The sequence below is a fragment of the Chamaea fasciata genome, unplaced genomic scaffold (genome assembly GCF_029207755.1).
Source record: "Chamaea fasciata isolate MVZ Bird 193981 ecotype frontalis unplaced genomic scaffold, bChaFas1.0.hap1 SCAF_9, whole genome shotgun sequence".
NCBI classification, from domain to species: Eukaryota; Metazoa; Chordata; class Aves; order Passeriformes; family Sylviidae; genus Chamaea; species Chamaea fasciata.
The window spans coordinates 4,150,115-4,288,570 of record NW_027094094.1 but is presented as its reverse complement, the minus strand read 5'-3'; the positions used below and the strand labels follow the sequence as shown (position 1 = coordinate 4,288,570).

The 138,456-nt window shown below is 44.8% G+C and overlaps 8 protein-coding genes across 12 annotated transcripts in view; 6 read left to right on the top strand and 2 right to left on the bottom strand.

Moving 5' to 3' along the window:
• Positions 1–49,989, top strand: part of DMBT1 (deleted in malignant brain tumors 1) — a 57,124-nt gene extending 7,135 nt beyond the window's left edge. The window contains exons 8-47 of the mRNA XM_066191624.1: positions 37–357; positions 1,328–1,642; positions 3,068–3,379; positions 4,177–4,188; positions 4,366–4,687; positions 6,101–6,424; positions 7,837–8,207; positions 9,136–9,447; positions 10,832–11,182; positions 12,565–12,915; positions 13,387–13,711; positions 14,685–14,998; positions 16,422–16,743; positions 18,153–18,487; positions 18,902–19,309; positions 20,238–20,549; positions 21,022–21,336; positions 33,530–33,841; positions 35,118–35,582; positions 35,774–35,980; positions 36,438–36,512; positions 36,756–36,791; positions 36,926–37,237; positions 37,716–37,757; positions 38,827–39,138; positions 39,590–39,631; positions 40,083–40,394; positions 40,792–40,908; positions 41,479–41,514; positions 41,649–41,969; positions 42,262–42,303; positions 42,763–43,083; positions 43,446–43,487; positions 43,941–44,252; positions 44,619–44,735; positions 46,098–46,248; positions 46,559–46,770; positions 47,002–47,174; positions 47,781–48,169; positions 48,827–49,989. Coding sequence (XP_066047721.1) covers positions 37–357; positions 1,328–1,642; positions 3,068–3,379; positions 4,177–4,188; positions 4,366–4,687; positions 6,101–6,424; positions 7,837–8,207; positions 9,136–9,447; positions 10,832–11,182; positions 12,565–12,915; positions 13,387–13,711; positions 14,685–14,998; positions 16,422–16,743; positions 18,153–18,487; positions 18,902–19,309; positions 20,238–20,549; positions 21,022–21,336; positions 33,530–33,841; positions 35,118–35,582; positions 35,774–35,980; positions 36,438–36,512; positions 36,756–36,791; positions 36,926–37,237; positions 37,716–37,757; positions 38,827–39,138; positions 39,590–39,631; positions 40,083–40,394; positions 40,792–40,908; positions 41,479–41,514; positions 41,649–41,969; positions 42,262–42,303; positions 42,763–43,083; positions 43,446–43,487; positions 43,941–44,252; positions 44,619–44,735; positions 46,098–46,248; positions 46,559–46,770; positions 47,002–47,174; positions 47,781–48,169; positions 48,827–49,139 — 9,983 coding nt within the window. The 3' untranslated portion in view covers positions 49,140–49,989. The remainder of the gene's footprint in view (positions 1–36; positions 358–1,327; positions 1,643–3,067; positions 3,380–4,176; positions 4,189–4,365; positions 4,688–6,100; positions 6,425–7,836; positions 8,208–9,135; positions 9,448–10,831; positions 11,183–12,564; positions 12,916–13,386; positions 13,712–14,684; positions 14,999–16,421; positions 16,744–18,152; positions 18,488–18,901; positions 19,310–20,237; positions 20,550–21,021; positions 21,337–33,529; positions 33,842–35,117; positions 35,583–35,773; positions 35,981–36,437; positions 36,513–36,755; positions 36,792–36,925; positions 37,238–37,715; positions 37,758–38,826; positions 39,139–39,589; positions 39,632–40,082; positions 40,395–40,791; positions 40,909–41,478; positions 41,515–41,648; positions 41,970–42,261; positions 42,304–42,762; positions 43,084–43,445; positions 43,488–43,940; positions 44,253–44,618; positions 44,736–46,097; positions 46,249–46,558; positions 46,771–47,001; positions 47,175–47,780; positions 48,170–48,826) is intronic.
• On the top strand, positions 22,127–28,002 carry LOC136293710 (deleted in malignant brain tumors 1 protein-like). The gene is made up of 7 exons (XM_066190641.1): positions 22,127–22,151; positions 22,542–22,614; positions 22,887–23,095; positions 23,780–23,952; positions 24,846–25,234; positions 26,107–26,378; positions 27,086–28,002. Exons 1-7 carry the CDS (start codon positions 22,127–22,129, stop codon positions 27,256–27,258), a joined length of 1,314 nt encoding a protein of 437 aa, XP_066046738.1. The 3' UTR covers positions 27,259–28,002.
• Positions 49,990–59,578: 9,589 nt separating the features above from the next.
• LOC136294136 (uncharacterized) lies at positions 59,579–71,360 on the top strand. The gene is made up of 15 exons (XM_066191623.1): positions 59,579–59,642; positions 60,376–60,468; positions 63,378–63,470; positions 63,794–63,871; positions 66,463–66,504; positions 66,610–66,651; positions 66,758–66,799; positions 66,905–66,946; positions 67,040–67,081; positions 67,887–67,919; positions 68,070–68,102; positions 68,219–68,281; positions 69,154–69,189; positions 69,807–69,912; positions 70,654–71,360. Exons 1-15 carry the CDS (start codon positions 59,579–59,581, stop codon positions 71,009–71,011), a joined length of 1,167 nt encoding a protein of 388 aa, XP_066047720.1. The 3' UTR covers positions 71,012–71,360.
• Positions 71,361–73,300: 1,940 nt separating this feature from the next.
• CUNH10orf88 (chromosome unknown C10orf88 homolog) lies at positions 73,301–78,184 on the bottom strand. The gene is made up of 6 exons (XM_066190772.1): positions 78,012–78,184; positions 77,728–77,919; positions 76,686–76,758; positions 75,930–76,136; positions 74,806–75,278; positions 73,301–73,858 (listed from the first exon to the last, which is right to left on the bottom strand). Exons 1-6 carry the CDS (start codon positions 78,167–78,169, stop codon positions 73,630–73,632), a joined length of 1,332 nt encoding a protein of 443 aa, XP_066046869.1. The 5' UTR covers positions 78,170–78,184; the 3' UTR covers positions 73,301–73,629.
• LOC136294135 (disintegrin and metalloproteinase domain-containing protein 9-like) lies at positions 78,168–95,352 on the top strand. The gene is made up of 22 exons (XM_066191622.1): positions 78,168–78,368; positions 81,634–81,750; positions 82,624–82,700; positions 83,342–83,420; positions 84,165–84,241; positions 85,033–85,249; positions 85,669–85,734; positions 85,815–85,886; positions 86,236–86,408; positions 86,863–86,947; positions 87,820–87,941; positions 88,800–88,971; positions 89,726–89,815; positions 90,048–90,243; positions 90,388–90,493; positions 90,685–90,859; positions 91,242–91,322; positions 91,986–92,091; positions 92,720–92,852; positions 93,238–93,301; positions 93,632–93,684; positions 93,989–95,352. Exons 1-22 carry the CDS (start codon positions 78,168–78,170, stop codon positions 94,062–94,064), a joined length of 2,538 nt encoding a protein of 845 aa, XP_066047719.1. The 3' UTR covers positions 94,065–95,352.
• Positions 95,353–95,632: 280 nt separating this feature from the next.
• On the top strand, positions 95,633–99,077 carry PSTK (phosphoseryl-tRNA kinase). Its single transcript, XM_066190784.1, has 6 exons — positions 95,633–95,902; positions 96,098–96,356; positions 97,072–97,270; positions 97,670–97,745; positions 97,885–97,978; positions 98,634–99,077. The coding sequence occupies exons 1-6, from the start codon at positions 95,633–95,635 to the stop codon at positions 98,819–98,821; spliced, it is 1,086 nt and encodes a 361-aa protein (XP_066046881.1). The 3' UTR covers positions 98,822–99,077.
• Positions 99,078–99,132: 55 nt separating this feature from the next.
• Positions 99,133–116,318, bottom strand: IKZF5 (IKAROS family zinc finger 5). 4 transcript variants are annotated; one of them, XM_066190773.1, is made up of 6 exons: positions 116,259–116,318; positions 109,575–109,640; positions 108,665–108,751; positions 108,182–108,344; positions 107,719–107,901; positions 99,133–104,355 (listed from the first exon to the last, which is right to left on the bottom strand). In XM_066190773.1, exons 4-6 carry the CDS (start codon positions 108,312–108,314, stop codon positions 103,412–103,414), a joined length of 1,260 nt encoding a protein of 419 aa, XP_066046870.1. In that variant the 5' UTR covers positions 108,315–108,344; positions 108,665–108,751; positions 109,575–109,640; positions 116,259–116,318; the 3' UTR covers positions 99,133–103,411. The 4 variants fall into 4 exon arrangements, with proteins under 4 accessions (XP_066046870.1, XP_066046874.1, XP_066046873.1 ...); XM_066190777.1 differs by lacking the exon at positions 116,259–116,318 and adding an exon at positions 110,575–110,858; XM_066190776.1 differs by lacking the exon at positions 116,259–116,318 and adding an exon at positions 110,285–110,412.
• A 131-nt stretch (positions 116,319–116,449) lies between these two features.
• ACADSB (acyl-CoA dehydrogenase short/branched chain) lies at positions 116,450–132,096 on the top strand. Of its 2 annotated transcripts, XM_066190768.1 has the most exons (12): positions 116,450–116,521; positions 120,668–120,827; positions 121,121–121,221; positions 121,698–121,904; positions 122,349–122,519; positions 122,993–123,118; positions 123,486–123,578; positions 125,607–125,696; positions 127,154–127,291; positions 128,080–128,179; positions 128,867–128,941; positions 129,021–132,096. In XM_066190768.1, the coding sequence occupies exons 1-11, from the start codon at positions 116,480–116,482 to the stop codon at positions 128,935–128,937; spliced, it is 1,299 nt and encodes a 432-aa protein (XP_066046865.1). In that variant the 5' UTR covers positions 116,450–116,479; the 3' UTR covers positions 128,938–128,941; positions 129,021–132,096. The 2 variants fall into 2 exon arrangements, with proteins under 2 accessions (XP_066046865.1, XP_066046864.1); XM_066190767.1 differs by having other exon boundaries at positions 128,867–132,096.
• Positions 132,097–138,456: the final 6,360 nt, after the last annotated feature.

Below are 138,456 nucleotides of genomic sequence, written 5' to 3'. Positions count from 1 at the left end.
TTCTTGCCAAGTTTCCCTTATCTCCTTCTTTCCCAGATGCCACCATCAGCCTGGTGAACGGCAGGAACCGCTGCGAGGGTCGCGTTGAGATTTCACACTCTGGGGGCCGGGGCACCATCTGTGACGACGGCTGGGACCTGAATGATGCCCAGGTGGTGTGCAGGCAGCTGGGATGTGGCTCTGCTGTTTCTGCAATATCAAGTGCCTCCTTTGGACAAGGCACTGGCCACATCTACCTGGATGATGTCAGCTGTACAGGGTCGGAATCATCCCTCTTGCAGTGTGGCCACAATGGCTGGGGCAACCACAACTGTGGCCACAGTGAAGATGCTGGTGTTGTGTGCTCAGGTACCACTGATTTGACTGCCTGCACACTGGCACATGCTCAGAAAGTGTCCCCTCTTGGCCGGAATCCGGCGTGTGCTGGGATTGAATGCCAGGATCATGTTTTGGTTGGTCCCAGCATGAGAGCCCATTCTGCTGACAGCCTCAGCCTCTCCATTGCCCATGTGCCAAGGTGGCAGCAACATGCTCGGCACTGGGAGAAAGCCAGTCCTGGTCCTTCATCCAACATGCCTCACCTCCCTCTTTCCTCCCCAACAGCTGCTGCAGGCTCAGCTACACCCAGCACCCCCATCTTCACTCCATTGGGTGAGTTTGAATTTCTCCAGCATTTTCTGGACACTGCTTTTTGTAGAAACATTTAGTGCCTCAGAGTTTGGGGTTTAGTCTTCACCAAGGCACAGCAGAGCCTGGAAAAAGCACAGCAGAATGCAGATGAAACAGAGAGAGACATGGGACCCTGAAATTCAAAGGGCATTGCCAAGGCCCTGGCAATGGGAAGGCACCTGAATTTAGTCTTTGTTTTGGAATTTGGAGTGTGTTGGAGATGAATGTGGGGTTATGTTCTTGGTGGATCTCACAATACAATACCATCATGCTGAGAATCTCAGGCTTTCCATTGCCCACGGTTCAGGGTGTAACCTGATCATTCTCCTTCATCCACCTGGACCTCATATGCTTCTTTCTCTTCCCTACAGATGAAACAATCACTGATATGCACGCCTTAATGACGTCTGATCCTTCAGGTGGGTCTGAATTTCTCCTGGGTTTTCTGGACACTGCTTTGTGCAGAAACAAGTAGTACCTCAGAGTTTGGGGCTTGGTTTTCTCCCTGGGAGACGAGAAGCCATGAAAAGCAGTTTAACACAGCCAAGCGTGAGAGTGGTGGAGGCCTGAAATTTGTAGACTGATGCCAAAGTCCTGGCAAGAGAAGGTGACTTTGTGTTAGAAGTTCTTGTCAAGTTTCCCTTACCTCCTTCTTTCCAAGATGCCACCATCAGCCTGGTGAACGGCAGGAACCGCTGCGAGGGTCGCGTTGAGATTTCACACTCTGGGGGCCGGGGCACTGTCTGTGACGACGGCTGGGACCTGAATGATGCCCAGGTGGTGTGCAGGCAGCTGGGATGTGGCTCTGCTCTTTCTGCAACATCAAGTGCCTCCTTTGGACAAGGCAGTGGCCACATCTACCTGGATGATGTCAGCTGTGCAGGCTGGGAGTCATCCCTCTTCCAGTGCAGACACAATGGCTGGGGCAGCCACAACTGTGGCCACAGTGAAGATGCTGGTGTCGTGTGCTCAGGTACCACTGATTTGTCTGCCTGCACACTGGCACATGCTCAGAAATGATCTTAGTTCATTGGAATTCAGTGTGTGTTGGGGTGAGTGCAGGATCATGTTTTTGGTTGGTCCCTGCATGAGAGCCCATTCTGCTGACAGCCTCAGCCTCTCCATTGCCCATGTGCCAAGGTGGCAGCAACATGCTCGGCACTGGGAGAAAGCCAGTCCTGGTCCTTCATCCAACATGCCTTACCTCCCTCTTTCCTTTCCTCCCCAACAGCTGCTGCAGGCACAGCTACACCCAGCACCACCATCTTCACTCCTTTGGGTGAGTCTGAATTTCTCCTGCGTTTTCTGCCCACTGTTTTTTGCCGAAAAAATTAGTGCCTCAGAGTTTGGGGTTTAGTCTTCACCAAGGCACAGCAGAGCCTGGAAAAAGCACAGCAGAATGCAGATGAAACAGAGAGAGACATGGGACCCTGAAATTCAAAGGGCATTGCCAAGGCCCTGGCAATGGGAAGGCACATGAATTTAGTCTTTGTTTTGGAATTTGGAGTGTGTTGGAGATGAATGTGGGGTCATGTTCTTGGTGGATCTCACAATGCAATACCATCATGCTGAGAATCTCAGGCTTTCCATTGCCCACGGTTCAGGGTGTAACCTGATCATTCTCCTTCATCCACCTGGACCTCATATGCTTCTTTCTCTTCCCTACAGATGAAACAATCACTGATATGCATGCCTTAATGACGTCTGATCCTTCAGGTGGGTCTGAATTTCTCCTGGGTTTTCTGGACACTGCTTTTTGTAGAAACAATTAGTGCCTCAGAGTTTGGGATTTAGTCTTCTCCAAGACAGAGCAGAGCCAGGGAAAAGCACAGCGGAATGCAGATGAAACAGAGAGAGACATGGGACCCTGAAATTCAAAGGGCATTGCAAGGCCCTGGCAAGGGAAAACACTTGAATATAGTCTTTCTTTCTTCTGGGATTTGGGGTGTGTTGGAGGTGAGTGTAGAGTTATGTTCTTGGTGGATCTCACAATGCAATACCATAATGCTGAGAAGCACAGGCTTTCCACTGCCCCCGTTTCAGGGTCTGAATCTGATCATTCTCCTTCATCCACCAGAACCTCATATGCTTCTTTCTCTTCCCTACAGATGAAACAATCACTGATATGCACGCCTTAATGACCTCTGATCCTTCAGGTGGGTCTGAATTTCTCCTGGGTTTTCTGGACACTGCATTGTGCAGAAACAATGCGTGCCTCAGAGTTTGGGGTTTGGTTTTCTCCCGGGTAGACGAGAAGCCATGAAAAGCAGTTTAACACAGCCAAGCGTGGGAGTGGTGGAGGCCGGAAATTTGTAGACTGAGGCCAAAGTCCTGGCAAGAGAAGGTGACTTTGTGTTAGAAGTTCTTGTCAAGTTTCCCTTACCTCCTTCTTTCCCAGATGCCACCATCAGCCTGGTGAACGGCAGGAACCGCTGCGAGGGTCGCGTTGAGATTTCACACTCTGGGGGCCAGGGCACCGTCTGTGACGACGGCTGGGACCTGAATGATGCCCAGGTGGTGTGCAGGCAGCTGGGATGTGGCTCTGCTCTTTCTGCAACATCAAGTGCCTCCTTTGGACAAGGCACTGGCCACATCTACCTGGATGATGTCAGCTGTGCAGGCTGGGAGTCGTCCCTCTTGCAGTGCGGCAACAATGGCTGGGGCAGCCACAACTGTGGCCACAGTGAAGATGCTGGTGTTGTGTGCTCAGGTACCACTGATTTGACTGCCTGCACACTGGCACACGCTCAGAAAGTGTCCCCTCTTGGCCGGAATCCGGCATGTGCTGGGATTGAATGCCAGGTCATGTTTTGGTTGGTCCCAGCATGAGAGCCCATTCTGCTGACAGCCTCAGCCTCTCCATTGCCCATGTGCCAAGGTGGCAGCAACATGCTCGGCACTGGGAGAAAGCCAGTCCTGGTCCTTCATCCAACATGCCTCACCTCCCTCTTTCCTTTCCTCCCCAACAGCTGCTGCAGGCACAGCTACACCCAGCACCACCATCTTCACTCCTTTGGGTGAGTCTGAATTTCTCCTGCGTTTTCTGCCCACTGTTTTTTGCCGAAACAATTAGTGCCTCAGAGTTTGGGGTTTAGTCTTCACCAAGGCACAGCAGAGCCTGGAAAAAGCACAGCAGAATGCAGATGAAACAGAGAGAGACATGGGACCCTGAAATTCAAAGGGCATTGCCAAGGCCCTGGCAATGGGAAGGCACCTGAATTTAGTCTTTGTTTTGGAATTTGGAGTGTGTTGGAGATGAATGTGGGGTTATGTTCTTGGTGGATCTCACAATACAATACCATCATGCTGAGAATCTCAGGCTTTCCATTGCCCACGGTTCAGGGTGTAACCTGATCATTCTCCTTCATCCACCTGGACCTCATATGCTTCTTTCTCTTCCCTACAGATGAAACAATCACTGATATGCACGCCTTAATGACGTCTGATCCTTCAGGTGGGTCTGAATTTCTCCTGGGTTTTCTGGACACTGCTTTGTGCAGAAACAAGTAGTACCTCAGAGTTTGGGGCTTGGTTTTCTCCCTGGGAGACGAGAAGCCATGAAAAGCAGTTTAACACAGCCAAGCGTGAGAGTGGTGGAGGCCTGAAATTTGTAGACTGATGCCAAAGTCCTGGCAAGAGAAGGTGACTTTGTGTTAGAAGTTCTTGTCAAGTTTCCCTTACCTCCTTCTTTCCAAGATGCCACCATCAGCCTGGTGAACGGCAGGAACCGCTGCGAGGGTCGCGTTGAGATTTCACACTCTGGGGGCCGGGGCACTGTCTGTGACGACGGCTGGGACCTGAATGATGCCCAGGTGGTGTGCAGGCAGCTGGGATGTGGCTCTGCTCTTTCTGCAACATCAAGTGCCTCCTTTGGACAAGGCAGTGGCCACATCTACCTGGATGATGTCAGCTGTGCAGGCTGGGAGTCATCCCTCTTCCAGTGCAGACACAATGGCTGGGGCAGCCACAACTGTGGCCACAGTGAAGATGCTGGTGTCGTGTGCTCAGGTACCACTGATTTGTCTGCCTGCACACTGGCACATGCTCAGAAATGATCTTAGTTCATTGGAATTCAGTGTGTGTTGGGGTGAGTGCAGGATCATGTTTTTGGTTGGTCCCTGCATGAGAGCCCATTCTGCTGACAGCCTCAGCCTCTCCATTGCCCATGTGCCAAGGTGGCAGCAACATGCTCGGCACTGGGAGAAAGCCAGTCCTGGTCCTTCATCCAACATGCCTTACCTCCCTCTTTCCTTTCCTCCCCAACAGCTGCTGCAGGCACAGCTACACCCAGCACCACCATCTTCACTCCTTTGGGTGAGTCTGAATTTCTCCTGCGTTTTCTGCCCACTGTTTTTTGCCGAAAAAATTAGTGCCTCAGAGTTTGGGGTTTAGTCTTCACCAAGGCACAGCAGAGCCTGGAAAAAGCACAGCAGAATGCAGATGAAACAGAGAGAGACATGGGACCCTGAAATTCAAAGGGCATTGCCAAGGCCCTGGCAATGGGAAGGCACATGAATTTAGTCTTTGTTTTGGAATTTGGAGTGTGTTGGAGATGAATGTGGGGTCATGTTCTTGGTGGATCTCACAATGCAATACCATCATGCTGAGAATCTCAGGCTTTCCATTGCCCACGGTTCAGGGTGTAACCTGATCATTCTCCTTCATCCACCTGGACCTCATATGCTTCTTTCTCTTCCCTACAGATGAAACAATCACTGATATGCATGCCTTAATGACGTCTGATCCTTCAGGTGGGTCTGAATTTCTCCTGGGTTTTCTGGACACTGCTTTTTGTAGAAACAATTAGTGCCTCAGAGTTTGGGATTTAGTCTTCTCCAAGACAGAGCAGAGCCAGGGAAAAGCACAGCGGAATGCAGATGAAACAGAGAGAGACATGGGACCCTGAAATTCAAAGGGCATTGCAAGGCCCTGGCAAGGGAAAACACTTGAATATAGTCTTTCTTTCTTCTGGGATTTGGGGTGTGTTGGAGGTGAGTGTAGAGTTATGTTCTTGGTGGATCTCACAATGCAATACCATAATGCTGAGAAGCACAGGCTTTCCACTGCCCCCGTTTCAGGGTCTGAATCTGATCATTCTCCTTCATCCACCAGAACCTCATATGCTTCTTTCTCTTCCCTACAGATGAAACAATCACTGATATGCACGCCTTAATGACCTCTGATCCTTCAGGTGGGTCTGAATTTCTCCTGGGTTTTCTGGACACTGCATTGTGCAGAAACAATGCGTGCCTCAGAGTTTGGGGTTTGGTTTTCTCCCGGGGAGACGAGAAGCCATGAAAAGCAGTTTAACACAGCCAAGCGTGGGAGTGGTGGAGGCCGGAAATTTGTAGACTGAGGCCAAAGTCCTGGCAAGAGAAGGTGACTTTGTGTTAGAAGTTCTTGTCAAGTTTCCCTTACCTCCTTCTTTCCCAGATGCCACCATCAGCCTGGTGAACGGCAGGAACCGCTGCGAGGGTCGCGTTGAGATTTCACACTCTGGGGGCCAGGGCACCGTCTGTGACGACGGCTGGGACCTGAATGATGCCCAGGTGGTGTGCAGGCAGCTGGGATGTGGCTCTGCTCTTTCTGCAACATCAAGTGCCTCCTTTGGACAAGGCACTGGCCACATCTACCTGGATGATGTCAGCTGTGCAGGCTGGGAGTCGTCCCTCTTGCAGTGCGGCAACAATGGCTGGGGCAGCCACAACTGTGGCCACAGTGAAGATGCTGGTGTTGTGTGCTCAGGTACCACTGATTTGACTGCCTGCACACTGGCACACGCTCAGAAAGTGTCCCCTCTTGGCCGGAATCCGGCATGTGCTGGGATTGAATGCCAGGTCATGTTTTGGTTGGTCCCAGCATGAGAGCCCATTCTGCTGACAGCCTCAGCCTCTCCATTGCCCATGTGCCAAGGTGGCAGCAACATGCTCGGCACTGGGAGAAAGCCAGTCCTGGTCCTTCATCCAACATGCCTCACCTCCCTCTTTCCTTTCCTCCCCAACAGCTGCTGCAGGCACAGCTACACCCAGCACCACCATCTTCACTCCTTTGGGTGAGTCTGAATTTCTCCTGCGTTTTCTGCCCACTGTTTTTTGCCGAAACAATTAGTGCCTCAGAGTTTGGGGTTTAGTCTTCACCAAGGCACAGCAGAGCCTGGAAAAAGCACAGCAGAATGCAGATGAAACAGAGAGACATGGGACCCTGAAATTCAAAGGGCATTGCCAAGGCCCTGGCAATGGGAAGGCACCTGAATTTAGTCTTTGTTTTGGAATTTGGAGTGTGTTGGAGATGAATGTGGGGTCATGTTCTTGGTGGATCTCACAATGCAATACCATCATGCTGAGAATCTCAGGCTTTCCATTGCCCACGGTTCAGGGTGTAACCTGATCATTCTCCTTCATCCACCTGGACCTCATATGCTTCTTTCTCTTCCCTACAGATGAAACAATCACTGATATGCATGCCTTAATGACGTCTGATCCTTCAGGTGGGTCTGAATTTCTCCTGGGTTTTCTGGACACTGCTTTTTGTAGAAACAATTAGTGCCTCAGAGTTTGGGATTTAGTCTTCTCCAAGACAGAGCAGAGCCAGGGAAAAGCACAGCGGAATGCAGATGAAACAGAGAGAGACATGGGACCCTGAAATTCAAAGGGCATTGCAAGGCCCTGGCAAGGGAAAACACTTGAATATAGTCTTTCTTTCTTCTGGGATTTGGGGTGTGTTGGAGGTGAGTGTAGAGTTATGTTCTTGGTGGATCTCACAATGCAATACCATCATGCTGAGAAGCACAGGCTTTCCACTGCCCCCGTTTCAGGGTCTGAATCTGATCATTCTCCTTCATCCACCAGAACGTCATATGCTTCTTTCTCTTCCCTACAGATGAAACAATCACTGATATGCACGCCTTAATGACCTCTGATCCTTCAGGTGGGTCTGAATTTCTCCTGGGTTTTCTGGACACTGCATTGTGCAGAAACAATGCGTGCCTCAGAGTTTGGGGTTTGGTTTTCTCCCGGGGAGACGAGAAGCCATGAAAAGCAGTTTAACACAGCCAAGCGTGGGAGTGGTGGAGGCCGGAAATTTGTAGACTGAGGCCAAAGTCCTGGCAAGAGAAGGTGACTTTGTGTTAGAAGTTCTTGTCAAGTTTCCCTTACCTCCTTCTTTCCCAGATGCCACCATCAGCCTGGTGAACGGCAGGAACCGCTGCGAGGGTCGCGTTGAGATTTCACACTCTGGGGGCCAGGGCACCGTCTGTGACGACGGCTGGGACCTGAATGATGCCCAGGTGGTGTGCAGGCAGCTGGGATGTGGCTCTGCTCTTTCTGCAACATCAAGTGCCTCCTTTGGACAAGGCAGTGGCCACATCTACCTGGATGATGTCAGCTGTGCAGGCTGGGAGTCGTCCCTCTTCCAGTGCGGCAACAATGGCTGGGGCAGCCACAACTGTGGCCACAGTGAAGATGCTGGTGTTGTGTGCTCAGGTACCACTGATTTGACTGCCTGCACACTGGCACACGCTCAGAAAGTGTCCCCTCTTGGCCGGAATCCGGCATGTGCTGGGATTGAATGCCAGGTCATGTTTTGGTTGGTCCCAGCATGAGAGCCCATTCTGCTGACAGCCTCAGCCTCTCCATTGCCCATGTGCCAAGGTGGCAGCAACATGCTCGGCACTGGGAGAAAGCCAGTCCTGGTCCTTCATCCAACATGCCTCACCTCCCTCTTTCCTTTCCTCCCCAACAGCTGCTGCAGGCACAGCTACACCCGGCACCACCATCTTCACTCCTTTGGGTGAGTCTGAATTTCTCCTGCGTTTTCTGCCCACTGCTTTTTGTAGAAACAATTAGTGCCTCAGAGTTTGGGGTTTAGTCTTCACCAAGGCACAGCAGAGCCTGGAAAAAGCACAGCAGAATGCCGATGAAACACAGAGAGACATGGGACCCTGAAATTCAAAGGGCATTGCCAAGGTCCTGGCAATGGGAAGGCACCTGAATTTAGTCTTTGTTTTGGAATTTGGAGTGTGTTGGAGATGAATGTGGGGTTATGTTCTTGGTGGATCTCACAATGCAATACCATCATGCTGAGAATCTCAGGCTTCCATTGCCCACGGTTCAGGGTGTAACCTGATCATTCTCCTTCATCCACCTGGACCTCATATGCTTCTTTCTCTTCCCTACAGATGAAACAATCACTGATATGCATGCCTTAATGACGTCTGATCCTTCAGGTGGGTCTGAATTTCTCCTGGGTTTTCTGGACACTGCTTTGTGCAGAAACAATTAGTACCTCAGAGTTTGGGGTTTCGTTTTCTCTCTGGGAGAGGGGAAGCCATGAAAAGCAGTTTAACACAGCCAAGCGTGAGAGTGGTGGAGGCCTGAAATTTGTAGACTGAGGCCAAAGTCCTGGCAAGAGAAGGTGACTTTGTGTTAGAAGTTCTTGTCAAGTTTCCCTTACCTCCTTCTTTCCCAGATGCCACCATCAGCCTGGTGAACGGCAGGAACCGCTGCGAGGGTCGCGTTGAGATTTCACACTCTGGGGGCCGGGGCACCGTCTGTGACGACGGCTGGGACCTGAATGATGCCCAGGTGGTGTGCAGGCAGCTGAGATGTGGCTCTGCTCTTTCTGCAACATCAAGTGCCTCCTTTGGACAAGGCAGTGGCCACATCTACCTGGATGATGTCAGCTGTGCAGGCTGGGAGTCATCCCTCTTCCAGTGCAGACACAATGGCTGGGGCAGCCACAACTGTGGCCACAGTGAAGATGCGGGTGTCGTGTGCTCAGGTACCACTGATTTGACTGCCTGCACACTGGCACATGCTCAGGAATGATCTTAGTTCATTGGAATTCAGTGTGTGTTGGGGTGAGTGCAGGATCATGTTTTTGGTTGGTCCCAGCATGAGAGCCCATTCTGCTGACAGCCTCAGCCTCTCCATTGCCCATGTGCCAAAGTGGCAGCAACATGCTCGGCACTGGGAGAAAGCCAGTCCTGGTCCTTCATCCAACATGCCTCACCTCCCTCTTTCCTTTCCTCCCCAACAGCTGCTGCAGGCACAGCTACACCCAGCACCACCATCTTCACTCCTTTGGGTGAGTCTGAATTTCTCCTGCGTTTTCTGCCCACTGTTTTTTGCCGAAAAAATTAGTGCCTCAGAGTTTGGGGTTTAGTCTTCACCAAGGCACAGCAGAGCCTGGAAAAAGCACAGCAGAATGCAGATGAAACAGAGAGACATGGGACCCTGAAATTCAAAGGGCATTGCCAAGGCCCTGGCAATGGGAAGGCACCTGAATTTAGTCTTTGTTTTGGAATTTGGAGTGTGTTGGAGATGAATGTGGGGTCATGTTCTTGGTGGATCTCACAATGCAATACCATCATGCTGAGAATCTCAGGCTTTCCATTGCCCACGGTTCAGGGTGTAACCTGATCATTCTCCTTCATCCACCTGGACCTCATATGCTTCTTTCTCTTCCCTACAGATGAAACAATCACTGATATGCATGCCTTAATGACGTCTGATCCTTCAGGTGGGTCTGAATTTCTCCTGGGTTTTCTGGACACTGCTTTTTGTAGAAACAATTAGTTCCTCAGAGTTTGGGATTTAGTCTTCTCCAAGACAGAGCAGAGCCAGGGAAAAGCACAGCGGAATGCAGATGAAACAGAGAGAGACATGGGACCCTGAAATTCAAAGGGCATTGCAAGGCCCTGGCAAGGGAAAACACTTGAATATAGTCTTTCTTTCTTCTGGGATTTGGGGTGTGTTGGAGGTGAGTGTAGAGTTATGTTCTTGGTGGATCTCACAATGTAATACCATCATGCTGAGAAGCACAGGCTTTCCACTGCCCCCGTTTCAGGGTCTGAATCTGATCATTCTCCTTCATCCACCAGAACCTCATATGCTTCTTTCTCTTCCCTACAGATGAAACAATCACTGATATGCACGCCTTAATGACCTCTGATCCTTCAGGTGGGTCTGAATTTCTCCTGGGTTTTCTGGACACTGCATTGTGCAGAAACAATGCGTGCCTCAGAGTTTGGGGTTTGGTTTTCTCCCGGGGAGACGAGAAGCCATGAAAAGCAGTTTAACACAGCCAAGCGTGGGAGTGGTGGAGGCCGGAAATTTGTAGACTGAGGCCAAAGTCCTGGCAAGAGAAGGTGACTTTGTGTTAGAAGTTCTTGTCAAGTTTCCCTTACCTCCTTCTTTCCCAGATGCCACCATCAGCCTGGTGAACGGCAGGAACCGCTGCGAGGGTCGCGTTGAGATTTCACACTCTGGGGGCCAGGGCACCGTCTGTGACGACGGCTGGGACCTGAATGATGCCCAGGTGGTGTGCAGGCAGCTGGGATGTGGCTCTGCTCTTTCTGCAACATCAAGTGCCTCCTTTGGACAAGGCACTGGCCACATCTACCTGGATGATGTCAGCTGTACAGGGTCGGAATCATCCCTGTTCCAGTGCGGCAACAATGGCTGGGGCAACCACAACTGTGGCCACAGTGAAGATGCTGGTGTTGTGTGCTCAGGTACCACTGATTTGACTGCCTGCATACTGGCACATGCTCAGAAAGTGTCCCCTCTTGGCCGGAATCCGGCGTGTGCTGGGATTGAATGCCAGGATCATGTTTTGGTTGGTCCCAGCATGAGAGCCCATTCTGCTGACAGCCCCAGCCTCTCCATTGCCCATGTGCCAAGGTGGCAGCAACATGCTCGGCACTGGGAGAAAGCCAGTCCTGGTCCTTCATCCAACATGCCTCACCTCCCTCTTTCCTCCCCAACAGCTGCTGCAGGCTCAGCTACACCCAGCACCCCCATCTTCACTCCATTGGGTGAGTTTGAATTTCTCCAGCATTTTCTGGACACTGCTTTTTGTAGAAACATTTAGTTCCTCAGAGTTTGGGGTTTAGTCTTCACCAAGGCACAGCAGAGCCTGGAAAAAGCACAGCAGAATGCCGATGAAACACAGAGAGACATGGGACCCTGAAATTCAAAGGGCATTGCCAAGGCCCTGGCAATGGGAAGGCACCTGAATTTAGTCTTTGTTTTGGAATTTGGAGTGTGTTGGAGATGAATGTGGGGTTATGTTCTTGGTGGATCTCACAATGCAATAAAACCATGCTGAGAATCTCAGACTTTCCATTGCCCACGGTTCAGGGTCTGAATCTGATCATTCTCCTTCACCCACCAGGATCACATATGCTTCTTTCTCTTCCCTACAGATGAAACAATCACTGATATGCACGCCTTAATGACCTCTGATCCTTCAGGTGGGTCTGAATTTCTCCTGGGTTTTCTGGACACTGCTTTTTGCAGAAACAATTAGTGCCTCAGAGTTTGCGATTTAGTCTTGTCCAAGGCTGAGCAGAGCCTGGAAAAAGCACAGCAGAATGCAGATGAAACAGAGAGACATGGGACCCTGAAATTCAAAGGGCATTGTCAAGGTCCTGTCAATGGAAAGCACTTGAATGGAGTCTTTCTTTGTTCCAGGATTTGGGGTGTGTTGGAGGTGAGTGTAGAGTTATGTTCTTGGTGGATCTCACAATGCAATACCATCATGCTGAGAATCTCAGGCTTTCCATTGCCCACGGTTCAGGGTGTAACCTGATCATTCTCCTTCATCCACCTGGACCTCATATGCTTCTTTCTCTTCCCTACAGATGAAACAATCACTGATATGCACGCCTTAATGACGTCTGATCCTTCAGGTGGGTCTGAATTTCTCCTGGGTTTTCTGGACACTGCTTTGTGCAGAAACAATTAGTGCCTCAGAGTTTGGGGTTTGGTTTTCTCCCTGGGAGAGGGGAAGCCATGAAAAGCAGTTTAACACAGCCAAGAGTGGGAGTGGTGGAGGCCTGAAATTTGTAGACTGATGCCAAAGTCCTGGCAAGAGAAGGTGACTTTGTGTTAGAAGTTCTTGCCAAGTTTCCCTTACCTCTTTCTTTCCCAGATGCCACCATCAGCCTGGTGAACGGCAGGAACCGCTGCGAGGGTCGCGTTGAGATTTCACACTCTGGGGGCCAGGGCACCGTCTGTGACGACGGCTGGGACCTGAATGATGCCCAGGTGGTGTGCAGGCAGCTGGGATGTGGCTCTGCTCTTTCTGCAACATCAAGTGCCTCCTTTGGACAAGGCACTGGCCACATCTACCTGGATGATGTCAGCTGTACAGGGTCGGAATCATCCCTGTTCCAGTGCGGCAACAATGGCTGGGGCAGCCACAACTGTCAACACAGTGAAGATGCTGGTGTTGTGTGCTCAGGTACCACTGATTTGACTGCCTGCATACTGGAAAATGCTCAGAAATGATCTTAGTTTGTTGGAATTCAGTGTGTGTTGGGGTGAATACAGGATCATGTTTTTGGTTGGTCCCAGCATGAGAGCCCATTCTGCTGACAGCCTCAGCCTCTCCATTGCCCATGTGCCAAGGTGGCAGCAACATGCTCGGCACTGGGAGAAAGCCAGTCCTGGTCCTTCATCCAACATGCCTCACCTGCCTCTTTCCTTTCCTTCCCTCTCAGCTAACACTAGAACAAGCACGACTGTAGCCAGCACCACTCTCCCTGCTCTTTCAGTTCCTCTGAATTTCTCCTGGGTTTTCTGGACACTGCTTTTTGCAGAAACAATTCGTGCCTCAGAGTTTTCTAGGTTGAAAAAGGCATCCCCCTTGCAAGAGATGGAGCCTTTTTGCTCAAAGCTCCTGCCAAGTTTTCTTTATCTGTTTCTTTTCAAGGTTCCTCCACCATCAGCCTGGTGGGCGGCAGAAACCGCTGCGAGGGCCGTGTTGAGATTTCACACTTTGGGGGCCGGGGCACCGTCTGTGATGATGGCTGGGACCTGAATGATGCCCAGGTGGTGTGCAGGCAGCTGGGATGTGGTTCTGCTCTTTCTGCAACATCAAGTGCCTCCTTTGGACAAGGCAGTGGCAACATCTACCTGGATGATGTCAGCTGTGCAGGCTGGGAGTCGTCTCTCTTGCAGTGCGGCAACAATGGCTGGGGTATCCACAACTGTGGCCACCATGAAGATGCTGGTGTTGTGTGCTCAGGTACCACTGATTTGACTGCCTGCACACTGGCACACGCTCAGAAAGTGTCCCCTCTTGGCCGGAATCCGGCATGTGCTGGGATTGAATGCCAGGTCATGTTTTGGTTGGTCCCAGCATGAGAGCCCATTCTGCTGACAGCCTCAGCCTCTCCATTGCCCATGTGCCAAGGTGGCAGCAACATGCTCGGCACTGGGAGAAAGCCAGTCCTGGTCCTTCATCCAACATGCCTCACCTCCCTCTTTCCTTTCCTCCCCAACAGCTGCTGCAGGCACAGCTACACCCGGCACCACCATCTTCACTCCTTTGGGTGAGTCTGAATTTCTCCTGCGTTTTCTGCCCACTGCTTTTTGTAGAAACAATTAGTGCCTCAGAGTTTGGGGTTTAGTCTTCACCAAGGCACAGCAGAGCCTGGAAAAAGCACAGCAGAATGCCGATGAAACACAGAGAGACATGGGACCCTGAAATTCAAAGGGCATTGCCAAGGTCCTGGCAATGGGAAGGCACCTGAATTTAGTCTTTGTTTTGGAATTTGGAGTGTGTTGGAGATGAATGTGGGGTTATGTTCTTGGTGGATCTCACAATGCAATACCATCATGCTGAGAATCTCAGGCTTCCATTGCCCACGGTTCAGGGTGTAACCTGATCATTCTCCTTCATCCACCTGGACCTCATATGCTTCTTTCTCTTCCCTACAGATGAAACAATCACTGATATGCATGCCTTAATGACGTCTGATCCTTCAGGTGGGTCTGAATTTCTCCTGGGTTTTCTGGACACTGCTTTGTGCAGAAACAATTAGTACCTCAGAGTTTGGGGTTTCGTTTTCTCTCTGGGAGAGGGGAAGCCATGAAAAGCAGTTTAACACAGCCAAGCGTGAGAGTGGTGGAGGCCTGAAATTTGTAGACTGAGGCCAAAGTCCTGGCAAGAGAAGGTGACTTTGTGTTAGAAGTTCTTGTCAAGTTTCCCTTACCTCCTTCTTTCCCAGATGCCACCATCAGCCTGGTGAACGGCAGGAACCGCTGCGAGGGTCGCGTTGAGATTTCACACTCTGGGGGCCGGGGCACCGTCTGTGACGACGGCTGGGACCTGAATGATGCCCAGGTGGTGTGCAGGCAGCTGAGATGTGGCTCTGCTCTTTCTGCAACATCAAGTGCCTCCTTTGGACAAGGCAGTGGCCACATCTACCTGGATGATGTCAGCTGTGCAGGCTGGGAGTCATCCCTCTTCCAGTGCAGACACAATGGCTGGGGCAGCCACAACTGTGGCCACAGTGAAGATGCGGGTGTCGTGTGCTCAGGTACCACTGATTTGACTGCCTGCACACTGGCACATGCTCAGGAATGATCTTAGTTCATTGGAATTCAGTGTGTGTTGGGGTGAGTGCAGGATCATGTTTTTGGTTGGTCCCAGCATGAGAGCCCATTCTGCTGACAGCCTCAGCCTCTCCATTGCCCATGTGCCAAAGTGGCAGCAACATGCTCGGCACTGGGAGAAAGCCAGTCCTGGTCCTTCATCCAACATGCCTCACCTCCCTCTTTCCTTTCCTCCCCAACAGCTGCTGCAGGCACAGCTACACCCAGCACCACCATCTTCACTCCTTTGGGTGAGTCTGAATTTCTCCTGCGTTTTCTGCCCACTGTTTTTTGCCGAAAAAATTAGTGCCTCAGAGTTTGGGGTTTAGTCTTCACCAAGGCACAGCAGAGCCTGGAAAAAGCACAGCAGAATGCAGATGAAACAGAGAGACATGGGACCCTGAAATTCAAAGGGCATTGCCAAGGCCCTGGCAATGGGAAGGCACCTGAATTTAGTCTTTGTTTTGGAATTTGGAGTGTGTTGGAGATGAATGTGGGGTCATGTTCTTGGTGGATCTCACAATGCAATACCATCATGCTGAGAATCTCAGGCTTTCCATTGCCCACGGTTCAGGGTGTAACCTGATCATTCTCCTTCATCCACCTGGACCTCATATGCTTCTTTCTCTTCCCTACAGATGAAACAATCACTGATATGCATGCCTTAATGACGTCTGATCCTTCAGGTGGGTCTGAATTTCTCCTGGGTTTTCTGGACACTGCTTTTTGTAGAAACAATTAGTTCCTCAGAGTTTGGGATTTAGTCTTCTCCAAGACAGAGCAGAGCCAGGGAAAAGCACAGCGGAATGCAGATGAAACAGAGAGAGACATGGGACCCTGAAATTCAAAGGGCATTGCAAGGCCCTGGCAAGGGAAAACACTTGAATATAGTCTTTCTTTCTTCTGGGATTTGGGGTGTGTTGGAGGTGAGTGTAGAGTTATGTTCTTGGTGGATCTCACAATGTAATACCATCATGCTGAGAAGCACAGGCTTTCCACTGCCCCCGTTTCAGGGTCTGAATCTGATCATTCTCCTTCATCCACCAGAACCTCATATGCTTCTTTCTCTTCCCTACAGATGAAACAATCACTGATATGCACGCCTTAATGACCTCTGATCCTTCAGGTGGGTCTGAATTTCTCCTGGGTTTTCTGGACACTGCATTGTGCAGAAACAATGCGTGCCTCAGAGTTTGGGGTTTGGTTTTCTCCCGGGGAGACGAGAAGCCATGAAAAGCAGTTTAACACAGCCAAGCGTGGGAGTGGTGGAGGCCGGAAATTTGTAGACTGAGGCCAAAGTCCTGGCAAGAGAAGGTGACTTTGTGTTAGAAGTTCTTGTCAAGTTTCCCTTACCTCCTTCTTTCCCAGATGCCACCATCAGCCTGGTGAACGGCAGGAACCGCTGCGAGGGTCGCGTTGAGATTTCACACTCTGGGGGCCAGGGCACCGTCTGTGACGACGGCTGGGACCTGAATGATGCCCAGGTGGTGTGCAGGCAGCTGGGATGTGGCTCTGCTCTTTCTGCAACATCAAGTGCCTCCTTTGGACAAGGCACTGGCCACATCTACCTGGATGATGTCAGCTGTACAGGGTCGGAATCATCCCTGTTCCAGTGCGGCAACAATGGCTGGGGCAACCACAACTGTGGCCACAGTGAAGATGCTGGTGTTGTGTGCTCAGGTACCACTGATTTGACTGCCTGCATACTGGCACATGCTCAGAAAGTGTCCCCTCTTGGCCGGAATCCGGCGTGTGCTGGGATTGAATGCCAGGATCATGTTTTGGTTGGTCCCAGCATGAGAGCCCATTCTGCTGACAGCCCCAGCCTCTCCATTGCCCATGTGCCAAGGTGGCAGCAACATGCTCGGCACTGGGAGAAAGCCAGTCCTGGTCCTTCATCCAACATGCCTCACCTCCCTCTTTCCTCCCCAACAGCTGCTGCAGGCTCAGCTACACCCAGCACCCCCATCTTCACTCCATTGGGTGAGTTTGAATTTCTCCAGCATTTTCTGGACACTGCTTTTTGTAGAAACATTTAGTTCCTCAGAGTTTGGGGTTTAGTCTTCACCAAGGCACAGCAGAGCCTGGAAAAAGCACAGCAGAATGCCGATGAAACACAGAGAGACATGGGACCCTGAAATTCAAAGGGCATTGCCAAGGCCCTGGCAATGGGAAGGCACCTGAATTTAGTCTTTGTTTTGGAATTTGGAGTGTGTTGGAGATGAATGTGGGGTTATGTTCTTGGTGGATCTCACAATGCAATAAAACCATGCTGAGAATCTCAGACTTTCCATTGCCCACGGTTCAGGGTCTGAATCTGATCATTCTCCTTCACCCACCAGGATCACATATGCTTCTTTCTCTTCCCTACAGATGAAACAATCACTGATATGCACGCCTTAATGACCTCTGATCCTTCAGGTGGGTCTGAATTTCTCCTGGGTTTTCTGGACACTGCTTTTTGCAGAAACAATTAGTGCCTCAGAGTTTGCGATTTAGTCTTGTCCAAGGCTGAGCAGAGCCTGGAAAAAGCACAGCAGAATGCAGATGAAACAGAGAGACATGGGACCCTGAAATTCAAAGGGCATTGTCAAGGTCCTGTCAATGGAAAGCACTTGAATGGAGTCTTTCTTTGTTCCAGGATTTGGGGTGTGTTGGAGGTGAGTGTAGAGTTATGTTCTTGGTGGATCTCACAATGCAATACCATCATGCTGAGAATCTCAGGCTTTCCATTGCCCACGGTTCAGGGTGTAACCTGATCATTCTCCTTCATCCACCTGGACCTCATATGCTTCTTTCTCTTCCCTACAGATGAAACAATCACTGATATGCACGCCTTAATGACGTCTGATCCTTCAGGTGGGTCTGAATTTCTCCTGGGTTTTCTGGACACTGCTTTGTGCAGAAACAATTAGTGCCTCAGAGTTTGGGGTTTGGTTTTCTCCCTGGGAGAGGGGAAGCCATGAAAAGCAGTTTAACACAGCCAAGAGTGGGAGTGGTGGAGGCCTGAAATTTGTAGACTGATGCCAAAGTCCTGGCAAGAGAAGGTGACTTTGTGTTAGAAGTTCTTGCCAAGTTTCCCTTACCTCTTTCTTTCCCAGATGCCACCATCAGCCTGGTGAACGGCAGGAACCGCTGCGAGGGTCGCGTTGAGATTTCACACTCTGGGGGCCAGGGCACCGTCTGTGACGACGGCTGGGACCTGAATGATGCCCAGGTGGTGTGCAGGCAGCTGGGATGTGGCTCTGCTCTTTCTGCAACATCAAGTGCCTCCTTTGGACAAGGCACTGGCCACATCTACCTGGATGATGTCAGCTGTACAGGGTCGGAATCATCCCTGTTCCAGTGCGGCAACAATGGCTGGGGCAGCCACAACTGTCAACACAGTGAAGATGCTGGTGTTGTGTGCTCAGGTACCACTGATTTGACTGCCTGCATACTGGAAAATGCTCAGAAATGATCTTAGTTTGTTGGAATTCAGTGTGTGTTGGGGTGAATACAGGATCATGTTTTTGGTTGGTCCCAGCATGAGAGCCCATTCTGCTGACAGCCTCAGCCTCTCCATTGCCCATGTGCCAAGGTGGCAGCAACATGCTCGGCACTGGGAGAAAGCCAGTCCTGGTCCTTCATCCAACATGCCTCACCTGCCTCTTTCCTTTCCTTCCCTCTCAGCTAACACTAGAACAAGCACGACTGTAGCCAGCACCACTCTCCCTGCTCTTTCAGTTCCTCTGAATTTCTCCTGGGTTTTCTGGACACTGCTTTTTGCAGAAACAATTCGTGCCTCAGAGTTTTCTAGGTTGAAAAAGGCATCCCCCTTGCAAGAGATGGAGCCTTTTTGCTCAAAGCTCCTGCCAAGTTTTCTTTATCTGTTTCTTTTCAAGGTTCCTCCACCATCAGCCTGGTGGGCGGCAGAAACCGCTGCGAGGGCCGTGTTGAGATTTCACACTTTGGGGGCCGGGGCACCGTCTGTGATGATGGCTGGGACCTGAATGATGCCCAGGTGGTGTGCAGGCAGCTGGGATGTGGTTCTGCTCTTTCTGCAACATCAAGTGCCTCCTTTGGACAAGGCAGTGGCAACATCTACCTGGATGATGTCAGCTGTGCAGGCTGGGAGTCGTCTCTCTTGCAGTGCGGCAACAATGGCTGGGGTATCCACAACTGTGGCCACCATGAAGATGCTGGTGTTGTGTGCTCAGGTACCACTGATTTGACTGCCTGCACACTGGCACACGCTCAGAAAGTGTCCCCTCTTGGCCGGAATCCGGCGTGTGCTGGGATTGAATGCCAGGTCATGTTTTGGTTGGTCCCAGCATGAGAGCCCATTCTGCTGACAGCCTCAGCCTCTCCATTGCCCATGTGCCAAGGTGGCAGCAACATGCTCGGCACTGGGAGAAAGCCAGTCCTGGTCCTTCATCCAACATGCCTCACCTCCCTCTTTCCTTTCCTCCCCAACAGCTGCTGCAGGCACAGCTACACCCGGCACCACCATCTTCACTCCTTTGGGTGAGTCTGAATTTCTCCTGCGTTTTCTGCCCACTGCTTTTTGTAGAAACAATTAGTGCCTCAGAGTTTGGGGTTTAGTCTTCACCAAGGCACAGCAGAGCCTGGAAAAAGCACAGCAGAATGCCGATGAAACACAGAGAGACATGGGACCCTGAAATTCAAAGGGCATTGCCAAGGTCCTGGCAATGGGAAGGCACCTGAATTTAGTCTTTGTTTTGGAATTTGGAGTGTGTTGGAGATGAATGTGGGGTTATGTTCTTGGTGGATCTCACAATACAATACCATCATGCTGAGAATCTCAGGCTTTCCATTGCCCACGGTTCAGGGTGTAACCTGATCATTCTCCTTCATCCACCTGGACCTCATATGCTTCTTTCTCTTCCCTACAGATGAAACAATCACTGATATGCATGCCTTAATGACGTCTGATCCTTCAGGTGGGTCCGAATTTCTCCTGGGTTTTCTGGACACTGCTTTTTGCAGAAACAAGTAGTACCTCAGAGTTTGGGGTTTGGTTTTCTCCCTGGGAGAGGAGAAGCCATGAAATTAGTTTAACAAAGCCAAGCGTGAGAGTGGTGGAGGCCGGAAATTTGTAGACTGAGGCCAAAGTCCTGGCAAGAGAAGGTGACTTTGTGTTAGAAGTTCTTGTCAAGTTTCCCTTACCTCCTTCTTTCCAAGATGCCACCATCAGCCTGGTGAACGGCAGGAACCGCTGCGAGGGTCGCGTTGAGATTTCACACTCTGGGGGCCAGGGCACCGTCTGTGACGACGGCTGGGACCTGAATGATGCCCAGGTGGTGTGCAGGCAGCTGGGATGTGGCTCTGCTCTTTCTGCAACATCAAGTGCCTCCTTTGGACAAGGCACTGGCCACATCTACCTGGATGATGTCAGCTGTACAGGGTCGGAATCATCCCTGTTCCAGTGCGGCAACAATGGCTGGGGCAACCACAACTGTGGCCACAGTGAAGATGCGGGTGTCGTGTGCTCAGGTACCACTGATTTGACTGCCTGCATACTGGCACATGCTCAGAAAGTGTCCCCTCTTGGCCGGAATCCGGCGTGTGCTGGGATTGAATGCCAGGATCATGTTTTGGTTGGTCCCAGCATGAGAGCCCATTCTGCTGACAGCCCCAGCCTCTCCATTGCCCATGTGCCAAGGTGGCAGCAACATGCTCGGCACTGGGAGAAAGCCAGTCCTGGTCCTTCATCCAACACCCCTCACCTGCCTCTTTCCTTTCCTCCCTCTCAGCTAACACTAGAACAAGCACGACTGTAGCCAGCACCACTCTCCCTGCTCTTTCAGTTCCTCTGAATTTCTCCTGGGTTTTCTGGACACTGCTTTTTGCAGAAACAATTCGTGCCTCAGAGTTTTCTAGGTTGAAAAAGGCATCCCCCTTGCAAGAGATGGAGCCTTTTTGCTCAAAGCTCCTGCCAAGTTTTCTTTATCTGTTTCTTTTCAAGGTTCCTCCACCATCAGCCTGGTGGGCGGCAGAAACCGCTGCGAGGGCCGTGTTGAGATTTCACACTTTGGGGGCCGGGGCACCGTCTGTGACGACGGCTGGGACCTGAATGATGCCCAGGTGGTGTGCAGGCAGCTGGGATGTGGTTCTGCTCTTTCTGCAACATCAAGTGCCTCCTTTGGACAAGGCAGTGGCAACATCTACCTGGATGATGTCAGCTGTGCAGGCTGGGAGTCGTCTCTCTTGCAGTGCGGCAACAATGGCTGGGGTATCCACAACTGTGGCCACCATGAAGATGCTGGTGTTGTGTGCTCAGGTACCACTGATTTGACTGCCTGCACACTGGCACACGCTCAGAAAGTGTCCCCTCTTGGCCGGAATCCGGCGTGTGCTGGGATTGAATGCAGGGTCATGTTTTTGGTTGGTCCCAGCATGAGAGCCCATTCTGCTGACAGCCCCAGCCTCTCCATTGCCCATGTGCCAAGGTGGCAGCAACATGCTCGGCACTGGGAGAAAGCCAATCATGTTCCTTCATCCAACACACCTCACCTCCCTGTTTCCTTTTTTTTCTCAACAGCTGCTGCGGGCACAGCTACACCCAGCACTACCATCTTCACTCCTTTGGGTGAGTCTGAATTTCTCCTGGGTTTTCTGCCCACTGCTTTTCGCAAAGACAATTTGTGCCTCAGAGTTTGGGGTTTGTTCTTTTCAATGGCAGGGCAAAGTCTGGGAATGAAACAGAGAGATGTGGGACCCTGAAATTCAAAGGGCATTGCCAGGGCCCTGGCAACTGCTGTTTCTGCTTGTGGTCTGTGTTAAATTGACTTTGGATGTAAAATTCCAATGAGTGCAAGATTATGTTTTTGGTTGATCCCAGGTAGTGTGAGCATCCTGCTGAGATCCCCAGGGTCTCCATTTCCCAAGTGACAGGGTGGCACCAACATCCCCAGGGGTGGTAGAAAATCTTTCCCTGCTCCCGTGTCTTCCAACGCCTCACCTGCTTCCTTTTCTTTCTCAGATACAGACACAAGCACAGCCCCTGTTACAAATCCTCCAGGTATATATGTTTATATGTTTTTTCCCCTTTCTCCAATCCACTACTCCGGATGCTCAATAACTACTGTTTTGCAGGTGCGATCTGTATCATTTGCATAGTCTAATACATTGGGAAAAATTCTTATTGGTTTTAACTCTTTATATGCGACACACTGATCTTTTGTGTTTGCGTGATTCTATTGCTGGGGGTGGAATATTAAGAATATTAATTATTAATATTAATTAATATGCTCTTGTAGCTTAACTGAGAGAAGCACAATCATCGTGTTTCTTTTGAGATTTAACCTTGTCTTGTTACAGTTTCTGTAAATAGGACATATTTTTGTTTGATCAGTAGTAAATCTCAATTAATTGCATCTAACCCTTTTTTTTTCTTCTTCTTTTTTTCAGGTCAAAAAATTATTTGTGGTGATATACTTTTTAAGCCCTCCGGAACATTTCAGAGTCCTTCTTTGAATTCCTCAGATAAAGCAGATTGTTTGTGGCAAATACATGTAACAAACAATTTCCGCATTTCGCTCACATTAGATAACATTCAGTAAGTAATTAATTTGTTGTAATTTATTAATTTACTTTTAATTTGCTGCTAATGTGACAACATTCATTATTGCCCACTTTCTGCTGGGCAACAAGAAAATTCCAAATCTCAACTGCATCCACAGTTCCTCGGCACATTTCCCATCCTGTATGTGAATGATAAATATACATGGGAAATGTGTGAGTGCAGAATCCTATTACATAGTTTGTTCAGCATTTAAACCCCAAAGTTTAGCAAATGTACTTTTTTATATATTCTCATTTCTTCTTCAGGTTGCAAGGTGCATGCCAGAATGACTATATTGAGATCTATGATGGGCCACCCAAATCTTCTCCTCTGCTTGGAAGAATTTGTTCTGGTTCTGCTCTCACGTACACTTCATCTTCAAACTTCATGTCTGTCAGGTTTTACAGTGACTCCAGATACTCCAGTGGAAGTTTTCGGGCTCAGTATCAGTCCTTTTCAGCGGACCAGAACACCAGTAACTTTCCATTCTATTTGTAATTCTGTTCTCTTGGTAATGTTTTCTTTGCTCAGAAGCTTTTACACACTGTTTTTTTTTAAGTAAATAAGTATTTGTTAACGTTGTTGAAGTAATCAGTAATAGATGGTATTCCTACTTGAATTTTGTGACTGATTATTGACTGGTCATTTTCAGAAAAGAACTACTTTTTCTTCTTTAAAAATATTCCGTTTATTTGCCTTTAGAACTTTTCTATGTTATTTTCTATATTCATATTTCTTTGTATCACATCATAATTCACGTGTATTTCTGTATCTTTCTGGACAAACTTTCACAGAGTCATAGAAATGTTGGTTAAAAGGGACTTTTGGAGGTTTCCCAGGCAAAGGATTCAAAGCAGAGCTACTGCCAACACCAGGTCAGGCCCATTAAGAACTAGCTGTTCTTAATGAACATTAAGAATCTAGCTCTGTGTCTGGAAATATTCAAAGGATGAAATATTTAAAGCTATTACTTTAGGTGACCTGTTCCAGTAGTGCCCTATTGTTTACTCATATCTAAGCCTCAAGTGTAAAAATAACTGGTTTGGCTTCTGAATTCTCTTCTCTAAATGGGGATAGTTATTGCATTTGTTGGGCTTGCAATAGGGAAACATTATCACGTACCTGAAATCAGTAATAATTCATGTTTTTTTTCCCCTAGCCCTTCTGTGCTTGCCAACCTACATGCATGCAGTGGTATCCAGACGCTATCTCCAGTCCCAGGGCTACTCAGTGAGGAGCATCAGCCTGGCAGACCCTAAATGTAGGCCAAAAATTACATCAACTGAGGTTATATTCAACATTTCATACAGCGACTGTGGTACACGCAGACAGGTTGGTGTCAAGACATTTGGGAGAGCTCTGTGCGTGGGAATGTAATAGGCATTTGGAATATTTTCATGGATTGCAAAGGGTGTTGTAGGCCACAGGCATGCAAAACACAGAAAAGGAGCATGTGTCTCTGGAGGCTGAAGTTGGTTAAATATTTTTACTTATCCTTCCCAGGGTACCTATATCCTTTCCTGCACTTATTTCAGAATGATGTTCTAGAGAACAAAAATAGAGGGGAGATGTGGTGCACCCCCACAACCAAGTAAATGTTTCCATGTTAGAAAAGAGTTTCAGTTACACCCCAGGACTTCTAAGGGAGAAGAACCAGAAACTTCTCTAGTTGTAATTAGCGCAGTGCCAGCACAAAGCCACTTGTTGGATCTTTGAAATGTACCTCAGAACCTGAAACTGTTTCTATTGGGCAGCTTGCCAAAAAACCCCTCCTTGATCCTTGTGTATCTAAGAACGAGCAAAAAGTGTCTCGGCTCTTTTTCAGGGTGTCTTAGCAGGTGCAAGGGGATTTCCTGCACCATGAACGGTTTTTGTTCTTTTGTTTTGTTTGTTATTTCCTCTTTAATTAAAACTTTTTTGCTTTTTCAAAACACCTCTGGTCAAGCTGTCTGGCTAATGATTATTAAGCCATTTCTGGGAGGTTGCTGGTTAACCCTCAGAGCTTGATACATCTTTGTGAGGCTCATAACATGCTGGCCTCATGCAGAATTGTATCAGGGAGAGTTAAGTGAACAATTCCATCCTGGAGGCTTGGGATTTTTCAGTGTGACTCCTCCTTTCTGAGCGCTAGGACCTGGCACACAGAGAAGCTCCTAATACTCACAGTATTTACAGTGAACATGACCACATGTGGTAATTTAACCCTCATTTAATGTGCCAAACAGGGCAACAACGAAACCATCACCTACTCCAATGTGATAAAAGTGCCTGCTCCTGGTAAAATCATCAAGAGGAAGAAGGACCTTCACTTGCACATCAGCTGCAAAATGCTGCAGAACACCTGGGCTCAGGTCATGTACATTGCTGACGATGTCACCGATGTCAAGGAAACCCAGTATGGCAGATACGACGTGAGCCTGATGTTCTACAACTCCTCATCTTTCCAGTGGCCAGTGCATGACTTCCCATACTATGTTGACATGGATCAGAATTTGTTCCTCCAAGCTTCTCTTCACAGCTCTGACCAAAATCTGACTTTGTTCGTGGACACGTGTGTGGCATCGCCTAATTCTAGTGATTTTAGAACACTGGTCTATGAATTGACCAAAAGTGGGTAAGAACTTTGTAAAAAATTACTTTAGAAGCTTCTCTATGTGTAGTTCTAAAAGAGCTTAATTTGTGAAGTGAGGTGATTTAGGACCAGTGTACATTGGTTGTAATTCTCTGGGCAAATGTTCTTCTAAGAAAAACTTTTTGGCAAAGCCTGAATAAAATTCAGAAGGACAACCAAATGTCATTCAGAAGTTGCAGTTGAGTATGAAGATTTCACTCAACGAGGCAGTGAGGAAATTGAGGTCTGACTTTTTTTCTGAAATAGATGTATGAAAGGGAGGGATGCCCACAGCTCTGTGTTTCTGTACATCATGAGTTTTAAAGCATCATAACTGGAATACAAAATTGTCTGCCCAAAAAGAAGAGAAATCCCTTAACATTTCCTTATTATTCTAGAAGCCTAAACCACCTTGCCTAATTTTATACCAAAGTACATTGAAGCACTAAACAGAATGTTTATTATAAAAAAAAAAAAAAGAAAAGTGTTATTAAAATTAATTTTATGCTTCCAGAGCAGAAAGGGTAACTTTCTCTTTCTGCAACAACTTTCAGGGGCCTCTTTTCAAACACTCAATGCTGTTTGCAAATGCATAACCTGAAACAGAAACCAGCAGAACCACTAGCCATTTTTCAGCTATTCATGTTTATACAGAACATGTTAAGCAATGAAATTTCTGTGCTGTGTACATTTAGTAATTTCTCTTCTTGCTAAAAGCACTTTTTTTTTAAGCCTTCTGATTTGTCTTTTTTATTTATATAAAAATGGTTTTATATTTAACCTTGAAACTTATTGCAAAGAGGGGGTGTAATAGTGCTTCTGCTCAGGTGAAGCCGTGAGTTAGCAGCTGATCTGTTGGTTTCACATCTCCCCAGGTGTGCCAGTGACACTACCTACTCCCTTTTCCCCCCTCCACGCCCCGACGTCGCTCGGTTTGGGTTTAGCGCCTTCTCCTTCGTGAGCCGGTTCCCGTCAGTTTTCCTGCGGTGTCAGCTGGCCGTGTGCAGGCTCCATGACTACTCCTCCCGCTGCTACCAGGGCTGTGAGAGCAGGTTCAGGAGGAACGCAGACTCTTCCCACAAACAGGTGGATGTTGTTGTTGGACCCGTGCGGCTTCGGGAAGCTCAGGCTGAGAACAGGAACATGGGTGAGTTTAAATACCTTTAATAACGTAAGGCTCTGTGTGTTACTGTGTGTTTGCATTTCAGTTCAGACATGAAATCCAGCTCTGAAATGTGGCTTTGCTGATTTATTGACAATTTTGCTATAATTCTTATTTTTTTAATGTATATAAAATAGTTCTATTAAATTTACATGCTCTTTTCTTCCTATCATAGTTTAGATCCATTCTTTGTTCTGCATGTATCAAATGGCAATTGATTCAGTTCTGTGGAAACTATGGGATTCTAGTTCTATGGGAAAAGGGATGAGATGTAATCAATCTCCCTGCCAGGTTTATATTAATTTCCCATAGCTGTCTGTGCCTGATTTACATGTCTGTTATTTATTTATTTATAATCAATCTCTAGGTCCTCTTGGAAATGCCATTTCTCAGTGTCCTGTAGCTGCTGTTTTCACTACCAGAAAGCAACATCTTAAGGTCTTTGAGTGTGATCATTACAGACTCCCAGTTTCTCTTTAATTTCTTGCCACAATCTTTACTTGTCTTGCATGGCCACAGAATCATTGGTGAAATAAGATGCAGTCTTCTGATCATATCCAGATTAGAGCTTTTTAACTCAAATTCTCTTTGCTGAATTATCTTTGCAATTAACTAGCTCAGGGGAAAAAAAAAGTAAGTTTCTCTCTGACTTGGTTTTTTTTGTTTGTTTTTTTTTTTTTTTTTTTGCACAGAGCTGGCCTCTGACATCCAGGCTAAAGGGGAGACTCTGAGCCCAGTTCCTGATGACAGCTCCCATATTCCTCTGGCTGTGACCACTGTGGTGCTGGCGGCTGCTGCTTTCACACTAGGAGGACTTCTTTGGAAGAAGAAACTGCAGGAGGGCATCCCATACCAGAAACTGTGAGAGGCAGCTCCAGGCATGGAGGTGGAAGGATACTTTCACCACTTTCACCAGCCATCTGCTTCGTTATTTGGGTTTGCAGTCAGTGTGAAGGGCAGCTCTTACTTGACTATTCCACCATCCAGACCATGTTTGAAGAATCAAGATTACACCTGATGTTACCATGAGATGAATTTATAAACCCATCTGATTTTAAAATCCAGTCCAAATACACCTAAGGGGTAAAGAAGGACTGATTCTTTCACCCCAGCATCCCAATAAGCATCTTCAGTGCTGGACATTTCAAAGCTTTTCTGCTGAACTCCTCATTGAGTGTCTGGCTGTGAAGACTGAAACAGGTGACTTGAGAAACAAGAACTGACTTATTTGGCCCTTGCTGATATGCAGATGAAGCTCCTGTGTAGCTCCAGAGGATACACTGGGAAGTAGTAGAAGAAAAATGTTTCTTTGCAGCAAAAAAATCTCAATAGTGAGCCACAAGCAAATATGCTCAAGGGCTCATGTGAGGAATTATTGCTGTACGGCATTCCTGACTTTGGGAGCATGGTTCTTCCCAAATTCAGATTTCTCTGAGTAAATGTAGGCCATTTATAAGATTTTGTATGGAGGATGAATAGAATCCTGTTACATAAATGTGTAATTAAAAAAGGCAGGAAAGAAAATGGTTTTTTGAGCAATACTTTTTTTTTGTGTACTTGCAAACATCCCACTTGTGTGTGTGAAATCAAGGCTAACACACTGTCAGGTTGGAGAACGTTGCTTCTGACAACATGACTTTGCCAAGCAATGATTCCTGCTCTTGCTCTCACACAAATCTATACCTGGAATGGGTGGGAGGGAGAGAATGTACCTAAGTTCCCATAAGGAAGTGTCACCTGTCTCTTATCCCCATATGAAAACAAAATTAAAAAAAAAAAAAAAAAAAAAAAAAACAATAAAAAAGGAAGAATTTGTTTGTAAGAAGCTACTTAATATAGGTGGAAAGGTCACTGGTATTGATTGAGAAATGCCCCTCTTGAGACGTTCCTGTTTTCCAGCCAGCTGTGAAAGAGGTAAGTTCATTTGGAGCTGAGCAATGTCAGATGTGCAAGGTGAGCCAAGGTGGTGACGTGTGAGGAAGGTGAGCGGTGCTCTTGGGTGACATCCTGCCCTGACAAGGAGGATAAGGGCAGCTCTGGTGGGAACCAGCCCCACAGCCTGTGCCATTTGTTCCTTCAAGCTGCCTTCTCCTCATGATTCCAGGCAAGCCTCTCATTCCTTCTCTGGTGTGAAGAAGGGATCACACAAATAGGGACTGGCACTGCACACAGAAAGTGAGAGATTTTCTCCACACTTGAGGAATGAGGATTTAAGGTTCTCCCCCCTCTGCCTGCAGCCACCTTTGGAGGGCAGAGCACCTCAGGAGGCTGACCTGCCTTCATCTGTTCTCTGGATCAGAGATTGTCCAGGCTCAGAGGAATCCAACCATTTCCTCAGCACAGAAAGGACTCTTCTGGACCTGGGTATTCTAACTCTGTAGAACAGGACCTTCCCCTCTGCTCTTCCCAGACCTGCTGTATTCTCCTCCTTCTGCTCCTGCAGTGGCCCTGCTGCTGTGGTGTTGCTACCACACCATCTTGCAGGGTACAGCTTGATGGCACTTTCTTCCACTCCTCCTATTTTCTCAATATTATTTTCACCAGACAAGCAGAAAGATCCCAGGCCTAGATCCTGGTGTCTCCAATCCTCACCGTCTCTGTGCTGCTCAGAGCTGAGTTTTCCCACAGCATGTCTGTGCCAGGGCTCCCAGAGGGAGAAATACCAAGGCTGGATAAAAATGCAAGGCAGAATTACCAAGTTCACTGGGTTCCATATTAAATATTGCTGCAGAAAGCATTGCCAAACAATTCAGGTAGCAGATGTCTGACTCCTCCTCATTTCTTGCTCTCTCCCTTGATCCACAAGCATTATAGCAATGCAGGATTCAAGAAAATTGGGTTTGATGATGAGGAAAGAGTCATGTGCCTGGTGAATGATCTCTCTGCCACAAACCCTCCTGCCTGGATTCAGACTATAACTTCTTTGTGGAGAGGTCTGTGCATATCCTTATTCCAGTGTAGACACTTTCCTATAGTCATGGATGAAAGCTGATTAATCTTGTTCATGCTTTCTGTGATTTCCATTTTTAGCCTTTAAAAACCCAGTATGTTTGCAAAATGCCCTCACAATTGTCAGCAGAAGAAAAAGTGTTTTCAAAGGTCTGTGTAGCTTAATTCAGAGTAATGTGCTGGGAAATACCGTAAGCTGCCAGAAAAAGAACTTGAGAACAAAAATGTGTTACTGCAGGAGATTTACCTAGCCAGTGGGAAGGGTGAAATACTGCTTAATATTTGCATTAATTCACTAAGGGTAATAAAAACAAATTATTTATCTATTTCCATCATGCAGAGATTGACTGATAATAAAGATCTCTAGAAATATCTAGATTTTTAAAATGAATAATTTACTAATGAAGAAGGCAGTGAAGAACTAATCAATCAATCAATCAATCTTGATCTTTTACCAGGGCAGCTTAAGACTTTTTTTTTCCACTTCAACCACCTGGGAATCTCTTTCATGTTCCTCTTCCTCCTCACCCTTTTTCATTTATAACAGGAGTTTAGAGAAGAACTGTGATCCATCACTCACTCTTGCTTCACTGACTGCAGTGTTTGATTGGCCAGTCAAATAAACTGGATTTTTCATTCTTGTCAAGGTGTCAAAACCAGAATATGAATAGTGAGTACCAGGTGTTGTGTACATATCCTCATTCATGTGCAAATGTGGTTGTTTAGATAAAGAAGAAACATATTTACCATTCTGAAAGTTCACTTTCAAGGCTTCCAAAGTTATCTTTGGCCTCTTTTATTTTTCACTTCCTTCTTCCATTCCAAAGATATTGGTCTTTGTGGAAAGATGTTTTAGGTCATTCTCTTGTCCCCCTGGGCTTTGGTCTTCCTGCTTGGTGACTGCAAGAGACTTACCTGGAGGCAATAAATTAATATATATATATAAATATAACAATTTTAACTAGTGATAATTCCATCCAAGACATGATGGCTGTGGAGGTTGGGATGAGATGGAGAACAATGTTCTGACTCCTCATTGTTAGGATGATCATCAGATTTTCTTCTTAAATTGTTAGAAACACTGAAACAGAGGGAAGTAACCACTCTGGCAAGAGAGTGATGAATGAGAATAAAGCATTATTTCATGTTTTGGAAAAACCTTGGATTCATTTTTCAAAGTATGATACAGCTGTAACTGTCACTACATAAAATTACAGAAGGAATAGATTAAGACATTTTCTTAATCTGAAGAAATCGGAACTTTTTTCCCCAATTTGTTGGTTCAAAGAATCAAATTAAATTTCAGAACAAAATTAGTTTCAACCTACGTAATTTCCTTCACTATGCATAAAATCCACTGACTTTTTTCCCCACAATGTTTGGACAAAAAGGTATTAGTTGACCCCGATTCTCTGACACTTCCTTGCAATCTGTCAGTGAATTTTGATTGGAATTTTGGCTTGAACTTAAATGTGCCCCAAAATAATAGGTTTATACTGGGGCTGGAGCTGTTGGCTTCAGCTGCAACATTCTTCAGAGACCCCCCCGCCCCAGTCATGCTTTAACAGGGCCACCAGGTCTGATCTTATTTTATTTAAGGTCTGCTGAAGCTTTAGGACATTCATGGCCCCCCAAGGAGACCTGCCACATTAATTGGCAAGGGTCTCTTGCTATTTTGCTGGAAGAAACCCATTTAAGTTTCAAGATTCCACTACCAGGTATCCCAATACCTGACTCATGAAAGAAAAATGCTGAGATGTATCAGCCGGAATTGAAAGGTATCTTTGGACAAGAGCTCTCTCCTTTTTTTTTTTTTTTTTTTTTGGTACAATGAGATGATTGTGAAACCTATGGTAGCATAAATAGTTCCTTCCAGGCAATGGAAAATGTTACTCTTGAGATATTGTCTTTTTGCAAAACCCAGGAAGTTACAAAATATTAAATAACAAATCAAACATCTGTTTGTTTCACATCGGAGGACTATGGTTGTTTTATTGTTCTGCTGTAGAAAAAGAGACCTGCAGAGCCACTCCCCTTCAAAAATAGAGACTATATATTGTGAGGTCTTTTTTACCAACACCACCTGGTGAGATGGGTACCACTATGATTTTGACATGGCTGCTCTTGTTGGGTCCAGCAGTTCTGGAGGCCAAAACAGGTAAAACACTTAGACTTGTTCCAGGGCACATAAAAAAATGATGAAGACCGCTTGGAGTCCTCTCGGTTGATTCCAAGAGCAGAAATTAGATTCAGGCTGATATTGGTTTGGCCAAAAGAATAAAGGGGGAATCGGATGAAAGAGGAGAGCTTTGTTCTACTAAAATGATGAACTAATCATCAGAGTGGGTGATAAGAATGATTTGAATCATTTCGTGGAGTTCATTTTTGCTGCCACAGGGTTCTACTCATCTTAGTGCCTTGTATCACTGCAAGAATTGTGAATGTGAGTATGTCATGAATGAAGTGTTCTTCCAGTTCCAGAAATCTGATCTAAAAAATATGGAAAGATTTATTTCTTTACTTACTTTCAATGTGTATTTTATTCCAGAGTATATGTGTGCACACATATGATGTATATTTAATATTGCTTGTATTATTTGGTTCTTCTCGGTATTATGTACAATTTAACAAAATATTACATGAAGTTAAGTTTTCACACTCTAGCACTGTGGTTAAATGATGGACATCTAAAAATTATGAGAAATGAAATATTTTTAGTTCAACTTCTTTTATGGTCATAGAATCTTTCCTTCCATGATTACTTTCTCTCTCCTGAATGGTTTGGATGACTTTGAGTTAATGGTTCTGTGTATATCTTAGAATGATTGCTGATGACTTTTCTAATGAGTTATTTAAGCTTCATGATGATGATTTATATTGCCACCAGTCACCTCATCAAGTCTCCTGCTTTTCTGGTGATAAGTCATCTCACTCTGGCTGCTGTAGTTCTCCTCTCTGCCCCTATGTCCCAGAGCAGAGTATTTGCTGTATTTGTATAATCACAGGCTTTTGTCTTTTTAATACCTTTGAAGTGTGAGGCAGGATTCAACCTCTTCAATTTCATCCCCAGCTGATGGTTATGCTCTCACTGTGATGACAGGCCTTGAATGAAAGCAAATAAAACTGGTTTAGGTCGGCTTTAATTTCCTAATCCTACTCTGACTTTTTGCCAAGTTTGCTGTTTCACCTCTCAAAAACCCTGTGAGTAGGGTTCAAAAATGTGCGTGTTCAAGTAGATATTTGAAGGCACAAGTCAGATAGAAGTCAAGGGGCACTTTTATATTTTTGCCCTTTGAAAGCCATACAAATCTGGACAAATTTAGTTTGGTCACCATCTTGACTGTACTCCTAGCTCAATAGCAAAGAATTAGGTGCAGTGACGAAATCCTGGAGCTGTTAACTTTTGAGATTTGTTTTGCTTTGGATGACTAAGTGTTTAATAACAAGGTAAATATGTACTTGGCAGCAAAGTAAAATATAACAAGTGCAGCTGCATGTTTTGATTTCCAGAGTGCAAATACTGCAAATCCAAAGTTACAATATTTATTTGCTTGCTTACACTTGGTAGTAAAGCCTTTAATAAACTTTTTCACCAAAAATGGATCTCTAAAAATCAGGATTTTCATGCTGGTCACTCCAGAATGTCTAAACAAGACATATAAAACCAAAAAGCAGATGGGTTTTACCTGAATGAATGCAGTAATCAGCTGTATACATGATATGTTATTTCTTTATTTCAAAATGTAATAGCATTTTACTGGTATATAAGAAATAAAGCCACTGAACTCCTATTGAAATCTGTATAATACTGTGGAGACCATCATCCATTCTGTAGAACATTTGGTGGAATTCTACCACTAAAGTTGTTCATATAAGCTATAGGATTTGATGATGTGTGCACTCTTAAAATTGTCCCAAAAATTTTTTTTCTTGCCTAAATCATTTGTGCTTAGCCTGTTGCCTAACTTTACTGTAGGGACCTTGCATAAAATATACGTGGCTGATTTTGAGAGCTGGAAGAGAGGAAAAAAAATGATACAAATCATCTCTATCCTCGCAGGCGCTTAATACTGGGCTGGGCAATGACTTCTGGGGACAATAGGGGAAGAAGGCAGAATTGATACTCCTTCCAGCCCCTTCCTGCTTATTTTCCTGACTGTTTTGTGCTCCTGCCCTCTCTCCCACAGGTCCCTATGTCCAGCTGGTGAACGGAAGGCACAGATGCGAAGGTCGTGTTGAGATCTATTACCGTGGACGGTCGGGGACAGTCTGTGATGACTACTGGGACCTGGCAGATGCCCAGGTTGTGTGCAGGCAGATGGGATGTGGCAAGGCCACTGCAGCGCCAGGAAGTGCCTACTTCGGGCAAGGCTCGGGTGACATCGTGCTGGACAACGTGGGGTGCAGGGGAAACGAGGTGTCCTTGTTGCGCTGCAACCACACGGGGTGGAGGATCCACAACTGCGCCCACTATGAAGATGCTTCTGTTGTCTGCTCAGGTACTCCCACATTTTTCCTCCCGCCAGTCCTGTCCTTTCACCCCACTGACCCTGCAGAACCAGCATGGAGTCATGTTTTTCTCACTACTTACTCTCATGTAAAAACTGCGCTTGCTCATCCATGCCAAGCAATTAAAAACCCTAAGGATCAGATAAACACTGCAGATATGCAGAACTATTACTCCATCTTATCACCTGGCGGTGGTAAGAAGGAAGCAATTCAAAATTAGAGGCAAAGCTATATCTGATAGGCAAAGTTCATCAGGGAGGAATGGGGTTAGGTGAACTATTAATGGATTTGTTGTGGACAATAATAATTTCACAATCACAACTCAGATTGTCATAGCTCACAATCCGTTTTGGATTGTTTCCATATTTTTCAAGTCTTCCTTCATTTAGGTCCATTAATGCCTTTTTCCTTTGCAAATATCCATCCATTTTGAGTACTCTTTTACCTTGCTGTTCTCATTTTACTTTCCCATTAGTTTTTAGGAGAATGTGGGTTATTTGTATCTTATTTTCTCATGTATTAACAACAGATCATCACGAACCAAGACATGGCTGAAGACAACAGATTGTTCAGGTGGTTTATATCTATATTGCAGTTTTCCACGTTTCCTTGGAGAGTAAGAGCCTGGAGAGCTGAAACCATGCTAGAAGGAAGCGCTTACTACACTAGTGTTTTTTACTTGCAAGAAAAGAATAAAGATCGCTACATCTATTAATCTATGTGTGATGTGTTAGAGCCTTTAAAAATCCCATTTATTTCTTGCTTGCATTCACAGCTCCAGTGCCTTTTATGGGTTGGATGTATTCAACAGATGATTCAGCCTGGTCCACTCCTGCACTTGCACCGAGCACCATCCCAAGACCACTGTCCAGGCTGTTCCTGGGGATGTCCTGATCCTCTGCAGAAGGGCATTCACAATGGGGACACGTCCAAGCCCTGCTGCTGCCAGCAGCCCCACAGCTCCCCCACTCCATGCCAGGAGCCTGTAGAGTCTCGGGCTGTGCCTGGGCTGTGGTGTCCTGGGGCTGGGAGCAGATGCCACACCAGAACCTCACCCTGCTTACCTTCTGGAAATACCACTTCCAAGAAAAATTTAAATTGTTTGTTACTCACCTCCATTCTCTCCATTGACTCCAGACAAGATGGACTATGCCATCAGAATAACTGTTCTTGATTTCACTTCATCCTGGAGGAACTGGGCTTGTAGCTTCCACACAAATGTTCCCATTGCACAGTGTTCACATGTGAGGTGTTCTTTTTTTTCAGAAACAGAAGAGTCAGAAGAGTCTGATCCAACACCAACAGAGCCAATACCAGCAAATATAGCCACCACAGCACTGGAGTCGGCCTTCATGGAATGGACACTCCCAGAAACAATGACGTCTCTAAGAGATACGTCTGCAGTCCTTAGAGAGGAGATGGCATTCCTGAGGGAGACAGACACAACTGAATTAACAACCAGCACAGGGGAGGTGACACCCGCATTGCAGACATCCACCATGGTGCCATCAGCCCCCGGAGCAGAAACGTCCTTCCTAGTGGAGATGGCCGTCACAGTGCCAATGACAACCACAGAGGTGACAACCAGCACATTGCCAACAACCCCCCCAGGAGAGATGTCCACTTCATCAGTAATGCCAGTGTCATCCATTGCCCCACCACTGCTGTACTCACTGCCTGATACGAGCACCACAATGAGATTGGACACCACAGAAGAGGAGAGCAAAGCAGGTAACCCTGTCCACTGTCACTCACTGCTCTCTTTAGTGTCCCTGGACTTTCTTCCCAGACCTGATTACACTGCAGGGAGACTCCCAAAATGACAGGGCAGAGTTCCATGTTCTCTTCCCCTGTTAATTGTGCAGCTCTGCTTTTCATGTCCAATCCCATGTCCATTGTCATTGCACTAATGACCTCCTTAGCAGGAACATCCAGCCCACCACATCTGACCAGCATGACCAGCAAAATGCTACCCACTAGCGCAGCAGAGATGTCCACCTCAACAGTGATGTCCACCCCAGCAGAGATGATTACCTCACCAGAGACGACAGCATCCGCAAAGACGACGCCTTCACCATTGCTGACCACTTCAGAGACAAAAGCTATGGCAGCAGAGGAGACCACACCAGGTAACTCTGTCATCTCCCACTCACTGGTCTCCTTGGTGCTCCTGATCTCTTTACTGAGTCACACTAACCCCTGGGACAAGTCCCGCTGGTGGATTTTGGTGCCCTTCCTTGGAAGCAGCCATGCTGACCTCTCCTGGTAGATGTAGGGCCGAGCAGCAACCTTGGTTGTTTCCTGTTGGCTGGTGAGCTGAGCATGTGCCAAGCAAAAGCCCTGTTTGCACATAGAGAGCACAGCAGACTCTCCTGGCCTGCAGGAGTAGGGTTTCAGGGAGGTGGCAAAGAGAAGGACTGAGGGATCACAGAGCTGGGAGGCTGGGGAAGGACTCAGAGCACTTTGGACTGGTGTCTCTATGGGAAATGACTGGACAGAGCTTCACCCCCTCTACCAGCATTAATGATCCAGCTTCACTTATCATACCAAATGCTGTGGCCGTTGTAAGAATTACCTTCCTAACAGGGATGTCCAGTACAGTGCCGAAGACCAAGGAAACAACTCTCATGGCAGAGATGACTGCCTCAACAGTGGCGAGCAGTAAGTACAACCTGGATTGGAAAGATGTAAAGGAGCAGAGCAGGTAACGCTGTCCACTCTCACTCACTGTTCAGTGCATGAAACAGCAAAGTCAAGATGGTCATTTCAGATGAGTGAATGAAGTCTGTGGGATGTTGTAGGACAGGGGCTCCTAGAAAATGGACTGCTCTCATCTGTATGGCATTGTGCTGAATCTCTTTGGAGCATTTGTCATTTACACCAAATTCTTCCTTGCATCCACAGCTCCAGAGCCCACCACATCCAGGCCAAATTCCACAGGTAATTCCAGCCCCCCAGCCCCATGCCTGGCCTGGCAGCAGCCTTGCAGGCTCCCTTGTTGCAGTGTCCCATGTGGGGACAGCGGAGTGCTGGGCTGGTGTCAGCTTGTCCTTGTTCCTTGTGCCGTGTTCCAGGGCCCAGCGTGCGGCTGTCGGGCGGCAGGAACGGCTGCGAGGGCCGCGTGGAGCTGTACGATGGCAGCTCCTGGGGAACGGTGTGTGACGACGAGTGGGACCTGCAGGATGCCCAGGTGATGTGCCGGCAGCTGGGCTGTGGACAGCCCCTGGCTGCACTGGACACTGCCCACTTTGGCCTTGGCTCCGGCCACATCTTCCTGGACGACGTGCAATGCCGCGGGGACGAGCCCTCCCTGCGGATGTGCCGGCACAGTGGCTGGGGTGTGCACAACTGCAGGCACATGGAGGATGCCAGTGTCATCTGTGCAGGTGAGGGGCCAGCAGGGACATTCAGCTCTCCAGCAGTTCACACCAGACAGGTTCTGGTGTCCTCCGTGGGAAGCAGCCATACAGAGCCAGGGCAGAGAGGAGAGCCTGGGGTCTTCAGCTGCCTGGTGCTGAAAAACGCGTAGTGCAAAATCCCCATTTTTGCAGAGAGAGGGCAGAACAGCCTCATAGGTGTAGATGCTCCATGTGGTTGCAAAGAGTAGGTTTGTGGGATCACAGCATGGGCTGTACTGGGGATATGTCAGGCTAGTGTCTGGCCAGGTCAGTGGCAGGACTTCCATGCCCTTTCCTCCCTTTATTCCTTGAGCTTAGCATTTCCATGTCCATGTGCACGTCCATGTCCACGTCCATGTCCACATCCATGTCCGTGTCCACGCCCTTATCCATGTCCATGTCCATCCACTCCCACAAGTTTGCTGCCTTTACTTCTCTTTCGTTCACTCCCTCTTTTTCCTTGCAGCTGCCGATCCAACCCCTCCTGCTCAATGGCCGTACACAACAGGTAATTCCTTCCCACCCAGCATATTGCCAGTTTTATTGTGAGCTCCACCCTGGCACTAAAGGAGAAGAGAGGGGGGCCCTGCTGGGCTGAGCCTGCTCACTGCAATGTCGGTGGTCCCTTCTGCCCACAGCAAAAGGTCTTGTCATTTGAGGGCGTCTGCCAGGGAGGATCTGAGCCTCCGCAGAAGGGCAGCTGCAGTGGTGCCCAGTCCAAACCCTGGACTGCCAGACACTCCATGGCTCCTGGCTGTGGGGCAGCAAGTACCAGGTGGATGGGAGCAATCCCTTCCCTCAAGCCCATGTGCTTGCTACGCCAGCCCAAGACACAAGTGTCTGTCCTGATGCCAGCTCACGGCTGTTGCTTTTCAATCATCAAGCAGAGGTGACCAATCCCTTGTGGATACCCCGTCAGGGCCCTCAAACGTCTGGAAGGTGTATGAGTGGTACTCCTCAGGGGATGTCCCGTGATCATAGTGTGCAAAAATGGCTTTTTTGGCAAGTCCCCCCATGCCCCAAGCAGCTCCCACCACCCCCAGGTTGTTCTCATGGGATTCCCCAGCAGATCCTTGCTCATTATGCATCAGCCTTCCATGCACCTGGAGTCTTTGCTCTCTCACTTCCTTATTGTCCTAGTTTAGGGCAAATTTGGGAGAAAACCGCCAAAAAAGGCCCCTCTAGGAAGCAAACCCAAACAGCCCCTCCCCACAACAGGACAGGGAAAAAACCTGCTCGGAGAAAAATGGAAAAAACCTATTTATTTAGCAAACAATGTGCCCACAAGCACAAAGAATGAATGATATGAAACAATAAAATCTCTTGTTCTGGAATGAGACGGCTAACTGAGAAAGTCCTTGCTGTGGGTGGCAGAACTCAATATACAGCACAAACAGAACAGACAGCTGGGGATACAAACATCATAAAGTCACCCTAGGACACTTGGTCTCTTTAGGTTTGCACCACCTCAAACCAAAATCACTGTGGCAAAATCTTCAAAACATTTGGGGAGGTGGTGGGGACTGTGGATGCTGGGGTGCTGGAAAGCTGATGTTGCTCCTTGTGCCGTGTTCCAGGGCCCGGCATGCGGCTGTCGGGTGGCAGGAACAGCTGCGAGGGCCGCGTGGAGCTGTACGACGGCAGCTCCTGGGGGACGGTGTGTGACGACCAGTGGGACATGCGGGATGCCCAGGTGGTGTGCCAGCAGCTGGGCTGTGGACAGCCCCTGGATGCCCCACGCAATGCTCGCTTTGGCCTTGGCTCCGGCCACATCTTCCTGGACGACGTGCAGTGCCGCGGGGACGAGCCCTCCCTGCGGATGTGCCGGCACAGCGGCTGGGGCGTGCACAACTGTGACCACGTGGAGGATGCCAGTGTCATCTGTGCAGGTGGGTGGCCAGCAGAGGACACAAGCCCTTTGCAGATCATTCTAAGAAGTTGCAGGGCCTGTTCTCTGGGAACAGTTGAGCTCCCGTGGTATGGCCAGGGCAGAGGAAAGGCCGGGGTCCTCTTCCACCAGTGGCTGAAGCCTGTGTGATGCAAAAGGCTCATTTTTACACAGACAGGGCACACTGGGTTTTCCACGCTTCCTGCTTTAGAGGCTAAATGAGGGGGCAAAGAGCAGGAGGGTGGGATTGTTCTTTGGAGAGGATGGGGCAGGACTGGGGACGGCTCCAGCTAGTATCAGAATGGAGGTAAAGGGAGGAACCAAGCTGTCTTCCCATTACAGTCCTACAGCCTGAAATGTCATGTCCGTGTTCATGACCATGTCCACATCCAAGTCCCTACACTGCCACAAGCCTCACTATGCTTTTGTTCACTCCCTCTTCTTCTTTGCAGACGCCAGTCCAACCACTCCTACTCAATGGCCACTCTCAACAGGTAAGTCCTGCTCACCCAACTTATGCCCAGTTTTAAAGCAAGGCTCAGCTTGGCACAAGATGAGAAGAGAGTTCTGCAGTGCTGATTCTGCTTAGTACAAGGCTGCTGATCCCCTTGGCCCATGACATCTCCAGGGTGCCCAAATGGTCCCCATGGGGGTTGGTTTCCTCCCAAGGGTTGCAAATGTTTTTTGTGGAAATGCCTCAGTGAATCAATGACATCTGCACCCAGGCAGCTCCAACAGGACACCAAAAAGTGCCTGGACTGGGCTAGACTGTCCTCTGCATGCCTGCAGTCTATGCTCAGTGAGAATCCTCCCCCAATCCCTAATGGGTTTCCACTACTCCAGCTCAGGCTCACTGTGGCAAAATCTGCAAAGCAGTTGGGAAGTTCATGGCTACAGGCACAGAGTTAGTGGAAACCTGATGTTGCTCCTTGTGCCGTGTTCCAGGGCCCAGCGTGCGGCTGTCAGGTGGCAGGAACAGCTGCGAGGGCCGCGTGGAGCTGTACGACGGCAGCTCCTGGGGGACGGTGTGTGACGACCAGTGGGACATGCAGGATGCCCAGGTGGTGTGCCAGCAGCTGGGCTGTGGACAGCCCCTGGACGCCCCACGCAATGCTCGTTTTGGCCTTGGCTCCGGCCGCATCTTCCTGGATGACGTGCAGTGCCGCGGGGACGAGCCCTCCCTGCGGATGTGCCGGCACAGCGGCTGGGGCGTGCACAACTGTGACCACGTGGAGGATGCCAGTGTCATCTGTGCAGGTGAGGGGCCAGCAGACACCACTGGGCCTCTGGCATGTAACTCTGAGATGGTTCTGGGTGTGTCCTCTGGGAACAGCCAAGCTGTACTCTCCTGGCCGGGCCACAGCTTAGACAAGATCTGGTCTTCTGCTGCCTGGGAATGAAGCAAATGTTATACCAAAACCTCATTCTGGCACAGAGAGGGCTCCCCACAGTCCTTCAGTTGGCATCCACAGAGGGGGCAAAGAGCAGGATTGAAAGATTGTTCTTTGGGAAGGATGGGGCATGACTGGGGACAGCTCAGGCTGGTGCCAGGATGAGGGAAAGGAAGGAAAGAGCTCCACCCTCCCTCCTGGCATTAGGCCTCCAGCTCTGCTTTTCATGGCCATTGCCATTGAACTCATCACCTCCCTAACAGAGACATCCACCCCTCTGGAAATGACCACCACAGCACCAACCCCTCCCACAACCAAGGTGTCCACCCCAGTGCCCACCACAACGACAACGGCTACCACAGCAAAGAGCAGCACACCAGGTAACCCTGTCCACTCTCACTCACTGCTCTCCCTACTGCTCCTCATCTCCCTTGCCAGAGCTGGTTGCACTGCCCTGAGCCTCTCCAGTTAGGCCACCACAAACTACAGTGAGGATGCAAAGAGAGCCTGGGGAAAAGCTGGCAAATGAGGCAGCTGTGCCTTGAGTCCAGGAACTCCGCAGCCATTGCTGGCTTAATGAAACTCTTTGCAGAGGGATCGCCTCCCACTGCAACCAGGAGCAACAAGTTCATTCTGTCTTAAATGCCTCAATTCCTGCATGGATAGTACCAGAAATATTTCCTAGACATGTTCTGGAACTGGGGATGTGGCTGGAGGAAAGAAAGCTTCTGCCTTCAATGATTTGAAATTAAGAAGAGGTCCCTGGGAGTCCTGTGTAAAACAGGAAAGTCAAGATGCTCATTTCAGATGAGTAAATGAAGTCTGCAGGATGTTTTAGGAATCACAGGACAGGGGGACCTAGAAAATGGACTACTCTCGTCTCTATGGCATTGTGCTGAATCTGTTTGAAGCCTTTGTCATTTACACCAAATTCTTCCTTGCATCCACAGCTCCAGAGCCCACCACATCCAGGCCAAATTCCACAGGTAATTCCAGCCCCCCAGCCCCATGCCTGGCCTGGCAGCAGCCTTGCAGGCTCCCTTGTTGCAGTGTCCCATGTGGGGACAGCAGAGTGCTGGGCTGGTGTCAGCTTGTCCTTGTTCCTTGTGCCGTGTTCCAGGGCCCAGCGTGCGGCTGTCGGGCGGCAGGAACGGCTGCGAGGGCCGCGTGGAGCTGTACGATGGCAGCTCCTGGGGGACAGTGTGTGACGACCAGTGGGACCTGCGGGATGCCCAGGTGGTGTGCCGGCAGCTGGGCTGTGGACAGCCCCTGGCTGCACTGGGTGCTCCACAAAATGCCCGATTTGGCCTGGGCTCCGGCCGCATCTTCCTGGACGACGTGCAATGCCGCGGGGATGAGCCTTCCCTGCGGATGTGCCGGCACAGCGGCTGGGGTGTGCACAACTGCAGGCACATGGAGGATGCCAGTGTCATCTGTGCAGGTGGGTGGCCAGCTGATCTCCCTCAATACAGCTGGGGCAGAGCAGCAGGTTGGCAATGAGCAGATGGATGGATTGCCGAGTTTGGCACTTAGGGCAGGACTAGGGGATACATCAGGCTTGTGTCTGGATGGAGGGAAATGTGGGATGGAGCTCCACGCTGTCTTCCGCATTTAATCCTCCATCCTGTATTTTCATGTCCATGTTCATGACCATGTCCACATCCATGTCAACACCTTGCCACAAGCCGGATGCATTCACTGCACTTCTGTTCACTTCCTGTTCTTCTTTGCAGTGCCACAGCCAACACCTCCTGCTCAGGCTCCACTCACAAGTGGTAAGTCCAGCTCAGCCTTCTTATTCCCACTTTTAAAGCCAGGCCCCAGCCTGATTACAAGAGGGGGACAAGGGAGCCCAAAAGGGCTGGTCCTGATCAGTGCACGCTGCTGCTCCCCTGTGTCTCTGACATCTCCAGGGTGCATGAGTGCTCCCCACTGTGAATGGGCCACATGCAAGGGTAGCAAAGGACTTTTCTGCACACTACCCAGGGTCCTGAGCACCTCTGTCCCCAGGAAGCCCTATCAGGACACCAGCAGCAAGGGCCAGTGGAGGTCATATCTGCCATGTGTATCCCAGGGACCTTTTCTCAGCCACTGCCCTCTCTGGATCCCCTTAGTTCTCCACCACCCCAGATTATGGTCACTGTGGCAAAATCTCCAGCACAGTAGGGGAGGTGTTGAGGACTGTGGATGCTGGGTTGGAGGGGCTCGATCCAATGCCATGTGCCGTGTTCCAGGGCCCAGCGTGCGGCTGTCGGGCGGCAAGAACGGCTGCGAGGGCCGCGTGGAGCTGTACGATGGCAGCTCCTGGGGAACGGTGTGTGACGACCAGTGGGACCTGCGGGATGCCCAGGTGGTGTGCCGGCAGCTGGGCTGTGGACAGCCCCTGGCTGCACTGGGTGCTCCACAAAATGCCCGCTTTGGCCTTGGCTCCGGCCGCATCTTCCTGGACGACGTGCAATGCCGCGGGGACGAGCCCTCCCTGCGGATGTGCCGGCACAGTGGCTGGGGTGTGCACAACTGCAGGCACAGTGAGGACGCCAGTGTCATCTGTGCAGGTGGGTGGCCAGCTGACACCATCAGGAGGCTTTTGGGTTCCAACACTGAAAGCAGGCATGCTGACTTCTCCTGATGGAGATGGGGCTGAGTGATGAAGTGGCAAAAAGCAGATTGAGAGATGGTGGAGTGTGAAAGATGGAGCAGGACTGGGAGCACATCAGACTGGTGTCTGGGCAGAGGAAAAGCCGGACAGAACTCCATGCTCTCATCATCTTTTAGTCCTACAGCCTGGATTTTCATGTCCATGTCCATGCCCATGTCCCTGTCTGTGTCCATGCCCATGTCCACATCCATGTCAATCCATTGTTTAAATCCTGCTGCACTCACTCCCCAGTTGTTCACTCCCTGTTCTTTGTTGCAGCCACCCAGCCAACCCCTCCTGCTCAATGGCCGCTCACAACAGGTAAGCCCAGCTCACCCAGCTTAGGCCGGCTTTAAAAGCCAGCCCCAGTCTGGCACGATAAGAGAAGAGGGGAGTCCAACAGGGCTGATCCTGGTCGGTGCAAGGCTGCTGCTGGTCTGTGCCCCTGACATCTCCAGGGTGCATGAGGGCTCCCCTCAATGAATGGGCCACATGCACGGGTAGCAAAGGGCATTTCTGCACATGACCCAGGCTCTTGAGCACCTCTGTCTCCTGGCAGATGCAGCAGCCCCCAGCAAGTTCCTCAATAGGGCATATGTGCCATCTCCATACCCAGGGTCTTTCCTCAGCCACAGTCCTCTCCTAGACCTTGGGGTCCACACCACCCCAGATCATGGTCACTGTGGCAAAATCTCCAAAACAGATGGGGTGGTGTTGGGGGCTGCAGGCGCTGGGTTGGAGGGCCTCAAACCAACACCATGTGCTGTGTTCCAGGGCCCAGCGTGCGGCTGTCAGGCGGCAGGAACGGCTGTGAGGGCCGCGTGGAGCTGTACGACGGCAGCTCCTGGGGGACGGTGTGTGACGACCAGTGGGACATGCGGGATGCCCAGGTGGTGTGCCAGCAGCTGGGCTGTGGACAGCCCCTGGACGCCCCACGCAACGCTCGCTTTGGCCTTGGCTCCGGTCGCATCTTCCTGGACGATGTGCAGTGCCGCGGGGACGAGCCCTCCCTGCGGATGTGCCGGCACAGCGGCTGGGGCGTGCACAACTGCAGGCACAGTGAAGATGCCAGTGTCATCTGTGCAGGTGAGGGGCCAGCAGACACCACTGGGCCTCTGGCATATCATTCTAAGAGGGTTCTGGGTCAGGCCAGGGCAGAGGCTGCGGTCTTCTGCTGCCTGGGAATGAAGCCAATGCCATGCAAAAACCCCATTCTTGCACAGAGAGGGAACAGCAGGCTCTCATAATTCCTACTGTTGGCATCCACTGAAGAGGCAAAGCTCTGGATTGAGGGGTTGTTCTTCAAGGAAGGATGGGGCATGACTGGGGACAGCTCAGGCTGGTGCCAGGATGGGAGAAAGGAAGGAAAGAGTTCCACCCTCCCTCCTGGCATTAGGCCTCCAGCTCTGCTTTTCATGGCCATTGCCATTGAACTCATCACCTCCCTAACAGAGACATCCACCCCTCTGGAAATGACCACCACAGCACCAACCCCTCCCACAACCAAGGTGTCCACCCCAGTGCCCACCACAACGACAACGGCTACCACAGCAAAGAGCAGCACACCAGGTAACCCTGTCCACTCTCACTCACTGCTCTCCCTACTGCTCCTCATCTCCCTTGCCAGAGCTGGTTGCACTGCCCTGAGCCTCTCCAGTTAGGCCACCACAAACTAAAGTGAGGATGCAAAGAGAGCCTGGGGAAAAGCTGGCAAATGAGGCAGCTGTGCCTTGAGTCCAGGAACTCCGCAGCCATTGCTGGCTTAAGGAAACTCTTTGCAGAGGGATCGCCTCTCACTGCAATCTGGAGCAATATGCCCAGTGATCATTCTGCCTTCACCCCTTCAATTCCTGCATGGATCATACGAGAACTGTTTGCTAGACATGATCTGTGTTTTGGGATATGATCAGGCAAAAAGAGAATAGGATCATTTGCATTGGAGGCAACTGGGTCTCCTATGGAGCTCATGGCCCTATGGAGACCATGCCTGGTCTCCTGTTTCCACTTCCCTTCGTCCCTGTGGTCCCCATTTTAGCACTCTGTGCCTCAAGGCATGGCCACGTCCAGGCCCCAGTACCTTTCCCATGAGCTGCACTTCTCACGTGTGTCTCTTCTTCCTTCACACCCACAGCTCCAGTGGCCACCTCAACACCTCCGCCAGGTTGTGCTTTTCTGTGGTTCTTCTCACCTTGCTAATTTGTGGTCTGTCTGCCTCTCTGTTGCATGTTTCTGTAAATCTGTCCTTTGTCTCTATGACAATATCACTGCAAGTGTGAGTGATCTTTTTCAAGCAGAATATAAAATGGATTTTCATCTTTAAACGTCATGTCTTGCAGGATTTATGTTCAGAGCTTGTGCTCACCTTCCTATAAAGACACTTTTAGGATTATCTGTGTATTTAACAAGAATTATGTCATTCATGCTGCCAGGAACACTAAAGCTTTTTGCAGTTATGTTTGTGCTTAAGCATTTTCCCAGCTTCCTGAAGTGCTTATTTCAGTCTGAGACCAGAAAATTACAGTTTTCTAGAAAACTTGCAACTTATACACCCTCCAAATACCTTAGGGAAATAAAGAGAAGCAGCAGAATAACTGATGAGAGGCTGTCTGTTGAAGAAGGTACTTTCATTTCAGCTGTCATGACACCTCCTAGAATTGACCTCAACTCTAAGAAGAGGCAGAAAGCATCCAGGTGTTACCAGCCCAGCCTGAAGAGGGTAGTCTGACACCATGGATAGAAATCCACCACTGCAGGAATTTCAAATCCAGCATGAAAGCACACCTTAACCCAAAACCAAATATTAGTTTTGATTCAGCTCCTATAGACTATCAGGGGACCTGCCTTTTGATGGCTGTGGATGAGGCACATACAGATCAAGTACACTTTTGCAGACATTCCTGTAAGTTAATTCTTTCCCATTTCTCTCTGCAGCACCTTATTTTTGTGGTGGCTCAGTCTCAGATTCCTCTGGGATGCTGCAGAGTCCCAACTATCCTGGAAGTTATCCAAACGACGCCGACTGCGTGTGGGAAATACAAGTAGAGAACAATTTCCGTGTAACGCTCACATTTAGAGATATTGCGTAAGTAAAACATTGATTCCCTGGGCAAATATCAAAGTCAGAACTTGCTTGAGAAGTTCGAAATCTTACCTGAAACAGGGAACCTTCCCTATTTTAAAGATACGTCAAACAACATCCACAGTTGGAAGACCAGATCAAAATCCGGATTGCTATTGCATTTTTCACTCACCGTTTTCTGTGAAAGCTGCATAAAAGCCAAATTCAATTTGTGCTGAGAAAACTTTAAATGCTGAAAGGCTTTATCACATGTTAGGCATGAAATCAGAGTTTCTGGAATGGACTTGACAAGGTGCTGATGTTCTTCTACCAGGATGCAAAGTGGGACGTGCCAGTATGACTACATTGAAGTCTATGATGGACCTCTCCACTCTTCCCCTCTTCTTGGGAGATTCTGTTCTGGTTCCTTTCCCACATACGTGTCCACTTCAAACATGATGAGTGTTCGCTTCCACAGCGATTCCAGATACTCCTTCAGAGGGTTTCAGGCTCACTACTCCTCCATTCCAGCAGGTCACAACACCAGTAAGTTCCTGGCCAGTGTTTCTCAACAGACAAGCCTATTTATTTATTGGTTTTGTTTGCAAAATAAATATCTGTGTAAATTAAAAATATTTGTGGAAATTGAATGATGTGCATGAAACTGAGTGGGTTGGGGTGGGAACTGCCTGACTTCTAAATCAAAGAAAAAAACTGCCTCTAATCATTACCAAATTCCTAAAGTCACCAACATATTGTGCCTTCCTCTTCTACCAGCCATTCAGTGCTTGCCAGACTACATGCACGTAGTGGTCAGCAGACGCTACCTCCGGTCCCAGGGCTACTCAGCAGAGGGGGTCACCCTGAGTGACAATCGCTGCAGGCCGACAGTCACGTCGCAGGAGGTTGTGTTCAACATTCCCTACAATGGCTGTGGGACAACACAAGAGGTACACCCCCTGTTTTGGGCACTCAGCTGCATACCTAAGCTTAGCAAAACTTAGCTGAAATGTGACAAAAGTGCAATTCTGAAACTCCCAGGGGCCCGAGCCCAGATGATCAGACCCCTTTGAGTTTCCTCAGGACTCTGCCCCGTGACAGCTTGACAGAAAGAGGCAGCCTCGATCCAGTTGTCCAGAAATGGAATTTTAATAAAGCAAAAATAACAAACAATAAGGTGTACACTATATTTGGAGCAAACTGGAATAAGGCAGAAACAAGAGGCAAAAGGCACTAGGCCAGGGTCACACAGGGGTATTTATACACCCCAGTGTGGGGAGGAGTTAAGGCAGGGTCTGAGGGAAGGATCCAATAGGGGAGAACGATTAGGAATATTAAAATTCCTGCACCAAAAATCAACCTATGGTAACACAAAGAACAAGGAATCTTCTAGCAACGATTTGCATACTTGAACTGAGGGAACATGGGAGTAAGCCTCTTTCTTACTCTGCTTAGAAAGGGGTTTCCCAGGGCATTAAGCTGAGGTTTTCCCATTCCCTGGGGAAACCACTCTCTCCACAATTAAAGTCAGGACTTTAAATTGCCTCGTTAAACAGGAGAACAACGACACCATCAACTACTCCAACACGATCAGGGTTGAGTCCTCTGGGCACATAATCAAGAGGAAAAAGAACATCAACTTGCACGTCAGCTGCAAAATGCTGAGGAAGAGCTGGCAGCAGGTGGTGTACGCTGCCGAGGACACCGTGGAGGTGAACGAGTTCCAGTTTGGAAGATACGACATGAACATCACCTTCTACAATTCCCCAGCCTTCCAGCAGCAAGTGCGCAGCTCCCCCTACTACATCGACCTCAACCAAAACCTGTACCTCCAGGCTTGTCTCCACAGCTCAGACCCCAACCTGAAGGTGGTTGTGGACACGTGTGTGGCATCACCTGACCCTCGTGACTTTAACACGCTGGCCTATTACTTAGTCAAGAATAGGTAAGAGCTTTCTTCAAGCTGTTAGAAGCACACCTGCCCATCCACATTTATTTTAAATCATACAGCCCATCTGAATGGGGTTAGAACTCACTATCAACAGGCTGCAAAATGTGGTCTTTGATTTTTTTTTTTTATTTTTATGAGCCTGGAAGTAAGAAATTATATTTAGGCCTTACTATCATTTCATTTCACTTACTCCGTCTTTGTCCCGCAAGCAAAGTTCAAAGTAGTGGGAGAAAAGTAGATGAGACAGTGAAAACTGACAGTAGGAATTGTCATCCTCGGAGTTAAATATTTTAGTAAAACCAGGTCAAGCATTAGACTAATTTTTGTGCCTTGTATAACACTGACATTACTGACAGTCTGTTGGTCCCTCTTCACCACTTAAAGTGGCCTTCTCTTTGAAAAAAAAAAGGAAGAGTTGCCAATACTGCAGCTACTTCTTTAAAAAGTCTATATTTTTGAAGTCCATACTATGCTATGAAAGCTGCATTTTTATCCCACTGTATTTTTAGCAGCCTACTATGATATAATTCAGTTTTAATCTGAATTTTGCAGGAATTTATAACAATAAATTGAATCATTTGAATTTTAATTTTGCAGGAACATGCATGTGCGCATCTGTGAAGACTAATTCCCTTTTTTGCTCCTTCCTAGGTGTCCTAGAGATCCTTCCTACAGCACGTTCCGCTCCCCTTCCAGCCACTTTGCTCGGTTCAAATTTAACGCCTTTGAGTTCATGAGCCAGCACCCGTCAGTGTACCTCAAGTGCCAGATGCTGGTCTGCAGGCTTGGGGACTACTCCTCCCGCTGCTACAGGGGCTGCAGCTCCAGAGCCAAGAGAGACACCAGTTCTGCTGAGGAAGAAGTGGATGTGGTGGTCGGACCCATTCAGCTCCATGAAGGGCATGCTTCGAGTGAGAGCACCGGGAAAGAGGAAAAAATTCCTCTTACACATGTTCTAGGATGACCAACAGGCTCCAAGAAAAGCCACGGCTTTGTCACCTGTCACTGAAACCTGCTTTTGCCAGCTTTGCCGTGAAAAAGAAGAGATCAACACCTTGCAAGCTTCTGCTTTCACCCTTCTGCTTTCACCTTTCAAGTTTTCTGCTTTTTTTTTGTGTTTTTAGAAAGTGTAACTTCTCTGGCTGTCCCAAAGGAGAGCTGCCTGTAATCCGTCTTAGTGCTATAACTCATTGAATTGTGCTAATCAGCTCCATTCTGATTGTGAATTTGATGGCACTTGGGGATATGGTTTGTTGGTGGACTTATCTGAGCTAGTTTAATGGTAGGACACGATAACCTTAAAGGTCTTTTCAAACCTAAATGATCCCATGATTTCATGAGAGCCAGCTGGGGGCAAATTCCCAGCTTTCTTGAGAAATATTTCATTCCTTCAGTCGTTTTCTGCTTATGAAGTTTACTTAGTTGAGTTGTCATCCCTGCTAATATGAAGCCTGTCCAAATAGTTGAAAGCAATGAATCTGTGAGTTTGCTTATTTCTGGCTTTGATCTGGGAGCCGTCCCTTTAACACTGGAGCTCTTTGTGCCTTGATCTTCAATACACTGAGATCAAACCCCAATAACTTTCACTCATAGGGCTGGGCTCTTCTAGCAACCAGAATTGCGGCTATACAATATTCTAATTATTTTGAATATTGCTTTTAGCGCTGTATTTCTCATTGAAACAATTGTGGATCTGTGCTTATTTTAAAAATGCAGAGATTTCCAAGCTAAAATTAATATGTTCTGTGAGCAACACAATTTATAATTGGAGGAAGGAATGTTTACAAAGCAATAAATCTATTTTGTCTCTCAAATTAATGTCTCTGTGCTTAAAATGCAAGTGTTTTACTGTGTTGAAGTGTGGTCTGTTTGATTAAAAATTCCAAGTGATGGTCTGAGCCCCTGCTTCTGAAACACTACACAGGGAACTTCTAAATCTCTTAATACAAAATTTATCTTAATATAAATATTTAAATATCTTCCCCCTGCTGCTGACAATTCCCCCACACCAGTGGTTGGTGCTGTCACCCTCCTGGCAGTTGTTGTTTCTGTTCTTGATGGTTTTCCTGCAAGACTGGCACAAAGAAGCTGCTTTCACACGGGATAATGTCAGAGCAAAGGTCAGCATCGTTCACTGGGTGAATGCAGGGCAAACTTTACATATCAAGAGCCACCAAAATACTTCACTGATGACAGTCTCACATATGCCATTCGTGGGAAGCTGTGATATTTTTATTTACAAGAAATTCTGCTACAATGCCCTTAGAACAGCTTTGTAATCCTAACACCTCTTAAGGGATTAAGAAATAATTTCAATTTTCATGCCACAAGTTGTTTGGCACTATTATTTTATCATTTTTCTCCTCTTTAATTCTCCTCTCACATCATTCTAAAACCATTTATCTAACCTCTTAAAATTTTGTGAGCTGGAGTGAAAATGGGAATGAGGCATCAAGAAATATTTCAAGGTTTATTGAAAGGAAGGAAGATTTAATTTGGTGAGAGTGAATCATCTCTGGAAATGAAATGTAAAAATTGATCTTACCACAGCTGGATTTGTGGCTATAAAATATTCTAATTGTTTTGAGCACTGATTAATATCTTTTCCATTGAGTTTTAACTTCTCTAGATAGAATAAATCCAAATTCAAAATACACTGAGCTGTTAAAGACGTTTTGTTTGCAATCTTTAAGGCTGAAAGACACAATCTATTCTAAAGGTTTGTTATATCAATTGGTAGCTTTCCCATTATCATACATCCTAAACCAGGCAAAACCACAAATGTCATCCAAGAGGTTGAATCTCAGCCAGGAAACTTTTCAGCTCTCACCCAAATGTCAGTCAAGAGGTGAAAGACATTTCATATCTGCTTTCCAGAAGAAGGAATTTTGTTGAGTTTTTATTACTTTTGGTTGCTGATCAGAAAACCATTTAATTTTTTTCCCTTCCATGATTGTATGCTTTGTGGTTGTGAGGAGTTTGGCTTCTCAGGACTTACCCAGCCTTTCAGAATGTCTTGTGCACATTCATAAATCAGACTGAAATATGCTGGAAATGCAAACAGCCAAATGCCACATAAACATTTATCACTGGTGCATGAAAACATGAAAAGCAAGACCTGGGATTTTTTGCCTTTCATGTCCTAGTTTAAAAATACAAAGAATTAAAGCCAAAATGTAAGTTAAAATTGTTTATTTGGCCTTTTGTTTTGGTTTTTTGTTTGGTTTGTAGGGAATCAGTGTCATGCCAATCTCACAGTGAAGGCTGGTGTCTGCAAACACAAAGGTGTCAAGAACCAGGAGCACGGGAAGGACACTTCCTTTGCTCTTTTTAAATGAATTTCTGGGGGCCACTTATTTTTGTCGCCTCCTCTGCCCTCAGACAAGACACACCAACCATCACTTGGCAGCTTTTTTCCTTCAAATAACTGTCTGACTTTGGTATTAGGTTATTTCATTTCCTCCTGGTGTGTCTGTCACGACTCAACCATCTAGCCTGTGCTTGTCCACTCAGCAGTATGCGCTCAAGTGATCATCTCGGCACCAGTAATAAATATTTCATTTGCAGCACCACGAAAAAATCCCTCAGAAGTGTCAACCCAATGACTGAATTACACCACTGCACTGGTTCTGCCTGGGGAAGGTAATTTTCTTCCTAGCAGCTGGCACAGTGCCCTGTTTGCATTAAGGATGAGAATAACACTGAGAACACACTGATGGTTCTGAGCAACTCTCACACTCAGTCAAGGATTTGTCAGCTCCTCGTGCTGCTGTGCCAACGAGGAGGCTGGGGGGGTCAAGACATTTATTTTACTTTATTTTATTTTATTTTATTTTATTTTATTTTATTTTATTTTATTTTATTTTATTTTATTTTATTTTATTTTATTTTATTTTATTTTATTTTTCCCCAGTTCCCATCCCACTGGGAGGGGGGAATGAACAAACAGCTGAAAGTGCTCAGAACTCTGACAAAACTTCACATCCCTGAGAAACTCTCCCAAAGGTTTCTTTAATGGGAAGAGAAGGGATCAAAAGCAATTTGATCTAGAATACATATATATATTTAGTAAATAATTGCATTGTATCTATGGGTTCCTGACTTTATGCTGTTCCCAGTGCTACCAAGTCACCTACTTGGCCAGAACTGGGGTTGAAGCAAAGCTCAGAAACAAAATCCTTGTTTGCTTGTTTGTATGCTGGATTTCCTGTCCTGTTTATCCTTCTATTCTAATTTTGGAGTATGAAGCAAATAATTCAACTCTGTAGTCCTCCTTCCCAGGAACCCTCCACAAAAATATTTATAACTGGGTATAAATAAACATTGTTTTGTTCCTACAACAAATCCTCGTGTAGATTGAGATTCCAAACAGCTAATTAGGGTTTGCAGGGAATGGGTAAGAAACACCATTTTTCTTGTTTTCTTTCCTTTCTCCCCAGTTTTCCCAGGGAATCCCACAGACATCCACTGACATCAAGCTGAATTCTGCAGCTGAGCACAACCTTCTGCTCCCAGTTCTGCCTTAGGGCTCCTTTAATACCAAGCCCCACTGCCTGCACCAAATTCCAATTACATAACTAAAGGAATATACTCTGGAGATCATTTCACTCAACTGAAAATTTTATTTTCTTAGTTAGCTCCAGCAGACTCACCAAGTCACAACCGAGCTTTTTTAACAGGATTGCACCAGAATCTCCCTATTGTATTCTTAATTTTTTTGGTTGTTTTTATCTAGAGGGCAAAAACTAAGGAGACACTAAAATTCACACAGCAGCTTGTGACTATTAGGAGATCTTCTCTCTCAGACCCATGACACAAGAGGTTTATTTTAATGAAACCTATCCTGGCTGAGGAGACTCGTCAGTGACACAGCGGAGTGAGAGTTGTTTCCATTTCCTAGAGCACTTGGAGCACCTCCTTTGTCCTGAATCACCTGGTGCTCATCCAACCAAATTTTTCCTTTTTTTTTTTTTTTTTTCTGAAATAAGTGGATTAGTCACAGGGTGTAATATAGACATTAATTGTTCTGCTGCTGTTCCAAAGAGCCTGCCAAGTCTGAACGACTGTCACTTTTCTTTCCTGCATTTTTCTCAGTTTTCAGGAACCATCGTTTCAGAGAGGTGGATTCTCCATTTCTTCCTAGTGTCTGACTGGTGATGTTGAGGTATTTCAGAAGCATCTGGCATTAGTTACCATCTTCTCTTGCTAAGCCTGGATTCAAGTAGGGCTCTATTGCATGAGACATGATGAAAATTGAGTTGTGTTCATGTGAGGGCTCTGTGCCTCCATGCAAAGATGTGTCTTTCCCAGCCTCAGCGATTCCATCACTCTGTTTGGCAAATCCAGGCCTTCTGTCCCAAATGCTGGATCTGGATATCCCCAGTTCAGGTTCAGAAATCCAAAGGTGTAGCCCCAGCTGCAGGAGGGTGGCCAGAACCTGCTGCTTCAGTTTCCCTTCGAGGTCCCGGGCTGCCCAGCGTTGGTTTGAGAGCAGCACTCTGAGCACACAGAGCAAACACTTGATCTGAGCCTTGCCAGCGTGAGAGACAAACCCTCTTTGTTCCAAAGTTCACTGGATTTCGCTGAGGAATGCATTGTTGGGGAGGACAAGAGGGCTGCTCCCTGCCAGCACCGCAAGGATTCATCCGGGCGTCACATGAGGCAAAGGCAGCAGTGTGACAGCTGGGGTGACAAAAATCAAGCTGGAAATTAACTGTTTGAAACACGGGCTAGAATCTGGGCAGTCTTGAGGGGTTCCTGGCATTGCATTTTGGAAAAAAAAAATAACATTTTGTTTATTGCAGATAAGGCAGTCCCCTGGTAATGTTTTCTCTGGTTCCTCTTGGGCTGCCACGGGATATCCAAGGGGAGGGGTTAACCACTGATCCCACAAAAGAGAAGGGCTTCAAACAATTATTAAGGTACTCAACAAATGAAGCTATTTGAAAGGAATTCCTGCAAAAAAAAATTACTAGAACATTTTAGAAGTTAAAAGTATCTCCACTCTATGAAATTACATTGGCTATTTCAGTTTCTTGCCTTCCAGCAACATTTCCTCTGTAGTATCAAACCCCATCAAATCAACTCCTTTGGTTTTACTTTGATTTGCCTTGGATTTTCATTGTAGTGACCACACTGTTTCATTTATACAACCTTGTTACTACTAACACTTTAAAAACACATATTTTCCCCTATAGTCATAAACAAACGCATTTCAAGACTGGTCGGACTTCTGTTGTAGGCCTGTGTAATAGTCCAGAAGCAAGGTGTATTCATCTGGTTCTTATTGTTTCAGCAATATCTTCAGCACCATGTGCAACACCCCATTTCCTTGCTAGATGTAGTTGTTACTGCAGTGACTCAAACTCCACCCAGAAGTGACTGTTTTTTTCATTCAGAGGATTTGGAGGAAGATGCAAACTTCTTACATCTGTGTAATTGCATTTAATATCATGCTCCGATGTTTCAGAACTGAATTTGTACAGAGCAAAACACTGGAGGTATTCAATGCTCTTACAGACATGACCCAGAACAACCTGCTCCGAGCAGCATAAACCACCTTGCATAAATCTCTGATTCTGTCTTTCCATGAAATGTTCAGGTTCCGGGAAATTATCTTTTTTCTTTCAAATAGATGTCAGTGAGGGTGGTGAATGGGTGGAACCAGTGCTAAGGGTAGGCTGAAATATTTTGCAAAAGAGCCTGGAGGAACATTTGTGGTGGTTTCTGAGATAAAAGTGATACAGCATCTGCAACCAGCAGGTTTATGGACGTGCTGCATCACCTTCAGGAGATGTGACTTCTGCTCACAGCCCAAGAAAAATTGTCATGGATGATGTGCAGTGCAGGAGAAATGAAAAACACCTGTGGGAGTGTTCTCACGAGGGGTGGCGTGGAGAGAAGTGTGGCAGTCACTGTGATGCCAGTGCCATTTGCTTCTCTACAAGGCAATACCTTTGCTTGCTCAAGAGGAGCCAGAGTGAATTTTTAATTTTATCAAATTGAAAAGTGCTCCCCTGAACTATAAAACACATTTCTCAATAGTATTATGCCTCTCTTGATACCCACGTTGTCACCAAATCTCTGTCCTATACAGTGTTTCCCTCTTTTTTTCTTTATTTTTGATCAATATTTGACATGGCAAACTTCCATCCAACAGATTCAAAATCTTTTAGAGCATTTTAAGCAGTGTCACTCAGAGTCCATCCTGTTATATCACTACCACACTTTTTTAGCCACCTCCTTTTACCAGCTCTATTTGTTCACTACTAAGGCTTGGGAGGAGCAACAAAATCAATCCTGAGGCACATTCTGCCCTCACAGAACCAACAAACTTTCACATAGAAGACTTTTCCTGAACTTAAGGTCCTAATCCCACATATCTCACCTTGACAAAGCTTTTATTGAACACCTGAGGATCATTAGTTGGAGTGAGATAACCAGGATAAACCAAATGCAAAGGTTTAGGGTCACTACCCCTTTGCAGCTTAGGGACCGAAAGCAAGAAAAATCCTCTGAAGGGTGTGTCATGACCTTCTGGCCCTTCTAGGTCCTTACCCAAATTTAACCTCGACAACCTTTTTTAATGTCTGCCTGATGGCAAAAGAAGTTCAAAGTCTTGTTCTCTGCTGATTTTTCGAGTTGTTAGCAAGGACGGTCGGCTCTTAATTAATTATCCCGTTGTTGGACACTTTGTGAAACAAAACAGGTTTTACAAAAAAGGTGAAGTGTTAGCATAGAATCATGGAATATCTTGATTTGGAAACAATGCATGATGTTTGGGTCCAGCTCCCCGCTCCTCACAGGACTACCTACAATTAAACCACCTGAGTTATAATTTTGTCCAGGCACTTCTTTGCCCTTGGTAGATTTGGTGCTGTAACCAGAGGAGCTGTTCCAGTGTCCAACCACCCTCTGGGTGAAGAACCTCTTCTAAAAATACAGTTAATTTTACAGAAACTGTAATTGCTAAAATGTATATTTTGTCTATTTCCTCCTCTGACATCTTCTATGGGAACTGAAATACCTGGCATTTTCAATTTCATATTTATCCAACCATTTCTATCTTGAAAAAAAATCCCTACCATAAAAAACTTGCTCTTTAAATTATTGCTGATTTGCACCTCATTTAGTTTCTTCAGTAGCTTATGCACAAGGAAAAATTTAAAATACAATGTATTTTGACCACAATGAAAGCAGTAATTCTGATTTACTTGAGTTTTCATGAGGCTAACCATAGATTTTTAATATTTAAGGAGATTTAATATAGGAAACTTAAATATAAATCTGATTTCCCACAGGACTGAGAAAAACATTCTTCACTGGGTCAGATTCTTAAAAGTTTCAAGTCTTAAAAAGGAAAGGTGTTGCACTAAACAGCATTTTTAATATTATCTGTTATCTGGATTTACCTCACACCAAAAAAAAAACTGCCTGAGAGGATTTTTACACTTCCTAATGAAACTCAAAGACCCTTAAGTGATATTAAAATGAGAGGGAAAAAGAAAATGCAGTTATAAGGAAGTCATGGTGACAATATGTTGCTTTGGCTTGATTAACCTCATGTCTTAGTCACCCTTGTCTCAATGAGCTCAACCTTGATTTTGCTCTGTTAATTTAAATACTTCATTGTAAAGATATCAATAAATACCCACTATCATTTGTCTAACACAGGTAATTTATTTCATTACGACTAATTTCATCACCACTATTCAGCTGGGAATAAATCACTTTAACTTTGGCAGCCTACAGAGTCTTCTTCTCTGACTGGGAGTGAGTTACACTGCACACTTCATGTGTCCCACTGCACTGATTTTACCACCAAAATTTAAATTAAATTTAAAGGCAACAGCAGTGACAGCTGAGTCCCTGGCACCCCAAGGGCACTCCCGTGATTGTGATGACGAATGTTCAAAGGGCACTGGTGGCATTCTGTGTCACCCTGCCCATGCTGCTGAGGTCAAAGGGATTTGCTGGAAGCTGAGAAAAGCTTTCCATTAAGACCATTGTCCACACTAAAGTGAAAGGCAGAAAAAGTTGCAGGAATGCAGCACAGCCCAAGACAAGCAAGGTGTGTTGACACAAAGCCTTAGCTGGGTGACAAATGAAATGACCTCTCCTGCCCTGTGTGGGGCCAAGGTCACTGACAGCCCTCGACTTTGGCACAGCCTTCACCTCTGACAAAGATTTTTCCTCACTTCCAGGGGCTTCCAGAGGCTGGATGGGACATCCTTATCCCAAGGGAATTCTCCTCTGGGACTGGGAAGCTGGACCCAGCACTCAATACTCAGTTTTGTCCAAAGACAGTGGCTTTATACATAAACTTTTCACCTTAAAATAAATCCACCAGAAATTCAGGCAATCGCTGTGCAGGTTATGTTATTGAGGATGTGATTTACTTCAGCTGGGATTTGCCTTTTCTCTAATCATTCCTCAAAAAACACCTTTCACTTCAGAACTTATTGGACTTTGTTCCACTTTTTTAGTGGAAAGGCTGTCAGAGAGAAAACATGGCCTGTTCCAGTGAGGCCAGCAGAAGCAGGGCAGTGACCATCCCCTGTGCTAGCCCTGCTGAGGCACCTCAGACCTTGGGATCAGCTTTGGGTGCCCAGGTTAACAAAGACATTGAAGGGCTGGAGTGTGTTCAGGGAAGGGAACTGAGCTGGAGAAGGGGCTGGTACAGAATTGAGTCTGGCACTGGGAACTTCTCCGCTGTGGCAAGACACTGGACAGGGCCTGTCCCAGTTTGCTGGGAATGCAACGGGTTCAGCAAAAACCAGGGTTTACCACATCAGAAAACTCTTCAGGAGTGCAGTATGATGTTGAAAGAGATAACAAATGCATTGCTACAGCATGGGAAAACGTTGTGAGTTCACACACCATCAGTGTTTTGTCTTTTTCCCCAGGGAATGAGAAATACAAAGAAATACACATGCAGGAGAAAGGCAGTCAGCCCTAGTTTATTCCTCCAAAAGCACTTTAGTGGAATTCTTTACAAATATAAGTACTTTTAAAGGGATTTGCTCGGGTGGAGCGTCTCTACGGGTGCCACAGCAACTCGGAGGTGTCGGAGCATCTTTTCCCATTCCCGTGCTCCCTTCCCGAGGACGGGGCCCCGCTGCCCTCCAGCGGCAGCAGCCACCGGAACAGCTCCGCATTTTCCCTCTGCTTTTAGTCCCTTTTAGGCCCGGATACTTATAGAAATCAAAACTCTAAATAAAGCTATTTCCAGATCTGCCAGTGCAGCAAAACTTCACTCTGTGAAGAAAGATTAAAACTGAACCTCCAGCCCAAAGCTATGTCACCACAAACCCTGTTTGTTTCCTAGCAGCAGATTTTGATTGATTCCTTTAAGAAGATGTTCTGGGGAACAGGTTTGCTCTTCTTCCAAGACCACAAAGGTCAGCCCTGCTGTCATCACTGCTGGTTCTTGGCACACAGGATTTCCCCTCTGCATGACTTCCTTGGGACCTGTTTCGTAAAGGAGACTGAGGAATGATGAAAAAGAATATCTTGATTTCCTCTTACTAACAAAAGGGTTTTGCATCCAGCCATGTTCCTTCCATGTCACCTTCTATCCCTATATCAGGGCTCCAAATAGGGCTGCACTGCGCCAGGAAAATAAGAAAAGCATTCCTGAAAAGAAAGAATTTATGTTCGTTTTTAGTTCAGCTAAGAAAATTCAGCTTTGTTTTTTTACTCTCTGTGGCTGAGTCCCTTCTCCCTGACAGGACAAAACGAGGTAGAGCTGGAAGCATCCTTTAGGACATCAGAGGCCAGGGTGGTGTTGACACCATCACCTCATGCCAGGGAGAAGACTGGAAACTCTTTTTTTGCTCTGAGGGCTGCAAGTCAGATCTGAAACATGCTGGAGGGATCTTCTCCCAGGTTAAGGAGAGGTCAGGAACATAAGAAAACCTGCTTCTTCTAGGAGTAATTTTGGGAAACAAGGAGAATTTCTTTGAGGTTTGCCTGGCACTTTTAGGATGCTAATCTTTTGGCACAACCCTCACATCAGTTTAATCTGGTTAATATGGTTGTAAATTGGAAACTGTCTTAATGGGTGGCATGAGAATCCTTACCAAACAGCCTAATCTCCAGAAGTAAATCCCTCCTTCCTGGAACAGCCACACCATCGACACAGGGCCACAAAGGTGCTTGGGGAGTGTTTGGGAAGATCTTGGTGGCCAGTCTGGAACAGCTCCCTGAGCTGGATCCCCTCATCCGGATGTCTGGATGTACCCTGTGAAAGGAAAATCCTCACTAAATCACTTCCTTGGCATCGATCTGGAAGTTCAGGGAGAGGGATCAGGTTGCACAGTACCTGCCTTTGATGCAGACCAGGACCCATTTGCTATAAATTCTGCAGCTGTTCTGGGCTAGGACAGACCACTCCCAACAACCATGGACCTTCATGTGCGTCTCACCTGGCTGCTCCTGCTGAGCTCCACTCTCCTGTCTGAACCAGGTACTGCCTTGAAAATTTTCTCATGCTTGCAGGGAAATGTTACAGAATTATTTGCTAGTACAGGTTGGCTTGCTGGGAAGTGGTGGCAGAGATTCTCCTCGAATATTGCTGATGAGTTTTGTACCGTAGAATGGATGGTTTGTCTTCTACTTCAAAGATTCAGTTCAAATCCATAGTTTGTATTTCAAAATATATGTATTTCAAAATACATAACTCAATATATATTATACATGTAATATTAAATTATGATACTATATTTCAAAGTATAACCTCTATTATACAGTTACAGTTATTCTATAACTTATATTCTTCAGTTACAGACTGAAGAAGGGTGAAGAATATTCCTTCGTTTCTTTTCCGTGAGGGAAATAGCTTGTGGAGGTTGTTTTCTGAATGTTCTTCTTCTAGTATTCTAGTTTTAATTAAAATTATTCTATACTGTACATTTCAAAATGTAGAGAAAGAGGGGGAAAGAAACACAGAGCAGTCTGTCAGACCCAGGTGGAAATATGCTCTGCATGACATGCTCCTTCAAACTTAAAATCTTGCTATTGAATGAGATCATTTGAGCTTTATCTATCATCATAGGAACCATGAAAAAAGTTTTGCCAATCCCTTACAAAAAGAGGTGGTTTCACAGAGTGTAGATTAAGAGCTGCCTGCATAGAATGATTTACAAAACAAGAGTATGATGTATTACTTCAGGGCTAATACGTTTCCTTCTCTGCCACAGCAAGTGGAGCCTGGTGGAACCGGCCCGATGGAGACCCAAACTCAATATGGAACAAATTTTCCGACTGGATTAAAGAAAAATTCCAGCAGAAAGGTAGGAGACCTGCTCCTGAGTGTGAGCACACCTGGCAGATGTGCAGAGACCCCTGAGCCAGCCCTGGGTGAGCTGTGCCTCAGCAGCACAGCCAGCCACACCCCACCAGCACAGAGCAGGCCCTGCACACAGCAGAGCCACGGGGGTTCAAATTTTAGACATCAGAAGTTTAGCTATAAACAAACAAATTGAGATTTACCTGTCAACTTTTGCTTTAGCTCCACCACAGCTGAGACTGGAATCTGGAGGGGACCGATGCGCCGGGAGGGTTGAAGTTTTTCATGATGGAAATTGGGGCACAGTCTGTGATGATTATTTCAATATGAGGAGCGCCAACGTTGTGTGCAGACAACTTAACTGTGGCCAAGCTCTCTCTGTCCTGGGACTGTCTTACTATGGCCCCAGTGGGAAAGTAATCCATTTGGATGATGTGCAGTGTAGAGGAACTGAATCCCACCTTTGGGACTGCCGGCACGCCGGCTGGGGCAAGCACAACTGTGGACTCAATGAGGATGTTGGTGTCATCTGCTCAGGTAAAAATTAAAATAAAAAACAAGGAAAAATGTGCTATCCTGTTTGCCATAAATGCAGAAAACATCAGGGTAGAGCTTGGAAATCAGGCCAGGGCTGAAAAGTGGAGGTGGGGGGTGCTTCTTCTGTTTAAATGTGAGTGATTGAGGAGCAAAAGGATGTCTCGCACAAAATAACGAGATTGGACAGCAAGCCCTGAGTAAGAAAATAGTGAAAAACAGGTTGTTCAGGAGCACTTTAGTCAACATCTGATTACAGCCAACCCCCAAAATGAGAAAGACAAAGAGTAAGGAGAAGATAGAGGCCCATCCAGTCGTGAACCAGGCATGTGTGAGGGGAAACAAGAATGATTCTCATCATAAATCTACAATATAAATAACTGCCCAATGAAGTAATTTTTTCCTTTTTTTTTTTTGCTGTTCACAGATGCATTGCATTCCACAGTTGCACCAACAGGTAAGGCTGAGCTTTTGGGACAAGAGTCCCAAAATTAGCTTTTTGCAGTCTCCCCAGTGCTCAGTCTAATTTTTCACTCAGAAAAATCATGTGATTACAGCCCCTTGGCAGACAGTTTGCTACAAAGGCACATGCTCTGAATTACAACTTATTGCTCCAAATTACTATTTATTCATCCACTGCAACATAATTTCTTTATATTTTCATTATTTCTTTGCATTGCTAATACAAACTGTATTTGCCAATTAACAATTAATGAAAACATGAGGCAAGTCTTTACACTCCAGGTCTAACTTTCTGATTCCATTTTTTTTTTTTCTGAAATAATCACAACACCCTGGAAATCTTAAAGTACAGACTCTACCAATGTTTCTTGGGATTTCTAGGTGTTAATTATGCTCTTCATAATACACAGTCACAGAAGAGCAGGTGATAAAATGCAGTTTTCTACCATATAGAATCATAGAATCATAAGTATGTATTTTATTATTTGTACCACAGAAACTAAAAGCTGGTTCCCAAAGCCATTTATTCTTAAGGTTTTAACACAGTGGCAACTGTGACAATTACCACAGAAGCCCCGATTTCTGCTGGCAAAGGCAAGGTTAAAAAAACCCTGCAAATGTCACGTGTGGAAATTTTGAGCAGCTGATGTGATTTGTTTAAAGCAGGCAGGAGGAACACAAATCTCTCAGGTTCAATGACTACTGGAAGATGTTGTTCTGAGCCACATGACCAAAAGCTGAAGTGCAGGGATCTGCCTTTCTTTCCCACGAAACCCAAAGCGTGAATGATGTCACAGATCCTTGCAATGTCTCTGCAGGTTCCTCCCCTGCTCCCAGCTCAGCCCCAGCTCAGACTGAGACATCACCTGCTCCAGGGACAGTGACAACCCTCAAGGAAGGTGAGGCACACTTGGGGGCTGGAAATCACTCCCAAGGCACAAGACACATCTCATGCTTTTATCTCCCTTACAATGGCTCCTTTGCACATCTCCAAATGACTGTTGCACCTCCAGCAGTGAAACAATGCAGTTAGGAACACAAAAACCGACTGCCTTTGTTAATAAATATTAAGTGAGGTGAAAGTAATCTTTTAGTAATCAAAAATAAAAGGCCGTGCAATGACTCACTATCCCACAAAGCCCAAATTTATTTACATTTATCAAGATTTTCATGCACGTGTTCACTCCTTATTGCTGCCAAACTCTCTCTGCTTTGTATTTCCTCAACCGGCTCCAGATGTGTCTTCTGCACCCACTACTGTCGCAGACAAAATTATCACATCAGCTCCTAAAATCCCAACCACAGCTGGTGAAGATAAGAACAGTCATTTTACATGGGCCTTTTTTTTTAAAAAAACCCACTCTGTTCATTGGGGGTTTCCAGCTAAATTAAGATGTGACCATGGAAATCTGTAAATATTCATATCAAAGGATGTAGCTGCCCTTAGTTCCTCTTTTGTGAAGGAACAATCCCCTGCCAACATCTTCACTTGAAAAATATCAGGGATACATACACTTACTGATGAATACCTCAGAGTTGGAGCTATAAAGAATGCACTTAGAAATTTGCAAAGAAAAACTGTCCAGATCGTTGTAATTCTGTGTGTCCAAAATTCATAAAAGCTCTGGAAATATTAAGGACCACAGACAGGCATTTGCACTCATTTCCCTCAGCTGGGGGTTGAGCCTCTCCGGTTGTTCAGCAGACTGATAATCATGGGGTGGTTTGGGTTGGAAGGGACCCTAAAGGTCACTTGGATCCAACCCTCTCCCATGGGTAGGGACACCACCCATTAGATCAGTTTTTTTTAATTAAAGCTAGGACCTAAATCAAGCCACAAGCTTTTGAAATCACTCTTAAGCTTTTAATTGCTGCTTGCAGCCATTAATTATCATTAATCATTTCTCACCCTTTCAGCCTCCCTTAACACAACTGCCTCCATCCCTTCCACCACCACCACCACCACCGAGGAGAGCAGGACATCAGAAAACTCAACTGCACCACAGACAGGTAAGGGGCATTTGCACAACATGCAGCATGTCAGAAAAAATGTGGTTAGGAGGGGACTTCAGTGGAGAAGCCAAAATATGCTGCAAAATCAGCACCTCTCAGTGCAGCTCCTGTTTGTGGATTTGGCCACCCTGCCACTAACCTGCTGCCACCAGCCAGATGGGAGCTGTGAGTGGAGCTGGATGGGACACATTTTGAATCCACACCAGGGAATCTGGAGGCATTTAAATTCATCAAGAGCTGATTTCAGCCTTCCCTTAGTGCTCTTTCCTTCATGTTTTCACGTTTCTTCCTTTTTCTCACTGCCTCTGAAAAAACTTCAGCATCAAACTTGTCACCTGCTGCACTTGTAAGAGATGTGACAACCCCAGCTGGCAAAGTCCTTTCCACACTGGCTCAAGGTAAGATACAGACACAATGCCCATAAAATCTAATAATAGTACTTGAGTTTGTTCCAAATAGATTGCATTGATAGGATTAAAGTAAATTAATGAACCTTAAGATCAGTCAACTGCTAGCTCATTGTCTCAGTGAAGAAAAGTTCAGCTTGTATTCCATATTGACAAAATATAACCTCACCTGAGTATTTTGACTCAAGTGGCCAGATTTTAGAGGCTACAATCCAAGTCTCTTTTCCTTCAAGGACATAAATCAAAAGCATATCAGCAATCATCAGCTCCCTTTTCCATCACGGACTGATGTTCTTCTCCAGTCATGTATTTTCTCAACTCTTTCACAGTCCCTTCAAAACCCTCCTTTGCATCCACTTCAATGAATGAGGAGCCTGAGGCAGGACCTGCACCAGGAATCCTAAGCACAGCTTACATAGGCAAAGTCTGAGTTGCAAAATCAGTTTGGAGCCTAAGGGACAGCCAGACTGTACGGAAAATTTACGCAAAGAAGTTTTAATAGGGAGGGCTATAAACATATTGCTTCAGTCTCCAGTAGCTAAGAAACTTAAAAATCCAACTCCTATATATTTATTTATTGTGGAGCTATGTGCTGATAAAAACTTCACCGTTTTCTAGCAACATGACAAATGCAAACGGGTCAATCAAAATTTAATTCTGGTTCCTGTTCATGTTGGGTAGTATTGCTCATTTCTCCTCCTGGGTTTTTTCCCTCAAAGTTTCAACAGACTATTCTGTCACAGAAAGAGACAATTTGAGCACTTCGGCCCCAACCACAGGCAGCATTGAGCCCTCAACAACTCCAGCACCACTGTCTACAGTGAGGGAAGGTGCAACCTTTTAATGAATGAGCTGCTTTAATGAATTTATGAAATATGTTTTAGGTATTAAAAAAAAAAAAAAAAGTTCAAACCAGAATTTCACCAGAGTGAAGAAATATCAGTCACTCTTTTTCTGCCTTTTTCCTGACAGTCATTTCACTTTCAAAAGGATAGAAACAAACATTTTCCTTCTTAGAAGACTCTTTTACAGAGCTTTGATCAGATTTTACTGCTTGCCTTCCTTGTTCAGACAATTTCATCTTACTTACAGACACTGTGTGTAACAGGGATGCTGTCCAAAGGCTAAAGGGAAAAAATACTCCTTTCCAGTGCTACTAACTTCATTACTTAAATTTGGACATAATGGAGGTAAACTGTGTCAAAGTCTCAGGAAAATTCAGCGCTCGCTGATTCCTTTGATTATATCCTACACCGATCAAAGAATTTTCTTTGAAGAGATACAGATATTGATTATTTTCTTTTATTGATTTGCTGAAAGTGTAAAGTGGCTGTTCAGCTGTCTGCAGGCACCCCACATGAAGACAATAAAGATTCTTGAGACTACTACTTTATTTGCTGAAAAAGTCCCTCTAAAAATTTCCGATTGCTGATCATACTTCAGATTATTGAAACAATTAATTCATTTAGAAACTTTTATGGGAAAGGTGCCTCCCTCCCATAAAGCCACTTTTAATATCAGCTGAATAACAACATATTCATTTCTGCCTGCAATTCAAGGCCTGGATCTGAAAAGAGAATTTTTAATCTGCCTCTTTCTCACTATGCCCACCTGGATTTAGCCACCTAATGCAACCTTAAAATAGCCCTAAACTTCCTATTTAACACCTTTCACCATCCCTGATGAATACTCAGCACCTGGATGAACAGCTTAATTAGCATTTCTCTCAATTATTTCTTATTTAGCAGTCTTGTTCAGAACAAGATCTTGGGGAACTGAGTTGCTGCTGACAGTTCTTCAGCAGAAGTCAATGCTTGGCATGGTGCTGGGGTGGAAGGAGCTTTGATCAGGGCCAGCAAAAAGGAATTAAGGACAAAGAGTCCCAGGAAACACAGCCCTCATCTGGGTAGGATGTGCATTAGTTGGTCACAAACTGCTGCCAGGTGACAGCAAAAGATCCCGAAATGAAAACCTGGTCACTCTGCAGTTTATGGTGGCCACAAACCACCAGGGACTCAAATTATGTCGTTGGCGGCGTCTCCGATTCCTCTCTCTGAAAGAAAAAGACACTCCAGGCCCATGAAACTAATTTGGGACTTCAGATCTCTGAAAGCCTTTCCCTGTGGAAGGGAGATCAATGTGTGGAGTGTTCTGTAAGTACCTAGCTCTCAGGAACGAGCCTGGGCTGAGGAAATAGCCCTGCCACTGCTCTGGGGAAACGGGGCTGTGCCAACCATCTGTTATGTGACAGGGTCAGCAAAGGCAGGGAGAGAGGCTGAACCAGGCAGGATTTAAAGGATGGGAAAAAAAAAACCCCCAGCCATATCCCTTAAATTGCAAGGTATCCCACAAAAATTAGGCTCTATCACTATTACATCTCAGCCCTGGTTTCCTATAAGGAAATGCTGTAGGTCCCAGAGGAAAAGTATATAGTTAAAATGCAGACAATATTTAATTTCACGTTTTTGTCCTGTAGTAAGTAATACAGCATTACTCTGGCTTACATGCTATGGGTCTTGGTGGAACAAAAATATGCATTTAAAATGCACACAATATTTAATTTCATCTTTTCTCTCTCACAGCAACAGCCTCTCCTGCTGCTGAACCTGCAGCTGTAACCACTCGTAAGTAAAATAGCATTACTGTGGCGTACACACTATCCGTCTTGGTGGAACAAAAATACATTTAACATCCACATAAAATTTATTTTCACCTTTTCTCTCTCACAGCAACAGCCTCTCCTGCTGCTGAGCCTGCAGATTTAGCCGCTTGTAAGTAAAACAGCATTACTGGGGCATACGTGCTATCCGTCTTGGGGAAGAGAAATAAACATTTAACATACACTTAATATTTAATTTCACTTTTTCTCTCTCACAGCAACAGCCTCTCCTGCTGCTGAGCCTGCAGATGTAACCGCTTGTAAGTAAAATAGCATTACTGGGGCATACATGCTATCAGTTTTGGGGAAAAATACATACATTTAACACGCACATAAAATTTAATTTCACCTTTTCTCTCTCACAGCAGCAGCCTCTCCTACTACTGCACCAGCAAACATTACCACCAGTAAGTAATACAGTGTTGCTTTGGGTTACATGCTACAGGTTTCAGAGCAAAAATGTATACTGAATATGTAATTTCACCTTTTCTTTCTCACAGCAACAGTCCCTTCTGGTACTGCACCAGCAGACATTACCCCTGGTAAGTAATAAAGAGTAAATATGGCCTACATGCTACGGGTGTCAGGGGAAAAAAAAATACATTTCATATGGAAACAATATTTAAATTCCTATTTTCTTTCTCACAGCAGCAGCATCCACTGCTGCACCAGCAGACACGACCGCTCACAAGTAATAAAGTGTTGCTCTGGGTTACATGTTCAGTTGTTTACCATGCTCTGATCATGTACTGACTGCCTCCCTGTCTCCATAATAATATAATCTCAGGGATTAGAACTGGAGATAATCCCAATTGCCTTTCCTGTGGCTTCCAGAAATGATAAAGGAGTAAAAGTGAAAGGAGAAACACTGGCTCTGATGAAAGCACTCGGGAAGGGGCAGACACAGGGCAGCAATATAAACTCAGATTGGCACCTGATTATCCCATTCCCAGAATTTCAGCCTTCCTGCTCTTCCCTGAGCTGCCTCCTACTCACTGCACACACTGGGATGTATTTGCCATGGGAGGGGACAGGTTCGGTGCCCACCAAGGCATCTCCAGCCCTCAGCAGCACAGGGCACTGCATGTTAGAAACTTGATCCCAGCAACCCCAGCCCCAAAGTGGTGTTTAGCAAACAGCTCCAGGCACCCAGAGCTGCCACATGCCAGCACAGGGATGTGTTTTCCTCCCACTGAGGCTGTTCCCACTCCGGAACTTTGCCCTGGGCAGCGGCACTGTTGTCCAGCCCTCAAGTGAGACCTGCAAGTTTGGGTGACTCTCAGCTGCTCAGCACTGGGAGAAGAGTTTTTAACGTGCAGTTTTGTTTTTTCTCCTGCCTCTGAGCAGCCCCTGCAGAAGGCACAACACCTGGAGCAGCAGGTGTGTATGACTGTGGTATATCGGTCAGGATTTCAGGATCAAGCGTCAGCTTGAGTAAAATCCTGCTCCACTCCCCCCTGACACCCCTGGCTTTGCCCACACAATAATGGAACAGACACTGAAGTGTGGTTCTGTTTTTTTCCTTGACAGTCACGACCAAGCCCACAGCAGCTGAAAACCCAGGTATTTATTTCTGGTCATTTCTTCAGCTGCAGTGAACAGCATACTACACTTCGCATGAGTCATCCGTGTATTTAGAACATGAACAATATTTAACTTCATATTTTCTCTTCTCACAGCGACAAGCTCACCCACTCCATCAGTCCCTCCAACTCCTGGAGTAACAACAGCCATTGCCACTAGTAAGTGATGCAGATTTACCCTGGTTTATACCCTTAATTCTCGACCAAAGCTGGGATGCGATGACGTGCTGGCAAGGCTCCCTGTCTCCACTGCATGCATCATCTCATGAAATTAATATTGAACTTGGGGGATAATTTTTTTTTGGCTTTCATGCAGATTGAGGGATCTGAATTGTTGGTATTGATAAGGGAGGAATACCTGCTCTGCTGGAAGTTCTAAGGAACTGGAATTCACTGGGGCAGACACACTACACCAATAAAAATTCAGATTTCCTCTAGATCACCTCACTCCTACACAGTCAGCCCCCCTGCACTTTCAAAGTCTCATCCCCACTGGAAGTCGAGTCAGCGGGAATCCTTTTGACATATTCAGTGGTATTTGCTTTGAACCTTGGTTTTCCACAGTGGGCTTTATCTTTTCAAAAACTGAATTGCAAATTCTGCTCACTAATTGATAACCTTCTGCCTCAGTTGCTTAGAGAGCAGACTAAGGGGTTTTCTTTAGAATCTGGCCTTATCAGCTACACTTCGATAAAAGGCACTTGGCTGCTTTGGTAAAACATACAAGAAACTGAACTTCAGGTGCAAAGCAGACATTTGAGCATGGGATTATCGCCCCACACAGAGGGATAAACAGAATTAAATCTTGCTTTCATTAATGCCAGTAATATGTCACTTGTAGTACTCAAGCCCCCACACTTTCTTTAGTATGAAACCTTTGTCAATGACAATTCTATTCCTCAGAACTGTTGCTAATTATATTTCTTAGTCCTAATGTGTTCTCCTCATCACAATGTTTATTAACTGATGGCATAAGAGCACATATTTTCCTCAGTCAGCTCACTTTTTAACCTTTTTTTTTGCATTAAAAGCCCATCCAAAGACCAACGCAGCAACTAAGGGGCCAGGTAAGGCATTTGATTCTTTTCTCTTTTGAATGACTTCTCTCCCTAAGGGCAGGATACTCTGGGTAAGAGATGTGAGCTGGGAAGGGCTGGCAGTGCATTGGCAGAGGGGATCTGAGTGCAGGGGAAGGGAGAGAGGCTGGATGTAGGCAGAGAGGTTGGGAATGCCGGGCTCAGCCAGGGATCATACCCTGCTTATACAAGGCTGGCAGCAGAACCAACCTTGGTGAGTGCCAAGGCGATGAGCTGGCCTAAGTCTGCATCATTTATGGTTAAAATATGCTTGAAATGTTGTCCCATAGCCTGCCAGCTGCTGCCCACCCAGTGCCCTGTGCTCTGGAGGGCTCACAGGCAGAGACATCTCATGATCCTGGCAAATTCACCCTCTTCCAGGAGAGAACAACACCCAGGAGTTACCTCGGGGTTAGTTGGTAGTTGTAGGAGGGAGAAATGACCTTTTAATGGAACATCAACAAAGAGAGAGAAATCCACTTTCTTTCTACTCAGCTGCTATTCCAGGCCCGTGTTTAAATTTGCAAAGCAGGCCAGACTTTAATACGTGCTGCATTTTGCTCTGTGTTTACCTCCGGTTTATCAACATTCAATTCTTCCCTCGGCAGCAGACCCAAATCCCCTGCCTGACTCCGTCAGGAGGATGCTGCTGGCATACCTGAACATCGTGTGCCAGCCAAGGAGACCCGGGATGCCAGAAATAACGCTGGAAGGGTAAATATTTACTCATGGATGTGAGATGCCCCAGCCAGACTGGGATACTCCAAACATGTTTTCACACCATTTTCTTACACCCTTCAAATGCTCAGGTACAACTTGGTTTGACTACTCAGTCACATCCATACTACCAATTACTAATCACACTAAAATTTTGCAAAACACCGTTTCTGCAGCATTCTAGGTGCATGTCTGTTGGTTCAGATGTCCCTGGAGCCATTCCTGCTGGAGTCACTGATTTATGGCACCAGACGATGTGGGAGGGTTTCAAAGACATGTCAGAGGGGCTGTGATTCTGCTTTTATTTTGGCTGTCCAGGGGAATCCTTCATGGACAGCTCTAAGCTTCCAAAAAGCAAAATCCTTCTTTCAAGGGCTGAGCTGTCCTTTAGATAGTTTTAATTAAGCATGAACCCTAGTAAAGCGTGCAGTAAAATCCCACTACCTCATCACTGTACAGCTGATAATGTGATTTAATACATATTACCAAAATTCCACTAGGTGCCTTTACACGGGTGATATTTGAATGTGTTGTGACGCACATTACACCAACAGACACTCAAATTCCATGTGGTGGCATCCCATGTGGGGCTCAGTGCTGTGAGTTGTTATTAACAACACAGCTGGACACTTTTGGAAGAAAGTTTGTTGCAACTGAGGAAATTAAGTGAGCATGCTACAATCATTACATGATAATTTATGTGTGGAGTTGGTTTTTTTTTTGTTTTTCCTTTTCCAGGTGTGTAAAGGATCCAACCTGTGGGCAGGACTCTCCATCAGGCCAGAGGCTTGTCCGGTTCCCTTACAGAGCTGCTGGACAGCCCAGAGCTTGCGTACAGTGCAAAGTGTCAGGGTGCCAGCCACGATCTCCTGCTCCCCGACCCTACCCAGGGAACAGGTTCCCTCCTGTTCCTTTCCAACCCTACCCAGGGAACAGGGTCCCACTTCCCCGACCTTACTCAGGAAACAGGTTCCCTCCTGTTCCTCCCCAGCGCTTCCCAGGAAACAGACTCCCTCCTCCCGGACGCTTCCCAAGCTCTAGAAGAGCCAAGAGAAGCACAAATGACAAGGTCGTTGTTGTCATTGTCCCGCAGTAATGATGCTTCTGACCATGGCATTATGTTGACCACCTCTAGACCTGTTCCGTGTGTTCCAAGATCTGCTGCTGATTTCCAAAACTATGCTAGTGGGTGTAAATCTAAAGGTATTTAATCTTAACTGGACTTGGCTTCCTTAACTTCTCATCTTTTGGGTCTGTACAGAGGATCTGTAAAAGCCTAAACTTCAGTAAATACTCTCAGTGACAAAAAATAATTGGATCAACTGCCTGTTTTTTTCTCATCAAGACTTTGTTTCCCCCTCAATGTTCCTTCAGTTTTAATCATGGTCAGTTCTTACAAAACTCCACCACACTCATAAACCTGCGCTCTGCTTCTCCCAGGTAACGATTTAAAGGGCATTTGGTTCTGCTGGACACAGCATTGATTGGCAGGGATCCACATGCCAGCTCACACATTCACTGCAGATTCACAGCCAGCCGCAAAAGGGATGTTAACATTTGAAAATTCCTTGCAAGTACGTGTGTGGGTTTAAGAAACAAAAGGCTACACAGAGTAAATGCAAATGTAGCCTTTCCAGAAACCAAAGGGAATTCAAATGCTGTGCAACATCTTTAAACGTGTATTCAATGCCTCTATACTCAAAGGCAGTGTAAGTACGTTTCAGGATGAAGAGATAGTTGCATTCAAAATCCTTAAAGTGAGCTAAAAAGGAGGCATAGGTCTGAGATTAGAAATACAGTTTCATTACAAATGCATTATATATCAGTTTGCTTATAAAAGAAAATGGTTTTGTCTGTAAAGTGGTTGCAGTGCAATCTTCTTTTAATCTGTGACAAACGCAAACCTGGCCCTGCTCATCCCTGGGTGTTTCAGCAATACGTTTCATGACAACTCTTTAACAATAGTTGGACTTTACAACCTGAGGAATCCTCAGCAAGGACAGGGAATGGTTTGCCCAGTGTAACCAAAAGGGAGAGATGTCAAAGTGCAGGTGGGAGAGCCCAAGCTCCTGCTGAGCAGTGCTAAGAGAAAACTGCAAAAGCGTCTCTCAAGAGAGTCTGTCAATCCCCTCCACAACATTCCTGCTCATGTGTGCACCCCCAAACAGCCTCTCAATGAAACCTGCTGGAAAATGTGCTTTGAACCCCAAGAGCTGACAAAAGCAATTTAAACTTACTCCACACAGTGTCTGTTTAAAAAATGGGCCCACCCCATTACTTTCTCATTCGTATCTGTTAAAAAGAAGCAGTGACTGACAGATTAAGCCCTCCCTCCAGGACACCTTGTGCTACAGGATGATCGTGAAACGGCAGGAGGTATAAAAGTCAGAAAAGTCAAAGCCTGCCCTCCCCAGCTGCCCTGAAGATGCAGCTGCTCAGGCAGCTCCTCCTCCTGCCCCTCTTCACTGCTCTGGCTCTCGCTGAAGGCAACTCAATAGAATTCACAGGTATGGAAATCTGTTTATCTGTGACATTTTATTGATTTCTGCACAACAGGTCTTATATAGGCAACTGAAGGGCGGAACGTTAAACATCTCTAAAGGTGAACCTTATTCTAGTATTTCCTGGAGAAGAAAATATCAGGCAGAGCTGCTTTTGAGTCAACACTTGCTTCCCACATGAGTAGCTTTTGCCAAAAATGATTGTGCACCCAGCTGAGGGGTTTAGCATTAAGTCCCTACACCCATCCATTTAAATGGTGCACCCCAGAATCCAAGAGCAACAAACTGAATGGAGTTTGAAACTCAACCTTCCACACAAGAGGGATTTGGAGTCACATTCCCACCTCCCCAAAAGACAGCAAAACTGATCCCAACGAGTTAAAGGAAGTGTGATGCAGTAAGGAAAATTCCTCTGGTCTTCTGGAGCTACCCCAGCACTTCCTCTCTAGGAACAACATCCACTTGAGAGAAACCATGGATGAAATACCTGCACTTCTCAGGATCATGGAACCTGGATAAAGTCTGCTGAGTATGCATTCATTTCACTTGTTCCTGCACACTCAGGTAGTTTAGGGGAGGAAAGTATCACAGTCTTGTTTTAGGTATCCCTTAAGGAGCCTGGATTCCTAATTTAGGTGCTTGTACAGCCAAGAAGGCTTCCAAAGAACCCAGGCTGGGTTCACATTTCCCCAGCTCTCTAAAGACAGCCCCATAAACTGCCCAAATCAGGCAATGACAATCCGACCTTCCTTTTAGAGATGGAACAATGAATGTCTTCAACAGGAGTGCCAATAAAGCAAAAGTACAAACTACATTCTGTTCTACTGATAACATATTTCACATCAAAAATCAACACAACAAAAAAAAAGTGAACTGATTACATGTAGGTAAAAAGATAAGCAGTAACTCAGTTTATTTGGAGTACTCCATTGTTCAAACTGGAACTGGGGAATTGTTCATACAGCTTCTAGCAATGTTCTTTAAATAAATAAGCCACAAAGGGCATACAAAACTCTTATATTTAGGAAAAAAAACACACGTTCTTAAGATCTTCCGTAAAACTAACAAGTGTGTACAACAGTGGATAGAATTACAGTAACAAAATGCAAGTTAACAACAGGTTTCTTTATAGTTATAACTGCATAAATACTAGGTTTTGTAAAGTGTAATTACTCTGGAAGTATTCACATTGAAACCCTACCTCTGAACCCCTCTATCTCTCTCCATTAGAAAACCCCTCATTAGAATCATAGTGTGCTTGGGAAATTTTGCTTGGTTTTGAGTTCTGAACCAAGTCCATCAAGAGAAACATCTTATTGTCTATGTGTGTCTGAAGAGCCTGGATTTGGCAGTCAATATAGTCCATGAGTTTCTTCTCCATCAGATCCAGGTTTTTTGAAATGATCTTTTCCAAATAGGAGCAAATAGGCTGTTGTTCCACTCTGAAAGAAGAGCAAATATAATAAGTATAACCTATTTCTTAGTGGCAAGGGGCAATATAGGGATCTGAGCACCTGAACAGCTTTTAAATGCAAAATTTCATTTATTAGGTAATGAAGGCATTAAATTTTTAGCACAAGTAAAATACCCTGCCTGCCACACTTTAAATCTCTTTTTTTTTTTCATAAAAATGCTATTGTATATAGTAATCTTCATCCAGCCGTTTTTTTTTCAAAGGCTAAATTATGCATCAGAGAGCTTAACTACATAAAACAAAATCCACACAAGTCAACAAAATACACAGTTTATATTCTGTCAGCGTGGCAGGCTGTCCTTGTCAGGAAAAGTGCTTCACGAGTTATCCAAAATATGCAACTCCCTGGGTTTGCATCTGCTTTCTTTAAAAATACTGGAGCTGAGATATTCAGTCTCCATTAAACCCTGATTCCTACATCACACGAGTTCCACTATTGTTCCTGAGATATCAAACTGGGTAACTGTGACACCTGCAACTGTCAATGCCAACAAGTGAGGAGGAACAGGAACATCAGTGGGATGATACACACCAAGTACAGCAAAGATTGTGCCACACAGTTTGAAAAGGGAAGATGTAAGAATTCAGGGGTAAAAGCAATCAAAATGAAAATACAGCAGACGGGAAAGACAAGCCAAATGTGTATGAAGAAACACCCTTTTTAAATTAGATAAATGGAAGTAGAAGACAAAACAGTTTAGCAACAACAAATGATGTGATTTCTTCTGAAAAACTACAATTCAAGCAGCTCATCTGAAAAATTGTAATGCTCATCACCACACAGCCTTCAAAACCACAGATTCTAAGATTCACTATTGCTGCTCATGAGAAGGAAACGCTTACATCATGCATTTTGTTTAAACTCGTCAGTACACAGTCAGTACTACTTTGAGAGATTCACCAAACTTAACTCACCCAGCACTCTGAACAGCTTCCTCTTTAGCCACTGCACTCCTCCCCAGGTGCCTCTCTCCGTCCTTGAGCCGAAGGTGATTCACCTGAGTGCACAAGTTTTGGAGAAAGGGAAGAAGCACCTGTGGGTTGGCCACGTTTGGAGTTTCACCTGCTTGTTGCTGCACTTGTAAAGATCCCATGACTTTCAAATCATTCCTGAGGTCAGCTGCATTTTGCTGGGTAGGAAGTCTTTCAGAATCCAAAGCATTCCCTCTTTCAGGTACCTCTGAGTTCAGGTCACGAGTTATTTTTACATCTTTATACACTGCTTCACTTGTTAAATGATTTTTCACAGGCAGAGAAGGTTCCCTGGCTGACGGACTCAGGGATGACTGAAGAGCTGCACTGTGCAATCCATCCACTGCACGGTCACCTCCAAAGTCAGGATTTCTCCCCAAGATCCATCTGAGTTTGTCTCCAAAAGAGAAACTGTTCTGATGGGGAGAAAAACAATATCATTATTATTTCAATATTCAAATATACAGGAAATTATACAGCAATAATAGATACTTTATAACCCAGCATTCTACTAGTAAAGATTTTAGAAGTAGTTTTGAACTACATGCCTTGTAAATATGAGGTGTTGATTATCCTGTCAGTGTCTAAGTAGGAAAAGAGCTCTCCTGACTTCAGTTTTACCATGCTGTGTGTCCCCAAAACTGAATTATTAACATTAGGTGGAGCAAGGATTCTGTTGATACAGCCTACTTTGCAGGATTAGGATCTAAAGTAAATGTTCTGTGAGAGCATGTTCCTTTCAGTTGAAGGTGACATGGTTATAATGACCATTAGAGACAAACCAGCCCATCTATCTACACCCCAAACATTCCAGGGAAAAAGCCCATCATCCTTGAACAGCACTGAGAAACGGGCAAAAGGAGAGCAGGGTAGCAATGAAGCTTAAAATTATCACAGTGCACATAATAATACTAATCCTGGAATACACAACCTTTATTCTTTGCACTCATTTGAGTGGCAACAGACAAATCAGGATGAAAATGGCAGTAAGTGCAGATTAAAAACCCCCAAAAACCTTTTTAGAACATTCCTAACTGGCAGTTTGTGCTTGTGGAAAAGTGACTTACCTTCTGCTGACACCGGACCATGTCCATGAGCTGCTGAGCACCTGGAGACAACTTAGATCCCATGGATTCCATTATAGTTTGCACTCTGTCTAGATCTATGCTTGAGCCTAGTGAAGGAAAATCAGTTGCTAGTTTTGCAGACACTGCTTTCACTTCTAGAATTATTTTACTGATGAGTACTCTGTGTTTCTCACCAAAGGAGAGCAGCTATCACAAGAAGGAAAAAAAATATTCTGGTTAGAGAAAAAAAAACACATTTCAGGTTTTCTTTGTAGATAGGGGACAAATAGATATTGTTGAGTCTTGGGGAAAACTGTGCTGAACTCTTTTCCAGGGAAACTAAGCCAATTTCTCCTTACTATTATTCCCCGTAATATTCTGACTGGAACAGAGGTGCCTGAATGCCCCAAAGATAAATAAAGATTTTCTAAACATTTAAGAGTAGTGCCCACACGATTTTCACAAGCTTGTTTAACCCCAGAGCTGTCAATTCTAATCACAGATCTACAGTTTATCTGGGTAATTGTTCTTTCTCCAAGGCTAAATTATCTGTATCATATAAAGTGTTCATGAAAATACCAATATAAAAGGAGCACTCTGCCACCAAGTCAAAGTACCAGCCAACAAATTTTTAAGTGATTATGTGAAGAGATGAAGTATATAAAAGCAATAATTTCATTAAGAGCAATGCAATTTAGTCGATTAAGTGATTAAAAAGATAAAAGAAAAATAAAATAATGCTGTTCAATTCCCTACCTTAATTCTACAGGAAGTTGCAGGGCATTCAAACTTAAGGTACTTGTGGTACAAAGAAACCTCTTCAGTTTCACTAGAAAAACAAAATAAACAAGCTGTGACATCAATATACAAGGTACTTTTCCTTGCAGAAATACACCATACTGGCAAATATTTACATATGAAACGAGACTGACTGGAACACATTTCTAATGCAGATTCATGGTTTCCAACAGCGGTTTCAGTTTCTAGTTTTTAGCAGGCTTTTTTACTTTCTAATAACAGCTTTAATGCTTATATGCAACTTGTAATGAATCTTATCAAATATTTATGTAAAAATTACTTGCATGTATGCATGCACTGTGCACTAGAGACGCTTTTGAGGTTCAGTACATTATTCACACATCCTCCCTGAGGCTCCGAGTCGACTGGTTTCTATTTAGCTAATTAAGCAGCAGATGTGCCATGTAATGACTTAAAAACAAGACAGAAACGTAGCTTTATTTCCCCCAGCAAAGCATGGAAGGAACTACTGAAGGGGAAAAGAAAACCTTTTTGAAATCTTCTCCCTTGTTCTTCGAAGTGTGAGATAACTACTGATCAAAGAGACAAGTGGTCTTTCAGAGAACCCGATGGGCTGGGGTGGAAGGAACCTTAAAAGTCACCCAGTTCCACCCCCTGCCACGGGCAGGGACACCTTGCTGCTCCAAGCCCCAGTGTCCAACCCGGCCTTGGACACAGCCAGGGATCCAGGGGCAGCCACAGCTTCTCAGGGCACCCTGTGCCAGGGCCTCCCCACCCTCCCAGGGAGGAATTTCTTACCAATATCCCACCTAACTCTGCTCCCTATCTCTCCAAGCCGTCGTTCAAAGTCCCTCTCCAGCTCTCTCGCAGTGGAAATAGCTCCAGCGTCTCCCCAGGCGCCTTCTGCAGGCTCAACAACCTCAGTTCTCTCAGCCCTGTTAAAGCCATCAGGTGTCTAACAGCAGGAGCCCCTCGCAGAGACACACACCGAGCATGAGCCCGCCCGCAGCGTGCGCGGGGCCCGGGACCCAGCACTCACCCCGGGGCCGGGCGGGTGCCGCGGCTCTGTCCCCGGCCGGTGCCGCAGTACTCCTCGCCCACGTACACCTCCATGTTCCGGGCCTGGCTCACGATCCCCACGGACACCATCTCTGCGCCGGGCCGGCACTGCAGCCGCAGCTCGCAGGGCTCCTCGCCGCCCGCCCGCCGCTCCGCCAGCACGGCCTCGCTGCTGCGGGGGTGGGAAGCGACACGCGTTGTCCCGCCAGCCCCGCTCCCGCCCGGCCCAGCCCGGCGCCCCCTCTCGCCGCCCGCCGCCCTCACCCGGGCTCGCCGTCCCCCGCACCCCGCCGCAGGCACAGCGCCCGGGCCAGGCCGCCCGGCGGCGCGCAGGGCCAGGAGCACCGCGCCGACACACAGCGCGGCTCCCGGCCGCCCTCCTCCGCCCCGTCCTCCGCCGCCGCCGCGCAGCCGCTCGACATGGCGGGGACACCCGCGCGGGGAAGCGGCACCGAGCGACCCTCAGCGGCGGCCGCGGCCGGGACGCGCCTGCGCCGCGCGGGGCTCCGCGCCTGCGCGCTGGGCAGCGGCGGGAGCCGCCCGAGGGGGCGCCCACAGCCCGGGAGGGGCGCCCACAGCGCGGGGGAGGCTGAGGGGCGCGGAGAGCTGGAGTTAAATCGCGTGGGAAACACCGCTGAGTTTACTGAGTTCAATACACCGCCCGACATCCCCGTGCCTTGGCACCGACTGCTACGTCCAGTCTTTCCTTAAACACCTCTGGCTCGCCCACCTCCCTGGGCAGCCCATTCCAAAACCGAATCACTCCTCCTGAGAAGAAATTCCTCGTAACGTCCACCCTAAACCTCCTCTGGTGCGGCGGAAGGCATTGTCCTCTTGTCCTGTCACTGGTTGCTTGGGAGAAGAGGCTGGCCCTGAAGTTGTGCCAGGAGAGGTCTAGGGTGGATATTAGGAAAAGGTTCTTCCCCCACAAGTGTGATCCAGCACTGAACGGGATTCCCTGTTGGACTCAATGTCTCACAGGTTATTTCCAACTGAAATGGTTACTGCGTTCTGTGAAACTCGCTAATGTGCCAAAATTTGCACAGCGGGATTCTCCCGACTTGTGTTCCTGATAGTGCAGCACGCAGGAGAGAGGCTATGAATAAAAGAGGCCATAAATAAAAGATGGGGTTCATTTAATTTTCAGTAGGATCTCACCTTCTGGAGTTGGGGAATGCTGCTCCTGAGGCCGTGGCAGACACAGATCCGGGGAATGAGGGTGTCAAATTCTGCTTCCACCCGCTGCTCGGTGCAGGAATGCTCAGGGTGTTCTCAGTCCGTGACTCCCGGGAATTGGACCCCAACGGGCTTACACAAACTAATACTGCAAACACAGCCAGCATTCTGCTTTTAGTCACTGAAGGCATTGTTTTATAGGATTTACCAGCGACGGGAAACTGAATTTTCTCTGCTTTAATCAAAGAATCAATTAAAATTAATTAATGTAAATGTTCGAGCGTGTTGTCTCAGTCTCATTTTTGTGTTTCTAAATGCGCGTGATACTTCTGAAGTGCACTGAGAACTCGTCCAATTTTAGAAGCATTTATTTTCTGCTTTTGGTGACAATGTAGTTGCACGGAAGATTACTCTGATCCTGGAAGGGCAATGATCTGCACAAAAATACGGACTTTTGGTGAGGAGAATTGTGTTTAACATGGAAGGGACTGGGTAGAACCTCTGGTTTGGGGCTTTTCATGTGTTCATATGCATTATATTTTTACGTGAAGATAAAAAAATGGAAGACAAGAAGCTGAAGTTTCAAAGAGTAAATTGATTCACGCTGGTTTTTTATTGAGCTGGCAGTAGCCAGGATAAACATCCTAAACGCTGTATTTGTCAGTAGCAGTATTTTATGTTTCTAATCTCATCTGATCTCACCATGGGATGAAAGTCCCTTAGAATAAACCAGTTTGACCCCGGCACGGGACTTGCTCCTTCTCCAATCAGCTTTTAAGAATGCGCTGCTTTTTATTTGCATTAGGCTGTCTGACCAGTTTTCTCGCAAGCCTGGTGGATTAAATTTTACTTCCCATTTCCTCAGCAGAGATGCAGTATCAGGGAGCTTTTTCTGTTGTTTACCTTGGGAGCAGACAGTTCTCGTTCTTCTGGTTCCCTGCAGAGCAGCCAGAGCCAGCTCGGATGCTGGAGTAGTTTCTCCGGGAAGTCATGTTAATGCACAGCCTATTTTTGTTCGCTTTTGGACTAATTTTTACTGGAAACCCTTTTTGGATAAAAGGTAAGCTTTCTCTGTTTTTTCGTATTCAGAAAGTTACTCCAGGTCTGCCTGGACCCTGATTGTAATGATGCACACCTTTGACAGTGTCACAGCTCTCCCTGTGCAGCCCTGCTCATTGAGAGGGTCTTGGAAAAGGTTACAGGTTAAAACTTTTTATAATTGAGCTCCTTGTGGGTTGTTGGTTTGTTTTTTTTTTCCTCCTGGATGTTGTAGGTATGTAAATACATCATTTTCTGTGCAGGACACTGGTGGTGACAACTGCAGTTGCTGTCACTCTTATCAATATTAGAGAGTGTAGAAAAACATTTCTTCTTCGCTAATGTGAGGGAAATTCCTACAATTCCATTATAATTTTTCATTAACTTATCTCCATTTATGATTTGGCTTCGCATTTTACATTTAAGTGCAATGCCTGAAATGTTTCTTAGAAAGTGGTGTTTTTATGATGTGCATCAAAGATGGTTTCCTGCCTTCAGGTGTCAAAATTTTAATTGTTAAAAGAGCATCTCCAAGGTTAGTTCAACATACGTTTGACTCATGAAACAGAATAGATTTTGTGATTTAGATAATAAAATTATTGAAGATTAAGGGCAAAATCAAAATATTGAGTTCTGATATTCTTTTCAGACCAATTTGCTAATTTCAGCTTCTAATTTTGATTGCAATTGCAGCCAGTACTGTTAAACATATGCTACCTGCACGTAGCTTTTAAAAATCCTGATGCTATCTAGCAGGTAGAGATCATCTTTACACTGGAGAACCCTGCTCACTTTGAATGGCTGGTTGTGTTACTTTTTTTGCAATTATGAATTCCTTTCACAGGAATTTGGGAGACTGAGGGTGACTTTGTACTACTATGAATGTGAAGAAATCTGTTTCCTTATAACAATTTCATAAGGAAGAAACCACTTCCATTGGTTAAAACTCATGTTATTGTTGATTCTGCTTAAAAGGAATGGTTGTGTCTCTGTTGATCAAACCAGTTGATGAGCAGACAAGAAAAAGGAAGATTAATTCAACTTCACACAATTTTTTAAAAAGTCACTGGAGATTGTTTTTGTCTTTATAAACCCATTTACCTGAAACCAGATACTTGGCAGGCTTCTTATCTTTAGCTTCCTGCATTAGCATGTTGTTCTGGAGATAATTCTGATATCATGTAAAAGGCTACAAACCTTTTGCAAAGATCTGACTGTTGCAAAAACAAACAAAATGCAAGATTAAGCAATGGCAGGAGGCAGTGTGGTGAGCCACCTTTTCTTCCACACAGGAGGTGGACAAATTGTTTCCAGAGGACAACTGAAGTATTCCTTATTCAGGACAATGGAGAAAGAAGGAGGCCAGCTGCACCAGTTTTCTGTGGTACATCAGGTTAAAAGTGTTGGTCGTGGAAGAAAAAATGACAAAGTCAGAAAGTTAATAATCCAGAATATGAGAGAATTAAGATTTTGTTGAGATGCTTTGATAGTTTTCCTTTGTGTGCTCCAGAAGACCCCAGCTTTAATCTGTAGTAACTGTTTTAAAGTCCATTTTATCATTCCTGCACTATTTCGCTGTTTCTCCATTTCTGGCTGGATCAGAGTAGGCTTTTGCCAATCACCAGTGTGCAGGTGCCAACATAATGCCTGATTCTTTCTCATTCTTTACCAGTTTCAAACTTTATTTTCAGGTGTATCCTCTGAACACACATCCAGACTTTCTACATTTGAAATAATCATTCCTCGAAGTCTGACAGGCAGAGAGAAACACCCCCCATTTTCTCATGAGGTTTGTTATTCTATCAGATTTTCTTTTTTTCTGTTTGTTGCTGGTTTTCAAAACACTGCCCTACATTACACACACACACACAATGGATGGTATATAGAGATTTTTGTAATGAAATGTGCCTCACTCTCTCTTCTGATTCTTAGTGTTTTCGACTAGTTTTAAGTAAATTTGTTCCCACAAAGGCCTGTGATTGTACTCTGAGTGGCTTCCAAACTTCTAATCCTATTAAAGACCTTGTAAGACAGAACTGAGAAGGGACATGAAGAATATTTTCATTTCTTCTGAGTCAGATTAGATGTTGAACTTGAGCTAACATCCGTGCTGTCCGTGTTCTGGTCTTTGGATAATGACCAGAGGATTTCAGCCAAAGGATAAAAATGGTCCCACAGAGTGGCATAGGTTAAAAGATGAGTTAAGAGAGAAACCTAAGCCTTAATTCTTCAGTTCTGAGGTAACTTACCTTTGTGCCAGATCCGGGAATTCTTTTACTGAAGTAACTGTTAATGAAACAGCATTAGTCATCTTTGTGCAAACCAATTAGGGGATAAAAAACAGGGAGTCGTTTATCTGATTTACATAAGGAGGGTCACAAAGCACGACGTGGTACTTAGCAAAGAGTGCGTTCATGGAATGTGCCCTCCTGTCTAAATGAAAATATAGATTCGCAGGATTTAAACTTTACACAGGAAAGAATGTTCACCTTGCTGCTGAGAGTTTGAAATACGGAAGCCTGAGGGAATCTGTGGGGTTTTTTTACTGAAAACATACACAGTAGTTGTGCCTCTCTTTGTCAAGCAAAACGTGGAATTAACAAAACCGAATAGAAAAATAGAAAAAAACCTAATGAAGTGATATCTTTTGTTCTGTTTTCAGGAGCATTCAGATGACAATCTTTCTTACTCAATTAAAACCAGAAATGGAACATACATCCTAAAGCTGAAGAAAAATAAGTATGTGATAGAGTGTTCTAAGGAATTGTCTTGTTTCAGGGTTAGTTGCATACAGACAAGCATTTTAATACTGAAAAAATTCAGAAGAAATCATTTAAATGGCAGATTGTAGCAACTACAAAACAACTCTGTTAAATAGTGTTAAACGTAGTGTCTCTTGTAATATCTTGCAAATAGAAGGGAATAATAGTTTCTCTAGCTGTGAAGAAATTTATTTTGGTTTTTTATTATTACCAGTGCAAGATAGAACATTTCAGAAAATCCTTAGGGAAAATTAGAATTCAGTTCAACATTAGTCTTTTATTAGCAGGGCAGAGGGGGTTTAGCTCTGTTGTATTTGAAGAAATTTTTCTGTTTCTCTTGTTCCTCATTCCTGAGCCTGTAATAGGCCAGGTCCTTATGCAAATGAGTCTGCTTAGATTCCTCTCTATGGATATTTTAGTAAAAAATTAATGATGAAAAGTTTCAAAATAACTTATTTTCCAAAAACTCCAGCTGGTTTTAAAGTATTTTGTTTCACGTACTTGGATTTTAATAAAAAAATTTGCATCGAGTGTGCTGCTAACAGAATGTAGCACTTACCAGGACTCTTGACTTGTTTCTACACCATTAAAAGAGCAGTAGTTTATTTTTGTTTCCAGAAAACTTCTTAGTGACAACTTCAAGCTGTACACATATGGGAAAAATGGGAAACTGCAGGCAACGCCATCCAAAAATGAGGTATTGCACATAATAAAACTTCCCCTTTGTGTCAGAATTTTCTCTTAAAAACCAGGGAAGCCAAGAAAAAATATTTTTGCTGGGAGTGAGACTTCTGTGAGTTTTCAAAATGGAGCATTTCTGTTTAACAGTTACCAGTGATCTAAACTTGAGGTTCATGAGGGACTGGGCTGTTTGTGGGATGCAGCATCCCCGTTCCCCAAGGTGTGAAAGGATTTGCCAGGAGATTGTGCCAAGCTGGAATTTGAACCACCTTTGCATAATATGTAATTTAAAGTAGAGTGGCAGCATCAAAGCTCTATAGTTTTTAAATCCTGTATCAAGCAAGCCTTATAAATACTTCTAAATTTAATTTGAACTTTAAAGTGAAATTTTAAAGTGAGCTCAATGAGACTTAATTGTGTGGTTTGTGCATGAAAGATCTTCTCAGAGCAGCCTTTGAGAGGACTCTAAGAACAGGATGAGCAATGTGGATTAAAACATTTTTATAAAGGATGGTGATGGGTTAAACTAAAAAGCTGGCTGTGTTCCAGAACGAAGAGACCACAGGCTACTTTAGGTGCTCATGTCAAGGGATATTCTCCTCCAAGAAGGTCAGGATTACTTCCCAAGTAGGGAGCTCTGTAAATTTCTAACAGCCAGCCTTGATGTCACGCAAATAGCATGGTTAGTTAGAAAATAGGTTTGCAGTTGAAGGCAACCACCTTGTTGTGTCACTAATTATGTGGGTTTGTTGCATTTCAGACACACTGTTATTATCGTGGCACTGTGGAAGGAATTGCTGACTCCACACTTGCTCTTAGCACATGTGATGGCGTTAGGTATTTCCTCTTCCTATTTTTTTGAATATTTCACCTTTTGATGAAGCTGAAACTCATTACAGGTTTTATAGTTTCCCTCAACTCCCACTTTTTTCCCCTTTTCCAAAATTCCTCCACAGGAAAAAAGATAATATGAGAGAAACCATAATAAATATAGGCAGAACTTGGGCAAGAACTGAGGCTTCTAGTACTTGATGTGAATGTCATGACCAGAGATGCCTTTGCAGAAAAATAATCTTACCTTGACAAAGCTTTTGTTGAACTTAAAACACTCCTGTAAACAACTTTGTCTTATGAATGGGCACATTTCAAAAGACAAACCATTTCCATGAAAAGTTCTGTCCAAATTCGAACCAATTTTTTGTGTTTCAAATCCAAGAAATTACAAATGGGATAAAATTCACCCATGCATCTTTCAGGTGAAGTTTCCCAGAGAGATGTCACTCACAGTAAATCAGGACATACCCTGGCAGTCCTTTAAATAAATAGAGATAAGGGCTGAAAGGGACCCTTTGCTCTGTACCCAGAGTGCAGACTCATTAACTAACAATTTGGCTTAATTCTCTTTTTTTTCTTCCTTTTCTAACTGATTCAAGAAGCCCACACTTGTTGGGTATTTTAAATAAGTTCTGTTTTGTCTTTTATTGGGCATTTGAACTTACTCCCATATTAATATAATTTAAAATAATAATTTATTTCAACATAGTGTCTAAGTATCCAGCTGTTATTCATTCATTATAACCACGAAGGAAAAATGATGCAATAATGTTTTATCCTGTTATGTTTGTCAGGGGAATTCTCTACATTGGAGGCAGATGGTATGGAATGGAGCCCCTCAACACATCCAGCACATTTGAACATGTGCTTTATGAACTGGAAGATGTGCAGGGTATCCCCTTCCACTGTGGGGTGCTGAATGGCAGCCTGGAGCAGGAGATGTTTGTGAAGCAGTCTGTGAAATACACATTTTCATCAAACAGTACCTCCAGCAGGGACAGGCTCCTCAGGGTAAATATATTTTTGTTTCTCCCTTGAGCTGCAGTCCAGGGCATCTCCAGGGCTCTTGCTGTGGCACAGCATCACTGCAGGTGGGATTGACCTGCCAGGACATTTCCTTGTGGTTTTCATGGACACCAAGCTGGTGGGAGCCCTGCTGAGGAAATCCTGGAACAGAACATCAGCACAATGGGGATCTCACACGGCTTGAAGCAACCCTGTGGTGGAAGAGCAGAGTCTGGGCAGGACAGCTGCGGATAGAACATGAAATGCACAAGCTGCCATTGAGCTCATGCATCCTAGTGCCTGACGTGGTGTGAATTACTGACACAGAGATGTTTATGTGGTAATCCAACACAAACTGAGGCTACATGACAAAATGCAACATTGCAAACTCATTTTGTTAACTTACTGTGCTTTCTCATCTGCAGGAGAAGCGAGCTGTCCTGCCCCAGAAAAGCTATGTGGAGTTATTCGTGGTTGTGGATCACAACAGGGTAATTGTATCATCTAACACTAAATACATTTTAGTGTTTTACTAATTTTTCTCCTCTGACACTGTTATGGAATTTTACAGTTTTTGATGAAGAATTCGGATCCTGCTGCAGTGCAAAAGGAAACAGTGGAGCTGATTAATTATGTTGATGGGGTAGGTCAGATAAATTGCCTGGATTCTTCTGTTTTATCATAGTGTTCAGAAGAGCAGCTTTCTTTCCAAAAGATAAGATTAGGTACTTTCATAAAGTACCTAAATTGTACCTAGATTGTTTTCAGTTACAATACTTCATTTTATATTCTAAATATTTTTATTCAGTTTACAATTTATAAATATTTTGCATTTCACTTATAATTACAAATATCATGTATTGAATTTCAAAGAAACTGAAGTTATGTCTTGGTCACTATGTTCAGTTTATTGTTTACTCAGTAGTAATGAAGTCATCTTTCAGAATTCCATCAGAAGAGCTGAGGGACATTAATTGTATTTTTTTTTTCAGATGTATACAGCATTAAACATCCAGATTGTTTTGGTTGGATTAGAGATTTGGACAGATGCCAACCACATATCTGTAATGGATGGTTCAGCTGGGGATGTGCTGGGTAGATTTGTTTCTTGGAGACAGAAAGATCTTCTGAAGCGCTCAAGAAATGACGTTGGTCACCTCATAATGTAAGTTTGCATTCAGTGGGGAAAACAGCCATGCTGCCAGTGTTAATGTATATGATTTGGGGCTTGTATATTGATTAAAATATACCTAGAGTAAAATTCTCTGCACTTCCAAAATGGTTTGACCTGGAAAAATGACAAGAAACTATAATGGATTCTTAAGAGTTAATCAACTCCAGGGACAGGGTGACCTCCAGAGGTCCCTTCCCACCTTGGCTACTCCGTAATTGAGTGCAGCGACACAGGAGACTTAAGTGATTGATGATTATTTTCAAGCTCTTACTCAGATACTCATTAATTAGAATGAAACCCTGCTGTGATGATAAATTCCTTCTTGACTTGAGGAAGACCAAATTTTGCCTTCCAGTATTTCTCTCCAACTCGTCGGTGTCTTTTAGTAGAAATCATGAACTTCCAACCCATCTTTAACAGCACCTCCAAACTGCTTTTGTTGCAGAGGGAGAAGCTCTTTCAGTGGATCCATTGGGATGGCTTTTGTGGGTACTGTGTGCTCACATGTCCAGGGAGGGTCAATCAGCACTGTAAGTACATCATCATTTGGGCATGGAAGAAACTGGTCCTTGACCTACGTGGTCAAATCACCCTGCTCTTGGAGCTGGCTGATTTCTTTCATGGGGTTTCTTATGTAAAGACTTGTGCTTATTTTGCATCTTTTTTTTTTTAAGTACTTCCCAGTTTCTTTGTCAAATTCCAGCCCACTTGGCTTATTTAATCTTCGGCAAATTCTTTTGGTCATCTTTTATGATGATTTATCTTTTATTCATCAAAATCCATATTGCATCATCTCATCCTTATACCAATAAAGTTCATAACCGCAGAGGTTTTGGGATAGGAACGCAGCTACAAAATAATGGTGGGGTTTTTTACTCCTTAAATAAATAGCAAGTGAACATAATGCACTGCGGGCTCAAGTGTCTGGAATTCCTGACAGTAGGGCTGGAAACAGGCAAAAAGTTTTAGAAAATTAGTATAAAACTATTTTTTTCTCCACCCTTGGGGCGGAGCAAATAACTCCAGAGGTTCCTGTCCTTAAAGTATGGACATTGTGGACAATCTCAGAAGCAGAGTCTGTTCTTTAACAGTGCATTTGTTGTTGAAGACTCCTTTGAAATCAGTGTCTAACAGTGTTTGAATAGAACAGAATCACACAGAGTAAAATCAGACCAGCTGCCAATTTATTACCCAGAATATGATCCTCAGGGAAGGAGTGGGAGAGTCTGGCCCCACATGAAAATAAAGTGACAAACGGTCAGTCCCTGCTGTATTCACCTTACAATACAATTTGGTATTCTGCCTTCATAGTCTCTGAGAGCTTTGTGGTGGGGGTAAATCACTGGGTACAAACAGTGATTTTCCTTAGTTTCACTTTTTAAAACTTGATTCTCTTTATTAGCTGAATCATAACAAAATGTTACGTCACGCCACAGTCGTTGCACATGAACTGGGGCACAATCTGGGAATGAAACATGATGATAAGAGGTGTCCTGCATCCTATATCATGCACAGCACAGACAAGTAAGATTTCCAGTTATTTTGTTTTAATAATTTATTTTGTTTGCAATGACTATGCCTTACAAGTTCCTATGAATCTGGAAGAACTTTAGTGAATGGGGAGCTGTTTGAAAAATTTAATCCCAGAGGTGGATGGATTCACTGATTTAGGATTTGACATAATTTTAATTTATATGAAATTTTATCTGTTTTCTGACCCAATTGTTCTTTATTTGTAACGTTGCTAAAAACATATTTGGACTTAATTTTTTTTTTTTAATATTAGTATGTTGCTGGAATTTTTTGACCCTGTTGAGAATGCTTTACATGTACTCACTGGGTTTGTGGAAATGTGCAACAAATTACTGAACAGTTAATTAAAAAAAAAACACTTCTTGGCTTATGTTTCCTTCAGTTCATTTGTTCTTTGGCTTCCCCTTAGGAGAAAAACATAATAATATTTTATTTTTCCCCAGTTGTATTAATAAATCAGGGTAACTGAGCATTGGACAAAACTACTCTAGGAAAGTGCATTCCACAGTTCTTAGGGACTCCAAGTTAACATGAATGTTTGCCTGAGCGTATTTTTTAATCAAACATTTTTAGACTCAGTATAGAATTTCTAAGGCCTGTTTCGTACAGGACACCAGAATAGATAATCTGATAGTCTCTGGCTTCTAAAAGTATTCATATTACAATAGTATTTGAAACTTCTAGTACTGCACTTTAATGCAAAGTTCAATAAAAATTTAATGTTTCATGATTTCCTACCATTATGAAGTACAGTATTTATTTATGGAACGGCAATATTTTAAGAGCTTGAATTGTACGTTCTCCTGTAAGCAAAATATTTATAATAAAAAAAAACATTATCCTTTCCAGTGGATCCAGGAACTTCAGCACCTGCAGCGCTGATGATTTTGAGGCTTTTATTCTAAATGGAGGAGGAAACTGCCTTAGAAATCCTCCCAAAACGAGCAATGTGTACAAAGAACCTGTCTGTGGTAATAATGTGGTCGATAACAATGAAGAATGTGACTGTGGCAAACCGCAGGTAATGCATGAAATTGAGCTGGATACTTGTTGTATATTATAAAATATTATATAATATTGTATATTACTGTACAATAATTTATATTATATTTTCTATATAATACTGGCATAATTGTATCACTATCTGAGGAGTTTTCCTTGTAGTTTTGCATTTTTGCAAGCAATATCAAAATAAATGTTGGTAAAAGTTTTAAATCATGCTTTGATTTTGACGTGGGCTCAGTTAAGGGCTGTTGGACTTCACAGAACAGTGAGGCACTGCTGACAAAGAAGTGAAATTCAGAGCAGAGTGTGTGGGAACGCCACTGGGTTTTGTGCTGGTTTTAGCATCATGGATATTTCTGTTCCGTGACAGAGACTGTTTATCTACAGAACATCTACAGGTTTGTTAACTGTAAGCCTTAAACTCTTCCTACACAAAATGATTTTTAAGAGTCACATTTGCATCGTCAAAATGTCCCTCATTCGGCCCATTCCTCAGAAGGCAAAAGTGTCTCAAAAAAGGCATCAATAAATCAAAACCAGCCAGCAAACCCTGGTTCCATTGATATATCCGTGCCACAACACATCAAAACAGGCGTTTTCCTGCTGGCTTGTACGAATAAAACACAGCAACAATGTCTGCTGGTTCTTTTTAAAGCAGTGAGAATCTGACACAGACAGTTATTTAAAGTTTGGCTTTAAATCCATCCACATGGACTGATAAGTACTTTCCTGGCTGTATAAATAAAACAGAGTATCCCCTTCGTTCTCAGGAATGCTCCAACCCCTGCTGTGATGCTTCGACTTGCAAACTCACACCTGGCTCACAATGTGCTCAAGGACTGTGCTGCAAAAACTGCAAGGTAGGCAAAGCTTTATTAAACTAAATTGTTGCTACTCACTGAGGTTTTTTAATGCTTGGAAAGAGCTATCCTAGTCCTCTTGAGATATTTTCAAATGACACTTACTGGTAAGAGAGTGTGTAAGAGGAGAATTTGGCTTCCCTAAAATCACTAAATGTTCCCAGTTGTCTTTGTTTCACTCTAGAACTTCCTCTGTTGCAATACTAAAAGTGTTCTCCCTCTCTGGTCCTAGTTTAAAGTGGCAGGAGCAGAGTGCAGAGCCAAACAAGACGTCTGTGATCTCCCTGAGTACTGCAATGGAAGCACAGCCTACTGCCCAGATGATGTTTACATCATGAATGGTTACCCCTGCAGCAACAGCAGGGCTTATTGCTACTATGGAGTGTGCCAGAGCTTTGATTCCCAGTGTGAATCTATCTATGGGAAAGGTATGGGCAGCATTTAATGGAAACCCATTTCTAGGCTCCTGACAGACATTTCCAATTTTTCTTTCTGGTATTTTTCACACACCTGACTGAGATTCACTTTTTTTTTTTTTTTTTTTTTTTTTTTTTTTTTTTTTTTTTGTACAGGGGCACGAAAAGCACCTGATATATGCTTTGAAAAAGCAAATATTAAAGGAGATAGGTTTGGAAACTGTGGAATGAAAGGTGGAGTGTACAAGAAATGCCCTGTCCAGTAAGTCACCACCAATTAAAAGCTAACCCTAAAATCCTCAATGTAAAAAAACCGTATTTGTTACAAAGCCTTAAAGCGAGATATTTAAAAGAATATTTTTTTAAATGCAAGCTAAAAAGCTGGAATGGACTTGCACTGCTGCTGATTTTTATCTGTTCAGCTTGTCTCTGAGTGTCCTTCATTCCATGCAGGCACAGTCTGTGCGGGAAGCTCCAGTGCACATCTGTCAGTCTTCAAAACCTTCCAGCCTGGAGCGTGGTCAATAACGCATCCGGGGTGTTGTGCTGGTCCTCTGACTTTGACTTAGGGTCAGATATCCCTGATCCTGCCCAAGTCCATGATGGGACAGCCTGTGGAGAGAACAAGGTAAGAGGAATCACAGCAGCATGACAGAATATATGCCAGGTGGAATGTTCTGAATTTCCAAAAACATTACCTGGGTCTCTTGTTCATATGCCATAACACAATAAAAATCTTTTGAGATCAATACATACAATTAATTAACTCTTCAAAAACTGTGGTGCTGCCTTTTCAGTCATTCTCCATCAAAGTGCATCCACAGAGTTAAGCAAACCTGAGACATACAAGGTTATAAAATTCTGAAATACTGAATGTTGTATCAGTTCTTTTTCTTAACATGTAAGTGAAAGCTGCAGACCTGTAAACAGATACACTTACATAGCATATCTATAAAAGGAGGGGATTTTTTAAAGTTTTGTGTTTGCAAGACACTAATTACTTGTTCCAGGCCTGTGTAGGTTTTGAATGTGTTGATGCAAGATATCTGGGCTACAGCTGTGATGTAAAGGAGAAGTGTAGTAATAATGGGGTGAGTAGATGGTGCTTTGTGTCCTGTTTCTAGACTGTGCAAATTCCTTGCATTTAAGCAATAACCAAGCAGGTGGCTTTGCTTTTTCCTGATCTGTATTAAAAGTTAAATCCACTGTAATTCATGTTGCCAGAACACTGCAAACCCCTTAGCACTAACACTGAGAGGCATTTCATCTCAATTTCCCAAGGGAATTTTTTTAACATTACTGAGCTGTTGAATTGTAAAAGGAAAATATTCCTTTGAGGATGACAGACTTGTAATTCCTGATTTATATATGTCTCTGTGAAAAATCAAAATGGAGTCCAAAGGTTGTAAAACTAAGAAGGTTTCTGGACTGTGATTTATTGCAGGCAAATAACACAAATGTTAATTCAGAGAGAATTACCATGGGGTATCAGAATCCCTCAGTGGTTTGGAGTGTTCTGGAGGGGCAGAGCTCATTCCCAGTTAATATTTAATGTGTTTCTGTGCAATACTGAGCAGTATTTCTTGTTTCCACAAGCATTTCCATGCGTGGAACTCCAAATCCATACCAGAGGTCTGAGTGGCCCCCCTCCGGAAGGTGTTGTTTGACTAATCCCTGTGTCAGGGCTGTAGGGGTGTGACAACAACGGGAGCTGTCCCTGCCTGACTCATGACTGCCTCTTGTTTGGGCTGTAGGTGTGTAACAACAATGGGAATTGCCACTGCAATCCGGGATGGGCCCCTCCGTTCTGTAACCACTCTGGCTACGGTGGCAGTGTGGACAGTGGTCCAGCTCACACAGGTAGGACACTGAAACTGGCCCTCATTCTGCCCCAGGCACTGAGAAAATAATCTGCTAATAACAGCTTCTTTTCAACTGCATTTTTTTCTATTGCATGAGACACAGATCATGGACTGACTTGAAGAACAAACATTATTATTTGATATTGAAGTAGCTTTTGCTGGCCTTTACACACGAAATGTTTTCCATCTCTTTGTGTAAAAGCAAAGTTCATAATCCGTAGCTTTCTGAGGAAAATCTGTGTTACTCTCTGCAGAACGTTACTGAACTTTACTAAATTTGTACCTTGTGAAAGGGAAAAAATGTTTTGTACTTATTAACAGTTTAGGAAAGCAAAGAAAACATGCAGAGCAGTTCTGGTAAGCAAATACAAAATGAGTTTGTCTGCTTTAGAATTATTGAAAATAATTATGGAAAAGGAAAATCATAGCATATCCATAAGGTGGGTAAGGCAGAAAGAACTTGTAGTACCATAAGGCCAAATCTTATTTTTCTGATTTCAACGTGTTATAAACTCCAGTGAAGTTATTAATTTTGGTCTACAACAATTTGAAGATTGTACTTTTTAAAACAAACAAAAAAATGCTTTAATATTTTAAATTCCATGATTTCGATTCTTTTTCCCTAGATACATCACTTCGGGATGGGCTGCTGATTTTCTTCTTCCTCGTGGTGCCTGTGGCCATCCTCACTGCAGCAGCAGTATTTAAGCGTGATGCAATAAGGAGAAAACTTTGCAGGAAAAGCAGAGGACAGCACAGGTATTTCCCTTCTTACAGGGGCTATTCCGACATGACAGTGTGCTCCAGGTCAGTGCAGCAGGGCAGGTGGATGCCTTATCTACACAAACAATTCCACCCCTCCTAAAATACCAGACTTTACCAGCCCATCCATCCCCTGCTCCTTGAAAGTGCAATCCAGACACTCCAGTTCTCTGTTCCCAAGCGTTTTTTCCCAAATCCATCACACTTTCCTAATTTTTGTTGATAATTGTATTGTATGGACACAGGGGCAGAGCAGATTGAAATTGGTCAAGTCCAGAACAGGATGGACTCAAAGCAGAATGCAGAGCTCTGAGCTGTAGCTTTGTCCATGGAAAATGCTGCATCCCTGAAGGATTTCCTGATGATGTGGTTTCTGTTTCAGGGATAACAATGGGCAGGAACCAAAGCAAGGCAATGGAGCAAGTCATGAAATAGGAAATAATCAGGTAAAATAGATGCAGATATTTCATGTTGAGTAATCCAAACTGCACAGTGCCTTTCCTCCAAAAGAGTTAATCATGTCTTTGTGACTTTTTGATCCATTGAAACCACCTGTATTATTTATTGGGCCAAACACTGGAGATGCTGCTTAGCCAGGCTGCAGGTCTAGTTCTGGTAAAACTGAATAACAATTATCAAAACAAAATGTTGCAAGAGAATATGAAGAAAGTTCCAGCAAATGAGAACTAGTTCTAAAATGATGTTAGCTGAATACTGAATAATTATCTACACTTTGTGTTTTCTGCTAACTTGATTTTCTGCAATGTTTTTTCCAGCCTGCCACGTCAAGTCACAATATTTTTACCATATTACATTTTCCTGGTACAAGGTTTGTAGTATTTAAAACCTTTTTCACTTCATCTTTCCTATCTTTATGTAGCTGTAAGTGAAGTTATTGATGTTCCGTGTCCTGCTTAGGGGGATTTTTCATGCAGCATCATGAACTGTAATAGATTAAAGGCTTGAAGGAAAAATGTTGGCATGAACACAGGTAAATGCTGCAAGGGAGAGGAAGGGGCAGAGAGTTAGGTCTAAGTGCTAGAAACTGTTTAAAAATGGTAAAGAATCAGTTTAGAGATGTCAGGTGTCTCAAGTCATTAAAAACTAAACACAATATGTTTTCCACACTTCAGGCAGCCAGTCCAAACCCACCCTGCAGCTTCCTCAGGACCTCAGCGACCTCCAGTCCCACCTAGACCAGTTGTCTGAAATGTTTCTTGGGAACCCTCCACCAATTCTGACAAGTAACTGGCCTGAAAAACAAATTAAAGGATTTCAATCCTCCAGTGCTCTCCTTGTGCAGCCAAAATGCCTTTGGAAAGCACATCCCTCCTGGAAGGACTGGGTGCCAAGAGGCACTGAACACAGATTTGATGATACCCCAACGTTTTGCTCTTTGCTGCTGGCTGTGTTTGTGCCTCCTCTACCTCACCTCTTGGTTTTGTAAATCAGAACCTGAAGTTCAACGTGCACAGGATTGTGAGAGTGTCAGAGAACAGGACTCTTCCACGCTGCTGCCGCACTCTCAGGCCACAGAGAAGTGAATTCAGTTATTCACAGACATAATTCAAAGATGGGAGATCTGCACTTTACCTCCTGGGTTGTCCTCTCCTCAGGATGCTGCCAGGAACTCTGAGACCCTGCGGAGCCAGGTTTGGGGACAGTCCCTGAGCCCTGCTCTGACACCTGCCTGCCATCAGCCCTACCAAAGCTGGGGCCAGAGCCCACCTCTCACCACCCACCAGCCCTGTCAGCTTCCATTTCAGGTGGTTTAGAAAAGTAACCTCACTTGGGGACACCAGAAACTCTGCAGGTTGTGTCCCCGAGTCTGAAAGAACCCATCCATTCATGTTACAGAAAATATGGGATATTGGGAAGTACCTCTCCAGCTCCACAGTGGTTCAGTGTTTACTGGGTTTTGCAGCTTGGCATTTTCCCTAGAAATTGATTCCACTGCAAAAGCAACAGATTTAACTGTTGTCTTTCTAAATGGGACAGTTAGAGACCAGCACTGATTTGAAAGAGGATGTATGGAGTGACAGAGTTTGTCCAAATAGGCCTCCACCAAATGTCTCCATATAGGAGGTGGATCCAGGAAATCCAGGGAAAAGAGTCCCCACCAGAAGAGAGAAGCAGCTGCCAAGAACAGAGCTGTGGATACGGATCCACCTGTCCTGGGGGACTGAAGCACACCCTGGCTGTGCCCATGGAAATCTGGGAGTAACTGGGAAAAAGAGTGAATAAATTATAGGATTGCCTCACCGAGAAAATACTTCCAAGCCCTCAGATGGCCACATCACTGAAGAGCTGAACAAATGAACCCAAAAGAGATTGCGGGTGAAAAGTCTGTGTCTTCCAAAGAAGTGTCCTCTTCCTTACTCCCTCAAAATCTTCGACTGTTATTTTTAAATATCCCTATCATTTAGGCCTGAAATATAATAGGGCATTGATTTTTATTTATTACATAACAATTTAAAACAAATCCTCAGGGGCAGCACGCTTGGTTGTGTCTTTGTTTTGTGATCACCACAAAAGGCGCCGCTGGGCGGGCGAGGCTGGCTCAGCCATTGACGATCCGGGGGTCACTAAAGAGAATTCTCGAGCTTATTTTGGTACCAGAACCCGGTATAAAATGGGAAAAAACAGACCCGGGTAAAAAATGGGTAAAACCAAACCTGAGTAAAAAATGGGCAAACCCAGACCCAAGAGGGGCCGTTCCTGGCTGTGGCGTTTGCGCCGAGCCCGCCAGGGGGCGCCCCGCGGAGCTGGCCCGGCGCATGCGCACAGCGCTGGCGGAAGCGGCGGGAGCGGCAGCGCTGGCGGCGAAGCAGCAGCGGCGGGGAGGCGGCGGCGGCGCCCGGGTGGGGCTGTGCCTGCTGTGCGGGCTGCCCGCGGCCGGCAAGTCCACCCTGGCCCGCGCCCTGAGCCGCCGCCTGCCGCAGAACCCGGGCTGGGCCTGCGCGCTGCTCACCTACGACGAGCTCATCCCGCCGGAGGCCTTCCTGCCGCGCGCGCCGGGGGCGGGCCCGCACGAGCCGCCCCCATTGGTCAGTGCGGCTGCACTCATTGGCCGGTCGGGCGCCCCTGGGTTACGTCACTGGGTGCGGCCGCAGTTGCCCGGCAACGGGACGCGGCCGCGGGGCGGGGCCGGGTCCTCTCACGGCGGGGCCGGTCCCCTCACGGCGGGGCCGCTCGGCAGCGGCGATGCGGAGCCGTGATCTCTCGCCTTTCTTTCTCCACAGCTGCCCGGCTGGAAGCAGAGCCGCCGAGAGCTGCTGCAGTGCCTGGAGGGATTCCTGCGGGCGCTGCTCACCGGCGCGCCGCTGCCCGGCCCCGCGCAGCCGAGCTGGGAGCGCTTCCTGGGCTGCTGCCGGCGGGAGGGGCTGCTGCCCGCCGCGGAGGGTGACGCCGGAGCCGCCTCCGGGCCGCTCCTCCTCCTGCTGGATGACAACTTCTATTACCAGAGCATGCGCTACGAGGTGTACCAGCTGGCCCGCAAATGTAATTATTCCTTGATCTTCGGCATGAGGGTGTTTGTAGGAAATTCAGTGCGCTTCAGCTGCCTTCTTTCAAGGCTCTTTCCCTTGGAATGTTGGTCATTCTGATTGCTGGATACCTGTAATAGAGTAGCAATCATTGTAACTTTGTTACTGTCTCGTTATAAATTGGCAGGTCGTGTAAACCGCTTCCTAGAGCAGCCTAAAGAACCTTCCAGTACATAAGGAGGCTCCAAGAGAGCTGGAGAGGGACTTTGGACAAGGGCATGGAATGACAGGGCAGGAGAAATGGCTTCATGGTGACAGAGGGCAGGGCAGGAATTGTTCCCTGGGAGGGTGGGCAGGCCCTGGCACTGGGTGCCCAGAGAAGCTGTGGCTGCCCCTGGATCCCTGGAATTGTCCAAGGCCAGGTTGGACACTGGGGCTTGGAGCAGCCTGGGACAGTGGAAGGTGTCCCTGCCATGGCAGGGGTGGAATGAGATGGGCTTTAAGGTCCCTCCCAATCCAAACCATTCCATGGTTCAGTGTGTTGATCTCAGACATGACTTGTGCAGCCTTGAAGGTAAAATTATGTTCCCTGTCTAGATTTGTTTTCATGTCAGGCTCAGAACCAGTGCAGAAGCTCCTCATTCATGTAGAGCCTTTCTCCTGCATGTTGCTCTCAGAAATTGTTCCTTGAACTGTTTAAAGATAAAATAATCTGGTTCTGTTCTTTTTAGATTCCTTGGGCTTCTGCCAGTTATTTTTAGAGTGTCCACTGGAATGCTGCCTGAAGAGGAATCGCCTCAGAAGTGATCCTGTGCCTGAGCAGACAATACAGTTAATGGCAAAGAAAATAGAAATGCCAGATCTCAGGAAAAACACTTGGGAGCAGCACAGCCTCATTCTGAGCAGTTCTGATTGCATCTCAGAGGACAAGTATGTTACTGGATTGATCCTAGAGTTTTCCCTAAGTGCTATTTTCAGTGATAGAAGCTTCTTATTGTATCTACACAATGTGTAAAAAATATTCCCAGTGGTAATTTTTGGAAGCCAGGCAGTTACACAGAGTCCAGGCTTGTTGGGAGCTCACAGCCACCATCCTCTGCAGAGTTTTAACCTCACAACTCACAGCATTCCTTCCCTGTCACTGAAAATCTGTGTAAATATTTCCAGCTAAAGCTGGAAATAATTTGAGTTGTTTCAGATTATTTCACTGATTGCCTTAAAAATTTAACTGAAAACTTGGTGTGGGGTTTTTTTTCTGTGACATCATTAGGGGGAAAAAAAAAGTGTATGTTTGATTGCCATGGTTTACTCTGTTGTTTGTTTTCTTAGTGAGCAGATCATGAACTTGCTGGCCACTGCTTTGGAAAATCCAGAGAGGCCAAACGAGGAGGACACAAAACAGAAGGTAGCACTGCTGGGCTCCAGGGCACAGCTTTGGGGGCTGCCTGAGGTGCTGCTCACCTCTTGTTTTTAAGTAGCACTTCAAAAGTCAAATAAATTCTAAGTGTTTGCTTGTTTTGTTCCTCCCTGGTGGCCCTGGGCAGGAGGCAGCTCGAGCCATCTGTGCAGCCAGTGCTGTCCATCAGGCTGACCAGGGGTGCAGGAGAGTCATCTCTCAGGCCATGCAGGATGCCAAAGGTACCTCTTCTCCCTCTCCTACGTGTCCTGGGTGCTAACTGGCAATAAAAACAGTCCCTGAAATTCCCTCAGGAATCCTGTCCCTATCCCAGCAGGTGTGCCTGAGGCAACACCTTCACAACCCTGGTCAGTGTTATTTGTAGAGGTTTGTAGATTTAAAATCCAATATAATATTTATTAACTGTCTTAAATGCAGCTTTAATAAAGCCCAGGGCGGCATTTTAGAGGATTTTAATACTGTTTTGGGACACATGTCAATAAGGACAGGGGCTTTGCAGTCTGCACTGATTGGCTCCTAAGATTTATATGAGCAGCTCAGTGTCCTCAACTGAAAAGCTCAGCTCTGTGCCTGTGTTCAGGCTTCTCTCTGTGACCAGGGACAGGAGGGAATGGCTGGAGCTGGATCAGGGAAGGTTTAAGTTGGATATCCGGGAAAGGTTCTTCTCCAGAGGGTGCTGGCACAGCCCCGAGGCTGCCAGACCTCCAGGAGTTTGGGGACAACGCTCCCAGGGTGGGATTGTTGGGGTGTCTGTGCAGGGACAGGAGCTGCACTGGATGATCCTTGTGGGTCCCTTCCAACTCAGGCTATTCTGTAGTTCCGTGATTTTTTTTCTGTAAGCATGAAATTAAAAGTTCAGCTTCAATTTTCTTTTAGGTAAAAATATTCTCCCAAGGGAGATGAAGAGCCTGGCAGAAGAACTCAACAAACTGAAAGCAGAATTTTTGGAAGACTTGAGGCAAGGCAAGACTTTGAAAACGCAATATTCTGACCCTGCTACAAGTGTTATTTCTTCATTCCAACAAGAGGCGACAAATGTAGTAAATAAATATATTTTAAAATAATGACATAGAGAAGGTTGGGTGTTTAGGAGTCCTAAATGATTCAAATGCAGTACTCAGAGCACTGCTGCTGAGAGATCTGAGGTGCAGCTCCCTTCTCTGGAGCCCCTGTGCCTCCTCTCCCCCTTAATATGGAAGAGAAACAGTTTAATCAAATCTAACCAAGCTGTTCTTGGCAGTGGAGATTAAACCAAGAGAAACCATCCTGAGATTTGAATTCCACAGAATGAGAAAGAATTAACCCATGAGGAGCACTTGGGAAAGCACAAGCTCCACCCATGGAAGGATGTGCAATTAAGAATTGACATGAGGCCTAATTAGAAAGTGTTATTTTATTCATATCTTACAAAAGCAAAGCTTCACAACATGAACTACACAAGATAAGAGTTATTTCAGAGTTAACCTTGTCATCTCAAAAACGTTCACTAACATTAAAATTTATTTTACAACTCTAACAGGTTTCATTTTTGCATAAAATCTGCTCTTTACACTGAAATACATATTATTAACAAAGTAGGTACTTAGAAGCACATACACAGAGATTGCTCAATGAAAAATGCTTTAGCAGGAGTGAGATTTCCTGCAGCAGAACATCCATTTGCTGTAGATTTTCAAAGAAGCTTAAAATTAGTAGAAAACTTGCCAGTGAAGACTTCTAAATTACATTCCCTTCGTCAAAAAGAAACAAAAAGCAAACCCCCAAAACATCCTGGGACAAAAGAAACAGTAACAGATTATTTGGCAGGAAAACACTGCTGGAAAGTGTCTCCCAGCACTGGGTTTTATATTAAAATGCCAATCAACATTTAATGTCTAAATCCTCTTCATCTAAACATGTGTCTGTGAAAAAACAACTATTTTCCTATTGCCTCCTTTCAAATATTCAAATGTTCATTGGAATATTCAGTAAATGTGTATTAAGAGTGCTATAAATGCTGTATGTTAGAAGTGTCCACAAAGCTACAAAATAAGCCATGACAATAAAAACAAAACCCCCATAAAGTTCATGTTTTGCAACAACTTAGAAGAACCAAGTTATGGGAAAATTCTATCTGCTTCCCAAACCTCCATTAATAACAGTCAAAATGCTAATCACTCATTATAATATAATGATTTGGGTTTAAAAAAAAAAAAAAAAAGTAAGTGCAATGTAGCACATAGAGGACTCAATATGAAAAATTCTTTTAATAAGGATTCAGTCCCAGAATCCTGGACAAGTCTCCCTCACTGACTGTGGGTAAGGCCCGCTTGTGCAAGGGATCACACTCGGAAAGAATTTGCCAGTACCAACTCTGGTCTTTAAATTACAGTCAGTAGAATGTATAAATTCTGAAAAATAGGAAAACACACCTTCCAAAGCTCCTCAGCTGACAGAAAGGGACAATTATGTCAGGGCATGGTTAGGCACAACTGAACAGAGTGTGGTCATGGAACAGGAACAATCCCAGTCCTGGGAAGGACACAGGGATCCACCCCAGTGATCTGGTGCAGAGCCAAGGGATGAGCACCAAAGCTGCTGCTGCTGCTGCCCCAGCACCCACCTGCAATGAGGAGTTTGCCCAAGGAAACAGGGGAAAGAGGTTTTTTTCATTTCTCACACGTTCCCAGTTGTCCCACCTAATCTTTGCCTTAGTTCCTCAAGAGCAGAACCAAAGGCATCCAAGCAGCAGCAGGAAAATCCTTCCAAAAAAAGACCTGCAAGGCTTGGGGACAGATTTTTTTTCATACTGAGTTTTGTTATTAAGAACATACATTCCCCACAATAGGATCTCCTCCTAAACAAGGGTCCCTTTCCCATGAGATCCTGCAGGCTCCCTCTTGCTCCCAACTCCTCCGCTAGTGACCTATCCTTAGTTTTGTTCAAGGCCATCGTGGTTCAGGAGTCATTTCTTTAAAAAGCCTCTACCAATGTCACCACTGCCAACAGAAGCCTGCGTGGGACAGGAACCACATCTGTGCACATGGAAATTACTGTCCCTACGACACCAGGAAGGAAAAAGCCACAAACCAAGGAGAACCTGGCTGCTGTGATCACTCAGCACTGTGAAGGTGCTCCCTGCAGCACCACCATCCCACAAGTGTCCTTGGAAATGCCTGAGCATAGGAATGGGAGATTGCATCATCTATCAAAAAGGCAAGGAAAACCACTTCCGTAAGTTGCTAATTGTAAAGTCTTCAAGAGGAATGTCTCTTATTTGAGACACTATATTTGAGCCAAATATAAATTGCAGACTTGTTCGATGTGTGATCCAAAGAGAGCCACCATTTCTGCCCTCTTTGACTGGAAAAAAACTTGATTCCAAAACCTGTCCAGGAGCAGTAACTTCTAACTGGAATCCAGTTCAATCAGCTTTTACTCCTTAAAATAAAGGATGTTTACACACACAGACTTGCAGTTTTACTTCTAAAATAAATCGGAAAAGTATAAAGCAACAATGAAATATTTTGGAATTACAGAGTGTCACAAGGAAAAATGGAAATTACATTGTCTTACAAATCCAGCAAAACGAATTCTGAACCAGGCCTGAAAACAAAACAATTTTTAGGAGTGACAGTGTTATTGTTCATCTTCAATACACTGGAACCACTTCAGGGGCAGATTTCTGACCTCATTACTACAAGACTGCACAGCCAAGAACCCAGTTCCTCAAGCATAGAAATTCAACAGTAGGTCAGTCAGGTAGACACAAACATGTCTGGTATTCAAATTTCTATTTAATTAAAGTCAAAATTCCTTCTACAGCTAAAATTCTTACACAGGTGGTTTTCCTGCATTGATCTCACCCTGGTCACTGTAAGTTTTTCCATTGGTTTCAGGAAGTTTTAGCTCCCATAACAATACAAATTTGAATAAGTCAAACATTTGCTATTCAGATTCCAACCTCCCACTTGTGGAACATAATTAAAATCCCCTTCCTTTTAACTAAACATGGTTTGCTGATAGGAAAAGGGGAATATATAAGGAAAGCTTTGTCTCGAGTAGGACAAACCAAGGTAAAAGTGCATGTCTAAATATGGGAAAAGTAACAGTTCTTCCTTTATTTTTAAATGTCTCAAATTCTTATCTAGCACATAAAGTTATTATTCATTTTAATTAAATGTTTTATTCAAGTTTATGTTAAAGTGCCTGTCCTTTAGCCTGAGGGCTTCTAAAGATGAGTGTACACTATGAAATAAAATAACTTCAGTTACCATTTGCCATCTACAATTCCTAAAAACAACTTCAGTAGAGTCAGCCACTTTTCCTCTGCATCCTGCATGGAGCCCAGCAAAAAGCCAGAGGTCCTTCCCCTTATTCCCAGCACACCCAAAGGACATCAAATCTGGGAGAGGTGACAAACCAGGCCTCCGAGTCAGCTGAAATTTACAATAAACTGCTTTATACAACTCTCAAAAATACAGGCAACCTCTTAATTGTAGCCTGGCCCAACATAAAACTGAACAAAGGAGTTTTAATTTGTAAACTTCTTGTTTGTTTCTATGAGAACTTCTATCAGCAGGACAGAAGTCCAATTGTGCAAATTTTACATATCTGTACAACTCAGTTTAAGGCAGCTAGAAATCTCACAGAATATATATTAGTTCTACAGGCTCTTCGTTATGTCTCTAAAAATTGCCTCCTCTGAAAAACAATGACATGTAAAATTTTGTAGAGTGTAGGTAAAATAAGGTATCTTACTTTTTTGTTTCTGTAACTCATGAATGACAGGCTTTTAGCTTGTTTTTTTATCCTACCATAGTTTTATTCACAAAAACCTGTTATCTCCTAGTTTTGTGCTAATAGTTAAATTAGTGTTGAAGTCCTAGCATGAAGAGTTTAGACTATACTAAACAAAAACTTATTATTGACCTTCATCAGATTAAAGCAACTTTTACATCAGATTGAATTATATGTGAAAACTGCTTCTTTTTGCTTGAGTAGCCAGGTTTTTAAGGATTTCTCCAAAATCATTAAATGGTTGAGGTTGGAAGGGGCCTTAAAGGAGGGACACTTTCCACTATGTCAGGGTGCTCCAAGCTCTGTCAAACCTGGCCATGGGCACTGCCAGGGATCCAGGGGCAGCCACAGCTTCTCTGGGCACCCTGTGCCACGGCCTGCCCACCCTCCCAGGGAATAATTCCTTCCAAATATCTCATCTAATCCTGCTCTGTGTCACCATGAAGCCATTCCTGTCTCTACATGACGTGTCATGGCATTGACCTTTCATGTTTTATGGATAGTATATCTTGTCTTGCCTAGTAAACCATCTGGGAATTACATCCTATGGCTCAGGACACACGCTCTGCTTCTCCACTTGCAGAATGTTTATTGGGATTAAGTGCAAGCAACTTAAATTTAGCAACCACAGCATGTAAATGCATTCCAACCCTTACAGCACTCTTGGCTTTTTTTGAAAGGCTACATTTGAAACAGCAACTGAATCTCATACGAGATTTCCCTGGCAAGTTTTACAAGAACACAGAAATCAATTTGCCTCCTTTGTGGAATTGATTAACATGAAGATTCCTTATGGGAATGTGCAAGCTTTCCATCAGCAAGTATGAAAAATAGACTGTAATATGTTAAAAAACTAAACAAAAGCATGTTCTCAGTCAATGTTGATTATGTTGGCCTCTGGCAAAGTGGCAAGCGAAGTCGTACTTGTTTTTACACTTACACCCACAAATGTTACACTGGAAAGGGTTTTCAAATCCGTGGCAGCCCATGTGGATGGTGTAAAGGATATTGTCCGCGAAGTACATGTCACAGTGTGGGCAGTGGTGCAGGAGCTGAGGGTCCTGCACGGGCAGGGTCGGAGCTGGGGTGCTGGGCTGGCTGTTGCTGATGCTGGGCGTGCTGGTGTGGGCACTGCGGTCACTGCTGGGCCCTGCCACGGGACTATAGTTCCTCTGGTTGTGTGTGGGCCGGGAGTCAGGGCTGGTTGGAGAGGAATTCTGAGGGATATTTGCTGACACAGCCGAAACTACTGCAGGTGCAGCAGGCTGCTGTATCATGAAAGGCTTTTCGTCTTGACAGGAAACGACGTCAGGAGAGGCTGGATTTTGGTTTTCAGGTGGCAAGCTGGACAACTGTCCTGCTAACGTGGAGAGCTGGTTCAAAGGATTATCCACCATGAGGTCTTGTGGATCCCTGGGCAAGCCACCGCTCTGAGTCGTTTTTGCCATGCTCTCGTACGCCTCAGTCTGGATATTGGGGATTTCATGGGTGAAGTCATTAAGGTAGTCTGGCTTCTGCACCACCATGGAAGGCGGGCTCAGATTAATTAACGCTCTTCTGCTGTAGCCCAAATTGCTGGTCTTCTTCTGCAGGACCCCCCACATCTTCTTGCTGCTGAGGGAAGACCTGGTGCCCTTGATGGGCACCATCTTGTGCTTGCGGCGGCGGTGGTGGGACAGGTTGCTGCGGTCACTGCAGCGGAAGGAGCACAGCTCACACTTGTAGGGCTTCTCCCCGGTGTGCGAGCGCATGTGGGCCTCCAGGTGACGCTCGTAGGCCGAGGCAAAGGGACACAGGTGGCACCTGTGCGGCTTCTCCCCTGGAAAACCACAACACGTTAGCCCAGAGTGATGCCTGGGGAAGGCTGACCTGGAGCAGTGACTGGACAGAGCTAAGAAATTAAAGCAGGTATTTATCGAAAGGCTGTGGGCCTGACATTTCTGAGACTGAAAGATTTTTAGCCTGCTAGCAGCTGCTAACTTTTTCCCAAGAAAAAATTTCTCAATAAAGTTTCTTCTCGAAACAATCTTGGCAAACAACTCTCCTTTCTCAAAAGTTAAGATTTGGAGCTCTCACCGCCGCGACCCAGGTTCGATTCCCAGACAGAAAACCAACAAAACACCACCTCGAGAAAGACTCTTTTGAGAAAGGAAATATCAGGCCCACAAAAGGCCTTTAAGGGCACACCTTGGGCAGGACAAGAGCCAGGCTAGGGATACACCCAAGGTGGACTTAAAATGGTCACAAAATGGACCTGGTCACAAGATCTCACACTTTTTAAAGTTTTGTTCCATTTGCATATTGGGGTTTAATTGTCCAATTACAGCTTCAGATTATGACGTCACATCTTTCTTGTTTTCTCTCTTCATTTTTTATGCTTTTGGGCATGAAAACCTGGAACTGTCGTCCTTGGTCTCCATCTGGGAAATGATTTGTTTTCTCTGCTCTGTGAAGAGAGCTGACTAACACTTGATAGGAGGCTCAGAACAGCCCTAGGCAGCACAGAATCTGAGAAACATGAAAGCTCAAACTTAAGGCATGAATAGCACCTCAGAGAGCCTGGAAAAGGGTTTGTGTGGAACACAGAGTGGCTCATTGTGAGCTGCTCATCAAACTTCAGTCACAGCCAGACTCGAGCTCAGCTGGGTGTCCTGGGAAAGTGGAGAACACTGGGACAGCTCTGCCTCACCCAAGAGATCATCAGCACATGGAAAAATCCTGAGTGGAATCAGCACAACAACCTGCCTGGGAATGGCAGCAACAAAGCCAAGGACTGAATGCAGAGATGTTTGTGTGGTGCCCTTAACTGGATCCAACCTCTCCCTCACGCAGGGAGTGCACAGGGGAACACAGGAATGTCCCTCCCACCAAAATGTTACTGTTCTTCATGGTAACTCTCTTTAAACATTGAGGGAGGGTATCCTAACATCCCTACTCATACACATCCTGGAACTACCACTTAAATAACCCACACACATAGGCAGCCACTCAAGAACTGAGCTTTGAGAAAGGATCCTGTGGCTAAAGAGTTCTAAGAGAAAACAAAAGCCAGTATTCCCTGGAGAGCTGTGTACCCTTCCAGATGGGAGATGGGATGGTGATCAGGGAGACCATCATCTCCCTTGCACATGCAGAATTTTGCTTTTCTATTAAATGAAATTTAGAGGTACTCACACTAATTTCTTAAAAAATGCTTAGAAAACCTTGTAACATAATAACAGGCTAAATTTATAACAGAGCACTTTATGACTTCTGATTTTCCCTTGATAGACTGATCTAGGAATTATGGATCCAGGTCTGCAATGTCAGAAGTGCCTAAAGGATCTGACGTGTGTTCAGGTGCTGAAATGAAAGATCATCTTCCTATCTAGAGTGTGTGCTCAATTTCTAAATCCATGTCATGTGACTGATGAGCATTCCACAGTTTGGAATCACAGTCTGGGATACCAAATAGATTTCTTTCATTCTCCCTCCATCACTGGCTCTCCAAGAGGGAAGAAATCAATTTTTGTGCTACCTCTAAGTACCTTCTTTGCACCAAGTAAAACCACGATTTCTCCATGAGCATCTCTCTGTACTCATATATTTACACATAAGGATGGGTAAAAATCTGGAGACTTGGCAAAATGGTGTGAGAAGATTGACAAACTCCCTGCACTCACACCGAATTTGCCAATCTGATTTCATTCTAAACTGGTTACACAGAGATAAAAGTTTTGCATCACACATAATACAACACATCATTCCTACTCATTATCAGCATGAAGCCAATCCTGCAGCAGGCTGCACTTAATAATAATAACAATAATGGTTGCATGATCGTGCCTGGGTCACAACTCCTTTGGCAGATGTCCAGGATGCTGTACCTGTTTATTTACACTGCTCTGAGGCTGTGAGTCAGCTGCCACTTCCCTATTTTAATGCTGACTCATCTGAGCCTTCACAGCACAAGGATTCCATCTCCTGGCCCTCTGCCAGCCTTCCAAGCAAAACAACACTCAGGCCTTGGATCTTCTTCCCTTGACTGAAAAAACAAACCAAACCAAACCAGGAAAACCAAACCAAAATAACTCTTTTCTTGTTCTGGAAGACACAAGAGAAGAATTTACCGGGTTTTCAGAATCTGAACCTCAGAAATCTCTGATTTCTGGTTGATTGCCATTTCCTACCCCATTATGCCCTGTTGAAATAAGCCAAGATTGCAGGGCCAGTGCAAGGAGCCCCATGTTCTCCAAAATCCACCCAGGGAACTCCTATGTGGAAGGAATGGATCCCAGCCAAGTGAGAATCTGACGAACTCTACCTCAGGAGGGCTACAATTACATCCCAGTTACAACAGCTGAGCCCCAAAACACCACCTACCCAAGACCACTGAAAAGAGACACTTGGAAGATTTGGGACAGTCCATTCCAGACTGGAAACCTGTAAAAACTTTCATTCTTTGTAGGACACATTTTTTTTTCTGCTCTGCTTAATACCCTGAAGCCTTCTGTATTGGTGTGATACTCTTGACAGACTTCACAAGCACCTGTTTTCTTGTTTTCTCTCATTTGCCATGAAGTTGGAGCTTTCAGAACAGTTTAAGATACTCTAACCTTTATGAGAGTTTTGCTTTTCAGGTTTATGCATCCAGCAGTGGCAAATGCTCCTTAACAAGCCACAGCTGATAATTTTTCAGTCTTCTCTACTGATATCAGTCACTTACTTGATGGTATGTCCTCACATTTGAATATTCTACCAATAACTTTATTCTTATTACTGTGCTTTGTACTCCCACATCTAGAATGTTGTGCAGAACAGGAATATTTTCATGGCTAAACAACAGAGGAAGAAAAGGCCCTATAAATCTCTGTGTAGGAACATGCACATTTGTCACTTTTCTCATGAGCACAGAAAAACTGAAATATTTTTAGGGCCCTTTAATTGGCATTGAAGCTTTCATGCTAAACTTTAGTCCCATATAGTTGCTTATAATAATAAATATCAGTAAGAAATTGCACAGTTTAACCAGGTAATGGCACACCTTTACAAAAATAGACTATAAAAACCCACCAATGCCCAGTTATTGTTAAGAATTCTCACACTGCTTGAATTTGCCAACTCCTGGCATGCAAATTGCAAATCCCAATGTTAAACATCCCCAGGGCTGCCAGGCAAGCAGAGCAGGACCTCCTTCCTATACCTGTGTGGATCCTGATGTGCTCTATGAGCCGTGCTGTCCCTTTGCTGGCGTAGTTGCAGTACCGACACTTCAACTTCCCATCAAAAGTCCTTTCAAACCCATCCACCAACATTCCTGAGTTTTCATCCAGTGAAACTTCAACAGAAGGATGATCCAGTCCATTCTGATCACCTTCTGTGGCAGCTGTGAACAATGCAGCACAGATTTTAATGAGCAATCTGTGGGACACCATCTGTCACGTTGCGAGCAAACGCCAAACAGCTTTTGTGCTCTTTAAATACAGAGAATTATAAAAACCTGCCCTGATTAAAACAAAGGTACATACACATCCTTTGTGACATGAAAATGACTATCAGAAATGCTTCCAGTGGACTGTGAACACTGAAGTCACTCTCAAAAAAAAAAAAATAAAAAAATAAAAAAAAAAAAAAAAATCAAATTTATGGTACTGGAATCAGCTCACCTCCCTGGAGAGTCTCCACTTCCTTGTCACCAGTAACTGATCCAGAAATCATATTGACATGGTGAGTCTGCTGGGTCAGATATTCCTGAAAATCCTTCACAAAATCCAATGGTTCTGCCTTCTTTTCCCCCATATTGACTCTTTCATTCACAACCTCTCGTGCCTAGAAGGGAAAATGTTTTCAGAACACAAGTGTCGTTGAATTTGGCTGCATTCCTAAAAACGAGGTCAGGTTTTGGGTTGGATTTTTTTAAGTGAAGAATTACTTTAATCACACAGCATCAGTCAAAGAACAAATGGACAGCCATAAGAATATTGGGTTTTGAATTTTTAAATCATTAAAGATCACCAAATAAAATGTATGGGGAAATTGCTGTCAGCAACAGATAAATGACATAATAATAAAAGAGTAAATAAAAGTTAAAAATTAAAAAATATGTAGTAATAAAAATCAACCTGCCTTTAAAAAAAAACAGATCATACCTGAATTTTAGTTCCCTGCTAAGTAGCAAACATGCTCCAAAATGTACCCCAACACCTCAGATAAAAAGCACAGCTTCTCCACTTTCCCTAGAAGGAATAAAAAGGAAATGTGAGTCCATTACTCTTCCCAACCCCCATGAGTTACAGAAAGAAACCTGAAAAATATTTCTGTTTGAATGACAGGGCTCTAACATTCTGCTGCTCTAAATTTTAGAGTCTTTTTCAAAGACTGCATCCTCTGCTTCCTGGATGTCACATGAAGGACATTTCTGACTCACTGACTGTTTTCCAATAAACATCTGGCTCCAAAAAAACCCAGATTTGGGTCAGTCAGTTACAGGAACTGCAGTGTTGGGAAACAAGTGAAAGCTGGTGATTAGCAAAGCTGGAAAGAAGCCTTAGACAAAGCACTGTTTCACAGCTCTCCCAAAATTTTACTTTCCTACCTTGAGTTAAAGTCTTAATCTAGCCCATTATTTTGCACTGAAATTATTAAAATATTCCCCAGAAATCAGTAGTCAGGCTTATTTTGTGGAGGGTAAATACCAAATGTCTATAAAGTCTCAATTCACAATGAATTTGGGAAGACAGAGCTTGGGATGCATTTGAAAGGAGAAGAACAAGTCTGTCACATTATTTCTGCAGATTATAACCAGAAATAATTTACAATTCTACCATTTCAGTAAGAATATTCTTTATTTTTAACAGATACTTAAGTGACCAACAGAAACTCCAGTTCAGAGTTCCAGACCAGATTTAAATATCTTCTCCGGTGTATCCAAAGCTACTTACAGATGTTTGTTCAGATGAGGATGTTCTTTCACAAGTTACCTGAGTGTGCTCAACTCCCAGCATTGATTATCACCATGAAGTAAGTTTGGAACACATCTTTATGTGTCTATCCACCTACCCTCTTCCAGGTGTCACCAGCCTCCTGTGGGCTTAAGTTAATTTGTGTTTCATTTGTTGGTGTCTCCTGCAATAAAACAAAGACATAAGGATATAATTGGATATTATATATTAAAGACATCTCTAATACTGAAGAAATGAAAAGAAAAACAGAACAATGTAACACAGGGTCCTGACCAAGCCAACTGCCCATGAATTATAATAAGAAATAACAATTTAAAATTAAACCATTTAAAAACAACATCAAAGGTTTGTGTTATCACAGGAGAATCTGTGTGTGCCTTTGAGTAAGGCACTAAAACTTATTTCACAGAATCACAGAATAGTTTGGATTGGAAGGGACCTTAAGTCCCATCCAGTGCCACTCCCTGCTAGGGGCAGGGACACCTTCCACTGTCCCAGGCTGCTCCAAATCCCAGTGTCCATCCTGGCCTTGGGCACTGCCAGGGATCCAGAGGCAGCCACAGCTTCCCTGGGCACCCTGTGCCAGGGCCTGCCCACCCTCACAGGGAGGAATTTTTTCCTAATATCCCACTTAATTCTGTTCTCTGTCAGTTTAAAGCCATTTCCCCTTGTCCTGTCACTCCAGGCTCTTGTAAATTGTCTTACTCCATGTTTCTTTTGTGTCCTTTCATGTACTGAAAGGCCACAATTAGGTCACCCCAAAGCCTTCTCTACTCCAGGTTGAACAACCTCAATTCTCAGCCTTACTTGATTGCACTGATTGCTTTTAAAAAGCATTTAATTTTGAAAGAAAATGACATAAAATTTCATAAACAGATTAGGGACCAACTACACAAAACTTCCTTTCTCTGCCTCATTGCTTTATCATGAAAACACTCATCCTTTCCTTTACACCAGTGTGGGGAAGTCACCACAATTTAAGCACGACCCCAAAGCTCCCATCTGGATGCTCAATCAAACACTTCTGTGATTTGATGTGGCATTTTTCAGAGCCGCACAGCCAGCAGCTCTCCTCCTCAGGAGAGGATGACGCACACCTGATCCTTGCTGTGGCACTCCTGCAGCCCAGAAAACGCAATTCCAACGATCAGAAACTGAGCAGCCCGGGTCGTGTTTCCTGGGCTGATCACCGCGGGTGTTACCCGAGCTCTGCTGACACGACCACACCTCCTCCAGCTTCACACAGCCAGGAGCAGAGCGCTGGATACTCATTTCCTACCCAGGCACTGATCACTGGTCACAGCACCGAGGTGAGCCAAGTCTGCTGTCAAAGAACGTGCCAGGATGAAATATTCTGCCGGAATAATGCTGCTAGAGAAAGTAGTTCAGAGAGCACACCCAGCAGCTTCACACACAGCCAGAACTAATCTTGCAGTAATTATAAGGTGTGGAGAGTGTGATTGATAACTGGCTAGCTGCAAAAGGTCACGCAGACATGAGAGAGCTTTGCTGAGCACACAGGCACTCTCATGAAAACCAGCAAGGCAGTAAGCTTCTATGTCCTTGAGCACAGCTGCTATACGATAACAAGACATTGTAGCTGAGAGATAAGAGGGAGAAGCATGGTTAAACTAAAACTTACTCAAACAATGTAACCACAAAGGAATGTAGAAAGAGGCGTAGCTGACTTTTAGTCTGAGCACCAATCCTGAGCTTAACTTTTGCAATATGTATGAGCTGATTATAGAAGATATAAATGTGTGTATGCTACCTGAAATAAACGAGATTTGCTGACCATGATAGCATGAGGCTCTTCTCCTGCGGCTCCGGTTAACCCAACATTTGGCGCCCGAACGGGCTTCTCCCCTACCCTCTTTAGAGCTGCATTGGGGTCGGGTCCTTTGGACGGCGGATTTACGCCCGGGGTGGTCACATCGGTGCGCCCTGCCGCTACGCGCTGCCGACGCCTGGGGGTTTGCAACGGTACCGGTAAGTATGGAAAGGCAAGCAGCGTATGATCTCTTTACCGCTTTTCTTAGAAAGCGGGGATTTAAGGGGCTTGACTTAGATAAGGAGCTCCCCCCTCTTTTGAGCCATGCTACATCTTATGGCTCTTTTGCTAACCCCCATACTGTTCATGAATTAGCCGAATGGCGCAGGTATGGGGATAAGCTTTGGGAATTAGTGTTAGATGATGATAAGCCAGCGAAAAAGATGAGCAAGTTGTGGAGAACTGTGCATAATGAATTGCTTATGTGTCAGGCAGAGAAGAAAGCAGTCGATAATGCTCGTGAAATGCACGCTAGGAATAAGGCTTATGGGGATGACCCTTCCGCTCCAAACCCTCCGGTCTTTGCAACCGTTGACCTCCCGTCATCTGACTCTGTAGAGCCGGCCAGTACACCCACCGTTCAGCCCTCGCCACAGCCCTCTGCTCCACTAATGCCTTCACCCCCCACCCCCATGAATGCAGAGGCTAGGAATGCCCCTCCCTGTCCTGTTGCCACGGAGCCGTTCCCCGGAGCCTTATCGGACCTCGCGGAGGCTATGGCACGAGAAAGACGGGAGGTATGGGCAGCACTGGCAAATCAGGGCTGGCGGGAGGGAGATACGGATCTGGCCGCGGCAGCTCAGGAGCAGATGTCGTCCCCCCTCGCCCTCCCAGTTATCTTTCACAATAACCCGCAGGGAGGGCAACGGGCAGAGGTTACTAATTTAGACTGGAAACTTTTGTCACAACTACGATCTACCGTAGCGAGCTATGGGGTCACAAGCGAACCCGCTAAACAAATGTTAGAATTCCTTTTTAATACGAATTTCCTGTTGCCCGCAGATGTTAGAGGTCTTTCTCGTTTAATTTATACCCCACATCAAAGGTTACTGTTTGAAGCCCGATGGAGGGAAGAGGCGGCTGCAAGTGCCGCACTCCCTCGTCCCCAAGGAGACCCCTTACTCGGCATTACCGTTGACGAGCTTATGGGTCAAGGACTGCTTCATAGAGTAGAGGCTCAAGCTACCCTAGGTCCTGATAAATTGAGAGAGGCCATGGCGGTAGCTAAAAGAGCTATGGAGAAAATTAGAGATCCAGGAGGTGTTCCTCTTTATATGGGGATAAAACAGGGGAGAGAGGAGCCTCTTGGCCCCTTTGTGGACAAAATCATTGATGCTTTAAGTAAAGCAGGCATTGCTGAGCACATGCAAGATGCCCTAGTTAAACAATGTATCTTGCAGAATGGGAATGCTAACACTCGTTCCCCTCATAGCTTCAGCCCCTGGGAATTGGAATGTCCAAGATTTGTTAGATAAAGCGGCAGCCATGCCTTCCGGCACTCAGGTATTTGTAGTAGAAGCGCTGCAAAAGATAGGTGAGGGGTTACAACAGCAGGCTCAGGCTTTTAGAGAACAAGCAGTATCAGCTCAGACTCAGGTTTTAGCTGCCCTCGCACCCCTCCAAGCGGCGACAGCGCGTCAAAGCCCCAATACCGGTGGGAGGATGAAGTGTTTTCGCTGCGGAAAGCCGGGACACATCCGCCGCGAATGTAGTGCCACGGGCGTATGGTGCGGCAAGTGCCGATCCAATACCCACAACAGCACCGCTTGCCGATCTGGATCGGGAAACTCCAAGACCAGCGCGAAACTGGGCCGCGCCGGGACACAAATAGTTCCAGCCACACCATCGATGGGCAACTCTTGCCAGCAACCTCCGGCAGCCTCGGATTGGACCTAGCAGCAGCAGTAAAAGTTACCCTATATAACAGCAGTCCACATGTGATTTCTACCGGAATTTTTGGACCTATTCTCATTAATGGACAACCCACAGGAGGACTCATTTTAGGTCGATCGTCTGGGTCTGTTTTGGGCCTACTGGTAGAACCTGGAGTTATCGACGCTGATGCTGAAGGAGAGATTTTTGTTATAGCTCATACACCTTTCCCACCGGTGAACATTCCAAAAGGCCAACGGATCGCCCAGTTCATACCTCTACCGCAATTAACTATGAGCATACCACCACGATCTGATGAGCCGCGCGGAACAAAATGCCTTGGCTCCTCAGGAGGTATCACTCTTCCTGTCATAGACTTATCTACAAGGCCCAAAATGACCATCCAGGCTCCACCGTCCACTTTGCATGAAGCACAAAAACTATTGGGAGACCTCCAATGGCTTAAGCCTGTAGTTGGCATTCCTAACACCCTTCTAGAAGCGTTGCGCCCCCTCTTAAAAGGCACGGACCCCTGTGCTCCGGTTGTACTTTCTGCAGATCAAATCAGTGCCCTTCAAAGTATTTTGTGGTGTGTTGCCAATGGCTTTGTCACCAGATACGATCCATCCCTTTCTGTTTCACTGACTATTTGGAATAACAAAGATCACCTTCTAGGAGCCATTACGCAGAAAAAGAAAACGGGGGAGAGACCAGGAAATATGGAGGACTTGGGGGTCCTGGAATGGATTAGCCCTCCCTTACAACAAAGAAAAACAATTACACAAAAAATTGAAAAACTTGCCTTGCTAATTATGAAAGGCCGATTACGCACAATAGAGCTAAGTGGCAAGGAACCTAGTGTGATACATCTACCTATGGAAAAAGCGTCCCTGGACTGGTTTCTGCTTAACTCCGCAGAATTGGCAGAGGCATTACTACAAGCACCGAGTTTTGTTACAACAGGCCCTCTTAAACCGAAATTATTGCACTGGCTAGGAGAATGACAATTAATTACTAAACCTTTGAGAGAAGACCAACCTATTCCACACGCAATTACAGTTTTTACTGATGCAGGAAAGCGCTCTCGCCGAGCAGCAGCTACTTGGAACAAGGCAGGCCAGTGGCATCATCATGTGATTCCAGCAAGCCCACAGGACAATCTCCAGACGTTAGAACTATTGGCAGTTATATGGGCTTTTCAAACCTTCCAAGAACCTGTTAATGTAGTTTCTGACTCACTTTATGTAGTGGAAGTTGTCTCCAGAATTGAAGACGCAAGTCTCAAAGAAGTTAACAACCCCCGACTGAGTGAACTTTTCATGCAACTTCAGCGCACATTACAGGCTGGTTAAAACATTTGATACAAGTAGTGCTTGTGATTTTGCTTGTAATTGTTGTTTTGCTTTTAGTTTTGCCTTGTGTGTTGCAATGTTTGCAGCGTATGGTATTGTCAATGTTTGATAATTTTAAGATAACAATGATAGCAGTAAAAGAAAACGGGGGAAGTGTGGAGAGTGTGATTGATAACTGGCTAGCTGCAAAAGGTCACGCAGACATGAGAGAGCTTTGCTGAGCACACAGGCACTCTCATGAAAACCAGCAAGGCAGTAAGCTTCTATGTCCTTGAGCACAGCTGCTATACGATAACAAGACATTGTAGCTGAGAGATAAGAGGGAGAAGCATGGTTAAACTAAAACTTACTCAAACAATGTAACCACAAAGGAATGTAGAAAGAGGCGTAGCTGACTTTTAGTCTGAGCACCAATCCTGAGCTTAACTTTTGCAATATGTATGAGCTGATTATAGAAGATATAAATGTGTGTATGCTACCTGAAATAAACGAGATTTGCTGACCATGATAGCATGAGGCTCTTCTCCTGCGGCTCCGGTTAACCCAACAATAAGGTAATAAAATACCTATGAGGGCATGGATGCAGTAAGAGAATAAAATCACTGTGAGCAGATGTATGCATCCCACATTCTTCTAAGGAACCCAGGGGAAAAAAGGGGGGTGTTCTCTCTTCCAGCTTTTTCGTAGCAAATAAATTAAAGCAGGAAGGATTCCCAACTCCATCCAAGCCCTTCCCGGTCCTCCTGAAGGAGATTTGCCCGTGGGAAGGGGGAGTGAAGCACAGCGTCGGTGGCCGCCCGTGACCCGTCACCAACCCCGAACACTCCCGGTGGATCCCGCGCCTCCTCCTCCACCCACCGAGAGAGTGGGAAGGGACACGGCCACGGGAAACCTGCCAGAAACCCGCGTGTCCCGTTCTGGGCTCCGCGGGACGGGAGAGACGGAGCTTCTGGAGAGGATCCAGCGACGGGCAGCGAAGATGCTGAAGGGACTGGAGCATCTCCGTGCCCGGCAAAGGCTCAGGGAGCTGGGGCTGCTCAGCCGGGAGAGGAGCCCCAGTGAGAGGGACCCTCAGCCCTGGGTGTCCCCGGGTGTCCCTGTCTGTCCCTGGGTGTCCCCGGGTGTCCCTGTCTGTCCCTGGGTGTCCCCGGGTGTCCCTGTCTGTCCCTGTCTGTCCCTGGGCGTCCCTGTCTGTCCCAGAGCCCAGGCTCTGCTCCGGGGCCCAGCAACGGCACCAGAGCAACGGGCAGGGACTGATGCACAGCAAGTTCCGCCTGAACATGAAGAACTTTACTGTGAGGGTGACAGCGCTGGAACGGAGCGCCCAGAGAGGGTGTGGAGTCTCCCTCACCGGGGATATCCCAGGACCTGCCCCATGTGTTCTGAGATGGCCCTTCCTGAGCAGGGAGGTGGCACCGGATTGATTCCTCACAACCTCACCCACTCCACGCTTCTGTGACTACAGTGATCCTGCGATATCAGTAATTCTGTGATTTCTGCGTCCCCCGGCTTCAGATCAAAGCAGCGGCCCCGGGGCTGCGCCGCTGACCCAGCCCCGTTGCCGGCGGGGCAGCGCGGCCCTCCTCGAGCGCTGCCCCCCGTCCCCGCCGCCCGGCTCCGTCACGGCACAGGGAGGCCCCAGAAGGAGAAGGAGGGAAGGAAAGGATGAGGGAAAGAGACGGAAGGGGAGGAAAGAAGAGGGAAGGGGAGGACAGGCAGCACTCACCGCCGCCGCCCCGCGCCGCTCCCGCCTCCCGCCGCCGCCATGTTTGTTGTGCCTCCCCCCGGCCCGGCCCGGCCCGGCCCCGCCCACCGCAGTCTCGCGAGACCATCGCGCGCGCCGGCGGGAGCGGCGGTGGTGGTGGGGGCGTTGGCTCTGACGTCACGCGGGCGGTGGTTCCGACGTCACGCGGGCGGTGGTCGTGACGTCACGGGGCGGGCGCAAAAATGGCGGCGGCGGCGGGAGCTTGGCTCAGGGGCTGCGCGAAGGTGACGCCTCAGGGCGGGACGGGGGCGAGGGGAACGGGGGCGAGGGGAACGGGGGCGAGGGGAACGGGGGCGAGGGGAACGGGGGCGAGGGGAACGGGGGCGAGGGGAACGGGGGCGAGGGGAACGGGGGCGAGGGGAAGTTACACCCTTCCCTGCTGGGCTGTTGCAGCTCCTGAACCTGCTGGTGTTGGGTGGGGGTCTCTGGCTCCGGAGCTGTCGGGGTGCAGGGGCAGCTCTGCGAGGCGTGGGGGGCGCTGAGGGAGAGTCCTTTTCTCCTTCTGCCCCGTGAATTGGTGTGTGGAGGGGCGGTGTTGGGTAAGCTCGTGCTAAGAAAAGTTCTTGCAAGTCTTAGGAAATGGTTGTGAGGAGGCGGCGCCGTCCCGGCGACAGAGGCGCTTTGAGGTCTCCTTTAGTTCTATATCGGCAAAAGGTTCTTCTCCAGAGGGTGCTGGCACTGCCCGGGCTCCCCAGGGAATGGGCCCCGAGGCTGCCAGAGCTCCAGGAGGGTGTGGACAACACTCCCAGGGATGCCCGGGTGGGATCCTCGGGGTGTCTGTGCAGGACCAGGAGCTGGACTGGATGATTCCCTTTCCATTCGGAACATTCTTTGTTTTTCTAAGCACACTTGTGGCGCTGGAGGTGTGATCAAGACACGCACGAAGGGTTTTACCACAGCATTCCTTGGCTGGTGACACGTGCTGGCCTGGCACCTTCTCATGCAGCTCACGGGTGTGCTGTGGCTCTGGAAATAAATTGAAATAAAGAAAGGCAACCCCAGAAATGAAGGCAAGCTTCCCATTGGGAAGCTTCTCTGCTGGGAAATAGGAGCTGTGTGGAGACCAGCCGCGATGGATAGAGGAATGGGAGTGACCAAGGCAAGCAGAGTGAGCTGAGGAAAATATTGCTTTGGGTTTTTCCTGTTTATATCTTAATGCTGCTGCCAGGTCCAGCATTAAAATTTTGCTTTAGATTGTGAAACAAACAGAAGGAAACCAGGAGAACTGATCTTTTAAAGAGCTGAGGTGGAGGTAATAATGGAGATAAACAGAAAAATCAATGTTATCAGCAACCAGTTCTCAAAAGCATGAGTTTAGTAGGGCAAGCAGTTGAATCCTGTAGCAGCATAAATCACTCACTACCTGCAGAAGAAGAGCAGGGAAAAAGGCAGGGAAGCAGCACCCAAGGATTTAAGTAATGCACATGCTCTGTAAATATCTGCCTGAAATTAGTGATCCCACATGGCCCCTAAGAAAAAGAAAGGTACACAATAATGTAGTGATTTGATTATTTATTTAGTTTTTAAATCTAAATGTTGAACTAAAACATAATTTCCACACTGGGCTGTGATTCCTCTGGTGCAGCTGTGAGTTGCTGCTCTTTGTGAGGCTGTTGCCAGCATTAATCCAATCCCTTGGATGCATCCCACTTCTTCCAAAACTTTTCAAGGTGATCTTTTTAGGAATATTTAAAATATTCGTTTGCTCCCGCAGCACCATTTTGGTCGTGTCTCAAACAAGTGCTTACTAAAACACTTAAATGATAAATGTCTGAACCTTTGTTTCCCCTGCTGTGGTGGGACACCTTTCCCTGCCACCCTCAGGGAAAGCCTGGAGTGGTTTCAGGAGATGGAATCCCAGATTGCTGTGAGGCCACCCCATCCCTGGAAATGTCCAGGGCCAGCTTGGACAGGGCTTGGAGCAGCCTGGGATTGTGGAAGGTGTCCCTGCCCATGGCAGAGGGTGGAACTGGATGAGCTTTGGTGTCCCTTCCAACCCAAACTACTCTGATTTTATGCTTTATATTCTCAGTGATTCACCTTATTTATGCCACAATAAAGGAAAACACTCTTTTCTTTGTACTTGGGAACGAAGCAGTTCTTGGGAAGGAGCAGGAAGTGTGTGTGGTTTGTTGCCCTGTCACTGCTCAAGAAGCTGCAGAAGTTAAATAGAAACGTGCATGTGTGTGCTCAGGTTTTTCCTTCCCAGACCTTGCCAAGGGCAGACTTGCACAGGTGGGTGTTTGCACACCTGGCTGTCGGGTGACCCCAGAAGAGCTGCATGATCTGCAAATAATCCATGCCTGCCTGGCTGCTCCCAGGTTTAATCTCTATTTAAACAGTGTTTTTCTTTATTTTGTGAAGACCCACAGTGACTCCAGTAACTCCATCACCATTTGAAAGTGTTGCAGCTACTGCTGACCATCCAAACGTATTCATCTTTTACCCCTGCTCACCAGTAGTTGTTTTATGTCACCAGGGGTGTTGAATGTGAATAAACACTGAATGTTCACAGCAATATTTGTATTTTTTCTATTACCGCTTCTGAGTGGTTGTTGTTGTTGTTGGGTTTTATTTTATTTTATGCACAGCTGTTTGTGCCAAAAATCAGAGTTTCCTTATCACAGCAGACTTTTGCTTCTTGTCTCCAGAAGAGTTCATGGATGTGTTTTACATCAGTTCTTCAGCCAGGGAGATGACAAGTGTTGAAAGCCGACATGAAAGAGGGGGAATTATGAGAAGGATCAAAGGAATTTTTACTTCCTGACCCCAGAGTTTCTGCTGTTTTGTGAGGAATGCTGCTCTCACAATGTGCATTGTGGAATTGCCCCGAGTTCTGTGAGCTAAACAGGCGCCTGCAGAGGGCACCGCCAGGCTGGTCCTCACTCTGGGGTTTACAATGAGTGCTGCCAAAAATGTGTTTTCATATCCTTCATGGCACAGCTGTGTCTCTCCTGGGGGTTTCTGTCAGAAGTTGTGGTGGTGGGACATTTGTGTCTCCACACTTGAGACAGACATAGCACAAGGGACAGAAATCTGGAGCAAAGGTCAGACCTGTGGACATCAGCCCCAGACTTTGGGGAGCCCTGAGAGCAGAGCAGAGCCATTGTTCTGTCCTGCGAATTTGGAGACACAAACTGTGCTGCTTTTCAGGAATCTTTTTTAGCTGCTGCTGGCCTGTTACTTTTTGAGCCAGATCCTTTATGCCAACTTCCTTTAAAATCCTAAGAAATTATTCTGTGTTTGGAAAGCATATTGGCCTTCACACCAAACTTACCTTTCTAAAGCCTGCTATGAGGTAGTTAAGTCTTTGGACACAAAAGTTTTTAAGTCTCTGAGGGACAAAGCTATCACATTATCTATGTCCTCACACTCACTGTGTGTAGCTTCCTCCCAAAGCTACTGTTCTATTAATTTTTGTGACTTTTGCCACATATTCTCAATACTATTCTGCACAGTTGAATGCTCAGCCTCTGCTTTTTTGGTTGGATAACCAATGCTTCTTGAAATCGCTGTTGTGTATTGTGGACAAATGGGGAGCATAAACATAAATCACTTAGTTTTAGTTCCTTCCCATGCTTTTAAAATGAATCAACCAAACAAAAACATTATTTATTAGTTACACTATCAGCATACTGACTGTGGGATTTTAACTGTATGGAAATTAACTGTACAAAGCATTCAAGTGCCAGGCCTTTGTCTACAAAATGTGTGCTTATTCTGAAAATCATTAAGTGGTGGATAAGAATTCAGTTTGAACACAGAAATCCACAGTGCAGTTAAAAGTTAGGCTTTTTCTCAGCAAAATGCCAATAATCCACATGAGGGGCTGTCAGATTGCTTTGAAACAGGAGTTGCTGGTCTCTAGAAAAGCAGGGAGAAAGCTAGAGTCAGTCATTAAAGTTCACAGGCCTGTAAAAGTCACCATATATTTATTTTGTATTTAATCTTACTGCATTTGTTAATAAGAGTATTAATTCTGTTGAAGTATACAGTTACCACTCTGAATATTGCAGTAAACTTGCAAAATCATCTATAAAAATAAATACTATCAGCACGGTTGATTTGCTGTAAAGACTGAAATTGACTAAAAAAATGTTGGTGCATACTTTGTAGAATAGCCTTGTATTAGTAAATTCCAGGAAAAAAAAATCTGTTTCATGTTAAAAGAAAAGTAATTAAAGAATATTTTCTTTTAGGACACTTTCAGGGGAGGGGGAGGTTATATTTTCTCAAAAATTTTCAAGCTGTACATTAGATATAAGTTAAATTTCCTAATAATTTACTGAATAAAAGCACTGAGTAAAGTTATATATTGCTGTGTGCATACAAATCTCACTGTTTGTGTGTTGTGTATTTGTTGCCCACAGCTGAGAAGACACATGCCAGCACACTTGGCTCCTTGGAGGATTTCTCCCTGTGTTTTCAGATCCTCCAAATCAGAGCTCAAGCCAAATCTGGCCAGTGATGGACTCATCTGTGGCCCACTTCAAACGTTCACCGAAGAGGAGGCCATGCTGAAAGACATGGGTAGCTATCATCTCTGGAGTTAAAATTCAGAAATGTTTTAAATCAGAGGGGTATTTTAGGGATATTTAAGTAAAAGGGATTATTAAAACTTTGCTTCCATTATTTATTTCTAGTGAGATGTTGAGATTTTTGGGGGGCGTTGTGCTTTGCACCTTGTGTTGCTTGGGCCGCTGACTTTCCTGGGAGAGTCAGAACACATGCATGGACTGTCAGAAGCACCACATTCCTGTTCTGTTGATCCCCAAGCAGACTGTTGGAATATTTACACATTTTCTATCTTCTCTTCACTGCAGTGACCAAATTTGCCCAGGAACGAGTTGCACCTTTCGTGCAACAAATGGACGAGACGGCGAAAATGGAGGAGTCCATCGTCCAGGGATTGTTTGAACAAGGGGTCTGCACACTTTTACCTAAGCTTTCATTTGAAAAGTAACATCATTTTATGAATCTCTAACTGTGCCTTGTTCAGATTTTTAGATGAAAAGATTGAGGAATATAATTCAAATGAGCTAATCGTTAAAACTTTTGGAGTTGTCAATCTCATGACAACTTTCTTTACAGCATTATCACTCTCCATCTTTTACTGGAATTTTTTTCCATCTCCCTCCATACCACATACTTCACTTTATCTTTTAGTTCCTTGTCTTCCCTCCCTCCCTCCCTTTTTTTTTTAGTTGGATAAGCATAATTGGATGCTGGAAAGGCCATGACTCCAAGTGTTGATGGAGAACCAGGAGTCCTCTGTGCCTTACTGGGCAGCAATGAGGATTTACATTGCCCAAATCCTGCTGTTCATTCCTAGATTCAATTTTAGCCTTTCCAGCTATCAGGACCAACAAAATTTATATATTTGCACCTTTACCATTTCAGCTGATGAGTATTGAGCTTGGGGAGGAATATGGAGGAACTGGAGCTTCATTTTTTTCAATCATATTGGCAGTGGAAGAATTGGCCAAAGTTGATCCAGCCGTGGCTCTTGTGTGTGAGCTCCAAAACACTCTAACAAATAAGTTGTTTACTACCTATGGAACAGAAGAGCAAAAGAGAACTTACCTGCCCAGGGTGTCTAAAGATACAGTGAGTCCAAGTCTTACTTTACTTCACCATGTAAATTATATTATTGTTTAGTAATATTAGTGGGATTGTTTTTTTTCCGGTGACTAATGTGTGTCTGCAGCTCTGGAAAATGTGTGTGAACTTTGAAACACTGGTTAGAGCTGAGATCTGTGGGGATATAGATACATCCTGTCATCAGTAGCTGAGGTAAAAGTGGAAAGGCACTTATTAGTTTCATTAAAATTTAATTTACTGTGGAAAAGAACTGTAAAGCAGTTGACTTTGAGAGATGTGTAATTACACAGTGTTTCTATTCTTAATCTCCATAGCTGAAACTCAGTTCCTTTAATGCAGTAGGTTAAAATGTTTGAATTTAAGAGGCTTGTGCTGGCTTGTGAGTATTTTCCTTGTGGGATTTATTTATATTTGTGAAAATTAAATTGGCTTTTTCCCTTCCCTTGACAGCTAGGCAGTTTCTGCCTCTCTGAGGCTGGGTCTGGCAGTGATGCTTTTTCCTTGAAGACTCGAGCTGAAAAGAAAGGAGACTACTACATTATCAATGGCTCCAAGATGTGGATTAGCTTAGCAGAAGATGCAGGAGTTTTCTTTGTCATGGCAAATACAGACCCATCCTTAGTAAGTTGCTACAGAATTCTTGCATGTCAGTGACAACTGCTGATACATGAAACTGTGGATTTTGTTATTAATAATCCGATGTTAGAGGTTAAAACTCTGTGCACCTTTTCCTAGCTGACTGCAAACCTTGAAAAATATTTCCCAACAAAACTTGAGAAGCTGGTGATCAATTTCATGAAATCCTCCAACCAGGGAAAATAAAAATGTCAGGATCATGGTTGCTTAGATGAAGAGCACAGCACTTGTGGTGTTCTGAGTAACAGGACTCACAGTCTTACTTCTGACTTAGTTGGCAGGTTCCTGTTGTTAAAAGGCAAAATGGAAAACTAAAAAAGAGTTCTACAGTAAAGTATGTTCAGCTAAAAGTGTGAATATGCAAGTATCAGGTTTGTCCCCAGTCTGGATGTAGGTGGTAGGTTTTGAGGGATATTAGTAAAGAAAAACAGTTTTTGATTATTTGGAACTCCCCCCAGGGCTACAGAGGAATCACATGCTTCGTAGTGGATCGGAACACAGAGGGGCTGCAGGTGGGCAAAAAGGAGGACAAGCTGGGGATCAGAGCATGTTCCACCTGCCCAGTCACCTTTGACAACGTGAAGGTATTGTAAGTTCAGCTGTTAAAGCATCATTTGTGTACAACTGGAGCCTGACCACACACAGGGAAAGAATATTAACTAAATTCCCTTTGATCTTTTCCCTTGGACACACTGATTGTTGGGCATATTCACATTTTCCTCCCACAGAAGTCTAGAGAGGGGTTGGATTTCTTAAATTTTGATGTAGATTTTCTCACTCATCAGTTTATAGCCACGTGAATCTGGGAATGCTCTAATCAGGTATCCTAGGAACCAAATTGTTTATATTTTATGCCTTCACTTATGAGGAACAATTGATAAAACCTGTGAACCCTTTTAGGAGTTGCAAAGCAGAACAGACCAGGAATAATTGGGTGGTTTTCTTTTTTAGGTTCCTGAGAGCAATATCCTGGGACAAGTTGGACAAGGCTATAAGTATGCCATTGGAATGCTAAATACTGGCAGGATAGGGATTGCTGCACAGGTGGGTGATTTGGTTCATTACTGAGCTCAGCCAGGGTAGAATTGGAGTTGGGACTGAGATTTGTGGAATATTTAAAGCTGTTTAGAAAAATACTTTATTAAAAGCTCAAGTGCCACTAGATGTCACTGTTCCCGTAGCAAAGTTGCAGTGAAGGTGGGAAGTGCCAGTGGGAAAATTCTCCTGGGGTGACATAAGCAATAGACTTAAAAAACATTAAATGGCAATTAGCTTGTCTTTGGTCGTTAACTTATTGCTACTGAATTATGTCCACGTTCTTGTGAACACTGTGAAAATGTATTTTACAAACAAAGCTAAACTTTGGAAAATGTAACACACTGAAATGTGTAATATGAATGCTTCCAGCTGGGATTGCATGGGGCTGGCAAGTGTAACCTAGTGCTAACTGATGTTTTCCCAACAACTTATTTTTAAAAGTCAACTTATTTTCAAAATAAACGTGATTTTCTCCAGCAGAACTGTCCCAGTTCGTTGTTGTGTTGGAAAATTGCACTGTATGGCATCTTAGGGGAAAATATTTACTGACCTTGGAGTTATTTCAAAATGCTGTATTTTGCTGTAAAGTCAATTTGGGTTTCAGAATGCTGCTGCTCTCAGTGAAAATCAGGTTCAGCCCCAGAATAAAATTACTTGTGATAAGTTTTTATATTTTTAATTTTCCTTAGAAAGTAATCTTTTCTTTGTTTATACTTTGTTGTGCAGTATTTCTGTACTACCAATCCCCTTTATCTTTGGCTTGGTTTGCAGAAGATCAGAAGAAATCATCTTCATGAAATTGAGATTTTCCACATGGCAGTACTCTGTGCTGATAATTAGGCTGGCTTTTCCATCATTTCTAAAGATTACCTCTGATTAAACTTTGTCTGATATGGCATTTAAAAAGGGCTGTGGGCCCCATTGTTCCCAGAGATATAAATAATATAAAGGCTCTGGCAGTAAAATACATGGTCTGGATTTTACTCTTAATTACTCCAAGTTACACCTTAATTAAAAGTTAAGGTCAGGTAGTTGTTATATCTTAGTTACTGCTTTCTTGGCACCTTCAAATTAAGAGAAATGGACTTGACAAGAACAGCAGCTCTAAAGCCCTGTGGTATTGAGTTTAGTTTTGCAGTAGTAATCGTTTTAAAAGATAATGAAGATCTTATAAAATGTAATTGTGGCTTTGAAAACAGTTTCAGATGGTTTTAGTGCAAGGCAGCTGCAGTATTATTACAGGTGCTGGAGTTGATGTACTTGCTTCTTATAATTTGACAAATCTGGGGTTGATTAGCAGCACACTGCAATATTTTCTTTAATTGTTTCCCTCTGTATCATTTCTCTTCTGTTGTACATCATTAAAGGTGGTTTTTCTAAGCTGCCTGATGTGAGACTTTACTGCTTCTGCCTTTGTGGAAAGACAAAATTGGCCTAAATTTTTCTACAATTCTTCTGCAGAGTTGGAAGATGGTGCAAGCAATGTTCTCTCTCCTTCCACTCCATGAGTTGCTAACTTCTGAAATAAATTGGCTAATTCTGGTAGTCTGGTGTCTTCTAGAAAATGAGAAATTGTCTTGATTATGAAAATAGTTTCGATTAATCATTCAGATTATTTTTCCTTCAATGGGGTAATGTAGATTTATAGATCTTCAGTTTACAGTCATTTTCTTAAGCAATTACAAATTTTCCAAAAAAAGACTTAATATTTATGCAATTACAGTTGACCCGTAAGTTTTGTTCGAAAAATGAGTGGCAGTATTTTCAGAAATACTTGCCTATAGTAAGAAGTGGGCATGTAATAAGTTTGTTCCTCAAACTTTTAATTATTATGACTCACCTCAGTCTGATAACTGCAAAATTCTGGCTCCTGGGATTCTCTGTAGAAGTTTAAGGAATATCTAGGTAGGAAGAAAACACCTTTTCTCCTGGATATCAACCTGCCTGACCAGAAGATGACCACTTATTATCATCTCCATCAGGTGCATTGAATTAATCAATTTTTTCTGTCCATATCCTTATTTTTCCTTACAGATGTTGGGACTGGCCCAGGGGTGTTTTGACCGTACAGTTCCCTACACAAAGGAGAGAGTCCAGTTTGGGAAAAGTGTCTTTGATTTCCAGGTACTTGTTCATGGGATGTTTCCTCCAAGATAGAATAGCGACCACAATAAACAGTAAAATCAGTATTATGATCTGCATAATTCATGTTTCACTTCATTCCTTGTCTCTCCTCAATATTTGAGAAGAATTTTTCAAAAAAAATCCTGGATAAATGTTCATATGCCACATAAAATTCATCAATTCAGTGCTGTATGCCTTTGCAAGTGCCACACAAATAATTTAAAACTTAAAAATATTATTGACATATTTCTTTTGCTTGATAACTTATTGACATTCTATGAAAATAATATACATGGAACTCCCTTCTGATTTTCCTAGCACACTATACTTAATGTGCTCCAGTTTTTATGCCCTTTCATGAGGTGTAGGGGAAGGGCTTTTTTTTGGAGACACTAGAGATGATAAAAAGATGAGGGAAACTGATTGAATTATTAGATTTCCTGTGTTGTACAAAGACATTTAGTTTTCATTATAATATCTGTTTCTTACAGCGAAAAAGACTCTTTGTTGCAAAAATGATGTATAGTTTAATAAGGAAGATACATAATTGTAATTACTATAGTAATTTTCTTATTAAAAGAAACCTACATCTCAGCTGAAGAGAAAGAACATTAGCACTACTCATAATTTATGCAAATTTTAGGAAGCACTCATAGATGCCTAGGAAATGATTGGAGCTACGTCTTTTGAATGGGAAATGGAATTTCTAATTGCCAAATCATTTTGGTATTTTTGACCTGCCTATATATTTCTGCAAATCTGAGGGAACGGTGTTAATGTTCTAATAAGATGAAAGATTTCATTGTGTTTTAGACTACTAAATGTTCATTTTCCGTGATCATAATATTTGGGTGTTCTTAAATAAACCCATTCTTCTGTAATACCACTCAGATGTGAGCTCCATCACCTCGTTCCTTCCCCTCGAATCCATTCCTCACTCGTGTCCTCTGTACCTTTAAGCTCCTTCTAAATCTTGTCTTGTGCCTCTGGGACAAGGAAAGGAGTTGTCACCTTGCTAGTTCTCCACTTTATTCAAGAAATGCTTGTTTACAGGTCTTCCTTGGTGAAGCTCATTAGGGAACCAGACCTGTTTTTGTCTCAATGAGCAGCTGCAGAGTGATCCCGAGGAGGATGTTAAGATTGGGATCAAATTTTCCTTTATATTCCTGGGTTTAAATAGATAACTCTCTGTCCAACCAGTCAGGCAAAAAGAACCCCAGTGCTCCTGAATCCAAGAACAGGAAAGGGGGAAATAGGACTGCAGTTCCTGAAAGCATTTTAGTGTCCCAGTTTTCCCAACCTCTGTCGATAAACACGGAAGGAACCCAGAATTACTTCCCACCTGGATTTCATATTTTTATTTTAGAGTGCAGGTGCATGCTGTGGTGAGCAGAAGGTTTGTGGATGGGAGCTGCAGCGGGGCTGTGGCTGTGTGTGATGCTGTGGTGCTGTTGCAGGGGATGCAGCACCAGATTGCCCAGGTGGCCACGCAGCTGGAGGCGGCCCGGCTGCTGACCTACAACGCGGCGCGGCTGGCCGAGGCGGGCAGGCCGGCCATCAAGGAGGCCAGCATGGCCAAGTACTTCACTGCTGAGGTACCTGCAGCTCCCTCTCTCCTCTCTCCTGCTGCTAAAGCTCCTTCTGTTACCCAGTAACTCGTAATTCATCTTTGCTGTGAAATCTCTGGATGTACTTTTATCTCGGACGCCACATTCCTGGAAGTGTCCAAGGCCAAGCTGGATGAGGCTTGGAACAACCTGGGCTGGTGGAAGGTGTCCCTGCCCATGGCAGGGGGGTTAGAATGACATGAGTTTTAAGATCTCCTCCAACCCAAACCATTCTGTGTTTCTCAGTCTGTGCAGAGAATTTAAAGTCCCCAAGCAATAAGCTGCTCATGCCCCTGGATAAAATTTTTAAAACCAACCAATGGCACTAAAAGAGGAAAGTGAATTAATACTTCCACTTATCTAGAAAGATTTAATTTTCTCAGAAATCTTATTGTGGTATGAGAAATGACACTGTGAAGAGTTCATTTGTGACCATTTCAGCTCTGCTGGTCACATCTGTGAGTCTTAAAATGGCTCAAAACTGGATGGCTTCTCTCTCTTTGCAATTGCTGTCTTGCAAACCACTGCTGGTCTTTTGCACAGAGCAGTATAGAAACTATTGCTGTAACAATTAGTGAACTCCTGATGTCCTCTAATTCATGTTGTTTTTATTCTAAAATGGCTTTCTAAAGATGAATACCAAAATACCCATCCTTTTTCCCTCCTGTTCTAGTGGCTGCTTTATTCCCTGCTTTGTTATTAATTAAGTACAAAGTATTAGTTTTACCAGCACTGTCATGGAGTTGAATCCTGTAACGCTGAAACTCTCTTCATAGGTTGCAACGCTGACAACCAGTAAATGTATTGAATGGATGGGAGGTGTTGGATTCACCAAAAATTACCCAATAGAGAAGTACTACCGTGACTGCAAGATAGGTGAGTGACACTTCCTTACCAAGTAGCTCTTGTAGCTTTAGTGCTATTAAAGTTTGAGGAAGAAGGGCTGGCTTTTTTTCCTCAGGATATATTTTCCTTGAGACTGTATCAACACTAATTTAAAGGCTCAGATATAAAACTTCAGGTATGAATGTATGGACATGGAAGGCTAGTTAAAATATTTCATTAGATACCAACAAAATACAAACACAAACACTGTGTCCCGTTCTATTAGGAAAATTTCTGTAAAAAATAAAGACTTGAAAATATCTTCATTTGCTTTAAGATCCGAATCCGTGTGGAGTTTTCTTTTCAAGGCTTTCTTGTTTATCAGATAATCCTTGGACACAACCGTTTGATATTTTTAATAATATTACCCTTTGGCTTTTATTATAATAGCATTTGGAACTTCTTCATTTTTGTTGGCTATTTAAGAATTGTTTTCCAGGAAAATGTCTTTGCAGTATGTGGTGCCAGCCAGAAAAGTGCTTTAATTGTTACAGATAATAAAATATGAATGTTTATAATATTATGTAAATAATTATAATTCTGTGCTAGCACTTGCACAGTAAAGCTTCATTTTATAATTGTAAATGTTCTAACTGGACTTTAGGATGATATTTTGGTCTCTCTTCATAAATTCACTGTGGGTTTAGAGTCTACTAATTTGTTTTCTTCTGATTTCAGGTACAATATATGAAGGAACTTCAAATATCCAGTTGAGCACAATTGCAAAATTCTTAGCACAGGAGTATTGAAACCGTAAGGACTTTCTTGACGCTATATGGAAATTGTTTCCCTGAATACTGATTGTGATTTACCCATTTATTTGTAATTACAGAAGGCACTGATGACATCAAAAATAAGAATACATCATCACGGTGAAATCACAGGGAAAACCATGAATTCCCCATTTCAGGAGAGTGAATAATTCATGTGGAATCATGAATTCCACATTCAAACCCAAACTTCTTTCTGCCTGAGAGACTTCCAAGCCCTGGATATAGCTGCCTTCGGTCATGCCAGCAGTTCATCTCCACTTGGAGATTTCCAGAAAAGAAATCCAAATCCCTGGCATTTCTGTTCATCCACCTGGGAGAAGGGACTCTCCACGTGCAGCAGAGCTGGTGTGTGGCATGGAGTTACACTTGGGATGTGCTGCCTGCATTAGCATGGGGTGCAAGAAGAGGGAAGTGGTGGTTTCCTCTCTTTCCAGGTGGAGCTGCTGTAATTGGAGTCATTTTTCTAGCAGCCCTCAGTGTGTTCTTAAGGATATCTTTGTAATTAAGCCCTTGCAGCCCCAATTTGTACTCCTGAAAGTACAAAGTGGATAATATCCACCTCCCTTTCCAGCCTTCTCAGCTGTTAAGGGTTTTAATCTAAGAGCCTATTTATAGTTCTCCTTTCATAAAAGGTTGAGTTGAAATCTTTCTGAAATGGGGTTAAAAAAGCTCTGGTAGTTCTGCAAAAGGACAGATACAAGCTGGGTAATGGGAGTGCTGTGATGCTCCCTCACAGTGGCCTTTCCACACTCAATGCATTTTACAAACTCTAAAGGGAGGCACTGTTAATTTGCAGCCTAGAATTCCTTGCTCCTGGAAGTTAGTAGTTCTCTAGCACAGTTTTTCCCTTTTTTTAACAGAGAAGAAAGGGCAGGGGGGTTGGGAAGTATTTGATTTTTTTATTTGTCTCTGTTTACTCTAAAATTAGACATTTTATTTACAGCAGAAACCTCTTCAGTGCTGGAGAGCTAATTAACTAATAATCAAGAGACAGGAAGCTTAATATATGAAAAATCATCCTAATTGCTGTAATTGGCAATCTGCTTCAAGTGTTTTGGGGAGGGAAGGATTGGTTTTCTGGTTTGGGCTGACTTAGAAGAATCTCATTTTTAAAGCTTGCCTTTCACTGATGATTCACTCTGAGTGGAGCTTAGAACATTAGAGGCTGAGACTCCCAGAGGATTTCCTAGCAAAACCAGGGCAAGTGACACTTAACAAGTGGGATTTGTAAAACAAGCAGTGCCTTAGACAAAGAAACAAGCAAGGATGAAAAGCACTATGAAAAAAGTTCTCTGACTTCAAAGGGAAGTAACTGCTTTAGTGAATTAATCCCTCTATGTACACGCTTTGCCTGTTAATGGGCAAAGAATTACTGTGGTGATTATCCTTATGCAAATAGAAAAGCCCCTCCCACATTGGTTTGGTCAAGAGCTTTGAGATTTTTCAAAAAGTACAAGAGTAGGAAGGTAGACTAGATGGTTTCTCAAGTTTTCTTCTAGCAATATTATTAATCATAATCGTTATTAATACAGTTCAGATTTGCTTGCAGCCTTTCTTTCAGCTGAATTGAAACAGCTGGGGAAATTTGGATTAGAGTTAAGACTACAGACACCACAACATTTAACTACAGTTATTCTACTCAACACAGCCTACCTGTGAATCTGAAACAATCATAACCACACTGCAAAATGTTTGAGTTGATGTTGATTACTGTGCTGAGTTGTGCCAAGGTGAGGCAGCCCTTGGCTGCTGAGGTTTAATCTGCTTTGCTCACCTGAGTGTCCACAGAAAACAGGGTTTGGTTTTTGCTCTGATCTCCTGGTTTGAGACACTCTCAGCTTGGCATCTGCAGTTCTGTGTGAGACTGAGGCAATACTTAACTGATTCAATGCAGTGCCAGAAGCAAACCCTTTGTGGAGGAAAATGCAGAGCTCTTTGAAGGACTGTTAAGAGCTGGATAGCCAGGATTATGTAAAAAGACTCTCCCTTTGTGTAAAACTGTGTCAGGTAGCCATTTGAAAAAATAACCGGGAAAAAAATGAGATTGATGTGATTCCTCAGTCTGATATGGCATGCCTGAGTCCAGGAAACAACCTGGACATCCTCATCAGCTATTCAACAGCAGCTGATGAGCTTCTTTTCTCAATAAAAGTAAGGTCAAGCCTTTAACTAATGTTGCAGCTGTAAATATTTCATGTCTGTTATGTATGCTGTATTTTGTACAGTTTTGAAAGAAATAAATGGTGTATTGTATTTGTATATGAAATTCTGTGGAGGAATATGTGCACAAATCAATTATAACCCCTGAGTAAATTTTCTTGTTGTTTTAAGAGTTTAGGTACCTGTGTGGAGAGCATTGGCTGCTCTGGTCACTGATTGTGGGGAGAGTTAACTTGGAGAGTCACAGAATGGTTTGGGTTGAAGGGACCTTAATTCCCACCCCTGCCATGGGCAGGGACACCTTCCACTATGCCAGGGTGCTCCAAACCCTGTCCAGCTTGGCGTTATTCCCTCCCCTCCCATTCCTGTTCTGAACTCAGATGTTTGGTTAGCAAGGAGAAATGCTGTGCTGTTATCCAGGAGCTGTTTAGAGCTGTCTGTGCTCACCAGACCTTGTTCTGGTTTGGGACAGGCATTTTTGGGTGGTCATAAATAGCAATTCTACATTTGGCACTGTGGGCACAGGCTGCAGAGCTGGTGTGGGCAGTGCTGGGAGCTTTTCGGAGCTTTTAAGCTGCTTTATGTACTCAATTTGTATTTTATTAGTGGCTTTTCCCCTTTTTTGCCCTTAGTCCATCCAGTCTGTTGTCCTGGAACAGCAACTTCAGTATGAAATGTTGCATGTGAGCTTCCCTGGTTAGAAGAAAAGACCTGTATTGAGAATGTATTAAAAAGTGCCTGAATTTTGTTTTTGACTTGATAGAATGCTGATCTTGTATATCAGTTCATGCTTCTCTAATAATCTGTCATTTAAAATTGTTACCAGACCTTGCAGGTTGTGTACCAGGAGAGAATGACTGAGTCATGTCAGGTTTCTCTAGTTCTGTTCTGGTTGGTGATCAAGGCAAATTTCCACAGAAGGGTTTAATCACTACTTGGGAGATACTCAAATACAACATTTTATATCATCTTTTCTATGCTGTTGTTCTTTCTTTCACATTTTCTTTTCCCCGTGTAAAGATTGTGTTAGAAAAGGCTTACATGAACTACAGAGTTGTTGTTCTTTGGGAGCCTTTTCCTATGCAAAGACTTTCCTAATTAACATGTTATTGCATTTCCACTTGAAAATCTTTTGGTGAGAGACACATTTCAAGTTCTTCTACCAAGCGAAGCTCGACTGGAAGCCCAATCTGCTTTGAAAGCAGCTGTCTGTCTGCCCTGTGCTGGTGCTGGATTCACAAAAGCTGAAGAAATGCTTTTCCTCAGCCCCAGAATGTATTCAGGACAACTAGAAATAACCAGTGTGCTCCCTAATAGCTTGTTTAATGTTCGAAGGAACATGCAGCGTACACTGTAACATTTTTTTCTGGTGAAATATTTAGAAATATAAATCAAAAATATGTGCAGTCTCACTAGACGGTAATAGCATTTTTATATTTTTGTCTTTCAAGATCATTTGGATTTACATCTTTCTGATACTATTCTCTCTCTCTCTCAGTAACTGTGGAGCTGCTAACGCTGGAGGACTTGGACAAACTAAAAAGAAGTCAAGTTTTTAGTGACTTTTTTAGTGAGGCTAAAGAGGGGCTGTTTGCTGCCTTCAGTCAGGAACATTTGGCCAGGTCTCAAGCAATGACCCAGCCCTCAGTGGAACAGAATCATTTCCTGATCATCCTTCTCATCACATTAAGTTTGCCACAAGTGTCTTGGATGTTTTTGGATTGAATTGTTTTCAAGGACACTCTGTAAAATTCTTCTGTTCCCTATTTTGCATCCTAAATATGCAAATTAAATGCAAATTTTTTCAGTATAAGCAGAGCAGGTTTAATTTAATACTGTGTTGCTGAGGTTTTCTGCTTTTGTTTAGATCATACCCAAAGACATGATAATTACGTGTTTGACATTAGCTTCTCTGCACACTTTTTGGTTTACTGTGGAAAAAATTTGCTAAACTGAAGTAAAAAATAATCCAGAAGTAATTAAAAAATAAAAGTTAAGGTTCTGGAAGCATAGTTAAATAGTGAAAAGCTCCAAAGAACTTGTTTGGTCAGTGGAGCTGCTGAAGATAGAATTGGTCCTCTCAATGTCTGTCCAACCGGGCTTTAGAAGCATAAGAAGTCATCTTCTGGGTTTTTAATTGCAGCAGTGCCTACATTTGATTGATAAGGCAGGTTATTTTGACTGTTACTTGAATAATAAAAGCTGAATTCAGCTGGATATTTGTCATAAAATACATTTGAATGCCATGCAGGGTTCACAGTTTCCAAGGACTGAAGGAAGGTGCAGCAACAGATCCTCCATTTAATGCTGGGAGAGTTTTAGCTCTCCTGTACTTGGACTTCAGTGATCCAATTTGCAGAGATAAACAATTCCCTGGCAGTACTGCAGCTTGCCATTATTTAATAATTATTTAAAACGTGCCTTGTTACCCTTGTGTAAGAATCTGGGCTGCAGGGGAGTGCTGCTTATGCTCTGATTTTTCAGGGGCTGACACAGCCCTGGGTTAAAGCACCCGATGGTCTGGTGTCTCAGACTGTTCTAATTTAATAGCAAACCTTCCCTATCCTGCTGCTTCTATTTAGAAGTGTCCAAAAATCTTTTTTTTTTTTTTTTTTTTTTTCCAACTGTAAAAGCCTTCTGGCACTAAATTACATCTATTCCTTGACTGAAACATATCTGCTCTATGCTAACCTCATTACCCAGGAATGATTTCTAGAAGAGGAAGTGAAGAATAATTAAATCATTCCTAACTGAAGGAAATGCTTCGCAGAACTATGCAAATTCCAATTTGGCCAAGATGCTGTGGTTTCAGATTCTATTTCTGGGAAGGGCACAGGGAGAAGCAGTTATTTTTGGAGTCATGGGCAGCTGGGCTCTGGCTGCAGTTTTTTCTCTTACCTTGAGCCGGGAGTGGGCTGGGACATCCCTGCTGAGGAGGGAGCACAGCTCCTGCCACCAACCTCCTCAGTGCCTGTCCTGCCATGAGTGCTGCTCCATTAAACTTGTCCCCCTCGCTGCAGGTGTCACCTGCTTTGGTTGGTGTTGGCTGAGACCCTGAATTGGGAGGATTTTCCTACAAAATCGTGCCTCAGCCCCGATCTGGAACAGCGACTTGGCAGCAGTGCTGCCCTGCCCTTGCTGTCAACACAGGGCAAAGCTGTGAGGGGACAGACACTTCCCCCACTTAGCCTGGGATAAGATCAGGATTGGATTTTGGAGGTTGAAAATGAGCTCGCAGTGTGTGTGCTCAGCAGGAGTGCCTGGGGGAGCGCACGGGCTGGGCACGGCCCTCACGGGGCTCTGCGTTCACATCTTTCGATTTTCACGTTTTTCCATCTGCAAATATCACTCTTGCAAAGCTTAAGGCAAAAGAGATAAAAATCCCCCTCACAACTAGCTCTTTTTATGTGGGAATGTTTGCAAATATATCGGTGGTGTGTAATTGATTTATTAATTGGGAAAAATACCATCAGCGTGCTGGAAGAACGGCTTTTCAGTGCTCCACAACTTTGTTCTTTCAAGGAATCGGATTGCTGAAATGAGTTATGCATTCAAGAAATCCACTTAGAATTAAGAACATATGTCCTACTTTTCCAGCTTTGCCTTTAAAAGTTGCATGTTATAATAATGGAGTGTAAAGAGTAAACTTCAGTGATTTGCAAAAGGCACCAGCCTTGTGCCTTTTCCAAACTGGTTGATTTATGTGCTGTTTGCTGTTTTTGAGAACACAAAACAATTAATTCATGTGTGAAAAGAACAGTGAATTAATCCTGGAGAGCCCTGGAGCCTTTAAAGACCTGAATCATATGTTGAGCTCGTTTAAAACTTGCATAAGAAATTAATGTAGAATAAAGCCCTTTAATTTGAAAAGTGCATCTATAGTAGGTGTCCCTAGGATATCTTCTGGATCATTATTCAGAAAGGTTAAGGAGGACTTTATTTTTTCCTTTCTTTCTTTCTTTTTCACCCCCCTTATATTCAGTATGTATTTTCCAGTTCGCAGCTCAACGTGGTGCATTTCAACTTATAAAGAGGCAGAGATTTTAAAAAGAAACGGGGAGCTTTTTATTCACCTTCCACTTAATTTCCTTGCTGCCTTGCCAGTCCCAGCTTAATGAATGTAATTGCTACCTTTGATGAAAATACTATTATCAAGATCACACATTACATTGGAAAACAGTTTTTCTTTAAACACAGCTACTGCAGTCTCTAATTATGCATGTAACAAGTGGCTCCTGAACAAAAGAGCATGTTGTCTACAATTGCTAGGAATTGGAGCAAGGCAAATTTGAACAAAGAACAGATTAGATTTGCTCCATGCTCCACAAAGCCCATTCCCCTGATTAATTTCCTGCAAAAACTAAAACAATTCTCTCTTAAAAGAAACTAACCCTCATCCCCAGAATGATCCATATGCCATTTGTGTCAATCTATATGATGATAATGGCTACAGATTTAAATTATTAACTATTAGGTGTAGTAAAATGGGAAAGCTCTTTTATAAACTTACCTTTTCATATGTAAATAAGCAATACAAGGACTTAAGGAACAAAAACCTGACTTTTCTGTGGAAACCAGGAGCAAGAAAGCACCCAGTAACCGAAAGTCTGAATTGTGCATGTATAATCCAATTATTTTGTCAGTTTACTCTGTGCTCCGTGTTCTGCACGGGCTCTGCAGCAGGAGAACCAGGTCTCCCAATGTCCTGTTGGGTTTTCCAAGGATGACATATTCGAGGGCTGATTTCCTTGTTTCCATTTGAGGAGAGTTCTTCTGCAAAGGCTTACATTTAATTCTCAAAACAAATCCCTTGGTCGACAGGGTTTAATGAGTCAAAACCAGATTTGGAGACGTATTTTGCTATTATTCCATGGAAAAGCAGGCAAAATTTTGAATTAGTACTTCGCCTCGGATAAAATCCTGCAATACGGATTGAATTGTTTTTTGGTATTTCTGATACTAGGAATTAGTCACAGCAGTTTAGAACACAGTGTTATTTTTCATTCCTACTGGTATTGATTCAGGATCCCTAGCTGTGGTACATATAAACCACAGTCAGGGGAGTAAAAGCCAAAAAAATAAAGAATTCTGCTCCAAGGTGTTCACAAGCTGGGTTAGGACTGGGTGTGGACTAATACAAAGCAGGATTTAGACTATTTTTAGAGGAAAATTGGAGAGCTTCTCTCCTGGAAGGAAATAATAGCAGGCGTGGTGGGTTTGGTGCCAGCAGTGGCAAAGTGAGGTGGCAGAGGTGTGTGCAACAGCAGCCTGATGCTTTTCCCCGCACAAGAGCTGTCAGAGTCTTTGTGTCCTCCAAATGTCACTGCAGAGATCCCAGGGACAATCCTGCCCCAGTCACACCCTGTCATTTATCCCTCCCAGGCCCAAAAGGTGCTTTGTTCGCAGGTTATCACAGTTCTTCCCGATTTACATTGCTTGTAGTCATATAAAATCTTAAAAATCTACCCTGCAGATCAGAAAAAAGAACCCCAAACCTCTCCTAATTTTAAATGTGGATAGAATTAATCGAGATGTAATTATGATATCAAATGAAATTACTTGGAACATAAAATCCTTCTTCACCATCTTTAGGAAACTGAATAAAAGCAAATGTAGGACATTTCTTAGAAATGAAAATAATTTCTGTTTCCAGACAGGGTTTCTTGAGTGTTCCAGATACTGTGGGTCTTCTGATGAGGGGACACCACAGAGCCTGCACTGGTGGATAAAAACCCAGGAGAACAGTCCCGTGCTTCTGGGGCTTCTGGCTGCAAATATCTGTGACAAAACAGAGCAGGCCTATAATTACTACCTGGGGAAGCTGGAGAACAAAACCAATACATTCACAAAATCCAGAAAAACTCGTGGTTTAGTTCCTTGTCTCCCCTCAACCAAGTTGAAAGTAATCTCATGACTCTGGGGCAGCACCTTTGTGTACTTTTCTGAGAAAGCGTCAGGGTGTGAGTTTTTCTCCTTGTAGAGACAAATCCATTGTTCAGCTCTTGTTTGAATGTAATATTTGCTGCAACACGCAGTAAAAAAAGCTGGCCGGGGAGCTTGGCAATATTCCAGCCTGGCACTTGGAATATTTATCCCTTCATCACACTGTCCCCACTTGGGTCCCACATCAGCCAAATGCAGAAGCTTAGCACAGTTCCTGGTGTAGCCCACAAGTCCATAAGTGTTTTTCTAAGTGTGATATAGCACCTAACAATGCATTTTTGTAGCACAGCCATTATCTGGAAATAAACATTAATTCACAATTAGCCCCATGGCCCCTGGTGCAGGGGCTGTGTGGGGACGCAGCAGATTTCTCTGGGGGTGTGATGGACGTGAGTCCTGTGGAGGATTGCTTATTTTGCATAGGTAGATCAACCAGAAACTGAAAACTCCAGCCCTGAAGGCTGCACGTGGTGCTACAGGGAACGGAAAGGAACCAGCTCCAGACCCTGGGCAAGCTCTGGTTTCTGTGCAGAGCCCTCCTTGGTCAGAGGGAAGCGCTGCTCCCTCCCTTTGCACACCAACACGACTCTCGTGCTGATCACAAACTGGGATTTAATTATTACTAGCCAGTGGTGGGGCAGGGTGGGAAGAGTAAATAGTGGACCAAAGAGGATGATAAAGAGCTGAAAAGGAGAAGGCTCTAGTGAGGCTTTACCCACCTCAGTCTCCTTCCCTTCTCCATCCAGCTCTTAAAACAACACAGAGCAGGGGGCAGATCTCGCGTTCACATTTAAATAATCCCAGTGCAAATAATCTCTTTGCTTTTAAACAATCCCAGTGGAGGTGCAAAAGGGAAAGAGTCAGTGCAGAGCCACGGGGAGCTCTTTCCTCAGCTGTGCTGGAGCTGAGCACGGGCCGGCTCAGTGCACCTCTGCTGGCACACGGGAGCCGTTTGTCTCAGGCTCTTCTCCATCCAGATGTATGATCCAGAGAGAAGGAAAAAGGAGTTGAGGTTTAAGCTCTTATCACTAAAGTGAGTCTCCCTCTACATTAAAAAACTATCCAGACATTGTAACAGGAATGGGTTCAGTTCTTATGTCATAAATTTGTGTGTGTAGAAAAAAGACTTATTGGCGAATTTAGCAGTATTTTTCGTTGAACTGGCAGTTGCTAACCATTACACCAGTATTTATTTGATTCTTAAAGAGCACAAAAGCATGGACTACAAATAAAGAAGATGGAGTAATAGCTTTTGACTGGACCACTAGCTTTAAACTTGAAATGAAGTGTCCAGTTTTGAGTTACTGTGTCCAAATGCCATTTGTACAGTTTGAAAAGTGGGGGCATTTTTCCAGCTTGTCACTGTTAGCTGTAGTTCATTCCAGTGAATGA

Coding starts and splice junctions, on each gene's coding strand:
- LOC136293710 (XM_066190641.1), top strand. CDS start 22,127: ATGCTCAATAACTACTGTTTTGCAG. Junction 22,615..22,886: donor CTCACATTAGATAACATTCA/GTAAGTAATTAA, acceptor TTTCTTCTTCAG/GTTGCAAGGTGCATGCCAGA. Junction 23,096..23,779: donor TTCAGCGGACCAGAACACCA/GTAACTTTCCAT, acceptor TTTTTCCCCTAG/CCCTTCTGTGCTTGCCAACC.
- LOC136294136 (XM_066191623.1), top strand. CDS start 59,579: ATGGACCTTCATGTGCGTCTCACCTGGCTGCTCCTGCTGAGCTCCACT. Junction 59,643..60,375: donor CACTCTCCTGTCTGAACCAG/GTACTGCCTTGA, acceptor TCTCTGCCACAG/CAAGTGGAGCCTGGTGGAAC. Junction 66,652..66,757: donor GCCTGCAGATTTAGCCGCTT/GTAAGTAAAACA, acceptor TCTCTCTCACAG/CAACAGCCTCTCCTGCTGCT.
- LOC136294135 (XM_066191622.1), top strand. CDS start 78,168: ATGGCGGGGACACCCGCGCGGGGAAGCGGCACCGAGCGACCCTCAGCG. Junction 90,860..91,241: donor CAGCCTGTGGAGAGAACAAG/GTAAGAGGAATC, acceptor TACTTGTTCCAG/GCCTGTGTAGGTTTTGAATG. Junction 92,853..93,237: donor AAAAGCAGAGGACAGCACAG/GTATTTCCCTTC, acceptor TTTCTGTTTCAG/GGATAACAATGGGCAGGAAC.
- CUNH10orf88 (XM_066190772.1), bottom strand. CDS start 78,169: ATGTCGAGCGGCTGCGCGGCGGCGGCGGAGGACGGGGCGGAGGAGGGC. Junction 76,759..77,727: donor GGCACCCGCCCGGCCCCGGG/GTGAGTGCTGGG, acceptor TTGTTTTTCTAG/TGAAACTGAAGAGGTTTCTT. Junction 75,279..75,929: donor TGGTCCGGTGTCAGCAGAAG/GTAAGTCACTTT, acceptor TCTCCCCATCAG/AACAGTTTCTCTTTTGGAGA.
- PSTK (XM_066190784.1), top strand. CDS start 95,633: ATGCGCACAGCGCTGGCGGAAGCGGCGGGAGCGGCAGCGCTGGCGGCG. Junction 95,903..96,097: donor CGCACGAGCCGCCCCCATTG/GTCAGTGCGGCT, acceptor CTTTCTCCACAG/CTGCCCGGCTGGAAGCAGAG. Junction 96,357..97,071: donor GTACCAGCTGGCCCGCAAAT/GTAATTATTCCT, acceptor TGTTCTTTTTAG/ATTCCTTGGGCTTCTGCCAG.
- IKZF5 (XM_066190773.1), bottom strand. CDS start 108,314: ATGGGGGAAAAGAAGGCAGAACCATTGGATTTTGTGAAGGATTTTCAG. Junction 107,902..108,181: donor AGTGGAGACTCTCCAGGGAG/GTGAGCTGATTC, acceptor CATTGTTCACAG/CTGCCACAGAAGGTGATCAG. Junction 104,356..107,718: donor GCACATCAGGATCCACACAG/GTATAGGAAGGA, acceptor GTGGTTTTCCAG/GGGAGAAGCCGCACAGGTGC.
- ACADSB (XM_066190768.1), top strand. CDS start 116,480: ATGGCGGCGGCGGCGGGAGCTTGGCTCAGGGGCTGCGCGAAG. Junction 120,828..121,120: donor GGCCATGCTGAAAGACATGG/GTAGCTATCATC, acceptor TCTTCACTGCAG/TGACCAAATTTGCCCAGGAA. Junction 128,180..128,866: donor CTACCGTGACTGCAAGATAG/GTGAGTGACACT, acceptor TTCTGATTTCAG/GTACAATATATGAAGGAACT.